General features: G+C 43.4%; 3 protein-coding genes across 8 annotated transcripts; 2 read left to right on the top strand and 1 right to left on the bottom strand.

The window, feature by feature from the left end:
- Positions 1-18430: 18430 nt before the first annotated feature.
- Positions 18431-23861, bottom strand: ACOT13 (acyl-CoA thioesterase 13). Of its 2 annotated transcripts, none has more exons than XM_077269974.1 (3): positions 23784-23861; positions 21522-21706; positions 18431-18705 (listed from the first exon to the last, which is right to left on the bottom strand). In XM_077269974.1, exons 1-3 carry the CDS (start codon positions 23826-23828, stop codon positions 18549-18551), a joined length of 387 nt encoding a protein of 128 aa, XP_077126089.1. In that variant the 5' UTR covers positions 23829-23861; the 3' UTR covers positions 18431-18548. The 2 variants fall into 2 exon arrangements, with proteins under 2 accessions (XP_077126089.1, XP_077126088.1); XM_077269973.1 differs by lacking the exon at positions 23784-23861 and adding an exon at positions 23111-23441.
- TDP2 (tyrosyl-DNA phosphodiesterase 2) lies at positions 23542-44964 on the top strand. Of its 2 annotated transcripts, none has more exons than XM_077269970.1 (7): positions 23542-23768; positions 25374-25492; positions 26755-26931; positions 35899-35990; positions 37957-38075; positions 41285-41455; positions 44441-44964. In XM_077269970.1, exons 1-7 carry the CDS (start codon positions 23619-23621, stop codon positions 44720-44722), a joined length of 1110 nt encoding a protein of 369 aa, XP_077126085.1. In that variant the 5' UTR covers positions 23542-23618; the 3' UTR covers positions 44723-44964. The 2 variants fall into 2 exon arrangements, with proteins under 2 accessions (XP_077126085.1, XP_077126086.1); XM_077269971.1 differs by having other exon boundaries at positions 23588-23838.
- Positions 44965-81854: 36890 nt separating this feature from the next.
- KIAA0319 (KIAA0319 ortholog) lies at positions 81855-143157 on the top strand. 4 transcript variants are annotated; one of them, XM_077269987.1, is made up of 21 exons: positions 81855-82000; positions 85946-86068; positions 90344-91059; positions 91925-92117; positions 94719-94817; positions 98528-98625; positions 102741-102828; positions 104472-104564; positions 104785-104917; positions 109612-109840; positions 111171-111294; positions 115168-115300; positions 117676-117824; positions 126838-126989; positions 129800-129938; positions 133003-133162; positions 134012-134154; positions 134583-134705; positions 138971-139061; positions 140332-140423; positions 140677-143157. In XM_077269987.1, exons 2-21 carry the CDS (start codon positions 86005-86007, stop codon positions 140853-140855), a joined length of 3198 nt encoding a protein of 1065 aa, XP_077126102.1. In that variant the 5' UTR covers positions 81855-82000; positions 85946-86004; the 3' UTR covers positions 140856-143157. The 4 variants fall into 4 exon arrangements, with proteins under 4 accessions (XP_077126102.1, XP_077126101.1, XP_077126104.1 ...); XM_077269986.1 differs by having other exon boundaries at positions 94719-94826; XM_077269989.1 differs by lacking the exon at positions 85946-86068 and having other exon boundaries at positions 81870-82000.
- The last annotated feature ends 1022 nt before the right edge of the window (positions 143158-144179 follow it).

Genomic DNA, 144179 nt, shown 5'->3' with positions numbered 1-144179 from the left:
GGACCCCAAATGTTGTTGTCCAGTTTGTCCTGAGTACGCTGATACCCCATATGTGGGGGTAAACCACTGTTTTGGCACACGTCGGGGTTCGGAAGGGAAGTAGTGACGTTTTGAAATGCAGACTTTGATGGAATGCTTTGCGGGCATCAGGTTGCGTTTGCAGAGCCCCTGATGTGCCTAAACAGTAGGAACTCCCCACAAGTGACTCCATTTTGGAAACTAGACCCCCAAGGGAACTTATCTAGATGTGTGGAGAGCACTTTGAACCCCCAAGTGCTTCACAGAAGTTTATAACGCAGAGCCGTGAAAATAATAAATGTGTTTCCTTTCCTCAAAAATATTTTTTTAGCCCAGAATTTTTTATTTTTGCAAGAGTAACAGGAGAAATTGGACCCCAAAAGTTGTTGTCCAGTTTCTCCTGAGTACGCTGATACCCCATATGTGGGGGTAAACCACTGTTTGGGCACATGCCGGGGCTCGGAAGGGAAGTAGTGACGTTTTGGAATGCAGACTTTGATGGAATGGTCTGCGGGCATCATGTTACGTTTGCAGAGCCCCTGATGTGCCTAAACAGTAGAAACACCCCACAAGTGACCCCATTTTGGAAACTAGACCCCCGAAGGAACTTATCTAGATGTGTGGTGAGCACTTTCAACCCCCAAGTGCTTCACAGAAGTTTATAACGCAGAGCCGTGAAAATAAAAAATAATTGTTCTTTCCTCAAAAATTATGTTTTAGCAAGTAATTTTTTATTTTTGCAAGGGTAACAGGAGAAATTGGACCCCAACAGTTGTTGCCCAGTTTGTCCTGAGTACGCTGGTACCCCAAATGTGGGGGTAAACCACTGTTTGGGCGCACGTCGGGGCTTGGAAGGGCGGGAGCACCATTTGACTTTTTGAACGCAAGATTGGCTGGAATCAATGGTGGCGCCATGTTGCGTTTGGAGACCCCTGATGTGCCTAAACAGTGGAAACCCCTCAATTCTAACTTCAACACTAACCCCAACACACCCCTAATCCTAATCCCAACTGTAGCCATAACCCTAATCACAACCCTAACCACAGCCCTAACCGCAACACACCCGTAACCCTAATTCCAACCCTAATCCTAACTGTTATGGTTCTCAATGGCAAGAGAACATAGCCCAGCAAACATAAGAACTAGCTCTTGGAAGGATGGAAACTAAACTGACCATGAACTAAACCTGCCGCACAACTAACAGTAGCCGGGTAGCGTAGCCTGCGTTTTATCCCTAGACGCCCAGCGCCGGCCGGAGGACTAACTAATCCTGGCAGAGGAAAATATAGTCCTGGCTCACCTCTAGAGAAATTTCCCCGAAAGGCAGACAGAGGCCCCCACAAATATTGGCGGTGATTTTAGATGAAATGACAAACGTAGTATGAAAATAGGTTTAGCAAAATTGAGGTCCGCTTACTAGATAGCAGGAAGACAGAAAGGGCACTTTCATGGTCAGCTGAAAACCCTATCAAAACACCATCCTGAAATTACTTTAAGACTCTAGTATTAACTCATAACATCAGAGTGGCAATTTCAGATCACAAGAGCTTTCCAGACACAGAAACGAAACTACAGCTGTGAACTGGAACAAAATGCAAAAACAAACAAGGACTAAAGTCCAACTTAGCTGGGAGTTGTCTAGCAGCAGGAACATGCACAGAAAGGCTTCTGATTACAATGTTGACCGGCATGGAAGTGACAGAGGAGCAAGGCTAAATAGCGACTCCCACATCCTGATGGAAACAGGTGAACAGAGAGGATGATGCACACCAGTTCAATTCCACCAGTGGCCACCGGGGGAGCCCAAAATCCAATTTCACAACACCTAACCCTAATCCCAACCGTAACCCTAATCCCAACCCTAACCACAACTGTAACCCCAACACACCCCTAACCCTATCCGTAACCCTAACCACAAGCCTAATCTTAACCCTATTTCAAACCCTAGCCCTAATTCCAACCCTAACTCTAATTCCAACCCTAACCCTAAGGCTATGTGCCCACGTTGCGGATTCGTGTGAGATTTTTCCGCACGATTTTTGAAAAATCTGCAGGTAAAAGGCACTGCGTTTTACCTGCGGATTTACAGCAGATTTCCAGCGTTTTTTTGTGCGGATTTCACCTGCGGATTCCTATTGAGGAACAGGTGTAAAATGCTGCGGAATCCGCACAAAGAATTGACATGCTGCGGAAAATACAACGCAGCGTTTCTGCACGGAATTTTCCGCACCATGGGCACAGCGGATTTGGTTTTCCTTAGGTGTACATGGTACTGTAAACCTGATGGAAAACTGCTTCGAATTCGCAGCGGCCAATCCGCTGCGGATCCGCGGCCAATCCGCTGCGGATCCGCGGCCAATCCGCTGCGGATCCGCGGCCAATCCGCTGCGGATCCGCTGCGGATCCGCGGCCAATCCGCTGCCTATCCGCTGCGGATCCGCTGCCTATCTGCTGCGGATCCGCTGCCAATCCGCTGCCGATCCGCGGCCGATCCACTGCCGATCCGCTGCGGATCCGCGGCCGATCCGCTGCGGATCCGCTGTGTATCCGCTGCCGATCCGCGGCCGATCCGCTGCGGATCCGCGGCCAAATCCGCACTGTGTGCACATGCCATAACCCTAACCCTACCCCTAGTTCTAGTTCTAACCCTAGTTCTAACCCTAACCCTAGTGGAAAAAAAATATATATATATTTTCTTTATTTTATTATTGTCCCTACCTATGGGGGTGATAAAGGGGGGGGGGTTTATTTATTATTTTTTTATTTTGATCGCTGTGATAGAACCTACCACAGCAATCAAAATGTACTTTGCCGGCCGGCAGATGCGGCGGGCGCACTGCGCATGCGCCCGCCATTTTGGAAGATGGCGGCGCCCAGGGAGAAGACGGACCGACTTCGGGAGGCTCGGTAAGTATGAGGGGGTGGTGGGGGGGTGGATCGGAGCACAGGGGGGGGGGGATCGGAGGACCGGGGGAGCGGACAGGAGCACGGGGGAGCGGACAGGAGCACGGGGGAGCGGACAGGGGGACGGAGGGGGGTACCGGAGAGAACGGAGGACTGGGGAGGAGATCGGGGGCGGTGGGGGGGGGCAGAACATGATTTCCAGCCATGGCAGATGCTATTGCAGCATCGGCCATGGCTGGATTGCAATATTTCACCATTTTCATATGTGAAATATTGCAAATTGCTCTGATTGGCTGTTGCACTTTCAACAGCCAATCAGAGCGATCGTAGCCACGTGGGGGCAAAGCCACCCCCCCTGGGCTGAAGTACAACTCCCCCTCTCCCTGCAGATCGGGTAAAATAGGAGTTAACCCTTTCACCCGATCTGCAGGGATGCGATCATTCCATGACGCCACATAGGCGTCATGGGTCGGATTGGCACCGACTTTCATGACGCCTACGTGGCGTCAAAGGTCGGGAAGGGGTTAAGGAAGGAATGAAAATAGAATTCCTCCAAATTCCCCATGATTCCTTTATTTTAACAGCCCTTTCCTCACCTGTGCAACAGAAGGCCCTTGAACTGGAAATTAGAAGTCTTATAGTTAAAAATGTTTTAGTTAGGGTGCCAAAGGGACAAGAGGGTAAAGGGTTCTACTCTCCGTTATTTTTAATCCCTAAACCCGATGGTTCATTTCGAACAATTATAAATCTTAAAAAACTCAATACGTTTATTAAAAATTATACGTTTAAAATGGAGTCTATTAGATCGGCCATTAAGCTCCTTTTTCCAAATTGTAGAATGGGCGGCATTGATTTAAAAGATGCCTACTACCATCTCCCTATCCATAGTAGGTATCAAAAATACTTAAGAGTGGCAGTAACCCTTGAGGGGGAGATTCATCATTTCCAGTATACAGCCATGCCCTTCGGTCTCTCCACGGCACCCAGGATCTTCACGAAGGTAATGTTAGAAGTAATGGCCTACCTTCGCCAGAGAGACACATTAATCATTCCCTACTTAGATGATTTTTTAGTTGTAGGAAATTCATCCCTTCAGTGTGCGGAACGATTAGCTGACACTGTCTCGTCCTTAGAAAGCCTGGGCTGGATCGTCAACTATAAAAAATCCAGACTCATCCCACTTTCTCTTCAGACATTTTTGGGATTTAATCTAGATTCCATAAAGCAAAAATGTCTACTTCCCCAAGAAAAAATATCTCTTATAGAGGGTAAAGTTGTGGCGGCCATTCACAAACCTCAAATGTCCCTGAGAGCAGGAATGTCCTTGCTAGGATCCCTCTCCTCCTGTACTCCAGCCGTTCAGTGGGCACAACTTCATACCCGAACATTACAACATCAGATACTTCGGGAACAGAGAAAATTTCTGGGGCACCTTGAATCGAAAATAACTTTATCCGAGAAAGTCTTATCCTCCTTAGAATGGTGGCTAAATAAAGACAACCTAGCGGGGGGTGTCCCTTGGGTAATATCACCATCACACACGATAACTACGGACGCTAGTCCCCACGGGTGGGGCGCACACATGGGAGATAGATTCTGCCAGGGAACCTGGGATAAGAATGAGGATTTATATTCATCAAACCTGAAAGAATTGAATGCGGTAAACTATGCACTGCGTCAATTTCTCCCACAGCTACGAGGAAGCCACGTCAGAATCTGTTCAGACAACACTACGACAGTGGCGTATTTAAACAAACAAGGCGGCACAAGATCAGACGCTCTAATGTCTTCCGCAAACAGTACCTTAATCCTGGCCGAAAAGCATCTGTTGTCCCTCTCGGCAGTCCACATCAAAGGAGAGGACAATCAACAAGCGGACTTTCTAAGTCGACACACTCTTCATCAAGGAGAATGGTGTCTCAATCCTCACATTTTCCACAAGATAACATTGTTATGGGGCAAACCCCAAATAGACCTGTTCGCTACAAAACAAAACAAACAAGTCCACAAATTCGCATCTCTGTCCCGTGCAGATCACCCGGACATTCTAGATGCTCTTCAAACACCATGGCAATTCAAGCTGGCGTATGCTTTCCCTCCGACAATTCTGCTTCCACAAGTAATACGGAAAATCAGGGAAGAGCAGGCCAGGATAATACGGATAGCGCCATTCTGGCCCAAGAGACCATGGTTCTCGTGCCTGCGGTCAATGTCGGTGACGGATCCTTGGGTCCTTCCCTCAATCCCAAACCTTCTCTCTCAGGGACCTTTCTTCCACCCTCAGGTGGACAGCCTCCACCTGACGGCCTGGAATTTGAAAGGCAGATATTAAATTCCAGGGGGTTTTCAAAAGGCCTAATTGATACACTCCTGCTTAGCAGGAAACCATCTACGACAAAAATTTACACCAAAGTATGGAAGAAATTTCTACAGTTCCATACTAGTTCAAACCCCTCTGAAGTCCCAATAAAATCTATATTAGAATTTCTACAGAAAGGGAAAGAGTTAGGTCTGTCAGTTAACACATTAAAGGTCCAGGTGTCTGCTCTGGGTGCCCTCTATGGCCATAATATTGCTGGTAATAAATGGGTATCCCGCTTCATCACAGCCTGTGAACGAGTTACTCCTGTCCACATACCTAGAGTAGCTCCTTGGGATCTAAATCTAGTCTTAGACTCTCTAACAGAATCTCCGTTTGAGCCTATAGACACAGCATCTTTAAAACACTTGTCGTTAAAAACAGCCTTCTTAGTAGCCTTAACATCGGCTAGAAGAGTCAGCGACATTCAGGCCTTGTCGATAGATCAACCTTACCTTCTCACATTTCATGACAGACTAATCTTAAAACCGGACCCCCTATACCTTCCTAAGGTAGCAGGGAAGTTCCACAGGTCACAGGAGATACATCTTCCTACCTTCTTTAAAGACCCCTCTACTCCTGAAGAACAAAAATTCCATACTCTAGACGTCAGGAGAGTAGTTTTGCAATATATTGAGAAAACTAGTAGTTGGAGGCAGAGTAGGGCTCTGTTCATATCCTTCCAGGGCAAAAAGAAAGGATATGGAGTCACAAGAGCAACATTATCCAGGTGGATAAGAGACGCTATCCGGTTGGCCTATTCCATGAAAAATGAAGAACCTCCGGAGGGCATCAAAGCACATTCCACCAGAGCCATGGCTTCTTCCTGGGCCGAAAAAGGGAACGTGCCAATCGAAGATATATGTAAGGCTGCAACTTGGTTGGCTCCTTCCACTTTCTATAATCACTACAGGCTCGACCTGTCTTCCGACTCTGACCTACACTTTGGCAGGACTATCCTCAGCACGGTGGTCCCCCCCTAGGTGTTGGTCTCTGGAAATCTCTCCAGTGGGTGCTGTCATGGCGAAGGGTAAATAGCCGGATTACTTACGGTAATGCTCTTTTAATGAGTCCATGACAGCACCCAGTCACATCCCTCCCTAATAAAAGCCAATGTAATTACTTCTATGAAGTTTATATTCTGATGATACATTGTGATGATTGACTAACACTGGCGGTCCTCCGGGTACTCTGAAATTAAACTGAGGAGGAGAGGGGGACCGCCCCCTTTTATGTCTCTGTAGGTTTCCTGTTCCTTGGGGCGGATCACTATCTCTCCAGTGGGTGCTGTCATGGACTCATTAAAAGAGCATTACCGTAAGTAATCCGGCTATTTCCCCCCTTTTTTTGGGGGGAAAAAAGTGCGTCTTGTAGTCCGAAAAATACGGTAACATTTCCCACATGTCTACTTTACATCGGCACAATTTTGGAACAAAAATTTTTTTTTTGTTAGGAAGCTATAAGGGTTAAAAGTTGACCAGCGATTTCTCATTTTTACAACACCATTTTTTTTTTAGGGACCACATCACATTTGAAGTCACTTTGAGGGGTCTATATGATAGAAAATACCCACAAGTGACACCATTCTAAAAACTGCACCCCTCAAGGTGCTCAAAACCACATTTAAGTTTATTAACCCTTCAGGTGCTTCACAGGAATTTTTGGAATGTTTAAAAAAAAAAATGAACATTTAACTTTTTTCACAGAAAAATTACTTCAGATCCAATTTGTTTTATTTTACCAAGGGTAACATGAGAAATTGGCCCCCAAACGTTGTTGTACAATTTGTCCTGAGTACGATGATACCCCATATGTGAGGGTAAACCACTGTTTGGGCGCATGGCAGAGCTCTGAAGGGAAAGGAGTGCCATTTGACTTTTCAATGCAAAATTGGCTCTAATTCAGATAGGACGCCATGTCGCGTTTGGAGAGCCCCTGATGTGCCTAAACGGTGGAAACCCCCCACAAGTGACACCATTTTGGAAAGTAGACCCCCTAAGGAACTTATCTAGATGTGTGGTGAGCACTTTGACCCCCCAAGTGCTTCACAGAAGTTTATAATGTAGAGCAGCAAAAATAAAAAATCATATTTTTTTTCACAAAAATGATCTTTTCGCCCCAATTTATTTTCTCAAGGGTAACAAAAGAAATTGGATCCCAAAAGTTGTTGTGCAATTTCTCCTGAGTACACCGATACCCCATATGTGGGGGGAATCACCGTTTGTTCGCATGGCAGAACCTCGGAAGGGAAGGAGCGCTGTTTTGGAATGCAGACTTTGATGGAATGGCCTGTGAGCGTCCCGTTGCATTTGCAGAGCCCCTGATGTACCTAAACAGTAGAAACCCCCCACAAGTGACCCCATATTGGAAACCAGACCCCCCAAGGAACTTATCTAGGTGTCTTGTGAGAACTTTGAACCCCCAAGTGTTTCACTACAGTTTATAACACAGAGCCGTGAAAATAAAAAATCTTTTTTTTTCCACAAAAATTATTTTTTAGCCCCCAGTTTTGTATTTTCCCAAGGGTAACAGGAGAAATTGGACCCCAAAAGTTGTCCAATTTGTCCTGAGTACGCTGACACCCCACATGTGGGAGAAAACTACTGCTTGGGCACACTTCGGGGCTCAGAAGGGAAGGAGCACCATTTTACTTTTTCAAAGCAGAATTGGCTGGAATTGAGATCGGACGCCATGTCACGTTTGGAGAGCCCCTGATGTGCTTAAACAGTGGAAACCCCCCAATCCTAACCCTAATCCCAACCCTAACCCCAATCTCAACCATAACCCTAACCACACCCCTAACCCTAATTCCAACCCTAACCGTAAACGTAATCCAAACCCTAACCCCAACTCAAACCCTAACTTTAGCCCCAACCCTAACAGGAAAATTGAAATAAATACTCTTTTTTATTTTATTATTGTTCCCTAACTAAGGGAGTGATAAAGGGTTTGATTTACTATTTATAGCGGGTTTTTACGTTTGGCAGCTGTCACACACTAAAAGACACTTTTTGTTGCAAAAAATAGTTTTGGTATCACCATATTTTGAGAGCTATAATTTTTCCATATTTTGGTCCACAGAGTCATATGAGGTCTTGTTTTTTGCAGGACGAGTAGATGTTTTTATTGGTACCATTTTTGGGCTCATGACATTTTTTGATCGCTTTTTATTCCGATTTTTGTGAGGCAGAATGAACAAAAACCAGCAATTCCTGAATTTTTTTTTGATCGCTTTTTATTCCGATTTTTGTGAGGCAGAATGAACAAAAACCAGCAATTCCTGAATTTCTTTTTTTTTGGGGGGGGGGCGTTTATACCGTTCCGCGTTTGGTAAAATTGATAAAGCAGTTTTATTCTTCGGGTTAGTACGATGACAGCGATACCTCATTTATATCTTTTTTATGTTTTGGCACTTTTATACAATAAAAACTATTTTGATTGCGTGTTATTCCACTTTTTGTTCGGCGGTATGATGATAAAGCACTTTTTTTCCTCTTTTTTTTACGGTGTTCACTGAAGAGGTTAAATAGTGGGACAGTTTTATAGGTCGGGTCATTACGGACACGGCGATACTAAATATGTGTATTTATTGTTTTTTTTTTACATAAAGAAATGTATTTATTGGAAGAATATATTTTTTTTTTTCTTTATTCAGGAATTTAAAAAAAATATTTTTACACAGTATTATATATTTTTTTTTTCCTTTTTTTACATTATTCCAGGGTGGTACATCACTGTAAAAAGTCAGATCGCTGATATGATACTTTCCAGAGCACTGTGTCAGATCAGCGTGCAGGAGGCTTGCCGGCGCCTGCTCTCAGCAGGCACTGACAAGCCACCTCCCTGCAGGACCCGGAAGGACCCTGCAGCCATCTTGGATCCAGGGCCTGCAGAATGGAGGAGACCCTCGGAACAACGCGATCACATCGCGTTATTCTGAGGGTCTCGGAAGCACGCAGAGAGCCCCCTCCCTGCGCGATGCTTCCCTATACCACAGGAATGCTGTGATCTTGTTTGATCGCAGTATTCCTGGGTTAAAGTGCTGTGACTGCTCCTGGCACATAGTGCCGGATGTCAGCTGTGATTGCGTTGGATGTACTATTCCATCCATGGAAATTAGGGGCCGGGTCACATGGACGGAATAGTACGTCCAATGGTAGAAAGGGGTTAAAATAACATCTTTATTGAAGATCCATTAAAAAAAACCAATGTGGAATAGCATACGTGTCTGACAATGTCCTTACTCATTGCGTACCTACAGTAGTTCACAATGAAATCTTCAGCTATATAGAATTTTTTAAGGAACCACAACACCTGAAGCAGCTACTTCTGTGATATGGACTATTTCACCATGACTTTTTTTTTAAACAAATAATTAAATAAATCTTGAATATTTTTGGAAGCTGGAGTGGACCTTTTATTGATTGCACGTGAGACCACACTAGTTCCGTGCTTCCATATGCCACAGCTGCCATAGGTGAGCTGTTTTTTTCTTTCACACATGACTACCTCATGCAGCCTTTATCCATCCTCATTCCCTCAAGATGGCTGCACCATCATTGTAAATAAACCCGTATTTTGTGTCTCCCCTACCTCATTGTAGATTGTAAAGGGGTTGTCCACTACTTTCAATTAACCCCCCAATGTATCCCCCCAGGGCCCCTGATGAATTGTGCAAATACCTTCCGTTGCCGTTTTCGCCTGTGAGCGGCGCTATTCCGGCGGCTGAGTCTGGGTCACGTGATCCCCAGGCTGCAGCCACCGCTTATTTCCGCCGCCGTCACGTCAATTTTCAGACTCTGGAAATTGACGTGACGTCATGAGCAGGCGTGACCAGCCTCACAGTCACTCATCAAGAGTGACTGGGCTGTGGGCGGGGCTGCAGGGCTGTGCTGGGGGTGGGCGGGGCTAGGCAGGGATGATTGACCGGTATGTGCGGGGGTCTGCGTGCCGGCGCCGGGATGTGCGGGCGGTGCTGGGGTCTGCGGTGGGTCTGCTGGCCGTGCTGGGGTCTGCTGTGGGGCGGTGTGGTGGTGGTGGCGGCGGGGGTGTCTCTGTGCAGGCTTCGTCCGATGGGACTACAAGTCCCATCGGGCTCTGCCTGCTACAGTGACAGTAAGTGACACATTAGCCAATGATGGGACAGTAGTAGTCCCATCATCCGGCTAATGTATTGAATGTAAAAAAAACAAAACATATACAGTACATTCATACAACACACACCATGTAACATGTGACATCATGCGACAACATGCAACATACGACATGCAATGACATGCGACATGTGACAACATGCGACATGCACCATGCGGCGACATGCACCATGCTGTGACATGCAGCATGCACCATGCGACGATATGCACCATGCGACGGTATGCACCATGCGACATGCACCATGCGACAACATGCAACATATGCCATGCAACATGCGATGACATGCAGCATGCAATGACATGCAACATGCGATGACATGCAGCATGCGACATGCAATGACATGCAACATGTGACATGCAACATGCCACATACAGTACATACATACAGTACATACAACAGACATACAGTACATATAACAGAGTACATACTCACCATCACTTGTCACCTTGATCCCCGAAGCCAGTGTCATCTGTAAAAAATATTAAAATAATAAGCAAACACTATACTCCCTGATCTGCAGAAATCCAATTAAAACGAGTGTCCCTCGACGATCTCCCGTGGAGAGCAGGAGCATCAGATGATGCGACCGCTCTCCAGGGGCTCCAGGAATACAATGATGGAAGGTATCCTTCCACAATGTATTCCTCACAATGTATTCCTACGCCCCTGTGAGAAAATAGTCCCTAGTCTCACTTTATGCCATTGCTGTGTGAGAAATTTTCCCAGGCAGCAATTGCCATAAAGTGAGACTTTGTCCTAAGGTAACCTCTCAGTGATGCACTGCAGGAGCCATTGTCTCCTGTCAGTGTGTCACTGAGGGTCCTATAGAGCAGTGACATCACCCGATGTCACTGTTCTATAGGGGAGATTGTCGTGGGACACTCGTTATTAATTGGACTACGGCGGACAGGTAGTATACGGTTTATTATTTAACGTTTTTTGCAGGCGCTGAAGTATAGGAAGTATGGTTAAATGAAGAATATTAAAATACTTTTTTCCTAATGTGTGTGTGTTTTATTAACCCTTTATTAGTATTGGATTAATAACGGATAGGCGTCTTATTGACGCCTCTCCGTTATTAACCCGGCTTAATGTCACCTTACAATAGCAAGGTGACATTAACCCCTTATTACCCCATATCCCACCGCTACACGGGAGTGGGAAGAGATGGGCTAAGTGCCGGATTTGGCGCATCTTACAGATGCGCCATTTCCGGGGCGGCTGCGGACTGGTATTTGTAGCCGGGGGGGGACCAATATCCATGGCCCCTCTCTAGGCTATGAATATCAGGCTGCAGCTGTCTGCGTAGCCTTTCTGGCTATAAAATATAGGGGGACCCTGCGTCATTTTTTTGGGGGGGTCCCCCTATTTTAATAGCCAGTAAAGGCTACGCAGACAGCTGCGGGCTGATAGTCATAGCAGGCTACAAATGTTGGCCCCCGGCCGTCGGCTTTCCCTCTCTGGTGCAGAAAATTGCGCGGGAGCCCACGCCGTTTTTTTTTAATTAAATTAAACGCTCATTAAGGCCTTTTTCACACTTGCGACGGTACGGGTCCGTCGCTATGCGTCGAGCCGACGTACTGACGCACGTTGTGAAATTTGTGCCCGACGTGGGCAGCGGATGCAGTTTTTCAACGCATCCACTGCCCATTCTGAAGTCCGGGGAGGAGGGGGAGGAGTTTTGGCCGCGCATGCGCGGTAGAAAATGGCGGACGCGACGGACAAAAAACGTTCACTTGAACGTTTTTTCATGCCAACGGTCCGCCAAAACACGACGGATCCATTGCATGAGGGATGCGACGTGTGGCCATCCGTCGCGATCCGTCGCTAATACAAGTCTATGGGTAAAAAACGCATCCTGCGAGCACATTTGCAGGATCCGTTTTTTTCCCAAAAAGACGGATTGCGACGGATTGCTAAAAACGCAAGTGTGAAAGTAGGCTTAGAAACATTGGCCTTTCTATTATATATCTATGGATATATCTATCTATAGATATATTTATAGATAGATATATCTATAGATACATAGATGTATCTATCCATATATCTGGCTGTTTCACACATCAGGTTTTTGCCATCAGGCACAATCCGGCAAGTTTTGTAAAAAACGGATCCATATTTTTCTCATAGAGTTGTATTAGCGCCGGATTGCGCCTGATGGCCACACGTTTCATCCGTTTTTTGCCAGATCCGTCAAAAAAGCTGTTTCCGCCGGACGGAAAACACATACAGAGGAACGTTTTTTCTGTCCGGCAAAAAAATGCACAGCGACGGATCTGGCAAAAAACGTATGAAACTGAGATGTGAAATGATGAATCCGGCCTCCGAATCCATTTTTTCATGCATGTTTCCATTCAAATCATGCACATTTTCCGTTTATTTATTTCCAAAAACTGCATCAAAACCGCACCAAAAACAGCATCAAAACCGCACCAAAAACTGCATCAAAACTGCACCAAAAACTGCATCAAAACCACCAAAAACTGCATCAAAACCTGGTGCAGTTTTGATGCAGTTCTTGGTGCGGTTTTGATGCAGTTTTGGTGCGGTTTTGATGCAGTTTTTGGTGCGGTTTTGATGCAGTTTTTGGTGCGGTTTTGGTGCCGTTTTTGGTGCAGTTTTGATGCATTTTTGGTGTGGTTTTTGCGCGGTTTTGATGCAGTTTTTGGTGCGGTTTTGGTGCAGTGTTGATGCAGTTTTTGGTGCGGTTTTGATGCAGTTTTTGGTTCAGTTTTGATGCGTTTTTTATGCAGTTTTTTGCGGGGTTTTGATGCATTTTTTAATTCGCTTTTGGTGCGGTTTTTGCGCGGTTTTTATGCGTTTTGGTGCGTTTTTGAAAGCTAAATAAAGATGTATTATTGAACAAAAAAAAAGATTTGTGATGTTATTATTGTCCAACATCCTCTTTTACATTTGTCCAACCCACACTCCATTACACACACAGATAGACATATAGATGATAGATGAAATGGATAGACAGATCTACATATAGATACAGTAGATCTATAGATGCATACATCTATCTATTCCTATATCTATCTATAGATATATCTATATTTCGTTTGGCATATAGATATATCTGGATAGATATATCTATTGATAGATGTATGGATAGCGTAGGGTGTGTGTCCACTGTCCAGATTACATCCGAATTAGCTGCAGATGGGATGCTGCGTACTTGTAGTCCCATCGGATGATGCCTGCACACACACCCCAAAAGACCCCCCGCACACACCCGAACAGTCCCGTACACACCCGAACAGCCAGGCACCCACCCGAAAAGCCCCGCACACACCCGAACAGTCCCGCACACACCCGAACAGCCCCGCACACACACGTACAGTCCCGCACACACACGTACAGCCCGCAGACCCAGCACACACATACACGCACACAGTCACCGCCCACACACTTCCCTCCTCCCGAACTGCAGCGTTTCTCAGACCCACATCCGCAGCAAAACTGCAGATCTTTTTTACATTTGCGGTTTTGCTGCGGATGTGCCCGACTCAATGAAAGCCTAAGGGTGCAGAAACGCTGCAGTTCCGCACAAAAGAAGTGACATGCTGCGAGAAAAAAAATCTGCGTTTCGGTGCTGCTTTTTCCGCAGCATGTGCATAACAAGTCTGCGGCTCCCATAGACTTACATTGGTTGTGCACTACACTGCGGATTTGATGCAATTCTGTGCGTCAAAAAACGCTGCGGATCTGCAATTAAATCCGCAACGTGTGCACACAGCCTTAGCATTTAGTGAACCTAGCAAAAAAGCCAAGCAAAAAACAAGTGTGGGATTGCACTTTATTTGCAATTTCATTGCATTTTGAATTTTTTTCACATTTTCTGTTACACGACATGCTAAAACCAATGATGGCGTTCAAAAGTAGAACTTGTCCCGCAAAAAATAAGCCCTCACATGGCCATATTGACGGAAAAATTATGGCCCTGGAAAGAAGGGGAGCGATAAACGAAAAAAGCTCCAGGGGTGAAGGGGTTTAGAAACATGGATATGGACATATCTATGGAAATAGACATAGATATATCTGTATGTATGTATCTATCTATCTATCTATAATAATAATAATAATAATTTTTTATTTATATAGCGCCAACATATTCCGCAGCGCTTTACAACTTATAGAGGGGACTTGTACAGACAATAGACATTACAGCATAACAGAAATCACAGTTCAAAATAGATACCAGGAGGAATGAGGGCCCTGCTCGCAAGCTTACAAACTATGAGGAAAGGGGAGACACGAGAGGTGGATGGTAACAATTGCTTTAGTTATTTGGACCAGCCATAGTGTAAGGCTCGGGTGTTCATGTAAAGCTGCATGAACCAGTTAACAGCCTAAGTATGTAGCAGTACAGACACAGAGGGCTATTAACTGCATAAAGTATATGAGAACACGATGCAAGGAACCTGATTATGTGTTTTGTTTTTCTATTTTTAATAGGCCACACAGGGATAGTTAGGTTAATGCATTGAGGCGGTAGGCCAGTCTGAACAAATGCGTTTTTAGGGCACGCTTAAAACTGTGGGGATTGGGGATTAATCGTATTAACCTAGGTAGTGCATTCCAAAGAATCGGCGCAGCACGTATAAAGTCTTGGAGACGGGAGTGGGAGGTTCTGATTATTGAGGATGCTAACCTGAGGTCATGAGCGGAGGGCACGGGTAGGGTGGTAGACTGAGACCAGGGAGGAGATGTAGGGTGGTGCTGAGCCATGGAGTGCTTTGTGGATGAGGGTAGTAGTTTTGTACTGGATTCTGGAGTGGATGGGTAGCCAGTGTAATGACTGGCACAAGGTAGAGGCATCGGTGTAACGGTTGGTGAGGAATATGATCCTGGCTGCAGCATTCAGGACAGATTGGAGCGGGGAGAGTTTGGTAAGAGGGAGGCAGATTAGTAGAGAGTTACAATAGTCCAGACGGGAATGAATAAGAGAAACAGTAAGAGTTTTTGCAGAGTCGAAAGTGAGAAAAGGGCAAATTCTAGAAATGTTTTTGAGATGCAGATAAGAAGAGCGAGCCAGTGATCGGATGTGGGGGGTGAATGAAAGCTCGGAATCAAGGATGACCCCAAGGCAGCGGGCATGTTGCTTTGGAGTAATGATTGAACCGCACACGGAGATGGCAATGTCAGGCAAAGGTAGGTTAGTAGAGGGAGAAAACACGAGGAGTTCAGTTTTTGACAGGTTCAGTTTCAGATAGAGGGAGGACATGATGTTAGAGACAGCGGTAAGACAATCACTGGTGTTTTCTAAGAAGGTCGGCGTGAAAGCAGGAGAAGAGGTGTATAATTGGGTGTCATCAGCATAGAGATGGTACTGGAACCCAAATCTACTGATCTATCTATCCATCCATCCATCTGTTATCTATCTATCCATCTATCTGTGTGTAATGGAGTGTGGGTTGGACAAATGTAAAAGAGGAGGTTGGACAGAAATGACATCACAAATCTTTTTGAAGCTAGAGGGGGGAGAGGAGGGAGGGGTTGGGGTGTGTTTGAGTGGGTGTGCCAGGTGCAGAGTTACAGGCGAGTGCAATGCATCATGGAACTTGTAGTATTAGAGCACAATAACTCAGGAGAAAGGAAGTTGTCGATTAACCCCATGAGAGCTGGATCCAGCACTAAAGATGTGCTGCTACTGCATGATAAAAGGTAATATTGCTAAAATAAACACAGTAGATGTTTTCAGTGGCACATAATAGCAAGATTTATGAAAAAAAAAAAAAAAAAAGTTATAGTAGTGGACAACTTCTTAAGCTCTTAAAGCAGTCGTCATTATTTTGCTTTAATTATTGTATTACTTTGAATGTTACTTATGACTTGTATGTGAAATGCTGAATTGTAAAGCGCTGCGGAATATGTTGGCGCTTTATAAAGATGATCATTATGTGCCAGAACATTGAATAACCCGCTCAAGTGACCCGGTTTGGATAATACACACCTCAAGGAATAAATTTTGCCCACAAAAAAAAATTATTTCATTTTAACAAGGGTAACAGGAGAAAATGTACCATACAATTTGTTGTGCAATTTGAGTACCTTGTATGTGGTGGAAAACTATTGTTTGGACACACGGCAGAGCTCGGAATGGAAGGAGCACCTGGACCTCAAATTTGGCTGGAATAGATTGTGGATGCCATGTCACAGTTGAAAAGCCACAACAGCAGAAATCCCCACAAGTGACCCCATTTTGGAAACTAGACCTCTTGAGAAATTCATCTATGGGTGTAGTGAGCATTTCAACCTTCACAGAATTGTATAACACTAGGCTAAGTCCATGTTAATTTACCATTTTTTCCACTTAAATATTGCTTTCATTCGGGATAATGGGAGAAATTTGGAAGTACAATTTGTTACGCAATGTGGCAGATTCCCTTTAATAGGGGGTTATTGTAACCACTTGTACTGCAATGACTGGCCAAGTCCTTTCTCAGTCTTGTCGCCCCTGCTCACATCCTGACATGAACAATGCCACGTGGCTGCTGATCGGCTGCAGCCTTTACTAGTCCATTAAAGTAACACCCTGTGGCTATTAAGAAAAGATTGACAATCCTTTTAAAGGGGTACCCTGGTGCCACTCACTTTAACCTTCAAGATGAGCAGTGCCAATGATGTTATGATCCCATATACCTGTTATAATGTATGTCACTCAGCTGTAATTTAGTGTCAAGTTGTCATCGGTGCCACTTAATACAGAATTTAGCAGACTACCCTTCTAAAATAATAAAAAGAAGAATGATAGTGTTACTGAGCCAGGGAGCAGTCAGAGGCTGCTCAGATATTACTTACTGCTCCAAGGACGTGAAGACTGAGGCGATCTGACCTCCCACCGCTGACGGGGTGCAGCATCTGCTGGTTGGTTAGGAACATTGATGTTTTTCAGAACCTCCAGATACCTGATAAATTCTCCATCTGGAGACTGATCCCATTTCTGTACCTTAAGTTATGTGAATGGGTGAGCGATTCTCAGTAATGTTATAATCAAGAAAAAAAAAGTAATGACAGTTTAATGAGTTGATAAATGGCAAACGCATGTTCCTGAATATTGTCCCATGTAAACATGCCAGTAGTCATGTGACTAACGCGTAAGACACTTGTTTGGCGAGTGCCTGGATCGTTTAGATCAACAACAACAAAAAAAATCATATTCAGTAGTACTTCACCTAGTGTAAACAGAGTATGTGCTGCCGATAACATGATCTGCAAGATCCTATCTCATTATGTAGTTTAATGATAATATTAACAAATACTTCCAATTAGAAATGTAGTATAGTTCTTCTGATTCGTCACTTACCACTTGTGCAGAGCATTGCAGTAACTTAGGTATCCATGGTAACACCCACTCATATAGTGACAGTTGTTAGTAGTCAACCATGGATATCTAAGCTACTGCAATGCCCTATACATGGGATGTTACATAGCAAATCAGAAGAACTGTATTACATTTCTAATGGGAGGTATTTTTGCTAATATTCTTATACCCACCATATATTGGGATAAGATCTTGGAGATGGGAATACCACTTTAAAGAGTTTCTCCAGTCCGAAATGAAAAGTCACTATGTGACTGCAGACTGCCAAATTGTGACAGCGAGCAAAGCGAACACTGTCACAATCCCCTGGCCCAGGCAAGTGGGCAGTCACATAACTCCATGTAGGCGATTTGCAAACTTCTTGTCACCTGCTGACTAGCCTTATCCAACTTATCTATTGATAGAAGCAAAAGAGTCTAGTCGTCACGTGACAGCACCTTTGTAAATCACATGCATGCAGTCAGAGCGACTGCAGACAGAAAACCCCTTCAACAATTGTCCTGTGCCTATAGTTCTATTGCACTACACCCAGAGTATGGCATTTCATGCTGTATAAATATGTGCACACACAGGATCTTATATTCAGATACACTGAGGAATGAAAACTAGAAAATACTTCCATTTAATTAAACTTTTTGCCTTAATCTAAGATAAGAATGATACAAAGGGGAGATTAAGCCCTGAATTTTATTAAACAGAACCATATGAAGGGAAAAAACAAACTGAACAGAGTGATAATTCTCATTATCAATTTTTTTCCAAAGTCCTTCATCAGAGTTGAAGGCTCTAGCTTCCAAGATGTTTGGTTTGCCTTCCTTGTGCGATTAGTTTCCCCGTCTCTTTATTAACCAGATCCACAGTGGCAAATGCCAGCGTTCTTCCTTGCTTTAACACTTGCGCAGTTATCAGAACAGACTCTCCAATTTTGGCAGCATTCATGAACCTTTAAGAGAGCAGAGGAAAGGTTACTGATTATTTTTTTTGGAACAGTTTTAAGAATACAAAGGTCATGGAATCAGAAAACCCTATGTGAACCCGGCTTTAATAATTCAATCATTGACTAGATGTAACTATTTCTTAATGCTTTTTATTTGTTTAAAACGGCTTTTTTCAGTCTCAATAAGACAGATGCATGGATGCGTTTCAGCCCAACCTTTGTACTTTTCAACTGCCTATGGGTTGGCTGAAACACATTCATGTATCTGTCTTGTTGAGACTAAAAAATGCCATTTTAAGAAAAAAAAAAAAATAATTCTAAAAATGCGGTGACCAGTCTCCTTGCTATACTCTTTGTGGAGGATCACATCCTCGTCCACCAGCAGCACTTGAACATACAGAGTGTAGACTGATCTACTTGACTATACCGTTACAGAGATTGTCCAGACTTATGATATTGATGACCTCAACTTGGGGTAGATGATTAAGATCAGATTGGTGGGCATCCGGAGAGGTGGGGTTGCCAAGGGCTGACCTCTATCAGGACGGCAGGTGTTCAGTAATATCATAGGCACAGAAAACCCCATTACCAACTATTTTTCTCCATGATTGCCAAAGTAGGAGGGTAGATAAGTGTACATTATGAAGACAACAAAAAACTACTTGATTGTGGTCCTCAGAATGGACACTCACAAAAGTTGCTTTAAAGGGTCATTCCCATCTCCAAGATCCTATCCTAATATTTAGTAGCTGTAAAAATAATATTAGCAAATACCTCCAACTAGAAATGTAGTATAGTTATTCCGATTCTCTATGTCTCTTTCCTCATGTGCAGGCATTGCAGGACCTTCGGTATCCATGGTTACAACCACTGATATAGTGACAGCTAGTTACTTAGTGGTCATAACCATGGATACCTAAGGTCCTGCAATGCTCTGTACATGACGATAGAGACATAGTGAATCAGAAAAACTATACTATACTTCTAATTGAAGCTGTATGCTAAGATTATTATTACTACACCTGCTACATATTGGGATAAGATCTTGGAGATCGGAATATCGCTTTAATTACTACAAAAATGTACCCAAGTCCCGGACTGGCATATATTTCTTATGCTGAGGCATGACATGTACAAAAATGAACCATATTCATGCCACAAAGAATTTTATGCATCTTACTCCACTGTAACAAAATGCCAGCCTTGATCACTCATGGCTAACTAATACGGTGGAGCCTCTGCAGTTCCCTAAACCGCGGCAAAAACTCTTCGCAAAGGTGCATGCGCCCTCAGAAACATTTATATCCACTTCTCTGAGGACCCAGTGGCGATTTCCACCAGCTAAATTCCTCATTCTTCATCTGTCATTGTAGCAATGAATGATATCCTTTCACATAACGGAATGTATGGTAACAATGAGCCCCTCAGAATAGGGGCTGCTCTTAAAGCGTTGTACCAATGTTGTATCTTCAGGAACGCATCACTCCCAGCCCCCTGATGGCTGACGGCTCAGACCAGCAGTGTGATCCTGCCGCCGGGCCAAACACTGCACTTCCCCAGACTGCCTGCATGAGAGGTGCTCAGGGGCACAGACAGGTTGGATTCAGTGAGCCCGCCAGCTGTACTCCCGGCCAAGTCAGAGCCCCTCTAATGGGCGCGGCCTCGCTCCATACACTAATATTGTGTAAGGCTGCACCCTGTCTAGTGACGTCGGTGTGGCCGACTAGAGGGCACGGCCTCGCTCTATACAAGTGTATGGAAGCAAGGCTGCAGCCACTAGCCGGGAGTATGTATAACTCATACATACCCTCAGATCCCTGGTAAGAAACCGGCAAATTCCTGCAGCACACAGTGCATGAGCCACAAGATTCATAAGTCTGCAGACACAAAGTGACTGCAGTCTTATCGATTTGGTCTGATGAGCTGAGCTCCCCACACGCAGTTCACTGGCAGGTCTGCTCATCAGACGCTGCCGAGGGAGGAAAGAGAAAGACGAGGAGGGAGATGGGGCAGGCGACGGGCATGTAACAGCAACACAGGAGGCGGCACACAGACGCAAGAGGGGGATGAAAGACGGCTGGGAGGCAGCTGAAACGGGGAGACACCATACCTCTGGGACTCAATACAGGTATGAAAAGATATAGGAGATGTCAGGAGCACTACTATACCCAAAGTAAATCCATGATATAAATCGGGGTGCTACACAATGCATGGAAAAATTGCAAATACTGAACAAGAGAGAAAAAGACAGGTCTCAATACAGGTATGAGGTGCAATTTATAAAAGTCAATATTTCAGTGTTACTAGGGATCAGAAACATGAGAGCCACCTTCACAGAATGCAGCCTTAGTGCTACTGAAGGTGGCTCTTTTACTTAAAAACACCCTGGGGGTGACAAGTTCCCTTTAAAAACAAAACAGAGTCTGGCAGAAAAGTGGTGTCTCCTGATTGGATGTCATTTCCCATCTATTCACAGCATAGATGATGAATGTAGGATCACTGGGGGCCCCAAAACATGATAACCCCCCCAACAATTACTAGAATCAGGTGCAAAATCTGTCAATCCCATATATATTACAATAAGCAGCAGTGCACATGAGTAACCAGCGCACTACTCAGGACCCCCGGGTGTAGTGATCAGTGAAGCACTGAGCGACATAATCATCATCTTTCCTGTGGATAGTTAATAAATTGTCATTTTTGGGGTAATAACTTTAAAATTGCGCATTGCCCAAAAAGTAGGACATGAAGCCTGAAATAATGTACAGGACGTTACTCTATATAAAAAGCTACTGCTTGTCACACCATGAAGCCATACTCACGTGATGCTCATGTCCACACTGACCCCCGGAGCGCCTCTTTCTGTGTGCATCAGGGCAAAAGTAGATATGTTGTCAACCAAGATGGCCGTGCAGCCGCCATGCATCGTGCCATTGCGATTTGTGTGCTCCTCCTCAACTTTCAGCTCACAAACTATTTTCCCAGGACTTGCCGACACAAGCTGGAGCTGCGGAAACACCGAAGCAACACGATGTATTCACAAGAATGACGATCTGCCTCACTCAGACGCCCGTGCTCTAGCCAGGCTTTCCTAGGCCGTGCCTAACATTGCCGCTCCACGCCAAGTAAATGTGGGAATAGTAAATATTCACAGAGCCCGGCGCTTCCCATTCCCAGGGCTCACATGTAAACGAGCCTCACAATAACCTGTTGGTGTGGGCCGCCATCTTTACGGATGCATGCTCAGAACCCTCATCCTAGCGGGTGAAGCCCGGGGATTTCAGTGTGCCCAGTGGCAATCCGGATCGGCTGGAGAAGAGAATAGAAGGATTTTATTTTGAAACCTTTTATGGTTCTGGAAAATTGCAGCCAGCAACCGCCATTTTACCAACTCTGTGCAGAAGCAAATGGTAAGAAAATGCACAAAATTCTAGTAGAATTTATTCCTCATCTTCAGCGTGCAGGTCACTGAAGCCCAAAGCCATCACCGCCACCTCTATACATTCTGTGCATTCCCAAGAAATCAGTTTAAAACCATATGGAAAGGTGTTAAGTGCTCTGGGCATGACAAAGCACTTCCCAGGCCCCGGCCTTTTCTCACCCAGCACCCGCCTCTTTTGCGCCATTGGTAGCTCACTGCGTGATGTAAGACACCAAGCAAAGAAATAAGGCCGAGGTTATATCAACGGAGCTAAAGAGGCTGGCGCTGGTCTGAGAAGTGCTCGGTCACCCCCAGAGCACTTAGCGGCTCACTTGCATGAGAGTGACAATACCATTTCCTCAGGAATGCGGAAATAGATATTAAATAGTGATGAGCGAATATTCTCGTTGCTTGAGATTTCCCGAGCACGCTCAGGTGTCCTCCGAGTATTTTTTAGTGTTCGGAGATTGTTTTCATCGCCTCAGCTGAATGATTTACATCTGTTAGCCAGCATAAGTACATGTGGGGGTTGCCTGGGCCTGGGAATCCCCACATGTAATCAAGATGGCTAACAGATGTAAATCATTCAGCTGCCGCGATGAAAACGAAATCTCCGAACACTAACAAATACTCGGAGGTCACCCAGTGTGCTCGGGAAATCTCGAGCAACGAGTATATTCGCTCATCACTAGTACTAAATATAAAGGATTTCCATGCCCTTAGTTGTGTTTTTCTAGGGGGAGGGGGTAATCTTACTGCCAGATTCCCTTTACCTCAAACCATAAGACAGTCTTATTTTCTTAAAAGGGTTGAAAAAAATACTTCGCACTGACAGAAGTGGAGGCGTTGCCCGTCTCCACCAATCAGAATCCAGAGTTCATTCTTTCAGCCCAGTGTTTTAAATACAAGCAGTAATCTGATTGGCGCAATGACGGCGAGCTCACGCGCATTGCTACTAATGATGGCTTCGGTCACGGCGCTGCTGTATACCTTGTTCAGGACTCGGTCAAATCCTGCCCCCTCTCCCAAGACTTTCATCAACGATCGTATCGTGCTCGTTTTTAAAGCGCTCATGACGGGTCAGTGCAATCCCGGCACCAATATGTGTGTGTACAGTGCAGGTCACCTCCAAGGGAATTCAGGCGCTGACAAGCCCCGCCCCCAACACATTAGGGGCGTTGCTAAAAGGAGCTTCCGAGGCCGGCTCCACACTACAGAAGCGGAATTACCTCCCCGAGTACCGGTGCCAGCACTACGACGAGAAGCAGAAACGACGAACGAGCGCACAATAATTAGCAGCAGGAGCTACTTAAACTTCCGCGTTCCACACTGGAACGCAGCACGTGATTATAACTTTACGGATTGGCTGGAATAGGGTACGTGCGCCTCACTTCCCAACCAATGGGATTGCGGCTCAGGGCAGCTCGTACTGTGATTGGATGGTGCCGAGGCGCGCAGCTGTAGTGACTATAGGAGACTGCTGGCTCCGGACTGTGGCATGGAGCTGCCCGGTGCTGTGTGGTCCTTCCCGGGGGACGCGGCCCTGATAACGGACAGGGAGCGGAGATGTGCGGAGTTCTCCAGCGTTGTGGGCTGTGACCGGGCTGTGGCGCAGTGTTTCCTGGCGGAGAATGACTGGGAGCTGGAAGTACGGCTGTAGTACCTGGCAGGAAGGAGGGGTCCTGTATGGCGTCCTATGTACAGGCATAGACCGCGGTGTGAGCTGCCGGCAGCGCCTGTCACCCGCCGCGCCGTCATTACGGACCGTGGACACGCATAGGGTGGAATGAAAACTAATTTTAGTTTCGCAAACCTGTGCCGTGGTGCAGTACAACCCAGTGTGTGCAGATAGGGCCGCTGGGTGTTTAGGAATGCTAGAAGCCCCCAGTGAATACAACTGTTAACTATCAAGGGATTGAAAAGTGCCCCAAGTTCTCCCCTTACAGCATTTATTGGAGCTGTTAAGTGACCAAACACCAGCGGTTCTACAATTCTCAATTCTAGCATCTGTCATTCATTTTATAAAACCGTGAATTGTCCATGTGGGATAAATCACATGATATTCTGATTGTTCGGACCCCACAATGCAAAATGTTTGTTATTGTTTTGACTCTTTTCTTATAACCTTACACGTTTACATTTTGTGAGGGTTATTTACTATACAGTATATGAAAATGTTCATAAATTGTTGGAGACCGCGGGATCGGACATTGTCCGATGTGGATCTATTTTTGTTTTCTGCTGCACGGCCTCAGTGAATAGTGTTCTAGCTGAGCGAGGGTAGATACCCCTTTAGTAGGGAAAACTCATTGGGGGCGATTCATTAAGGCCGGCGCTTCACACGGCAGTATGGATAAAGGGCTTGTGGAGTGCGATGCTCAGAATTCATTAAAGGCCCACACCCCATAATGAATCTGGCGCATTGTCTGTGTCGTGCAGCTCCTGGGACTGAAGCAGCATTATGGCTTACAAATTTCCAGCACTTTTGCTGAGTTTGATCTGTGGTTATGGCCACATCCTGTCCGGCTCCAATCATTTTGGCCAAGCTGCTTAAAAAAAAAATAAAAGCCTAAAGTCGCAAAATTATTGTGCAACTCCATTTTGCGACTTCTCAAAGCATTTTAGGCCCCTATTCTGCAAAAGAAACATTGATGAACTGCCCTCATTGTTTCCAGTGGAAACTACAACTTAAAGGGAATCTGAGCAGAGACCCTGATTCCAGCAATGTGTCACTCACTGGGCTGCTCGTTTCTTTTCCCTAGAATACCTGTTTTCTGCAGATCTAGCAGTGGTCAGAATGCTGAGCTGTGACTTACCCCACCCACTCTCCTGATTGGCAGATTGCTGTGTACACAGGAAGCTGCCAATCAGTGTTGTGGGCGGGGTTATACACAGATTGGCTGGACTATCTGGCACACTGCACCTAGTCCGGGAGTGATAATCTCCTGCTGGTAAAACACTAATTGTATTGAAACAACACGTTGCTGAGCAAGTGACACATCCCTGGAATCAGGGTCTCTGCCCTTACATTATGCCGCTCTCAGATTAAATGGCAAGAACCTACTGGCAGATTCCTTATAAGTTTTTCCAAAGCTGCACTGGCTGTCAACATTAAAACCTAACAGATCTGTGTAGATTATGCCTCACAAGAAAGATGTAAAATATATCTCTCTTTATGTAGATGTTTTAGAATGTGTTTAGTTTGTGTTTTTTAATTATATATACTTATTTTTTTAATTTATTTAATTTTCAGAGAGCGATTAACTCTTACTTTGAACCGGGAGTCGAGAGTCCTCCAAGGGAAGAAGCTTCAACTAATTTGACAAGTCCACCTACATCCGAAACCATGCCTGTAACCTCGTCAGACATGTGGTGAGATTAAAGGAGCGTTTATTGATGTATTGTACATGAAGATGTGAAGCTGATTGGACACCGTATGCTACCAAAGTTCTTAAGTGGCTGAAGAACCCGCCATCTACAAGTCTTCTAAGGGCACTTGGCTCCAGATTTCTCTTTGATACGTGTCCATGATTGCTGAGCACAACTAAGAACTGGCCATTAATTTAAATGTTGTAGCTTGGCCTCATTCAGATGTCTGTGCTGCACATACGTGTTCTGTCCATGTTTTTTACAGCAACAACACATAGCGATTATATTTTAGGGGGCTGTTCACGTCTGTTTTTTGCAGGCCACTTAATCTACAAATTGTACTTATTTGTACATTTATACACCTATTAAACTAATGGATCTGAGGAAAAATGGATGTCATCAGAGTGCTTCCCCCCCCCCCCCTGTGTAGCAGGTAGAAGTTTGGAAATTTTATCTTATTTCTATTTTTGCCTATGAGAAAACCAGATGCCCCAATGATGGTAAAAACAAACGCACGTTAATCACTGACCAAAAGCGCTATATAACAATAAGCTTAATAAAACTTAACTTTTAATCTACTATATGATAACAAACAAAAACAACAAATACACATACGGCCATAAAAGCAATATCCATGGTTTGGCTGAAAGTACAAGGGTGCACAATATCTTTATATCTTCTTTATGGGAATATGTACATTTTTAACGCGTAATCTGGGAAGTGTGCAATATATTTGAGCACACGATTCTGATTATTATTCTTAGGATATCTTCTTACTGTTGACAATTCTACTTTTTGGATCTGTCTGAATTGTATGGTCTGTTGTTTGACTCTTTCCCCTCGTTCACGACAGGGCCCAATAGGGCGTATTAGAGAGAGCCTACGTTGAGCGGGGGCACCACTGCGCAGGGTATAGGGTGCCACCCTCCGCGGCAAGGTAGGGTACAGACGGTTTGCAATTAGGGATAGTGTGCACCCTTATACTTTCAGCCAAACAATGGATATTGCTTTTATGGCCGTATGTGTGTTGTTTGTTGTTTTTGCTTTTTACCATATAGTATATTAAAAGTTACGACCAAAAATGGATGACAATCGGATCCAGTACACTAATGAAAAAGTCCTCCTTTATTTTTTTTATTTTTTTTTTCTCCTACTTAATGAAATTCTGAATGAGACCTTATTCTTCTTTTACGTCCAGCGCTTCTCTTGTTAGAGTAGGTGCTCAGAGCACCATTAATAGTGATGGTTTTGGATTTCTTATCTAGCATTGACTTGACAGAAGATGCACCAGTTATCATAAAGCAGGCACCTGTCGTAGAAGGTCCCAAAACTCTGAGCCAAGAAGACGAGAGCCACATTACTCTCCTTACCTGGAACATTGATGGAATTGACCAGTCCAACCTTCAAGAGAGAGCTCGAGGGGTGTGTTCTTATTTGGCTTTGTAAGTTTATTATGTCTGTATTTTTCTTCTGATCATCCCTAATCTAGAGTTTGGATAAATACGATGAGTGGCAGAATGAGACCTTACATAGTAGATTTTTTTTTCCAAGCATGATATGGGCAAATTTCCCTTCACTAAGGTTGGTGTACAGATGTCCTACAAGGCTGTTATGTTTGATGAGGAGACATGAGGCCAGTCCGGACATCACGACTCCTACTTGGACCGTGAATGTCAGATGCATGAATCCGGCTTATTAGTACTCCTCCAGCCTGAATATCTTAAGGATGCAATGTTAGTGTGACACTTTATTGTAGTGGTCTCAACATGCAGGAAAATAAAATAAAAATAAACCTGAAAGCGAGAATCCTTGTATCCTCTAGCTCCCTAGTTTTTGCACTAGACCTGACAATGTATTCGATTTATTTGGAGGGTCCCTATATAGGGACTGTGTCATTCGAAAGTGACCTATTGATTAAATTAGGATATATATATATATATATATATATATATATATATATATATATATATATATATATGGTATATATATATCCCTATCCTGGATCTCGTCATATCATTTTTATTTATTTTTTTTAAACCAAATATTTTTTATTATGCAAAAGATATACAACAATATCCATTCAGATAACAATATACATCAATATTTTGATTTTTACAAGAAACAAACCCCCCCGCCTCCCTCCTTCCCTCCCCCTTTAACGACCAACTCCAAACATACAATTCTCTTGGAAAGAAAAGATTAAGCAGTACATACATATTTATTATTAGCATCATTTTACCACCGCCGTTCAGTTGTTCCCATCCAGCCATGGCTGCCACAGCTTTTGAAAAAATCCCATCCTATTCCTCTTATTATATATGCTTCTCTCGAGCTGGACAATATGATTCGCTTGTGCGATAAACTCCCGTCTAGTAGGAGGTTCCTCCCTAATCCAATACCTTGCGATCACCTTTCTTGCAATGAACAATAATCTAGCAATTGCCATTTTGGCAGTTTCGTCGGTCAGGATTTCCTCCACGTACCCAAGTACACACACCACCGGATCCCTAGGAATCGTACACCCATAAATCACCCCTATCTGGTTCAGCACTACAACCCAGTATGCGAACAATCTGGGACACAGCCACAACATGTGCAGTATACCAGCCTGAGACTGGGAACACCTGGGGCACCCAGAATCGTCTCTCAGCCCGGCTTTAAACAACATGTCAGGTGTCCTGTAGGCCCTATTTATCACATATAATTGCGACAGTCTCCCAGGCTCACTCATTGACAACTTAGGTATGTATTCCAGTATGGACTCCCACCTATCATCGTCTATTTGCCCCAGTTCATCCTCCCATTTCATTCTGGCCTTAATAGGGTAATCCAATAGAAAGGTATGTAACAAATCGCCATATACTTCGGATATTGCCCCTTTTGTTCCGTTATTATTTAATATAAAATCCAACATTAGATCCTTCTGAATCACTATAGGCCCCCTCTTTTTTTTTTTTTTTTTTTTTTTTTTGTTTTTTGTTTTTTTTTGTGCCTGAAATGCGTGCTGAACCCTTCTATATTGATACAACTTTAACCCCGGGAAATGGAATTCCTGCTGCAGCATACCAAAAGATTTAAGATTCCCGTTGTGAATCAACTGACCTATCAACCCAATGCCTTTTTCCCTCCACTCTCCCATTCCTTCCATATGATTAAATTCCTGAAAAGAGAGGTTATCCCATATATGCGAAAACTCAGTGAATTTCACAACCCCCCTTATACCTTTAATCGTCTGCCATACCTTATGGATCAAATTTATGGTGTGAAAACAAGTTCCCAACTTCTTAAAGATGCCAGCTTCTAAACCCTGACCCAAGGGCCACCTGCCAATTATATGTACCAAACTACTATGTCCCTGACCTTTCTCAAGTCCGTCCCCCCAACCCCTAAGATGTTGGCTTTGCGCAGATAAAAAATATAACCAGGGATTAGGCAGGGCAAGTCCCCCCTCATCTTTAGGCCTCTGCAGTATCTCCTGCCTAATTCTAGGGTTCTTCCCACCCCACACCAATTCCCCAAATAATGATCGTAATTTACGAAATCTGGACAGAGGGATCCATACCGGAGAGTTATGCAAAATATACAAAACTTGTGGCATCACCACCATCTTAAGTAGGTTTACTCTACCCACCACCGACAAATGTAGCTTATTCCAAGCTGTAATTTTGACGCGTAGTTTGTTTATTAAAGGCTCAAGATTAAGTTCCTCAAATCTAGTTAAGGGAAGAGAAAGCTGAATCCCCAGATATTTAAATTGCGTCACCACCCTTAATTTCGTACTCTGTTCCACCTCCCTCGTACAATCTACTTCCCTATCCACCTGCATAACACTTGATTTATCCCAGTTGATGATCAATCCAGAAATTTGCCCAAATCCTACAATTAATGAAATCACATTTCCTAAAGACTCCCCAGGGTCCTCAAGAAAAAGCAAAATATCATCTGCATATAGAGCAACTTTCTCCTCCATTTTCCCGTACACAAACCCCTTTACTAATTGAGACCTTCTGATAGCCGCTGCCAGTGGTTCCACTGCCAGAGCAAATAGCAACGGGGACAACGGGCACCCCTGCCGAGTACCTCGAAAGAGCTGAAAGCTCTCCGACAGTGCGTTGTTCACCCTAAGTTTAGCCACTGGAGAGGAGTATAGGAGTCTCACCCATGACACAAAAACTGACCCAAACCCAAAGCGACCCAGAACCGACCACAGGTATTGCCATTCTATACTATCGAAGGCTTTATGTGCGTCGAGAGAAACTACCACCCTCCTACCAGCATTCTCCGCCGGTATCTGCATATTGAGGAATAGCCTTCTCAAGTTGATGGCAGTGGATTTATTAGGCATAAAGCCAGATTGGTCCGAATGAACCACCTTTTCTATCACCTGAGTCAGTCTGTTCGCCAAGGCCTTAGCCAGAATCTTAACATCTGTTGTCAGAAGTGATATCGGTCTGTATGACTCCGGCAACTGTGGGTTTTTATCAGGTTTAGGAATGACCACAATAGTGGCCTCTCTCATGGAGGCAGGCAATATTCCCCTCTCCAGTGACTCCTCAAACACCCCCAACAATCTGGTCAACAGCTCTTCAGAAAGGACATCATATATCTCAACAGGGACGCCGTCAGCCCCCGGAGCCTTCCCCCCTGCCATCGACCTCAAAGCACTCTCCAACTCCTCCACCGTAAGCGGCCTATCTAACAAATCTCTTTCCTCAGCTTCCAGCCTAGGTAAGTTTGCCTCCTCTAGAAATCTATTAATTTCAACTTCCTTTTGCCCCGTATGCGATGCATATAAATCACTATAAAATCCCTTAAACCCCTCCAAAATTTGGGCCCCCTGTGTTACCATATTACCATTTGCTAGTTTCAGAGCGTGTACATGTGTCGAGTCCCTCTGAGCAGATATTATCACCGACAGTAGATGACCTACTTTCTCCCCTTCCGCATAAAATGCCTCTTTTTGGAAAGCTCTCGCCCTCTCTGCTTTGCGTAAATGTAGTTTGTTAACCTCCTCTTGGGCCATCCTCATACGGTTCATGGTGTCCTGAGTGCGTACATTACTCAATTCAGCCTCCGCTGCCTTCAATTCCTCCAGTATAATTTTGTCGGACTCCCTTGTTTTTGTTTTATGCCTAGTAATCTCTTTAGATAATATTCCCCTCAAATAAGCTTTCATGGTGTCCCATACCACATGCTTCGCTGCACTACCATCATTAAATTTAAAAAATTCCCCTATCTCTTCCCCGATCTTTCCTATATCAAGAATTTTTAACCAAAAAGGGTTAATTTTCCACCCCAATTTAACTGCCTCCCCAGGGCCTTCAATTCGCAGTGTTACTACCAATGGACTATGATCCGATAGTATTCTAGGCATATAGTCTATCTCCTGCTCCAGAGCCAAATCAATCCGGGATAGAGAACCATATGTCGCCGAGTAACAGGAGAAACAGTACATGCCGTCATTACGAACTCTCCACAAGTCCCTCCATGCCACCTCTTTTAAATAGCTACCAAATGCTGTCAAATTCCCCTCAGTCCTCAACCTAGCATGCTGCCCCCTATCCCAGTGATCATCAATAATATTGTTCATGCCTCCCATTATAATTAACGGAACTCCTCCCCACCTGCTGGATAGAGTTAGGATTTCCTGTAGTTTTTTCCCTGAGTACGGTGGAGGAATATACACCGACACGACACATAACAACTTAGCATATATCTTACACACAAGGAATACATATTGTCCGTCACTGTCTATTACCACCTCTACCTCCTCGAACGGGACACTTGTATGTACAAGTATTGACACTCCTCTAGCATAGGCCGAGAATGTCGCATGATATGCCATCCTCACCCATCTTTTCTGCAATAAACCCGTCTTTTCTTTTACTAAATGAGTCTCTTGAAGGCATATCAGCGAGGGTCTCTGCTTCAAACTATATTGCAAGATAGCATTACGTTTGGTATCATTCGATAGACCCCTAATGTTCCAGCTCAAGATTTTTACTTTATCCCCCATCATTTTGTATGATGGTAAAACTACTCCGTTTCCCTCCGTTGGTCTCCCTTCTCCCCCCAACCTGGGCCCACCCACCCAAAACACCCTCCCAAATCTTCATTATACAAAACAAAACCCTAACCTTACCCTTCCCTTCCCTCAATACCTTCCTCCCCTAAAACCCCCCAAAACTTTTTACCAATCAAGAAAAAGTCTCCTACTCCCTCTCTGTATGAGAAAGGGGAACGCGCTTTCGCAGTCTCAACAGTGGCTCAATAGCCAACACCAACTCACCAATGGGTTTAACACTCTCCTTCAGTCATTCCTCCCTCCGCCCCTCAGAAACAGAATATATAAACAGTTGCGCCGCCGAACACAACTTCAACGCACAGGAACCCACATATCAGATTCCTCTAGTAATAAACCAGAATAAATCAACAATTCAATTTTCTTTCCCTCCCACAGCTATCATAACAGCCTGAAGTTCACGTCTGATGTTCCTCAGCGGATCTTTTCTGCTCCAATACGTTTAGCATTCAAATCCAGCCAATGAGACACCTCCTCAGGATTTTGAAAAAAGTGGACCTTTTCCATGGCCACCACACGTAGTTTCGCAGGATACAGCATAGAATAAACCAGACCCAGTTCACGTAGGCGTCTTTTTCCCTCTCCAAACTTCATCCTGAGCTTCTGTACAACCGTGGAGTAATCAGGGTATAGAGATATTCGGTTGCCATCAATATTTAATTCCTCCATATTCCTGGCTTTCCTTAGCAAAATATCTCGGTCTCTGTAATTTAGGATTTTGGCTAGAAAGGTCCGTGGGGCGGAGCCAGGAGGCAGAGGTCTGGTCGGCACCCGGAGAGCTCTCTCTACTGCAAATAATTTAGTGAGACTTTCCCCTCCGACCTTAGTTTTCAGCCATGTCTCAATAAAGTCAGTGGGGTTGTTTCCTTCGGTCTTTTCGGGCACACCTACAATTCTCAAATTATTCCTGCGCGAACGATTCTCCAAATCGTCAGTTTTAAGTTCCAACTCCGCAATGCGCTGGACATATTTTTTCTCTCTTTTTGTCAGTTCAGCAATTTGATCATCTGCACCTCCCACTCTTTCCTCCAGCATTTCAACTCTCCCCTCCATCTTGTGCATAGCCGAGCGAAAAGAGGTGACTTCCCCTTTAAGATCATCCACCTGGGCAGTTAGGGTTGTCAGTGCAGTCTTACAAAATAGTACTGCAGAAAAAATATCTTTCAGGGTTGGCTCCCCAGCTCCCTCCTCTCTCACAGACCCCATTTGTGTAACATGTTCCTGGGTCAGATCATCCACCACATTCAGTGTAGCAGACCTCATAATTGGTGCTGTAACATGTGCTGTGGAGGCTCCGCTCACAATCTCCTCTGCCTGTTCCCCAGACCTCACATCCACCTGCTCCCCCATATCTACCGCTCCTCCTGTTACCTCTCCACCGGCTCCCATCATCATACGCTCTGAGTCCTCTGTTCTGGCGAACTGCTCCAGCCTGGCGATCACTGTTATGATCCTTAGTGGTTGAGGATCACAAATTACTCCAGCAAGGTGACTAAACATAGGACAAGCTCTAGGGAGGTGGCAAACTGGACTGACCGCAAAACTGAACCTATCCAACCACACTAGAGGCAGCCGGAGAACGTGTCTAAAATCCTAGACGTCTCGAGCTAGCCTGAGGAACTAACTACCCCTAGAGAGAAAGAAAGACCTCTCTTGCCTCCAGAGAAATAATCCCCAAAAGATATAGAAGCCCCCAACAAATAATAACGGTGAGGTAAGAGGAAGGCACATACACAGGGGTGAAAGCAGATTCAGCAAAAGAGGCCCACTAATTCTAGATAGCAGAAAATAGAAAAGGGGTCTATGCGGTCAGTAAAAAACCCTTACAAAACATCCACACTGAGATTTCAAGAACCCCCACACCAACTAACGGTGTGAGGGGAGAAACTCAGTCCCCTAGAGCAACCAGCAAGTAAGAAATCACATTTTAACAAGCTGGACAAAAAACATGATGAACGCTGATAATCAGAAACTGAACAAACAAAAACTTAGCTTGTCTTGGAGAGACTGGGAGCAAGGTAGTCACCAGGAATCTGAAGAGCACTGAATACATTGATAGCAGGCAAGGAACTGAGTATCCAGGTGAGCTAAATAGGAAACCAACCAAGGATAACGAACCAGGTGATGAAGCCAACCTGCAGAAAGACAACACTACACAGTACCGCTTGTGACCACTAGAGGGAGCCCAAAAATAGAGTTCACAACAGATCACCTCAAGCCGCCTCTGGTATGCAGCATCAGCCCTTGCCGCCTCTTCCACAGCGCTGCCGGCGCCATCTTGGGATCGCGTGCTGCCTGCCATCCCGACCTCCTTCTGCCTCTTACGGGTCATTCCAGGCTTTCCTCGCAATGCGGCCGGTACCCTCCGCTCCTCAGATGCTCAGGGGCTCCCCCTCCGGTTTTTGGCGTTCGGCGGCGCCTCTGAAATGACCGGATCACCGTTTGAGCAGCAGGGAGAGATCCGACCCACGTCTTCCTACATCGCCCGCTAGGCCACGCCCCCTCCTCGTCATATCTAAGGCTGGTTTCACACTTGCGTTTTTATCTGCATGCGTTTTTTTAAAAAAACGCATGTGTGAAAAACGCATGTAAACGCGGTAAAACGCATGCGTTTTTTAGACGCATGCGTTTTTATAGAAAAACACAAGAAAAAACAAGAAAACCCTAACCCTCCCTACCCCTAACCCTAAACGTGACTGAAATACGTGGCACTGAAATACGTGCAACTGAAATACGTGGTACTTAAATACGTGGCACTTAAATACGTGGCACGTGGCACTTAAATACGTGGCACTTAAATACGTGGCATGTGGCACTTAAATACGTGGCACGTGGCACTTAAATACGTGGCACGTGGCACTTAAATATGTGCCACGTGGCACTTAAATACGTGGCACGTGGCACTTTAATACGTGGCACGTGGCACTTAAATATGTGGCATGTGGCACTTAAATACGTGGCACGTGGCACTGAAATACGTGATACGTGGCACTTAAATACGTGGCAATATGACTGTCAGAAAATGTTCATTAAACGGTTAGGGGTAGAGTTAGGGTTTGGATCCCTTTATCACCTTGATGGTGGTGGGTGGCTTTTCAGTGTGTTTTCTGGTTTTTTTCTATAAAAACGCATGCGTTTTTAGCGCAAACAAACGCATGTGCTTAAAAACGCATGCGTTTACATAGACAGCAATGCATTTTTTTGCCGCGAAAAAACGCATGCGTTTTTTCGCGGCAAAAAAACGCGCAAGAAAATACTGCAGGTAGCATTTTTGAAAATGAACGCATGCAGACAAAAAACGCATGCGTTTGAAAACGCGACCAAACGCATGTGCAAAAAAACGCATGCGTTTTCAATGTTAAATATAGGGGGAAAAAACGCATGCGTTTTTTGTGCAAAAAACGCTGCAGACAAAAACGCAAGTGTGAAACCAGCCTAACAGACCGGACATTCAGTGTCTCCCTCTCACACCACCTCCTCCCTGTCAGTCGGTGTTCCCTAAGGCTCAATTCTAGGACCCCTGCTCTTCTCCATCTACACCTTTTGGACTGGGACAGCTCATAGAATCCCACGGTTTACAGTATCATCTCTACTCCGATGACACGCAGATCTAGCTGACATCACCTCCTTACTGACTAAAATCCCACAATATCTGTCTTTCATCTTTTCTACTCGCTTTCTAAAACAACATGGACAAAACGGAGTTCATAATCTTTCCCCCATCTCACTTTACCCCTCCACCAGACTTATCCATCAATGTCAATGGCTGCTCACTTTCCCCAGTCCCGCATGCTCGGTGCCTCGGGGTGATCCTTGACTCTGCCCTCTCTTTCAAGCCACATACCCAAGCCCTTGCCTCCTCCTGCCAACTCAAAAACATTTCCCGGATTCGTACATTCCTTGACCAAGAATCTGCAAAAAAACGCTTGTGCATGCCCTTATCTCCCGCCTCGACTACTGCAACCTCCTACTCTTTGGCCTCCCCTCTAGCACTCTGGCACCACTCCAATCCATCCTATCCTCTGCTGCCCGACTAATCTACCTGTATCCCCATTGTTCCCCAGCCTCTCCTCTCTGCCAAGCTAGTGTACAGCTGCTAATGTCTATCATTGTTGAAAAGAACAGGGAGTAGGAGTCTAATATTAGGCCTAGTGGCCAGTGAAAATCAAGATGTCCTTTTTTATTTTTTATTATAGTGATATGAAATCTTTTTTGTTTAAATACATTTTAACGTAAAAGCGTGATTTAATCAATTGACCCTTTTCTGATGACACATAATGGGGGTTAGTTTATCGGTAACTTGTTGTTACTATCTGTGCTATTGCAGGTACAGTCCTGACATCGTGTTCTTGCAAGAGGTTATTCCACCATATTACGAATATCTGAAGAAAAGAGCTGTCAGCTACACAATCATTGTAGGTATGTAGCTATTCTAACAACTCGTACATGGCTATATTTTAGTTTGTTTTTAGCTTCATTTATCTGGTGTCTGTAGAAGAGTTTTTTGTTTTGTTTTTTTTCCAAAATTCCTTCTCTCGGTACGGCATCATATTGTAAATACACCAGTCCTGTATGACCTGCACAGTGCAATAGGGTGTGTAATTTTCATGGTATCTAAATATCATACATTGTTATAGTTGAGATCAGGGAGTAACTGTATATATAATGTTTGGCTTCTGCCTTATCTAGGCCTCAAACAGAACAATAAGGTCCTTATTAAAGGGACACAAGAAACATTAAATATCCCAGCAATTCCTCCATCAATTTTCTAATTTTCATTGTTATTGTTTTATCCCAAATTACATCTTAAACCAAGAAATGGAGAAATATGTAAAGAAATATTCTCCATTGTCTCCAGAGCTAAGCCATGCTCCCTACACTCCTTACTGTCCTAGATGCAGTGCCCAGTCTATGTAGTAGGTCAGAACACATTACTCACCCCATAGTATAACTTTAGGCAGCCCCAAGTCAAAAACAGAACTGCCCAACAAATTAACCCATTAATAATCCGGTCCATTTGATTAGCAGTCAAGAAAGCTGTATGAGTTCTCATTTTTTTGCAGCACATGTTGTATTATTATTACCATCATGTTGGGGCAAATATCCGTTATTGATGAGCCTCTATTATTATTTTGGTTTTTTTTTGTTTTGTTTTTTAAAGGGAGTAAAAAAACAGCTTTTTTTTTGTTTTTTGTTTTTCTCTCCACCTTGAGAAAAAAATGATCCCACCAATTAAATGTAGATCACCATAGTTTTCTATCCATGCAAAAATAAAAATTGTCTGCCTTCACTTACATAGTTTACCGTGTGGAAAGATTATTGTTTGTTCTACGGGTTGGTATAACTCCAGTGGTAATGAAACACCTTCATGGGTTTATTTATTTATTGTACTTTTGCACCATTAAAGCTTGTTTCACGAAAATAGAATTTGTGTTGTTGCATCCTCAAGGCCATAACTATTTTTTCTCTCAGATGGCTACCTGAGCCCTTGTTTGTTACAGTATGATGAGCTTTAATGGATACCATTTTAGTGTACATATTTATTGTCTTTTTTTTTTTTTGGGGGGGGGGGGGGGAGTGCAGTGGTAGAGAAGAAAAATATGCAAGTTCACTTATTTTATGATTTATTTATTTTTTTGTGGTGTTTGGTATATTTGCCAATTTAATCTATGGGGTAGGATAATTGCAGTGGTACTAATCTGTTTATTTTTTTAAATAAAACTATTGCTTGATGGCTTGGATAATGCTGTGGAATACATAGCATTCCACAGCATTATAGCCTTTCAGACTTGACTGGAAGACCTGGAAGCAATTTTTAGTTCCCCAGCTACCGTCTTAACCCATCAGTACCCTTTGTTCACAGTGGACGGCGGGCTGACAGGGGAAGCCTTCTTCCTCTGTCAAACACTTTGTGTTGCAGTCCGTATTTTATGCGGCATTTAAATGGTTAAACTGTTAACATTGCTGGTAACTTCATGGTTTAAACCTAGAAGAAAATAAGGGTAAATTAGTGTTCTGCTAGAATACTATCCCTCTAATGATAGTGACAGAATGAGCAGTCCTCTCCTTATCTTTTCTGACTACTCTTGTGGCCAGCATGAAAGAAACGGCAACATTTTAAGATTTATTTAGTTAGATACTAATGAGAAAAAAATGCCCAAAAACTAAAATAAATAAATAAATCCATAATTTTATATAAAAATATGATTTCACACGTCTGACATATTTTCTGATGATACATTAGTCTTTTGTTGCCATAGTTATTTCTCGGATTTCATGGTATGAAATTGACTAGACTTTTGTGTGCGTTTTGTAACAACTGTGTTGGGAACATTTTAGGGATATTTGGTAGTGTTGTTCTTTTATTATTTTATAACTTTTCTAGGAAATGAAGATGGATATTTTATTGCAATCATGCTGAAAAAATCAAGAGTAAAACTCCTCAGTCAAGAAATAGTTCCATTCCCAAGTACAGTTATGATGAGAAATTTGCTGATAGCAAATGTGAGTATCTATGTTGTAGTCACTGTTACAAGCTGGAAATGATGGGTAAATGTTCTATACTGTGCAGACAAGAGCTGGTGTTAGGCTTTTTATCCTTTCCAGCATAGGGTGTGTTCACACACAGATTTTTGAGTTTTTAAAGGGAACCTGTCACCCCCAAAATCGAAGATGAGCTAAGCCCACCGGCATCAGGGGCTTATCTACAGCATTCTCTAATGTAATATGCCTGTATGTCATCTCCCCTGTATATAGTATATACCTGTTGTATGTCGTCATCTCCTGTATATACCTATGTGTCATCTCCTCCTGTATATAGTATATACCTGTATGTCATCTCCTCCTGTATATAGTATATATCTGTGTGTCATCTCCTCCTGTATTAGACCTCGTTCACACATTATTTGGTCAGTATTTTTACCTCAGTATTTGTAAGCTAAATTGGCAGCCTGATAAATCCCCAGCCAACAGGAAGCCCTCCCCCCTGGCAGTATATGTTAACTCACACATACACATAATAGACAGGTCATGTGACTGACAGCTGCCGTATTTTCTATATTGTACATTTGTTGCTCTTGTAGTTTGTCTGCTTATTAATCAGATTTTTATTTTTGAAGGATAATACCAGACTTGTGTGTGTTTTAGGGCGAGTTTCATGTGTCAAGTTGTGTGTGTTGAGTTGCGTGCGGCGACATGCATGTAGTGACTTTTGTGAGATGAGTTTTGTGTGGCGACATGCGTGTAGCAACTTTTTGTGTGTCGAGTTGCATGTGGCAGGTTAGTGTAGCAAGTTGTGTGCAGCAAGTTTTGCGCATGGCGAGTTTTATGTGTGGTGCGTTTTGAGTATGTGCAAGTTTTGTGTGAGGCAACTTTTGCATGTGTTGCCACTTTTGTGCATGTGGCAAATTTTCCGCGTGTGCAAGTTTTGCGTGTGGCGAGTTTTCCATGAGGTGAGTTTTGCACTTGTGGCGAGTTTTGCGTGAGCCTAGTTTTGCATGTGGCGAGTTTTGCGCGTGGCGAGTTTTGAGTGGCGACTTTTGTGTTTCGACTTTTGTGTGGCGAGGTTGGTGTTTGTGTGGTGAAATGTGTGCTGAGGGTGATATGTGTTCAAGCACGTGGTAGTGTGTGGTGCATTTTGTGTGTGTTCATATCCCCATGTGTGGTGAGTATCCCATGTCAGGGCCCCACCTTAGCAACTGTACTGTATATACTCTTTGGCGCCATCGCTCTCACTCTAAGTCCCCCTTGTTCACATCTGGCAGCTGTCAATTTGCCTCCAACACTTTTCCTTTCACTTTTTCCCCATTATGTAGATAGGTGCAAAATTGTTTGGTGAATTGGAAAGCGCGGGGTTAAAATTTCACCTCACAACATAGCTTATGACGCTCTCGGGGTCCAGATGTGTGGCTGTGCAAAATTTTGTGGCTGTAGCTGCGAGACACACACACACACACACACACACACACACACACACACACACACACACACACACACACACACACACACACACACCCCACACACCCCTTTATATATTAGATTCATATTTCTGATTTTTAGCACTGGAGAAAAGTATAATCAAGTTCATATTGATAAATGCCAAAATTGGTATATTTGCTTTGGACATTAACCCTTTCCCGACATGGCTAATTTCCATTTTTTTTGTTTTCAATTTTAACTCCCCTTCTTTCCAAGAGCCAAAACTTTTTTGTTTTCCACATAATGGCTTGTTTCTTGCGGGGCGGGTTGTACTTCTGAGTGACACCATTCATTTTATCTTAGTGTTGTTGAAAACAGTAAAAAAAATTCCAAATGCAGTGAAATTGCGGGAAAAAACCCGCAATTATTACTTTTTTTTTTTTTGGGGGGGGGGGGTATTGTTTTTATGATGTACATATTGTGGTAAAAATGAGCTGGCATTATTATTTTAATGATGGGGGGGGGGGAAACTATTTTTTTTTCTTTCTAGTTGTTATATTACAGGTCTTATAGATAACATTTTAATTTTTCAGTCAATAGCGCTGTGTGAGGACTTACATTTTGCGGGGCGAGACTGATACCATTTTGGCGTAGGTATACTTTGATAGCATCTAAGGGTTCATGCACACGTCCATGCAACTTGGTCCGAGAATGGACCGCAATTTACAGAAAGGCACAGCCTCATAGAAATACATGAAGCTGTCACATTGAAGTCGGAAGACCCACTGCCAGTATGTGCGTTGTGGTCCATATTGCACAGACGTCAGCATAAGTCTGTACAGCGTTTATTTTTCAGCATCCAAATATACACAATTTTGGGTTATTTCAATATTTTTTGTTTATGGTGTTTACCAATTGGGTTAATTATTTTTATACTTTTGAATTTTTCTGTATGTGGCTACACCACATGTATTAATTTCTATATTTTAATGGGGGGGGGGGAAGGGGGTAATTAAAACTTCCCCCCCCCCCCCCCATATTTTTCTAAACTTTTTAAAACCTTTTTATTGTACTTGAACCTGCGATCCTCTCATACCGTATTATGAATACATGTAGTTAGAATCAGCCTTCTTTGCAGCCCAGCCATAAGATGGGTTTCAAAGGAGTGCCGGAATGATTGGTCTTTAACAGACCCCTGGCTGTCATAAAAAACACATCGGCGTACCGCGATCACATGGCGCTCTGATGGATGCATAGAATGACGTGCCTCCATGCCGACACGCTGTTAATGCCACCATCAGTTTGACCGCGGATTTTACAGGTTAACAGTTGTGGACGGAACTCTGCTTCCCTCGTGGTTGTTAGAGATAGGTCCTGGCTGTAACACACAGCATTTACCCTCCGAGAGGAGTAATAAAGCATAAAGTGTCAGAATCGGTGACTTGAGCTGAGGTTTTTATAGGGGCTTTTTTATGTGCTTAGTTTATCCTGTCCATTTGGGTTGACGCACTCCCTTTAAGACTTGGAATGCATCCAGAAGGGGGGAGAAAAGGGGTTCATTACATTTTTAGAATGACTTTCATCAGTAAAACAATATTCCATTCATTAATTAGAATATCTGTGTACAGATATTCAAATTAAATGTTTGTGTCTTTTGTTCCTATATGCTTTTCTGTGCCTCGAGCATTCTGTTTTATGGTAGAAAGTCTTCCAGTATTCCTTCTTATTTTGTGGTTTGTTGGTTTTTCTTCTATAAGGTGAAGAGTAAATGTGACTAGTGTTTTCTTTTGTAATAGGTTGATATCTGTGGACAGAATATTTGCCTTATGACTTCCCATCTAGAAAGTACCAAGGAACATGCAAGTGAACGTCAGAAGCAGCTGCAGATTGTCCTGAAGAAGATCCAGGAGATGCCTGCTTCAACCACTGTCATATTTGGTGGAGATACTAACCTGAGGGACCAAGAGGTCTGTTCCAGTCACCAGTTTGAACTCTTCATTGAATGGGTTGTCCAGCATTGTCCACAGGATATGTTATTAATGAGATCGGTGGGGTTGTCATTGTGAAGCGGAGCAGCTGTGTACATTGCTCAGTCGCTATTGTCGGGTACTGCAGTATATCCTCTATTCCAGTGAGTGGAAGATAAATCGCAATACTTGCTGGTGACCACTAGGCAGTGTATGGGTCTGCTACGTTCTGCTGTGTTCACTGCTATCGTTATCGTTGTAAAGTCGCTTAGTGTGAAGGTACCTTTAGCGACTTAACAACGATAACGATAGCGATCCGTGATGTTGCAGCGTCCTGGATAGCGATCTCGTTGTGTTTGACACGCAGCAGCGATCTGGATCCCGCTGTGATATCGCTGGTCGGAGCTAGAAGTCCGGAACTTTATTTGGTCGTCAGATCGGCGTGTATCGTCGTGTTTGACAGCAAAAGCAACAATGCCAGCAATGTTTTACAATGGTAACCAGGGTAAATATCGGGTTACTAAGCGCAGGGCCGCACTTAGTAGCCCGATGTTTACCCTGGTTACCATTGTAAAAGTAAAAAAAAAACACTACATACTCACCCTCTGATGTCTGTCACGTCCCCCGGCGTCCGCGCTGCTGCTCAGAGCTTCCTGCACTGACTGTGTCAGTGCCGGCCGTAAAGCAAAGCACAGCGCGGTGACGTCACCGCTGTGCTTTAGGGCCAGCGCTTACACAGTGCAGGGAAGCTGAAGGCGAGGGATGCGACAGACACGGCAATGTAAGTATGTAGTGTTTGGGTTTTTTTACATTTACATTGGTAACCAGGGTAAACATCGGGTTACTAAACGCGGCCCTGCGCTTAGTAACCCGATATTTACCCTGGTTACCCGGGGACTTCGGCATCGTTGGTCGCTGGAGAGCTGTCTGTGTGACAGCTCTCCAGCGACCACACAGCGACACTGCAGCGATCGGCATCGTTATTTAGATCGCTGCAGCGTCGCTAAATGTGACGGTACCTTAACAGACTGACTTGAGAGCCACCGTGCTACCAGCTGCACCCAGCCATTGTTGGACTCCACAGCAGTTTTTGTTCTATTTTCCACTCACAATTTTTTAAGGCCGATCTAAATTATTATTTTTTTTTTTAAGGGTGTTTTGCAGAGTATTCCCACAGAGATGCAGAGTACACACAGGTTTTTGCTGGCACAGTATTCCCACAGGCACGGTTGCAGAGTATAATTATTTTAGGCACACTGCTCGAACAAACACAGTTGCACAGTACTAGAGGCATTTTGGCACAGTACGCACAGAGCTGGGCTGCAGAGGCATAACGGCACAGTTTTTTAGGCATCTCAGCTGAAACTCGTACACATACAGTGGTAGAGTAGATTTTTTTATTATTATTTATTTATTTTTTTAAACACTGCTCACAGAAGATGGCTGCAGAGTACAATAATTTTTTTTACACACAACTCACCATAAAAGGCTGCAGAGTAAAAAAAAAAAAATAATTTCTTACACACACTAATTTTATAGACAGAGCAGTACAGTAAAATTATTTGTTTGGCATATAAATGGAAAAGACAGCTCCTGCTGAGTTTTGTTTATTGACCACAGTACTCCCTCACTCCAGCTGCGTCCTGCCCTATGCTAATGAGAGCGTAATGGCAGCGGCACTTGTGAACCGGCCTTTATACAGGCTGGGTCATGTACTGCATCGGCCAATCAAAGCCATGCCAATACTTGCAATAATGCAGCCTTTCTACAAGCTTTATTAGTAGTGATGAGCGATGAGCACGCTCGGGTGGTCTCCGAGTATTTATGACTGCTCGGAGATTTAGTTTTCATCGCCTCAGCAGCATGATTTACATCTATTAGCCTGCTTGATTACATGTGGGGATTATCTAGCAACCAGGCAACCCGCACATGTACTCAGCCTGGCTAATAGCTGTAAATCATTCAGCTGCCGTGATGAAAATTAAATCTCCGAACACTGACAAATACTCGGAGGTCACCCAGGGTGCTCATCACTATTTATTAGGCAAACACAAAAAGAAAATCGGATGTGCAGGTAAAATGTACGTGTTCGTTATCGGACACTAGGTGTACTGTACAGACCCCAAACTTTCCCATTCGGGTTTGCTCATTCCTGGTGGTCACATGACTGCCTGCTCTCGTCGGTAACACCGGAGACTGCTGACAGCTTTCGATGCGCTCTATAAGAAATCAGAAGTCTACAGTCACAAAGTGACTGCAGGCTTTCACCACAACACTGGAAAACTCCTTTAACCACTTCACGACATGCACTGTACAAGTACAGCGCATGTCGTGTCCCTCCCTTTTGATGTGGGCTGAGCCCACATCTTTCCCGGCACATGTCAGCAGTTTTGTACAGCTGACATGTGCCCCTAACAGCCGCAGGTGGAACCACAATCCACCCTCGGCTGTTAACATGTTAAATGCCGCTGTAAATCTGACAGCAGCATTTAATGTGATCGCATCGGAAGCGCGTCACCAATTGCAATTTTTCTGCAATTTCACTGCACATGCAATTTTTTTCCCGTTTTCGAGTACACAATACGGTAACACCTATTGTGTCGTTCAAAAGCTCAACTCGTCCCGCAAAAAACAAGCCCTCACATGGCCATATTGATTTAAAAATAAAAAAGTTATGGCTCTGGGAAGGAGAACGAAAAACAAACGCAAAAACGATAAAGGGCTGCGGCGTGAAGGGGTTAGGATTGGCCTTCTGTACGCCATTCTTAATGAGTAGATGCAGGAATAAGATACGCTTAATTCATTAAGAGATGCGCGCCACATAATATATATTATTTACTAATAACTTATGGAATGGAAGCCAAGAAACCAGACTAACCCTACTGATTTATAACAAGGTTCCAAAGTTTTCAGTAGTGAAGGTGTATGTGAACAAAAACTAAGACTTTAAGTGATCGCTGAAATATATTTTTCCCTCTGTTACAGGTTGGAAAAATTGGAGGCTTGCCAAGTAATATTTTGGACATTTGGGAGCTTTTGGGCAAACCGGAACATTGTCGTTATACTTGGGACACAAAGATGAATAACAATCTGAAAGCCTCATATACTTGCAGGCTACGGTTTGACCGTATATTCTACCGAGCTGCGGAGGACGGGAGCCAAGTTGTTCCTCACTCTCTGGATTTAGTCGGCACTGAAAAGCTGGATTGTGGAAGGTTTCCTAGTGATCACTGGGGTCTCTTTTGTGACTTTGATGTGATTTTGTAAAAAGTCCAATTGAAGCTAAACTCCTTTTAAATCTCATTTAGATCTTTTCTTCTTGCTTTGCCCACTATTTACATGCAAAATTGAGTCATCTCTTGTGTGGGAAATCTAAATATTTTTTTATCGCCTGTACCAATATAATTAGGAATGTTTTTATTGTGTTTTCAAGCCATGTCATTATTTTGATTTTCTTTTATATATTAAGCAAATATGTAAATGAATAAAACCACATTGCTCAAAACTTATATTGTGTACGTTCACTGTTACTTTGTCAAAGGGGAAATAAAGTCCCGAATCCTAAAATAAGGCGTTCCATTGCCGTCACTAATGGGTTTACTTTTCTGGCACGTAAATGAATTGTGGCAACATGGCTCAGCTATACGATCACTCTCTATTTCACTTATATAATCACCAAAAATCATATTTATTACACGATATGCCCCCATGTTGACTGACCATGACACATTGATGTTTAATACATATTCTAGATCTTCATGCTTTTTGTTATTATCACTTGACTTTCTGTTCAAAATTGAATTTCCTGTTGATGGCGCATCTGCAGGTAGGCAGGGTTTTTGCCAACCCCGATCATACCTAGATGGTCAACATGAGGGTTATCCAAAAGTCATTGGCCACTTGTGGCTTTGCATGCTTTTTATGGTAGCAGCAAGAAAATGACAATCTAGAGAGATGGCAGCCTTTATTAGCAGAATAACCAGTTTGGCATAATACGAAGGTTTAATAGGAGAATATCAACATGCATACCAAGCAAATGTGGCTGAGGCTAGTAAGATGTGCCAATCTAATAAGGAACGAGATACATGGATGGCACTGAGCACTACCTTTTCTTCCTTACTCAGAAACTACCATTATGGCCTAAAGATTATTGGTTTGTTCGGGTGACAAATTACATTTAAAAGATAGATATAATGCAATCATAGGACGCGACGTCTTTCCGGTGTCCAAGTAAAATGCATAAAAGAGGGTTGTCACACCTCTGCCAACATGATCACAGCACACGTAGTCAGCTGGCCCAATATCGCCATAAGTGTGTTATATGATGGAGTACTTTTATATTATTTTTACTCGCCACTAAGGAAAGGTTGCGGATGGCTGCTCTAGTATCCCATGTAGTTCTGACACCAAACCTAAATCCAGGCCTCTGCATAGAGCATAATAAGTTGTTTGAAGATCCAATATGTAACCGAACTATTTTCAACATGAGTGTAAATTCTGGAATAACCAGCTTAGAGTGAAACTGCTGAGATGGAGTTGGAAATGAAGACCTTAGCACCTGCAGGAATAATCATTTATGGTGACTATCAAGGACTTGGCAATTGAAGGATACCATTAGTCCTTAGACACCCCAAGATGATCACATGATTTACATTATGGCTAGGCTTTATGCACACAGAAGTGCATTTTGTACATCTGTGTACATACAGTGAGAGGCATGTCGATTTATTTTATTTTTTTTGCTGGTTCATATGCGTTTGCTTATATAGTCTGCTTAATATAAACTTTACTAAATGTATTATGAGTTTGAAGGCAGCACCTACAACAGAACAGAAGTGGCATCACCAGCAATGCATAAACTATAGGAAAAAATAGAAACAACTAACATAAACCTTAAAACCCCCTATATTACTTTGCTGCACATGCAGAAAGAGAATAGGCAGGAAAATAATGCTGCTTCCAGACTCCAAAAAAAAAAAAGCTAGTGCTGCCCGCAGACTTAATTTTTTTGAGAAATATTTTTCCTTACTGTGCTCATTCAGCCTGAGAACAAGGTAGCAAAGGAAAAGGGGAATGGAATTTTTTTTTTTTTTAAACTGCTTCCCAAAACACTCCTATCACTGGCAGGTCCATGAAATCCATCCAGACTAGGAAGTCTGGCAAAGTCGAAATCTGGATGCTGCTTGATAGATTTTAATCAGGGAGGCTTGATCCAATTCAGCCTTGGATACAGATGTAGATGTAGCTTGTGCTTTGATCTGTAATGGAGACAGGATACCTTAACCCATTTCCAATGGGGCGATTTTCCGTTTTTCCACTATTGTTTTTTTCCAGGACGTCCCCCTGACAGCACCCTGGAGGACGTCCTCCTCCTCCTTGCAGGGACAATAATACACACGAGAGGTTTAAAGGTCCCACTCCTCCCCTTCTCTTCAGTGTTTTTCCTCTCCCTGCATGGAGGGTCACACGAGAGAGCAGCGCAGAGCGCGACGGCTTACCGGATACCGGAGGGCTCAGGGGGATCGTGCGGCTGGTCCAATATCCTTCCCCCTGTCAAGTGGCCCAGAGTAGAAACTTCCCGGTGGTGAGTCCCTCTGCTCCAAAGACCAGTGAGCGGTCGGGCTCCTGGGTAAGAGCCGCTCCTCCCGGTGGGAGTGTCTCGGCTCAGGCGCCATCCGGGGAGAAGAAGCGCCCGGAACCATGTGTTCCATACAGGAACACGGAGGGGTTGGCAGGCACAAGCGCCAGCGTCACTTCTGGTGATGTCAACGCAGGATCCTGCCAGCGTTCCACAGCGTGGAACGCAGAAGTAACCAGCGGTATAGGCACCGATGAACCATGTGTTCCATACAGGAACACGGAGGAGACACAGGAGCCAGCGTCACTTCCGGTGACATCAGCGCGGCTTCCGGCCTGTGTCTCACTACGTGGGACACAGAAGGTGGCAAATTTGATAAGCGGTATCGGCGTCCACTGGTGTATAACAGGACTCAGGGTCACCAATTCTGTGTCCCTGGTTGTACGCTAGAAGTGCATCTTGCAGGATTTTTATATACCTGAAACAGAGGATATGGAGGAAGAAGCAGGGGTAAGTGCGCATAGCGCAAAATGCATCTGAACACGCACTTAGACACTCAGCCTAGTCCTGATTATCCCTATTCTTGTATCATCTAGGATAAGGATACCCCACAGACACCCCTCCCAACAGCCAAAAAGCCAGGCAAGGCCTCGGCAAAGAGTAACCGTTGCTCCGTATGTCATGTCAAACTTCCAGGGGCATACAAAAAAGCACTCTGCAGCGCCTGTATATCTGAAGTTGTTCAGGATGAACAACCAACCCTCCTATCTGAAATGAGGAGTTTAATCAGGGAGGAAGTTCAAGGCTCCTTGGTACTATGACACAACAGCGCTCTTCCAGTCCAGGCCCCAGCCGCAAGAGACCCAGATGGGATCCAGAACAAAGAGATCTTGATCTATCCTCGGATGAGGAATCAGATTTTAAGGGCTCAGACCAGGAAGAGGGTGAACTTCCACTGGAGGATCAGGATCAAGGAAGAAAGTATCTTTTTCCAGTAGAGGATACGGAAGATCTAGTACAGGCGGTGAGAAATACTATGCAAGTGAAGGAGGTTCCGCGTCCACAATCCAGACAAGATCTAATGTTCGGCGGTCTTACATCTCAGAGGCAGACGGTGTTCCCTGTAAGTGAACATATTCGGCTTATGATATTACAAGAATGGAAGGAAGCAGAAGGTTTTTTGTGAACAATTGGAAACCCATCACAAAAACAAATACGTCTTAAAGTTAATATCAGAGGGGTACAGAATAGAACTGATATCTGCCCCACCTCAAAGGTATACCACGCTGACCGTTACAGCCAATTCCTCAATGTTCGTGGACCTTCAGGAGCTTGTCAATTCCAAGGTCATAATTCGAGTCCCCTCAGCAGAGATGGGCAGAGGTCACTACTCATCCCTATTCTTAATCCCAAAACCGTCGGGGGGAAACGCGCACGATCATAAACTTAAAGCCATTAAATGTATGGGTCAAATACAAAAGGTTCAGGATGGAGTCTATAAGATCAACCATCCACCTCATAGACAAAAATTCGGTAATGTGCACTCTCGACCTGAAGAGTGCCTATTATCAGGTTCCAATCCATCCTCTCAGGAACTTCTAAGGTTCTCGGTAAGACTACCGGACCAAACCTGCCACCTCCAGTTTCAATGCCTCCCATTCGGCTTAGCATCTGCTCCCAGAATATTTACAAAACTGGTCGCAGAGGTAGTAGCCTACCTGAGAAGCCAGGGAGTTACAATAATACCTTATTTGGACGATTTTCTCCTAGTGGCCAGATCACCAGAAACCCTACTCTTGCACAGGGATCGAGCTATTACGGTGATGGAACACCTTAGCTGGGTGATGAATCGAAAAAAGTCGCATTTAAAACCCGAAACCCGGAAAGTGTTCCTTGGGGTGCTTCTGGACTGCACCCGCAGACAATCCTTTCTACCAAGAGAAAAACAGGAATCAGTAAAGAAGATGATCACGAAGTTTGTGAATCATCGAGTTACTATAAGATCAGCCATGAAGATTTTAGGAATCATGACATCATGTATCACCTGTGTCCGGTGGGCTCAGGCCCATTCAAGACTATTACAGAATCAGGTTCTCTCAGAAGGGGATAGCAGCCAGATGTCTCTAGACAGGCCAATGCGACTATCATCAGGAGTAAGAAGATCTTTACTGTGGTGGACACAGCAACCTGAAGACAGGTGTCCCATGGATCCCGTCCCCTTGTGTGGTAATCACGACGGCCACCAGTCAGTGGGGATGGGGAGCACATATACAAGGAAATTTTTTTCAGGGCAGGTGGCCTGAAGACATCAGCCACAAATCATCAAATTTCAGAGAGCTCTATGCGGTCTGGGAGGCTCTGAAAAGAAACCGGGCAAGGTTAAAGGGCAAACATGTGAAGATTTTAACGGACGACATGATGGCAGTATCATTCCTAAAACACTAGGGAGGTCCCAAACACAGAGCGCTACAAGATCTAGCGCAAAAGATTTTTCTGGGCAGAAAATACGGTCCTTTCAATTACAGCGGTGCACTTGCAGGGGTCTCAAAATATCCTGGCCGACTAATTGAGCAGAAGAAAAGTCTGTCCAACAGAATGGGAACTAAACCAAGAGATTTTCCAACAATTGTGCCACCTTTGGGGAACTCCTAAAATAGACTTGTTTGCCACAAGGAAAAATTCAAAGGTGCCCAGATTCTATTCTCTAAATCCTTCAGACATGCCAGAAGCAGTCGACGCATTAAGCCAGACATGGAACTAACCACTTTCCTATGCCTTTCCCCCATTGGCATTCATTCCGATGGTACTCAGAAAAATCCAGGAAGACAGAGCAAGAGTTCTGATGATTGTTCCATTCTGGCCAAAAAGGAGTTGGTTCCCGTTGCTGGGATCCATGGCTACAGAGAATCCAATCAAGCTTCCTCTGTGGAAGGACATCGTCTATCAAGGTCCTGTCTTACATCAAAGTCCGGAAAAATTACACCTATCAGCATGGATCCTGAAAGGGACATTTTGAAAGCTCGGGGCTTATCGGAAGAAGTCATTTCAACCATTCAAGCTAGCAGGAAACCTGTAACCTCGGCAATCTACTACAAGATCTGGAAAAAGTTCTGTATGGAGGGTGGCAGGTCGCCCGTAGTAGCAGAGATCCCGGATGATCCCAGAGTCCTGGATTTTCTTCAATCAGGGTTCAACATGGGTCTTAAACCTAGTACCCTTAAGGTACAGATTTCGGCTCTCAGCACCTTTTTGGATCACCCTTTAGCCTCTCACCCGTGGGTAGTTAGGTTTGTCAAAGCCATCCAGAGATAGCGTCCCACTATTAGGCAATTAACCCCTCCTTGCGACTTAAACTTGGTCCTCAGGGCTCGTTGTAAAGAACCTTATGCCCTTCAGGAAAACATGCCTATTTCAGTCTGTACATGGAAGACAGCTTTCCTAGTGGCCATTACAACAGCTAAAAGGGTGGGGTAGATCCAGGCTCTATCTATTAGGGACCCTTACCTACAAATTCGTGATGACCACATAATTTTAAAACTAGACCCGTCTTTTATCCCCAAGATGGCATCAGTACAAAATCGGAATCAAGAGATAATTCTACCCTCCTTTTGCGAAAATGCATCAAATGCAAAGGTACAGTCCTTGCATTCTCTGGATGTTAGACGGGCGGTAATCGATTATCTAGAGGCCACTAGTACCTGGAGAAAAGACCCTAACCTGTTTATTCTATTTGGGGGAAAAAATAGAGGCAAAAAAGCTTCCAAAACATCTATAGCTAGATGGATCACAACATTAATCGCTAAGGCCTATACATCAGAAGGGGTAGACTGCCCAGTAGGGATAAAATCGCATTCAACTAGGGCCATTTCAGCATCATGGGCTGAATGAGCAGGGACATCCTTAGAACAGATATGCAAGGCCGCAACCTGGGCCAGGGTAAATACATTCTGTAAGAATTATAAACTTGACGTGATAGCAGGTCAGCAGACGTCATTTGGGAGAAAAGTTCTCCAAGCGGTAGTCCCACCCTAAAGGAGTTTTCTTTGGTATTCTCCAGGGTGCTGTCAGGGGGACGTCCTGGAAAATGGGTATTAGACCTACGGGTAATTCGGTTTCCAGGAGTTCATCCTGACAGCACCGTTACTTTCCCTCCCTATGTATACTGTTTCATATGCTGTAATATGATTTGGTTAAATAAAAAAATGTGTTAAGTTGCATCTATCCATGGTGTGGTACTTGTCAAAACACTGAAGAGAAGGGGAGGAGTGGGACCTTTTAACCTCTCGTGTGTATTTCCTGTCCCTGCTAGGAGGAGGAGGACGTCCTCCAGCGTGCTGTCAGGATGGACTCCCGGAAACCGAATTACTGGTAGGTCTAATACCCATTTTCCTCCCCTTATTCCAAGAACCATAACAATTTTATATTTTTCAATCAACATAGCCGTATGAAGGCTTGTTGTTTGTGGGACAAGTTGTACTTTTGAATGATGCCGTCAATTTTAGCACGTCATGTACTGGAAAGCAGGAAAAAATTCCAAGTGTGGCAAAAAAGCTCAATTCAATGTTTTGTTTTTTAAATTATTTACAGCGTTCATTTGGTAAAAATTTAGCAGCAATATGAATCTCCAGATCAGTAAGATTATACACATACCAAACATGCAGAGTTTTATTTGTGGTGAAAAAAAAATTATGCTTGTTGCGCCATTTTATGAGAGCCCTAACGTTTTGAATATTTATGATTATGAACCTGTATGAGGGCTTGTTTTTTGCTCCCCAAGTCGATGTTTTTAGTGATATCACTTTGGAGTAGATATCATAAGTTGTTTTTTTTTTTGTGGCGTTGCGACGGCCCAAAAAACAAATAAGCAATTTTGGAGTTTTGATTTTTTTTTCTCGGTACGCCATTTACCGATTGCATTAATATTATTTTATATTTTGCTCGGAATTTTACAAACGCAAGTAATGCCAAATCTGTGTGTTTTTGTCATTTTTTTATTTCTCAATTTTTAATGGGGGGAAAAGTGGGGTGATTTGAATATATAGTGGTGTGAAAAAGTGTTTGCCTCCTTCCTGATTTCCTATTCTTTAGCACATTTGTTACACTTGAATGTTTCCCATCACCAAACAAATTTAAATATTAGACAAGGAACACAATTAAATACAACATTCAGTTTATAAATGAAGGTCTTTTATTAAGGTAAAAAGAAATCTAAACCTACATGGACCTGTGTAGGAAAAAGTATATCCCCCCTTTAAACCTAAATTAACGGTGGTTTATCACATCTTTGGGAAGCTGAGTTCAATTTCCCTATCCACACCCAGACTTGATTACTGCCACACCTGTTCTCAATCAAGAAATCACTTAAGTAGGACCTGCTTGACAGTGAAGAAGACCAAAGATTCTCCAAAGCTAGACATCATGCTGCGATCCAAAGAAATTCTGGGACAAATGAGAAACTCCATCTGTAAAAGATTTTAAAGCCATTTCTAAATTTTTGGGAGTCCAGCGAACCGCAGTAAGAGCAATTATTCATATATAGCGAAAACGTGGAACTGCGGTGAAATTTCGCAGGAGTGACCGGCTGACCAAAACTACACAAGCGCAGCAACAACTCATCTTTGAGGTCACAAAAGAACCCACAACAACATCCAAAGAACTGCAAGTCTCATTTGGTCAGTGTTCATGACTCCACAATAAGAAAGAGACTGGGAAAAAATGGCCTGATGGCAGTGTTACAAGATGAAAATTGCTGAACAGTAAAAACATAGAGGGTCATCTCAGATTTCCCAGAAAACCTCTTGATGATTGACAAGACTTTTGGGAGAATACTCTGTGGACTGACAAGATAAAAGTTGAACATTTTGGAAGGTGTACGTCCCATCACATCTGGCACAGAAGTAACACAGTATTTCAGAAAAGGAAAATCATACCAACAGTAAAATATGGTGGTGGTATTGTGATGGTCTGGAGCTGTTTTGCTGCTTCAGGACCTGGAAGATTTGCTGTGGTAAATGGAACCATGAATTCTGCTGTCAGCCAGACATTCTCCTTCAAGATTTTTTGGTAATCTGTTTGTGACCTCAATCTGAAGCACACTTGGGTTATGCAGCAGGGTTATGATCCAAGACACAGCAGCAAGTCCACCTCTGAGTGGCTTAAGAAAAACAAAATTAAGTCTTTGGAGTGGCCAATTGAGATGCTGTGGCATGACCTTAAAAAGGTAAAAAGGCAGTTCATGCTTGGAAATCTCCTATGTGGTTTAAGCCTGAAGGTACGTTTGAACTGTCTCCTAACCTGGAATACCCACTGCACCCCTGAATACATGCACCTCTCCCCCTGTTCTACCTGGTACGCTACTTTTTCCCTGACTTTAAGTCCATGAATCATACTTCTAATTTACTGCATGCTGATTGATATATCCATGCTTTTCACACCTAACACTATCCTCCCATCTTATTCTATCTTTGTTCAGCTTTGATGGCAGTCAAATGTTTCTTTAAATTGACTCTGTCACCTGAAATTGGCGGGCCCTCGGTCAGGTCCGATGGGCGGTGTTTCCTCAGCTTTTATTCACCCCTTCCTTTCCCGCAGTATTTTCTGGAATTTCCATCAGTTTCCACCGTAGTTCACGCGTGCGCAAAGCAATCTTGCTTTGCGCACTCGCAGTATGCTTTGCCCAACTGCAGGCAAAGCCGAAAAGCATTAGTGCGCATGCGCCGGGTGCACTATGTCCCGGAACACAGCGAAATACTTCTGGGACATAGTGCACCGGAGCATGCGCACTAATGCTTTTCGGCTTTGCCCGCAGTTGGGCAAAGCATACTGCGCGTGCGCAAGGCAAGATTGCTTTGCACACGCGTGAACTACGGAGGAAACTGACGGAAATTCCAGAAATAATTGCGCCCAGCGGGAAATGAAGGGGTGAATAAAAGCTGAGGAAACACCGCCCATCGGACCGGACAGAGGGCCTGCCAAATTCAGGTGACAGAGTCCCTTTAAACTGCAGTCTGTTAATTGTTCCCTGCTGTGAACTGTCCTCCACCTCCTTCTTCCTCCCCCCTCCTCTCACCTGGCTCCATTTCATTGACACTTGAATGGTATAATTGGAATGGAGCTAGTCAGATTTGACTTTATTCAGATGTGACATAATTTGAAGTGAAATATTTTAAGTGTATCGTCAGAAATATGCCAGAAATAGTCCAGGAATCGGCCAGACGGTAACACTAATCACTATATTCTAATTTTACTTGCTTTTCTTCCCCTGCTAGTTAACCATACTCACATTTTCCCTCGCTGTTTTCGCTCCACTAATCTTCACTTTCCTTCTCTAACCCCTACCCCTGCACCCTCAAACCAAATAACTATCTCCCCCTCTCCCACCTCGCCTCACCCGCAGACCTGCTCTACAACCTCAAATCTCACCTACTAACATACAATATAAGCCAACTGCTCTCCTTCACCCACCTGCTTTCCCTTTTTTCTCATTTTCACAGCTGGCAACATATCCCCCAATCCTGCCCCCCCCCCACCTCATACATCCCACTAATCCTCACCCCTATCCTTCTCACACTAAGAGAAACTACCGCAATCCCTCACACTTAAAATCTGTGCAACTGACCCCCACCCCCCTGCTTCCTCTCTCTGGGGCACTCTCGAATGCCTGCTCTGTCTGCAACAAGCTCCACGTGATCCCCAATCTCTTAACTTCCTGCAACCTTTCCTTCCTGGCCCTCACTGAGACCTGGTTGACCCCCCCTGACATGGCCTTCCCTGCTGCAGTGAGTTACGGTGGCCTCCACTTTACCCACACTCCTCGCTCTGGCAACAGACATGGCAGGGGAGTGGGTTTCCTTCTTTCCAAAAACTGTTATTTCAACCCTATCCAACCCCCACCCTCCCTTATCCTCCCTTCTTTCGAGGTTCACTCAGTCCGTATCCTCTGTTCCAAATCTAATCTCACATTCTCTCCCCTCCCCCTATCTGACCACCATCTACTCACCTACTCATCCTTGTCCTCCCCACCCGCCCTCCATGTCCATCCACTACCACATCCTCGCAGAAACCTCGCACACCTAGACATTCACAGACTCTCAGACTCTCTTCTAACCCTGTCCTCTATATCTTCATTCCACGACACGGATAGTGCCACCGCTTTCTATAACTCAACCCTCACATCAGCCATAGACTCAGTCGCCCCTCTCATGCATGGCAAAGTGAAACAAATCAATAGGCAACCCTGGCATATCAACCTCACCAAAAAACTTCGACAAGCATCCAGGGTCGCAGAGCGGCATTGGAAAAAAACACGCCTGCCAGACGACTTCACTGCTTTCAAACAAGCTACACTTGCCTTCAAACTAGCCGTCACTTCTGCTAAACAGACGTATTTTACTAACCTTGTATCTTCACTATCCTACAACCCAAAACAACTGTTCAGCACATTTAACTCTCTCCTCCGCCCGCCACTGCCACCTCCAACTCCCCTCATCTTTTCTGAGGACTTTGCCACCTACTTCAAAAACAAGATCGACCAAGCTAGGCAAACCTTTACTGTTCCACCACCCCAACCACTCCATATACCAGACCTCTGCCCTTCCCCAATAACTTCCCTCACCAACATCACTGAAGGAGAACTTACTCACCTCCTTTCCAAATCACACCTCACCATCTGTGCACTTGACCCCATCCCTTCCCACCTGCTCCCCAACTTCACTAACACGATCATTCCAGCCCTAACCCATCTCTTCAACCTATCACTATCTTCTGGTACTTTCCCCTCTGCCTTCAAACATGCCACCATCACACCCATCCTCAAAAAAGCTAACCTTGACCCAACTGCTATGCCCAGCTATTGCCCCATATCACTGCTCCCGTTTGCTTCCAAACTCCTTGAGCAGCATGTCCATGGTCAACTTTCCTCCCACCTCTCATCTACCTCTCTCCTTGACAACCTTCAATCTGGCTTCCGGCCCCACCACTCCACCGAAACTGCTCTGACCAAAATTACTAATGACTTACAGCCAAAGCTAACAGACAGTTCTCCATCCTCGTCCTTCTTGACCTGTCCTCTGCTTTCGACACAGTTGACCACTGCCTACTGCTACAGATTCTTTCTTCCCTCGGCATCAAAGGCCTTGCCCTGTCCTGGATTGCCTCATACCATTCCGACCGCACATATAGCGCTTCCCACTCCACTACCTCCTCACCCGGCCCTCTCTCAGTTGGAGTCCCTCAAGGCTCTGTCCTAGGACACCTAGTTTTTTCCATCTATACCCTTGGCCTAGGACAACTCATAAAGTCCCATGGCTTCCAGTAACACCTATATGCTGACGACACTCAGATCTACCTCTCTGGCTCAGATGTCGCCTTTCTGCTGTCCAGAATCCCAGAGTGTCTGTCACTGTCAGCCATATCCTCCTTCTTCAACTCTCGCTTCCTAAAACTCAATGTAGACAAAACCGAACTCATCATCTTTCCCCCCACCTCACGTATCCCCCTACCTGATCTATCTATTATGGTAAATGGCATCACGCTCTCTCCCGCCCCTGAAATCTGCTGCCTCGGGGTAACTCTTGACTCTGCCCTGTCCTTCAAACCGCACATCCAAACTTGCCACCTCCTGTCGCTTCCAACTCAAAAATATTTCCAGAATCCATCCCTTCCTCAGCCCACAATCTACTAAAACTCTTGTGCATGCCCTCATCATCTCCCGCCTCGATTACTGCAACACCCTCCTCTGTGGCCTCCCCGCTAACTCCCTTGCACCACTCCAGTCTGTACTCAACTCTGCTGCTTGGCTACTCCACCTCTCTCCTAGCTACTCCCATGCTTCTCCCCTATGCAAATCCCTCCACTGGCTCCCAATTCCCCAACGAATCCAGTTCAAACTACTAACACTGATCTACAAAGCCATCCACAACCTGTCCCCTCCCTATATCTCTGAACTAATCTCCCACTATCTTCCCTCACGTAATCTTCGATCCTCCCAAGACCTCCTACTCTCCTCCACACTTATTCGTTCCTCACACAACCGCCTCCAAGATTTCTCCTGAATATCCTCCATTCTCTGGAATTCCACGCCTCAACACGTCCGATTATCCACCACCCTCGGATCCTTCAGATGGAACCTGAAAACCCATCTCTTCAGGAAAGCCTACAGCCTGCAATAACCATTCTGCCGCCTCACCAACCACGCGAGCTGCCGCCTCACCAACCACGCGAGCTGCCGCCTCACCAACCACGCGAGCTACCGCCTCACCAACCACGCGAGCTGCCGCCTCACCATCACCAGTGCTGCAGCACCCCGACTTCCTGTCTCTTCCCCATTATCCCGAACAATGTAAGTCCGCAAGGACAGGGTCCTCTCCCCTCTGTACCAGTCTGTCATTGTAAATTTGTTTACTGCTAACGATATCTATAACCCTGTATGTAACCCCTTTTCACATGTACAGTACCATGGAATTAATGGTGCTATATAAATAAATAATAATAATAATAATGTGGCTGAACTACAACAATTCTTCAAAGTTGAGTGGGCCAGAATTCCTCCAAAGCATTGTAAAAGACTCATTGTCAGTTATTGCGAAGGCTTGATTGCTTTTGTTGCTGCTAAGGGTGGCCCAACAAGTTATTAGGTTTAGGGGGCAATTACATTTTCACATTTGGCCCTGTAGGTTTGGATTTCTTTTTCCCTTAATAATAAAGACCTTAATTTATAAACTGCAGTTTCTGATTACTTGTATTATTTGTCTAATATTTAAATTTGTTTGGCGATCTGAAACATTTAAGTGCGACAAACATGGAGGGAGTTAAATGTCCAGCCAGTTTTTTTCTCTGTGTTGTGTGGAGGAAGTGAGCCTCCATACTGAAACTCCTGTGAGAGCTGCCATAGGTGTTGTCCCAGAAGTACTGGGCAAGACTGTGTATGCACTTTTTACTTTCTTTTGAGCCAGACAGGCTATTTTTCTGTTACCAGTTTGGGTTTCTGGTTTATGATGCAATAAACTACCCAGAATCTTTAACCAAATGTGGTCCTGTGTCTACATCGAGGATCAGCTAAGCGTGTCAACCCCTCACAGTATATATACTGTATAATTTCACTTGCCTGCCTTCTCCTAGCCACCTCACTGTTTCTAATGACACTATAAAAATTATTAACTATAGGAAGGATGACACCACAACTACAGATGTGACTGTCTGATACCCCAGCTGTACTACCCATCTGTACTGCAGACCCCTTTCAGCTTTTTGAGAGTTGTGTGGAGTATATCAGCTCTGAAAATAAGGTCCCACAGCTGCACCCCAACAGTTTGAGTAGCAGTATTAGAAGAGTCAATACCCTGAGACCACAGAGGGGTGTAGCCCCTCACTTTGTCAGTGAAGGTGATTTCATTCTCCAGGCATTACTCCGGAGAGGTGAAGGGTACATCCAACATGAGTGGGAAAAAGCAAGGTTGTGGTGGTAGGGGGAATATTCTTGGTGTTCGACGTGAACTTGGGTTAGGTGGTAATGTTTCTGAAAGCTCTACTGAACAAACACCGTCTCGTCCTATCCACAGACCACTGACAACATCTGTTACTTGAAGGCATACTCGACTCCCTTTCTTTGGCAGCTGCACTGCAGTACTCGCTTGTAGATGAGGGCCCGAAAGAGCATGTGCTCCAGTGGATGGCAAGTGCTACATCAAGTGGCCTCTCCTCCTCTTGCTTCAACTCAACATCACACACCGTACAATCCTCAGAGTTGGCAGCCCATTTAACCTTGTTTCCCCCATGTCGCAACTCTTCAACTGCCCAACTGACTGTGGGGACCCACAGACGGGCGAGTCTGCAGAGCTGTTCACATATTCTATTCCAGGGGCATCAGAAGTCTGCTTCAAAGATTCACAGAATCAGGAGAAGGAAAGCATCTGCACTGATGCTCAAAATTTTCTTAATTTGGATCTGGGGCTGGATGAAGTAGGGTCCAAGCAGAATCCAGACCCTCCTCACCAGACAATAACCCCCGGTGGTGGAGGTGATCCTGATGAGACTCAAATACCTGAGGAGCACGCGTACTGTACTGTGCTGTCAGGCCAGGAAGAGGAGGAGGAGGAGGGTAACTCTCAGGGCAAGGAGTGGGAGAACATAGATGACAATGAGGTTGTAGATCCCATTTGGTGTGGACCCAGAGGCACGCAGTTGAGTAGCTCAGCAAAGGAGGAGGAGGTTACATTGCGGCTAGCCGCACAGACACAGAGTGATGTGACTATGACAAGCCTTTCATCCTCAGCCATAAGGCTGGCTGCAGCCAGCAGCGGTCAAGGGTCTGCAATTCGCAGGGGTGGCAAGGGTTGCCTAGCCAATCCACCATAACATCTGCACCTTACTCACAGTCCAGCAGTTTGTCGTGTTCACCCCACTCCACCCTTTCTCAGGAGAGCAGCCAGCCCTTGATCCTGTAGTTGTGGTCACGTAAAAGAATGTTTCCTCATACACATGTCAAAGCTGAGAGCTTAAGTTACACCATGGAGTGGCTAGCCATCGCAAATCCCACAGTACCAGTTGCCATTACTTTTCTAAGAAAGCTGTGCCTGCGCTACACCAGCATGTTGCAAACATCATCCGTTCAAACAGAAAATCTGTCTGCCAAGGTGTATTTCACCACTGACACCTGTACGAGCAAACATGGCCACGGGCGTTACATCTCGCTGACTGGGCACTGGGTGACTCTTGTGGCTGTGGAGGGAGGTGGGCAAAAGGCTTCTCCACAAATCTTGGAATCTCCAGGGCTTGCGGGACAAACCTCTATATCTAACACTTCTTCCACTTCTGCCTCCTTCACCTCCTCCATTCTGCCTTAATGAGATACACATTCCAACAGTGCAGAAAGATCCCCCAAGTCCGTACTGCGCAGCGAGGGTTCAACGCAATTAGACAGTGTTTAAATTAATATGCCTTGAAGATCGCAGTCACACAGCTCAAGAGTTGTGGACAACTATACAGGAAGAGTTTGAGCAATGGCTGTCTCCACTGAACCTGGAGCCAGGGAAGGCCGTGTGCGATAACGGTGCGAACTTTGCAGCGGCCCTACTCCGGGCAACCTCAGACACGTGCCTTGCATGGCTCATGTCCTCAACCTGGTGGTACAGCAATTTCTCCACCACTATCCCGGCCTGGATGTGCTGCTGCAGAAAGCATGGTTCCTTTGTGCTCACTTCTGCCATTCGCAGGTAATTGACTTGCATCGCTACAGAGGTAATTCAGCCTACCGTTTAACCATTTGATATGCAATGTGACGACACGGTGGAATTCCACACTGCACATGTTGCAGCTATTGTGACATCAGCGACGAGCCCTGATGCAGTATGTCCTTAAGCATAGCCTGGGCCAAAGCAGGTCAATTGATGACAGTTTTCCTGGTGAGAAAAAAAAATATTTCCAGCTTCTGGTAAAAAATGTATTTAAACTTTATTCCATCATAGATTAAGAAGTATCAGAAATGCAGAAAGCGACACGTTTCGAAAGGATGCAACCGTTCTTTGTCAAAACTCACTTTTCCTGGTGTCTGCACCTAATTGTTGTAAATGTTTGGACTCCAAGTTGGGTCTCCTTCATGTATGTTGCCTTAATTTGGCAGTCCTCTCAGAGCACCAGGCCTACACCTGTCACTCATCCACCTGATACTGATCAATGTTTTCCTATCGCCACGACAGCACCCACAACGAGAGAGGGGATCCGCCCACCTTCCGGACAGGAACCTACAGGTTAAAAAGGGGCGGTCTCCCTCGCCCTCCAGTTTGGGTTCCTGTCCGGATGGCGGGAGCCTACAGGTTTGATCGTCTTACCCGGGTCCGCCAAGCCTCTGTGCGGTGTCCAGGGAGAACGGCAGAGTCGGGGGCCCGGAAGCAGCGTCGGGGGAAGTCCTGTGTCCAGCTTCCCCCCTCGTCTGACAAGGACGGCATGACCGGGCGGTCGAGGTGGCGTTCCTGGGGGAAGGCACGCCGCTCCGGGTCGTCCACGCGCACGCGACGCTACAGGAGCAGGTCGGCGCTTATAACCCGGAAGTGATTTGAGGACTTCCGGAGGAGGCCGGGAGGAGGAGCGCGGGACTTTTAAAAAGCAGCAGCGCTTGGTGAGTGGTGTGCGGCAACATGTCTTCCACAGGAGATGCCGAACACCGACAATCGGGAGAAAGGAGCAGCAGCAGATCTCGTGGTGGAGAAGTGACACGCGGGCAGCAGGACCCTGGCACGTCACGTCACACCTCACCCCCTCAGAAACCGGTACTCTAAGTTCATCAGCAGTGATGAGTTAATATCTGAGACCATTGACTGATACTACTGTCTTCTATACTATGTTTTGTTATAGGGAAAAAAGGTCTCAAAGACAAAGCATAAGCAGTGTGCGATATGCACAGAGCCACTACCTGACACCTATGTAAAGAAGTTATGTCAGACGTGTATATGCCAGACACTAGAGGAAGAGGCCCCCCTCCGTGTATCGGATTTGAGGGAAGTAATTAGGGAAGAAATTAAATCATCCCTTAAATCTAGACGGCATGAGAAAGATAGTGTGGAAATAGTATCTGATTCCAGCCCTTCGTTGCAAGAGGGCGAGTGCTCGGAGAGCCCATCACCATCCTCCTCAGATGAGGAGGGAAGGCCTTGCTTTTCCACCGAAAATATGGAGACTTTAATTAAGGCTGTCCGTACAACTATGGGTATGGCAGAAAGTAAAGAGCCGAAAACAACCCAGGAGATCATGTTCGCAGGGCTGAGCCAGAGAAGTCGCAAAGCTTTCCCAGTGGTAGATACTGTTAAAGATCTGGTCAGACGGGAGTGGGACAAGCTGGATAAAGGGTTCTTACCTTCGGCTGCAAAAAGAAGGTACCCCTTTGAGGATGACACCTTATCCCAGTGGATGAAAATCCCAAAAGTAGATGCGGCAGTGGCCTCTACCTCGAAAACAGCCTCGCTACCATTGGAAGATGTGGGACTCCTTAAGGATCCTTCAGACAGGAAGGCTGACATGCTTCTTAAAAAAGTATGGGAAGCGTCATCTGGAGCCTTTAAGCCCGCAATAGCAGGCACCTGTATGGCGAGATCGGTTATGGTCTGGGTGACTCAGCTGGAAGAACAGCTTAAGGCTAAAATACCCAGGGATAAATTGTTAAACTCCCTGTCTCAGGTCAGAGAAGGAGCAGCTTATCTAGCGGATGCGTCGATTGATTCCCTGAAACTGGCTGCAAGATCGGCGGGTCTCTCAAATGCAGCCCGACGGGCGCTTTGGCTAAAGACCTGGAAGGGTGATGCTCAGGCAAAAGCCAAATTATGCTCCATTCCGTGTAGGGGTGAGTACCTTTTCGGCCCAGTGCTGGATGACATCCTTGCAAAGGCAGAAGACAGAAAGAAGGGATTTCCTAAAATATTTAATCCCACTTTTAGGAATGCCTTCCGGAGACGCATGCCCTTCAGAAAATTCCAGTCAGACCAGCAGGGATATAATCGTGACTGGGAGACGTCGGATCAAAAGAAGAAAGGTGGATACTATAAAAACCCTTCATCTTTCACGAGACGTAGACGTAATTACAGATAAAATAGGTCTACCAGTAGGAGGAAGACTAAAGGTACCTTCACACGAAACGACATTATAACGATATCGCTAGCAATCCGTGACGTTGCAGCGTCCTCGCTAGCGATATCGTTTCGTTTGACACGCAGCAGCGATCAGGATCCTGCTGTGATGTCGCTGGTCGCTGAATAAAGTCCAGAACTTTATTTGGTCGTCCGATCGCTGTGTATCGTTGTGTTTGAAAGCAAAAGCAACGATACCAGCGATATTTTACACTGGTAACCAGGGTAAACATCGGGTTACTAAGCGCAGGGCCGCGCTTAGTTACCCGATGTTTACCCTGGTTACTAGCGTAAAATGTAAAAAAAACAAACCGCACATACTCACATTGCGTCCCCTGCAGTCTGCTTCCTCCTCTGACTCAGCGCCGCAAAGTGAAAGTGAAAGCAGCACAGCGGTGACGTCACCGCTCTGCTCTCGCTGTACGGCGCTCAGTCAGTCAGGAAGTGGACGCAGGGGGACGTGAATGTAAGTATGTGCTGTTTGTTTTTTTTAGATTTTACGCTGGTAACCAGGGTAAACATCGGGTTACTAAGCGCGGCCCTGCGCTTAGTTACCCGATGTTTACCCTGGTTACCAGGGGACCTCGGCATAGTTGATCGCTGGAGAGCGGTCTGTGTGACAGCTCTCCAGCGACCAAACAGCGACGCTGCAGCGATCGACATCGTTGTCGCTATCGCTGCAGCGTCGCTTCGTGTGAAGGTACCTTAAGATTCTTCTCAGCGGAATGGAAAAAGATAACATCTAGTGCCTGGATAATGGGGGTAGTCGAGTCAGGATTAAAATTAGAATTTTTGAGAACTCCCCCAAATCATTTTGTTATAACATCACTGGACACTCCGGCCCAACAACAGGCCTTAGAATTAGAGATTCAACAATTGCTTACAAAGCGAGTTATTGAAGAAGTACCAAAACATCAGGAGAAGACGGGTTTTTATTCTCCCCTGTTCTTAATCTCTAAACCTGATGGGTCCTTTAGGACTATCATAAATTTACATAAATTGAATGAATATCTTAAGTACCGCGCTTTTAAGATGGAATCCATTAAATCAACAACTAAGCTTTTGTTTCCTAGGTGCTACATGTCGGTTTTGGATCTAAAAGATGCGTACTACCATCTTCCAGTTCACAGAAATCACCAGCAATTTCTCAGGATGGCAGTATGGGTAAACCATCAGATTAAACATTTCCAATTTTTAGCAATGCCCTTTGGCCTGTCCATGGCTCCTAGAATTTTTACAAAAGTTGTTTCGGAAGTAATGGCCCATATCAGGGAAAAGGAAACCCTTGTGGTGCCCTATCTAGACGATTTTTTAATAGTTGGAAATTCAATTGCTCAGTGTACGTCTAGGGTAAATGCCGTAATATCATCCCTACAGGAACTCGGATGGTTAGTCAACTGGGAAAAGTCAAAACTGGAACCCACAAGACGTCAGGTGTTCCTAGGAGTTCTTCTAGACTCGGAAAATCAGTCATCCTTCCTACCAGAAGACAAGAAGCTGAAGGTCATTCAAAGGATCACGGTCGTAAGGAAAGCTCCAAACTTAAGTTTAAGAGACGCAATGTCTCTGCTAGGATCTTTGACTGCATGTATATCGGCAGTGAGATGGGCTCAAGCTCATACCCGAATGCTTCAATACGAAGTTCTTCAAGCAGAAAAGGATCTTCATGGTGCTCTGAGCAGAAGGTTCAGTCTATCAACCGCCACTCTTCACGATCTGAGATGGTGGCTCAATCTGGCACATTTATCAAAAGGAGTTCTCTGGAACATCACTCCGGACAACATAGTTACGACAGATGCCAGTCCATTCGGTTGGGGAGCCCATATAGGAGACAGTCTAACCCAGGGACGTTGGTCGACTCAGGAGTCCCAGAATTCCTCAAACCTAAGAGAGCTTGCTGCAGTCAATCAAGCTCTTCTTTGCTTCCTACCATCCCTGAGGAATTCGCATGTACAAATACAAACAGACAATATGACTGTGGTGGCCTACATCAATCATCAGGGAGGGACAAGATCACGATCCCTAATGATCACTACAGCACAGATATTGTGTCTGGCCGAGAATCACCTACAATCCCTGTCGGCAGTTCATATAAAAGGGGAGTTCAGGGGGGCGTGGCCTGGCTGTGAAGGGAAACAGTCGCATGTCTGAGGAGCTCCTGCCCAGCGCTGGATTCCCACTAAATTTAATTAGCCCTGCAGCGTGAGAAATAACCCCATAGACAGACAAGAAGCTGTGCCTGACCCTGGAGTGGACGGTGCACCCCACCCCAGCACGAGTCCCAGAAACTGAGAGGGGAGAGGGAGACAGGACGGCGGCGCCGCCATCTTTAACAGATCCACGGGCCAGGTCTGTGCCGGGCTGCGGCGACCGCGGGGAGGTACGAGCTGCCCCCTTCCCACACACCCTCTCCAGCCTCGGCTTGCCGCTCATGCGGCTCACTGCTTACCTGCAGCTGTGCCCCCTGCGGTCCGGTGCATCTCGCTGTGCTTGGCGGCGCTCTGGACTGCTGCTTCCATAACCCGGTCCCTGTCCCATGCGGTGGTGCCTGCAGACATAGAGGGACACCACGGTCGGCGATATTGCTAGACGAACTCATCGCCTGTGACGGCGCTCTGCTCTCCTGGAGGCCTGGTAATTCCCCTGGACACATCCCTGTCGGCGAGGTGAGGGAGCTGTAAGTTTTCCCGCCAGTCCTGGCGCCATCTTTGACTCGCCGCATGGTGTGGAGGGAGCCCCTGCACGCTTGAAACGGGAGCTATACCTTTGCTGGGATCGCTCCCCGTCTGCAATCTGTACATGTGCCTTGTCTCCTGCTGCCCCACACCCACCTGTTTAACACTTACTGGCCTGGAGAGATAGCTGTGGATGTTTGTGCACTGTTACACTGAGGCACACTTCAGCAGAAAGCGTCTCCCCGTGCTGGGATCACTCGCCTGCAGCCTGTGCTTGTGCCTTATCTCCTGCTGCCCCATACCCATCTGTTTAACACTTAGGGTACCGTCACACAGTACCATTTACATCGCTACGACGGCACGATTCGTGACGTCGCAGCGTCGTATGATTATCGCTCCAGCGTCGTAGACTGCGGTCACACGTTGCAATCACGGCGCTGGAGCGATGCCGAAGTCCCCAGGTAACCAGGGTAAACATCGGGTTACTAAGCGCAGGGCCGCGCTTAGTAACCCGATGTTTACCGTGGTTACCAGCGTAAAAGTAAAAAAAAACAAACAGTACATACTCACCATCTGATGTCCGTCAGGTCCCTTGCCGTCTGCTTCCTGCTCTGACTGAGATCCGGCCATACAGTGAGAGCAGAGCGCAGCGGCGACGTCACCGCTGTGATCTGCTCTCACTTTCCGGCCGGCAGACAGTCAGAGCGGAAAGCAGACTGCAAGGGACCTGACGGACATCAGATGGTGAGTATGTACTGTTTGTTTTTTTTTACTTTTACGCTGGTAACCACGGTAAACATCAGGTTACTAAGCGCGGCCCTGCGCTTAGTAACCCGATGTTTACCCTGGTTACCAGCGAACGCATCGCTGGATCGCTGTCACACACAACGATCCAGCGATGACAGCGGGAGATCCAGCGACGAAAGAAAGTTTCAAACGATGTGCTACGACGTACGATTCTCAGCTGGGTGCCTGATCGCAGTAGCGTGTCAGACACAACGATATCGTAACGATATCGCTAGAACGTCACGAATCGTACCGTCGTAGCGATAAAAATGCCACTGTGTGACGGTACCCTTAGTGGGCTGGAGAGATAGCTGTGGATGTTTGTGCACTGTTACATGGAAGCACACTTCAGCAGAAAACACCCTGTGCTGGGATCACTCCCCGCCTGCAGCCTGTACTTGTGCCTTGTCTCCTGCTGCCCCATACCCATCTGTTTAACACTTACTGAGCTGGAGAGATAGCTGTGGATGTTTATGCACTGTTACACCGAAGCACACTTCAGCAGAAAGCGACACCCTGTGCTGGGATCACTCCCCGCCTGCAGCCTACACTTGTGCCTTATCTCTTGCTGCCACATTGCCTACTGCTGCCCTGAGTACGAGGCACTTCAATTCAGCAGAAAGTAGTGGACGTTGTAGCCGGGACTGAACACACTAAAAGCAGTATCATTAGCTTCCAGCCCATGCGGCCTCCCTCTGCATGCGGCTCATCTTGCAACTAAGTGAAATCAGCAAGTAGATGAAACTTTATTGACGGGGCGCATGTGCAGAGTACGGCAATGACAGTCATGTTGTGCTGAGCTCTGCTACCCGACGGACCCCATTCAACCCTTTCCAGCGACCGAAACATTGTAAATATTCCCCTCCCGGGGACAGTCTGACTTTAAGAGCAGGGCAATCAGTAATGCCAAAAAAGGGGGGCACAGCACAGCCGACGGGCCGCACCATTTCAGACCTCCTTATGAACGGCACCCCCTCCAAAATGGCTGCAGCAACTAACCCCCCGTCTGCTTCTGCAACTCGGGGTAATGGGGGCGCAGAGCGGGAAGATGCTTCCCCAAGCTCTGAAGCAATGATTTCAACGGCTGCCCTCACGAGGTCCTTGCAAGAAACCTTTAGAGAGGAGCTTACCACCGCCATGCAGGGTATCTCATCCCAGTTACAAGACCTGGCACAGCGCACAAATAACTTGGAGGAAAAAGTGGATGTTGTCTCTGACGCGCTGGAGGAAGATCAGGAGACTCTCAAGCGGCATACTGACCGTATTACTGAGTTGGAATTGAGATGTGAATATTATGAGAACAGGTCCAGAAGAAGCAACATTCGAATTAGAGGACTTCCTGAACATGTGGTTGCCCTTAAAGATACAGCAGCAGGCCTTTTTGCAGCCCTTCTACCTGACCTAGACCCGGCCCTTCTCCATATTACAAGAATACACAGGGCACTGGGTAAGCCAAGATCTAATGCTATGCCCAGAGATGTAATACTAAAGATGCACTATGAGGAGACCCGTGATCAGATCTTGCTGGCGGCTAGAAACCAACCTATCTTACCTGGCCTACCAGACTCAGTGCACATTTATGCAGACATTGCGCCCACTACATTGGCCAGAAGAAGGGCCCTCAGGCCAATTACTACCTCCCTACAAGAGGCTCAGGTTAAATACAAGTGGGGTTTTCCATTCGCTCTTATCTTCACTTTCAAGTCTAAGCTCTATACCTGCCGGTCACTAGAGGAAGGAACCCAGGCCTTGATAAAGGCTAGTATTCCACTATCTTCACAGACTCCCTCGCTTCCACATCCCTCGCTTCCGCAAAGAAAACCCAGGCCAACAAGGGAATGGACAACCCATCCCAGAACAAGAAGTCAAGACACTCAGATTACCTGATCTGCATAACTCAAAATTTGATATCCCCAAAATCATTCATGTTTCTCTAGCTTATGTTTATGGGGCCTGTTGTTAACTTTGCCCTGCTCTGAATTTAGATTAACTACCTAGCAGTTAATGTTCGGTCTATTTACAGTTGTATTACCTACTAATGCATTATTCAGTTCCCTTTTCCCTACCCCTCCTTTTTTTTGGGCAATTCCCCCTCCTTCCCCATCCCCCTTCCCCCCCCATCCCCCTTCCCCCCCCCTTATTTTACAGTCAACCTTATATGATTCAAGGGTTGGGGTTCTAAGGGTTGTATCATGCTGCCCAACCCTGGCGATTTTTGGTATCCCTTTTAATATGGGACCCCAGATCGCCATATTTTGTGGGCTCAATGCCCTTTGGAAAACTTATGCTATGTTTTGTGTCGACGTCCTCCCCTTGTTTGTCTCTTTCCCTTTGTTTCTACTTAGAGATTTTGGCTGCGGTGGTGAATTTGTAGGCCGAGGTCGGGTGGGGGGTGATGGTTTGCCTTCTTTTAGCAATGCTCACTTAACCAAACATGTGTAGAATACTTTCCCATAATGTTAGGGGCTTCAACTCACCTGTAAAACACAAAAAGGCCTTTCTCGATTATCAGAAGCACAATCCGGATGTAATTTGCATTCAGGAAACCCATTTTTCCAATTCATCCCAACCCAAATTCCTGGACGCACACTATTCAAAATTTTTCCTTTCAACTTGGGACCGTAAAACAAGGGGTGTGGCCATTTTAATTAAAAACAGTTTTTCATTCCAACCCACCAACACGTGTTCCGACCCTGAGGGCAGATTCATTATCTTGATGGGAACCCTGCAAGGTCTAAATATATGCATTGTTAATAGCTACCTGCCAACGGCTGCTCAGACTCGGGTCATGCGTTTAATCCTATCAAAATTAGCCTCATTCTCATATCATCATCTTGTCTGGTGTGGCGACTTTAATCTCACTCTCAGCCCGTCGCTCGACAGCAGTTCTCTGAATCGAGTAGACATATCAAAAACAGACAGGAAAAAGATCCTACAAATGCTGAAAGTAAATTGTCTGGCCGATATCTGGCGAGAGCAAAATGGCCCTCAGAGGGGATATACATACTTTTCACCTGCACAAAAATCCTATTCCAGAATTGACCTACATCTCACGTCCTCCAGAACACTCCCTTCGGTTTTGTTCTCCCGACATATAGTATCGTCTTGGTCAGACCACGATGCTGTCCTATCTGCATTTAACTTTGCCATTACCTCTTCTAGACTCTTCAGGTGGAGACTGAATGAATCCCTACTAGTAGACCCATCGGTTTTGTCTACCATAAAGGACGAGCTGAATCTATATTTCCAAACCAACAATACTGCAGAGGTGTCCCCGGGAAATGTGTGGATGGCACACAAAAAATTTATAACAGGGACCCTAATTAAAATTGCCTCTAGCAAAAAAAAGCAAAGGACAGAGCTACAATCACAATTAGAAAATAAACTCTCAAAATTAGAACAGGCAAACCAAAACCTCCCCTCACTTTATCTAATTAAGAAAATTCGTGAAACTAAATTACAACTCAATACCATTCTAACAAATAGATCAGAGAGAGCCCTGGCCTGGACTAAATCTACCTTTCACAAATATGCAAACAAACCAAGCAGCATGTTGGCCCGTAAACTTAAGAGTAGAGAGCTCCTGAATAATATCCCCCACATTAAAGATTCTTCAGGCCGTATCACTGCCCATCCTGATGCAATATATAAAATGTTTCACCAATTTTATCAAAATCTTTACTCCCTCCCACGGCCTCCTTCTCCAACTCGCATCCAGAACTTCCTCAAAGACCTGACGTTACCTAAAGTCCCAAATTCTGATATAGCACATCTTCAAGCTCCAATTGACTCTGAAGAAATAAAAACAACGATCAAAAATTTTAAAAAAAATAAGGCTCCAGGGCCTGATGGGCTCACAGCGCAGTATTATAAAAAATTTGACAGCATACTTATACCTCATATACAAAGCTTCTGTAACGCTTTACTAAATGGAGCCCAAATGCCATCTGAATTTTACGTTGCCCACGTCACTGTGATTCCAAAACCGAAGAAAGATCACCTTTACCCCAAAAACTACAGGCCTATTTCACTACTAAACATAGACTTAAAAATGTTTACATCTATAATCACGGCCAGAATAAATAAAATACTGCCTACCCTAATTCACCGGGATCAAGTGGGGTTCATTCCCAGAAGACAGGGCCCAGACAATATTAGGAGGAACCTTAATTTAATACATTTAGCTAACCACTCCAAACAGCCCCTACTCTTGTTAGCACTCGATATAGAGAAGGCCTTTGACTCGGTGTCGTGGTTGTACTTGTTCGAAGTCCTTGCGAAGTTTGGCTTTCCGAGTGGTTTCACCTCCTGCCTTAAACTTCTGTATGACCGCCCCATGGCCTACCTTAAGTTACCCTCAAACCAGCCTACCCCTATTAACATCCAACGTGGCACCAGGCAAGGATGCCCACTTTCCCCAGCTCTATTCGCCCTAGCCATGGAGCCATTGGCGGAAGCTATCAGAACCAACCCTAACATTAATGGACCTACAATTAGAGGTGACCACTACAAGGCCAGCCTTTTTGCAGATGATCTGCTTTTGTCCTTAGTCAATCCCATAATTACACTCCCAAATCTTTTTGTCGCTCTCCATGAATTTGAATTGGTCTCAGGCCTCAAGATTAACGTAGATAAATCTGAAGCCCTGTTTATTAACACTCCCAGGGACACACAAAACAACATAACAGCGCAATTCAAATTTACCAGAAATGAGCAATACTTAACCTATCTTGGTATAAATTTAACTTCCCATAGGTCGACTTTATTTAAATGGAACTATGCTCCCTTAATCTCTAACCTCAAATCGGACCTTACTAGATGGTCATCCATGCCCTTAACCTGGTTGGGTAGACTCCACGCCATTAAGATGGTTTCCTTACCACGATTTCTGTATGTTTTTCGATCCTTGCCCATTCCTCTCCCCGCCAAAACGTTGCTAGATATCCACAACACGATTTCTAAATTCATATGGCAGGGGAAGAAGCCTAGAATAAGGCTTAAGACTATGTTTATCAACAGGAGACGGGGGGGTCTGTCCCTACCCAACTTCATCTTATATTATAGAGCGGCCCAACTAGCCCAGCTAATAGGTGCTAATGCTGACAAACACAGCACACCCAGATGGGTGAATCTCGAATCACACCTCCTTTCCCCATTTACCCTTCCTGGCCTCATGTGGAAGCTGCAGAGACTCCCGAAAGGGATTCATAAATCAGCCCCTTTTACAGCACACTCCCTGATGCTGTGGAGGAAGGAGAGATTTAAACACTCTCTGCAATCCAGGTCCTCCTTAATGACACATATTTTTCACAATCCGGCTTTCCCCCCAGGGTTGGATCCTCGCCCTTTCAGTTGGTGGACATCTAGAGGTTTAATTACCCTCAAACAGCTTACCTCACCATTTAACACTCTACTCACCAAGCATGAGTTCATCCAAAAATACTCTCCACCAAGCTCTGAAATATTGCGTATCATCCAAATTTTTCATTTTGCAGAACAGATACTGGGACATGGCACCAGCCACCGCCCATCAGGTTATGAACAAATATGTTTAAGTGATCCACTGGGCGGGGGAGCTATCTCTTTAACCCCTTAATCCCATCTGACGTACTATACCGTCGAGGTGGGGTGGGCCTTAATTCCCACCGACGGTATAGTACGTCATACGCGATCGGCCGCGCTCACGGGGGGAGCGCGGCCGATCGCGGCCGGGTGTCAGCTGCATATCGCAGCTGACATCCGGCACTATGTGCCAGGAGCGGTCACGGACCGCCCCCGGCACATTAACCCCCGGCACACCGCGATCAAACATGATCGCGATGTGCCGGCGGTGCAGGGAAGCATCGCGCAGGGAGGGGGCTCCCTGCGGGCTTCCCTGAGCCCCCCGCAGCAACGCGATGTGATCGCGTTGCTGCGAGGGTCTTACCTCCCTCCCTGCCTGCTCCAGACCCGGATCCAAGATGGCCGCGGATCCGGGTCCTGCAGGGAGGGAGGTGGCTTCACAGAAGCCTGCTCAGAGCAGGCACTGTGAAGCAGCCTGCACTTCTCGCAGATCGGTGATCTGTCAGAGTGCTATGCAAACTGACAGATCACCGATCTGTATTGTCCCCCCCTGGGGCAAAGTAAAAAAGTAAAAAAAAAAAATTCCAAATGTGTAAAAAAAAATAAAAAAAAATATTCCAAAATAATGAAAAAAAAAAAAAATATTATTCCCATAAATACATTTCTTTATCTAAATATATAAAAAAAAACAATAAAAGTACACATATTTAGTATCGCCGCGTCCGTAACGACCCGACCTATAAAACTGGCCCACTAGTTAACCCCTTCAGTAAACACCGTAAGAAAAAAAAAAAAAAAACGAGACAAAAAACAACGCTTTATTATCATACCACCGAACAAAAAGTGGAATAACACACGATCAAAAAGACAAATATAAATAACCATGGTACCGCTGAAAACGTCATCTTGTCCCGCAAATAACGAGCCACCATACAGCATCATCAGCAAAAAAATAAAAAAGTTATAGTCCTGAGAATAAAGCGATGCAAAAATAATTATTTTTTCAATAAAATAGTTTTTATCGTATAAAAGCGCCAAAACATAAAAAAATGATATAAATGAGGTATCGCTGTAATCGTACTGACCCGAAGAATAAAACTGCTTTATCAATTTTACCAAACGCGGAACGGTATAAACGCCTCCCCCAAAAGAAATTCATGAATAGCTGGTTTTTGGTCATTCTGCCTCACAAAAATCGGAATAAAAAGCGATCAAAAAATGTGACGTGCCCAAAAATGTTACCAATAAAAACGTCAACTCGTCCCGCAAAAAACAAGACCTCACATGACTGTGGACCAAAATATGGAAAATTTATAGCTCTCAAAATGTGGTAACGCAAAAAATATTTTTTGCAATAAAAAGCGTCTTTCAGTGTGTGACGGCTGCCAATCATAAAAATCCGCTAAAAAACTCGCTATAAAAGTAAATCAAACCCCCCTTCATCACCCCCTTAGTTAGGAAAAAAAAAATGTATTTATTTCCATTTTCCCATTAGGGCTAGGGTTAGGGCAAGGGTTGGAGCTAGGGTTAAGGCTACAGTTAGGGTTGGGGCTAAAGTTAGGGTTAGGGTTGGGGCTAAAGTTACGGTTTGGGTTTAGATTACATTTACGGTTGGGAATAGGGTTGGGATTAGGGTTAGGGGTGTGTCAGGGTTAGAGGTGTGGTTAGGGTTACTGTTGGGATTAGGGTTAGGGGTGTGCTTGGATTAGGGTTTCAGTAAGAATTGGGGAGTTTCCACTGTTTAGGCACATCAGGGGCTCTCCAAACGCGACATGGCGTCCGATCTCAATTCCAGCCAATTCTGCGTTGAAAAAGTAAAACAGTGCTCCTTCCCTTCCGAGCTCTCCCGTGTGCCCAAACAGGGGTTTACCCCAACATATGGGGTATCAGCGTACTCAGGACAAATAGGACAACAACCTTTGGGGTCCAATTTCTCCTGTTACCCCTGGGAAAATACAAAACTGGGGGCTAAAAAATAATTTTTGTGGGAAAAACAAAGATTTTTTATTTTCACGGCTCTGCGTTATAAACTGTAGTGAAACACTTGGGGGTTCAAAGTTCTTACAACACATCTAGATAAGTTCCTTGGGGGGTCTAGTTTCCAAAATGGGGTCACTTGTGTGGGGCTTCTACTGTTTAGGTACATTAGGGGCTCTGCAAACGCAATGTGACGCCTGCAGACCATTCCATCTAAGTCTGCATTCCAAATGGCGCTCCTTCCCTTCCGAGCCCTCCCATGCATCCAAACAGTGGTTCCCCCCACATATGGGGTATCAGCGCACTCAGGACAAATTGGACAACAACTTTTGGGGTCCAATTTCTCCTGTTACCCTCGGGAAAATACAAAACCGGGGGCTGAAAAATATTTTATGTGGGAAAAATTTTTAGTTTTATTTTTACGGCTCTGCATTATAAACTTCTGGGAAGCCCTTGGTGGGTCAAAGCGCTCACCACACATCTAGATAAGTTCCTTAGGCGGTCTACTTTCCAACATGGTGTCACTTGTGGGGGGTTTCTACTGTTTAGATACATTAGGGGCTCTGCAAACGCAATGTGACGCCTGCAGACCATTCCATCTAAGTCTGCATTCCAAATGGCGCTCCTTCACTTCCGAGCCCTTCCATGCGTCCAAACGGTGGTTCCCCCCACATATCGGGTATCAGCGCACTCAGGACAAATTGGACAACAACATTTGGGGTCCAATTTCTCCTGTTACCCTCGGGAAAATACAAAACTGGGGGCTAAAAAATAATTTTTGTGGGAAAAAATTTTTGTTTTTATTTTTATGGCTCTGCATTATAAACTTCTGTGAAGCCCTTGGTGGGTCAAAGTGCTCACCACACATCTAGATAAGTTCCTTAGGGGGTCTACTTTCCAACATGGTGTCACTTGTGGGGGGTTTCTACTGTTTAGGTACATTAGGGGCTCTGCAAACGCAATGTGACGCCTGCAGACCATTCCATCTAAGTCTGCATTCCAAATGGCGCTCCTTCCTTTCCGAGCCCTCCCATGCGCCCAAACAGTGGTTCTCCCCACATATGGTGTATCATCGCACTCAGGACAACTTGGACAACAAATTTTGGGGTCCAATTTCTCCTGCTACCCTCGGGAAAATACAAAACTGGGGGCTAAAAAAATAATTTTTGTGGGAAAAAATTTTTGTTTTATTTTTACGGCTCTGCATTATTAACTTCTGTGAAGCCCTTGGTGGGTCAAAGCGCTCAAAACACATCTAGATAAGTTCCTTAGGGGGTCTACTTTCCAAAATGGTGTCACTTGTGGGGGGTTTCAATGTTTAGGCACACCAGTGGCTCTCCAAACGCAACATGGCGTCCCATCTCAATTCCTGTCAATTTTGCATTGAAAAGTCAAACGGTGCTACTTCCTTTCCGAGCTCTCCCATGCGCCCAAACAGTGGTTTACCCCCACATATGGGGTATCAGCGTACTCAGGACAAATTGTACAACAACTTTTGGGGTCCAATTTCTCCTGCTACCCTTGGAAAAATACAAAACTGGGGGCCCAAAAATAAGTTTTGTGGGAAAAAAAAGATTTTTTATTTTCACGGCTCTGCGTTGTAAACTGTAGTGAAACACTTGGGGGTTCAAAGTTCTCACAACACATCTAGATAAGTTCCTTGGGGGGTCTAGTTTCCGATATGGGGTCACTTGTGGGGGGTTTGTACTGTTTGGGTACATCAGGGGCTCTGCAAATGCAACGTGACGCCTGCAGACCAATCCATTTAAGTCTGCATTCCAAATGGCGCTCCTTCCCTTCCGAGCTCTGTCATGCGCCCAAACAGTGGTTCCCCCCCACATATTGGGTATTAGCATACTCAGGACAAATTGGACAACAACTTTTGGGGTCCAATTTATCCTGATACCCTTGTAAAAATACAAAACTGGGGGCTAAAAAATCATTTTTGTGAAAAAAAAGGAATTTTTATTTTTACGGCTCTGCATTATAAACTTCTGTGAAGCACTTGTTGGGTCAAAGTGCTCACCACACATCTAGATAAGTTCCTTAGGGGGTCTACTTTCCAAAATGGTGTCACTTGTGGGGGGTTTCAATGTTTAGGCACATCAGGGGCTCTGCAAACGCAACATGGCATCCCATCTTAATTCCAGTCAATTTTGCATTGAAAAGTAAAATAGCGCTCCTTCCCTTCCGAGCTCTGCTATGCGCCCAAACAGTGGTTTACCCCCACATATGGGGTATCGTCGTACTCAGGACAAATTGCACAACAACTTTTGTGGTCTAATTTCTTCTCTTACCCTTGGGGAAATAAAAAAATGGGGGCGAAAAGATCATTTTTGTGAAAAAATATGATTTTTTATTTTTACGGCTCTGCATTATAAACTTCTGTGAAGCACTTGTTGGGTCAAAGTGCTCACCACACATCTAGATAAGTTCCTTAGGGGGTCTACTTTCCAAAATGGTGTCACTTGTGGGGGGTTTCAATGTTTAGGCACATCAGGGGCTCTCCAAATGCAACATGGCGTCCCATCTCAATTCCAGTCAATTTTGCATTGAAAAGTCAAATGGCGCTCCTTCCCTTCCGAGCTCTGCCCTGCGCCCAAACAATGGTTTACACCCACATATGGGGTATCAGCGTACTCAGGACAAATTGCACAACAATTTTTGAGGTCCAATTTCTTCTCTTACCCTTGGGAAAATAAAAAATTGGGGGCGAAAAGATCATTTTTGTGAAAAAATATGATTTTTTATTTTTACCGCTCTGCATTATAAACTTCTGTGAAGCACTTGTTGGGTCAAAGTGCTCACCACACATCTAGATAAGTTCCTTAGGGGGTCTACTTTCCAAAATGGTGTCACTTGTGGGGGGTTTCAATGTTTAGGCACATCAGGGGCTCTCCAAATGCAACTTGGCGTCCCATCTCAATTCCAGTCAATTTTGCATTGAAAAGTCAAATGGCGCTCCTTTCCTTCCGAGCTCTGCCATGCGCCCAAACAGTGGATTACCCCCACATATGGGGTATCAGCGTACTCAGGACAAATTGTACAACAAATTTTGGGGTCTATTTTCTCCTGTTACCCTTGGTAAAATAAAACAAATTGGATCTGAAATAAATTTTGTGTGAAAAAAAGTTAAATGTTCATTTTTATTTAAACATTCCAAAAATTCCTGTGAAACACCTGAAGGGTTAATAAACTTCTTGAAAGTGGTTTTGAGTACCTTGAGGGGTGCAGTTTTTAGAATGGTGTCACACTTGGGTATTTTCTATCATATAGACCCCTCAAAATGACTTCAAATGAGATGTGGTCCCTAAAAAAAAATGGTGTTGTAAAAATGAGAAATTGCTGGTCAACTTTTAACCCTTATAACTCCGTCACAAAAAAAAATTTTGGTTCCAAAATTGTGCTGATGTAAAGTAGACATATGGGAAATGTTACTTATTAAGTATTTTGCGTGACATATGTCTGTGATTTAAGGGCATAAAAATTAAAAGTTGGAAAATTGCGAAATTTTCAAAATTTTCGCCAAATATTCGTTTTTTTCACAAATAAATGCAAGTTATATTGAAGAAATTTTACCACTATCATGAAGTACAATATGTCACGAGAAAACAATGTCAGAATCGCCAAGATCCGTTGAAGCGTTCCAGAGTTATAACCTCATAAAGGGACAGTGGTCAGAATTGTAAAAATTGGCCCAGTCATTAACGTGCAAACCACCCTCGGGGCTTAAGGGGTTAATCTATTCGAACCTAAATGCAATACCAGAAGATGTAAAACTTAAATATATGATACAGTGGGAAAATGACTTTAATAAGATAATGTCCCCATTAGATTGGCAAAAATGTTGTTGCTCCCTCACTAAGGGCAGTCTCCAGACTTCTATAGTTGAGACGTCTATCAAACTTCTACATAGAACATATCTGGTCCCGAGCAAGCTACATGCTATCTTCTCAAACATATCGGATCGGTGTTTCAGAGGATGTGGCGCTTTGGGAGATCTGAGGCATACGTGGTGGGATTGCCCGGTTGTGTCCGCCTTTTGGTCAAAAATCAAATCTATTGTAGAAGAGCTATATGGTGGAGCGATCCAGTTAGAAATAGCAGTGTTCCTACTGGGGGCCAGATATCCGGGCTTCTCCAACAAGCTACATAATTTAGTTAATCAACTATTTCTTGCTGCTAAGCTGCACATTGCAGCGAAATGGAAAACAGCTACCCTATCTATCTCCCCAGTAATTGACAAGATGAACACTATCATGCTATGTGAACGAATACAAGCTACAAGAGAGGACTCCTGGGAGTCATATTTTAAAGTGTGGAGACCATGGATTGAAAGGAATCCTAACAGTAATCTTGACCAAATTTTAGCATTATCCCTATGAGGCTAACCTAATATCCGATGGTTTCTATTGGACTTGCTCCTTATACCTGACCATTGATTGTTTGATCGGTACCACCATGATGCAGTTATGGATCTCTTACTTCCCCCCCTTCCTTCTTGTTCTTTCCATTTACGTGTCTTTGTCTATGTGTTTATTTGTATTGTTTAAATACCATTAAAGTTATTCTGGAATTTGATAATATTCAAGTATATTCCCCTGCGTGGGATTTTGTTGTAAAGCTTTCTGGATTTATCTTGAAAATAAAAATAAAAACTTGTTGAAACTAAAAGGGGAGTTCAATATACAGGCGGACTACCTCAGTCACCATTCCCTTCGTCAGGGAGAGTGGGCCTAAGGGTACTGTCACACAGTGCAATTTTGATCGCTACGACGGTACGATTCGTGACGTTCTAGCGATATCGTTACGATATCGCAGTGTCTGACATGCAGCAGCGATCAGGGACCCTGCTGAGAATCGTACGTCGTAGCAGATCGTTTGAAACTTTCTTTCGTCGCTGGATCTCCCGCTGTCATCGCTGGATCGTTGTGTGTGACAGCGATCCAGCGATGCGTTCGCTGGTAACCAGGGTAAACATCGGGTTACTAAGCGCAGGGCCGCGCTTAGTAACCCGATGTTTACCGTGGTTACCAGCGTAAAAGTAAAAAAAAAAAAAACGTACATACTCACCATCTGATGTCTGTCAGGTCCCTTGCAGACTGCTTCCCGCTCTGACTGTGAGCGCCGGCCGGAAAGTGAGAGCAGATCACAGCGGTGACGTCACCGCTGCGCTCTGCTCTCACTGTATGGCTGCACTCAGTCAGAGCGGGAAGCAGACTGCAAGGGACCTGACAGACATCAGATGGTGAGTATGTACGGTTTGTTTGTTTTTACTTTTACGCTGGTAACCACGGTAAACATCGGGTTACTAAGCTTGGCCCTGCGCTTAGTAACCCGATGTTTACCCTGGTTACCAGCGAACCTCGGCATCGCTCCAGCGCCGTGATTGCAAAGTGTAACCGCAGTCTACGACGCTGGAGCGATACTCATACGACGCTGCGACGTCACGGATCGTGCCGTCGTAGCGACGAAAATTGCACGGTGTGACAGTACCCTTAGACCAGCACATATTCGATCAGATAGTCAGTCTGTGGGGATTACCGACAATAGATCTATTTGCTACCAGGGAGAACAGGAAGGTCAGGAGGTTCGCATCCCTACAGATAGCAGACCAACCATTCATAGTGGATTCCCTTCGTGTCCGTTGGGACTTCCAGCTGGCGTATGCTTTTCCCCCTATGTGTCTAGTTCCGATAGTTCTCAGGAAGATCCGGGAGGAAAGAGCCAGAGTGATTTTAATTGCTCCCTTCTGGCCCAGGAGGCCTTGGTTTTCTCTCCTCAGGACAATGTCTGTGACCGATCCCTGGGTGTTGCCAGTGGTTCCGGAACTCCTTTCTCAGGGTCCATTTCGTCATCCAAATTTGGAGACTCTTCACTTAACGGCTTGGAACTTGAGAGGGAGCTTCTGAAGGAGAGGGGGTTCTCTAGTGCTTTAATAGCTACCTTATTGAAAAGCAGGAAGGAGGTTACTACAAAGATCTATACAAAAATTTGGAAAAAATTCCTTATGTTTCATCAGCAACCATTAGGAGATAATGCTCCAATTTCAGCTATTTTAGAGTTTCTTCAGAAAGGCTGGGAATTGGGTTTAGCAGTCAACACTCTAAGAGTTCATGTTTCAGCCTTGGGAGCTCTATATAACAGTGATATAGCTGGTAATAGATGGGTTGCTAGGTTAATTAAGGCATGTCAGCGTTCTAACCCAATCCATATTGTAAGAATACCCCCTTGGGATCTAAATCTGGTGCTTGACGCATTGACCGAACCTCCCTTTGAGCCTTTAGACTCTATTTCGATAAAAAATGTAACCTTAAAAACAGCCCTACTTTTAGCATTAACGTCTGCCAGGAGGGTCAGTGACATACATGCGTTATCAGTAGATCCTCCCTATCTAATAATTCTCCAGGATAAAATTGTCTTAAAACCTGATCCTGCATACTTGCCAAAAGTAGCATCTAAATTTCATAGAACTCAGGAGATTTATTTACCATCTTTTTATGAAAATCCAGGTTCAGAAGAGGAGAAAAAATATCATACCCTAGATGTTAAGAGGGCAATATTAGAATACCTGGATAGGACACAAAACTGGAGACAGAGTAGGGCTCTGTTTATTTCTTTCCAGAATCGGAAAAAGGGTTCTGGCGTCACGAAAAGCTCTATCGCCAGATGGATTAGAGAAGCGATATGTCTTGCCTACTCTGCCAGGGGAGTAACACCACCAGAAGGCATCAGGGCGCACTCCACTCGGGCCATGGCATCATCCTGGGCGGAGAAGGCAGATGTCCCCATTGAAATGATATGTAAGGCGGCAACTTGGTCATCACCTTCCACCTTTTATAAACACTATCGCCTTGATCTATCTGCTAATTCCAGCTTACAGTTTGGCCGTTCAGTACTTAGTGCTGTGGTCCCTCCCAGTTAATAGTCTTTGAAAGTCTCTCGTTGTGGGTGCTGTTGTGGCGATAGGAAAACCGGTTTTTACGTACCGGTAATAGGATTTTACAGAGTCCACGACAGCACCCATACATTCCCCCCCTGTATTTAGTTACTTATTCCTGCACTCTGTTGGAAGGTGTGCCTTAGAGATCACTCTTTAGAGGTGATGGGATTTAGTAGTGTTTAAGAGAATATTGTCATGTACTGATTCATTGGCGGTATCCCTTGTACTCTGGAACACAAACTGGAGGGCGAGGGGGACCGCCCCTTTTTAACCTGTAGGTTCCTGTCCGGAAGGTGGGCGGATCCCCTCTCTCGTTGTGGGTGCTGTCGTGGACTCTGTAAAATCCTATTACCGGTACGTAAAAACCGGTTTCAGCTAGAAATGCTGGTTCAAGCCCTGTCCCATGCATCCATGCTGCACATTTATACGAATTGTACACTGGGTCAATTGATGCCACTTTTCCTGGTGTCTGCCCCTAATTTGATCTGTTTGGGCAGCTTTTTGCCCCCATCCCTTTGAAGGTGCTGTCTATGCATTTGGTTTTGCTCCCATTGAATTCAATGGAGTTTTGGTATGTTTGGAGAACACTGGGACGTGAAAGATTCACTCATCTCTAGCTATAACAGCTCATACAATTCTGTATATTGCATGCTACCTTTTCTTCTTTTTTTGTGTCATGAGTATATCACTTTAGCTTGTAACGGGAAATCCCTACTAGTGGTGCCCTCCATTGTTTTCATTGTTACAATTCTGGAAATAATACTTTAAAATGTGTCACTATTAGTCCAAGATCCTGATTGCATGGCACCATCTACACGGACAGCACAGGTACATAGATTTGTCAGATGTATCTTATATCTGTGGATAATCTATAATTCGATCTGCCTACATGGGAGGGACAGGCAGAAGCTGCACACCATTTCTTTCTTTGCTTATGTTATGGAACAAAAATGATCATTTGTAAAAATTAACCTCCTAGTTGCTTCCTGAGAGCAGATGAAGGGAAGTGGTCCAGGTATGCAGCACGACATCTAGCCACAGGATCCCACTGACATAATCGTTGATTTCTGGAATTCTCTATATATTGAACTCTGTACTGAAAAAGGGAATTGGAAGTGATTATAGATTGGGTGATCATTCCTTCCTCTTCTTTATGATTATAGCACATTAGCATCAGCTCTCCTTGTCTGATCCACAGAGCATTGCCTGTAACAGCCCCACCTCCACCCCCTGCAGCAGCAGCTCCACCACCACCACTCCCCTTACCTCCAGCCCATCTGTGAACAAGAGACAAGGGATAGAGAGGAAGACATCAGGAAGCACAATATATAGAGCCCAGCCTCTGACAAGCAACAGCCTGAACCCTGGGCATCACACAAGCATCAGTCAGCATCTCAGCACCATTGTCAGGTAGGAGACAAAGGACTGTGCATCTAGGGCTGCAAATCCTAGTCTGTCTAGCTAATCATAAACCACTGCCTGCTCTCCTCCTCCTAGCTATGGGCCAGAAACTGCAAGCTCATGCTGTAAGCACTGTCATCTGCCACATGGGAGTTGTTTTACCTTAGGAAACCATTGCAAAACATTGCACCAGCAGCAACACTTCATAATGGTGTATAATTTGTCTCGGTTTTATCCATTATTGTCAGCTGTAAAGACACCGATCGCCCCATCCCAATGAGTCAAGTCTTTCTATTAAAGGAGTAGACCCTTCGTTACATTTTAATTTGCCTCTATACAAGGAAAATGGGATATACGAAAGATATGGCTGCATTTACCATATTCACCATAGGTGGGGATGTGACTATATGTTTTAGGAATGAAGAGGACAATAATGAATATCCTTCTGTACTAGCTTAACATGCTAATATTTATTTTACAATAATCATGATGCAAGGGCTGTTTGGTAAATATGGTATATTGCAAGTTCAATATGGGATGGGCCTTACACAATGCGGTGTTCACTTCTCTTATCTATCCATGTAAAGGACATCACCTCCTAGAGAAATAATAATCCATCATTATAAATTCATGGTTACTTATGTGAAGTTGTAAAAATTTTATTCAGTCATATGTGTTTCTGGGAAAGATGCTTATATGATAATTAGGTTCCCATAGCAGATCTCAGATGGGTTATCACACAGCTTTCCCATAGTCCTGAGAAACGGATCATTTCCATACTCGTGCCAAGGTATATGATCATTTTTATTTCTGTATATATTGTCAGATATTTAATTCAGTATTCTGGGAAAAAATAGGTAATGGTGCATAAGATGAAATGATCCACAGTACAGACCAAAAGTTTGGACACACCTTCTCATTTAAAGATTTTTCTGTATTTTCATGACTATGAAAATTGTATATTCACACTGAAGGCATCAAAACTATGAACTAACACATGTGGAATTATATACTTAACAAACAAGTGTGAAACAACTGAAATTATGTCTTATATTCTAGATTCTTCAAAGTAGCCACCTTTTGCTTTGATGATTGCTTTGCACACTCTTGGCATTCTCTTGATGAGCTTCAAGAGGTAGTCACCGGGAATGGTCTTCCAACAATCTTGAAGGAGTTCCCAGAGATGCTTAGCACTTGTTGGCCCTTTTGCCTTCACTCTGCGGTCCAGCTCACCCCATCTCGATTGGGTTTAGGTCTGGTGACTGTGGAGGCCAGGTCATCTGGCGTAGCACCCCATCACTCTCCTCCTTGGTCAAATAGCCCTTACACAGCCTGGAGGTGTGTTTGGGGTCATTGTCCTGTTGAAAAATAAATGATGGTCCAACTAAACGCAAACCGGATGGAATAGCATGCCGCTGCAAGATGCTGTGGTAGCCATGCTGGTTCAATATGCCTTCAATTTTGAATAAATCCCCATCAGTGTCACCAGCAAAGCACCCCCACACCATCACACCTCCTCCTCCATGCTTCTTGGTGGCAGCCAGGCATGTAGAGTCCATCCATTCACCTTTTCTGCGTCGCACAAAGACACGGTGGTTGGAACCAAAGATCTCAAATTTGGACTCATCAGACCAAAGCACAGATTTTCTCTGGTCTAATGTCCATTCCTTGTGTTCTTTAGCCCAAACAAGTCTCTTCTGCTTGTTGCCGGTCCTTAGCAGTGGTTTCCTAGCAGCTATTTTACCATGAAGGCCTGCAGCACAAAGTCTCCTCTTAACAGTTGTTGTAGAGATGTGTCTGCTGCTAGATCTCTGTGTGGCATTGACCTGGTCTCTAATTTGAGCTGCTGTTAACCTGCGATTTCTGAGGCTGGTGACTCGGATAAACTTATCCTCAGAAGCAGAGGTGACTCTTGGTCTTCCTTTCCTGGGGCGGTCCTCATGTGAGCCAGTTTCTTTGTAGCACTTGATGGTTTTTGCCACTACACTTGGGGACACTTTCAAAGTTTTCCCAATTTTTCGGACTGACTGATCTTCATTTCTTAAAGTAATGATGGCCACTCGTTTTTCTTTACTTAGCTGCTTTTTTCTTGCCATAATACAAATTCTAACAGTCTGTTCAGTAGGACTATCAGCTGTGTATCCACCAGACTTCTGCACAACACAACTGATTGCCCCCACACCATTTATAAGGCAAGAAATCCCACTTATTAAAACTGACAGGGCACACCTGTGAAGTGAAAACCATTCCCGGTGACTACCTCTTGAAGCTCATCAAGAGAATGCCAAGAGTGTGCAAAGCAGTCATCAAAGCAAAAGGTGGCTACTTTGAAGAACCTAGAATATAAGACATAATTTCAGTTGTTTCACACTTTTTTGTTAAGTATATAATTCCACATGTGTTAATTCATAGTGTTGATGCCTTCAGTGTGAATGTACAATTTTCATAGTCATGAAAATACAGAAAAATCTTTAAATGAGAAGGTGTGTCCAAACTTTTGGTCTGTACTGTACATGCAGGTTGTTACCCTACTTTCCCCCGAAAAAGAGGTGTAACCGGAGTATTGTATAAACATCTACAGAAGAAGATGGAAGAAGAAAGGTATAGGGGACTTTTATGTTATGCTGACATGCACTGAATAAAGACACTTGTTAATGCAGCACATAACATTGAGGAGACATTCACTTCTATGCTTTTTTGTGTTCTGAGTTTTTAAAGGTTTTTTCCAGGACTAAATAATTTTTTTACTATAAGAAAAAACTGACAAGCAGGTAGCTGCTATCGATCTGGCAGCGACTCAGAGCGGTCACTGACCTTTGCTGCCGGGGATCAGGTGCTCCACATCAGCAGAGCAGCTCTTCTTCTTCCGGTCAGCTCAGCCCGTTCTGCCCAGCGCAGTCAGAGCAGTAACTGATCATATCTGCTGGCGATTCTGCGGCTTCCGCTGACGTCACATCTGCAAAACAGTGACTTCACTTCCAATCTGCACTGTTGACAGGGCATGAGTACTGATGCCATGCTGATTGAAAGCCGGCTTCCTGCAGTTGTGCAGCGGGGAGCCAGCTGTCATTCATCATGATATTGGCAACAATGCCCCGTTAACAAAGCAGAGCAGAAGAGTAGCCACAGCTCTGTCAACATGATGCCAACGGAAGCCGCAGAGTTGCCAGCAGGCGCTGTCAGTGATTGCTCTGTGCTGGCCAGAGATTGGTGGCGAACAGAACAGGCAGGTAATTAGCAAATTCCTGCCTGTTAGTTCTTAGGCCCACAGTAAAAAATCAGTATAGTCCTGGATAAACCCTTTAAGTGAAATATTCTGAAATACTAATATTGAGATTAATTAATAATTACTTATTATTCCCGAGAGGGAACAAACATTTTAAATTCATATGCATGAGAGCAAACATCGAACTGGAGTTCCTCCATCTATAAGACAATGTTTAATGGCTTTGTAATATATTCTCATTGCACGAATAAGACATGAAATAAATAAGGGTGAATAGGTTATTTGTAAGATAATGAAAATCTAGAATCCACTGGCCGTTGCCAGCGATTGGCTCCAACCAGAGAATTGTCGTTTTTTTAGTTTGTCGATCAGGAGCAGCTGGCAGACATTGAAACAGAAAATCTCAGCTTTAAAGGAATTGTTCAGGAATAGAAAAATATATCTGCTTTCTTCTAAAAACAGCGCCACCCCTGTTCATAGGCTGTATCATCAGAGGTCAGCTCATTGAAGTGAGCGGCAGTGCCACATACAAAATGGGCATAATAAGATTTTTTATTGTTCTTGAAGGCAGCAAAGATAGTTTTCATCCTAGTTGTGCAATTTCTCCTTTTGTCATAATTATTTATACTAATATTGATACATATTATACTGCATGTATCATGTGGCCAACACTTTTACAATTTAATAATCATAGCGTTGGCCCAATCATTTTTGTTTCTTTCTTCCAGGTATAAAATTTGAATATGATTTTTTCACAGAAGAAGGTGTTTGCCTATAGCACACAGTAATGGCACCTAACATCTTGACCCTGTGTGCATATTCTCTTTTTATCTGGCTGTGCACAATAGCTGGTAAGTTATATTATCATACTGAAGCCTAGTTACTGTGATAATACTCATTACATTTACCCCCGCTCTCTTTGAGGATTAATATTTGATGCTGACATTTGGAAAAAGCTCTCTATACAATAGGTCAGACCTGGGCAAAGTGCGGCTCGCCAGCCACATCCGGCCCTCTGACCGTACCAGTACCAGACCGAGAAAGCCGAACGGCTGAAAAGAATGGCCCATGGGCTGCACCATGCCCTCTGCCACCCATCCACTCATACCTTATATAGGGGGCTATGTGGGGGCTCATACTGCATGTAGGGGCTGTGTGAGGCTCATACTGTTTTTAGGGGCTGCCTCTGAACTCACACTATATAAAGGAACTGTGTGGGGGATCATACTACAACCCCTGGCAAAAATTATGGAATCACCGGCCTTGGAGGATGGTCATTCAGTTGTTTAATTTTGTACAAAAAAAGCAGATCACAGACATGGCACAAAACTAAAGTAATTTCAAATGGCAACTTTCTGGCTTTAAGAAACACTAAAAGAAATCAAGAACAAATAATGTGGTAGTCAGTAATGGTTACTTTTTTTAAAAAAGCATAGGGGAAAAATTATGGAATCACCCTGTAAATATTCATACCCAAAAATAACACCTGCATCAAATTAGATCTGCTCGTTAGTCTGCATCTAAAAAGGAGTGATCGCACCTTGCAGAGCCGTTGCACCAAGTGGACTGACATGAATCATGAGATGTCAATTGAAACAAAGGAGAGGATTATCAAACTCTTAAAAGAGGGTAAATCATCATGCAATGTTGCAAAAGATGTTGATTGTTCACAGTCAGCTGTGTCTAAAATCTGGACCAAATACAAACAACATGGGAAGGTTGTTAAAGGCAAACATACTGGTAGACCAAGGAAGACATCAAAGTGTCAAGACCGAAAACTTAAAGCAATATGTCTCCAAAGCAGGAAATGCACAACAAAACAAATGAGGAACGAATGGGTGGAAACTGGAGTCAACGTCTGTGACCGAACTGTAAGAAACCGCCTAAAGGAAATGGGATTTACATACAGAAAAGCTAAACGAAAGCCATCATTAACACCTAAACAGAAAAAAAACAAGGTTACAATGGGCTAAGGAAAAGCAATTGTGGACTGTGGATGACTGGATGAAAGTCATATTCAGTGATGAATCACGAATCTACATTGGGCAAGGTGATGATGCTGGAACTTTTGTTTGGTGCCGTTCCAATGAGATTTATAAAGATGACTGCCTGAAGAGAACATGCAATTTTCCACAGTCATTGATGATATGGGGCTGCATGTCAGGTAAAGGCACTGGGGAGATGGCTGTCATTACATCTACTATATAATTGTCTAAGGGGTAGTTCCGTCTGTCTGTCCTTCTGTCTGTCTGTCACGGATATTCATTGGTCGCGGCCTCTGTCTGTCATGGAAATCCAACTCGCTTATTGGTCACGGCAAAACAGCCACGACCAATCAGCGATGGGTACAGTCCAGCGCCAAAATGGCCGCTCCTTCCTCCCCGCAGTCAGTGCCCGCTCCATAATCCCCTCCAGTCAGCGCTCACACAGGGTTAATGGCAGCGCTAACGGACAGCGTTATGCCGCGGTGTAGTGCACTCCATTAACGCTGCTATTAACCCTGTGTGACCAAATTTTTACTATTGATGCTGTCTATGCCGGGTCCATCCCTCCCCAACGCACGCCTCCTGACGAAGAAGCGAAACGTGCGTTGAGGCGGCAGGGACGCCACGTAAACAAGTCACGGTCTTATGTAAGTGCTGCTCTTTACCATTATATGCTCCAATGTTACCGGCAATTTTGCAGGGCGTTCTACTGTGCCCCTATATTTAGTAGTTGATAGCATTGTGTACAATAATCTTTATAAGGTTAATAGCAATACAGGCACTCTACTTGATCTCTAGTTACACACATATTTATTGTGGTAGTGTCCCTGCTTTCCTAGTAGTCACCTTGTTCTGTGATTTTAATTGTATAAATATTTAATAAAAATTATTTAGTGTAAATTGGCACAGTATACTGGTTTTCTTCTATGTTGTTCTATGACTGGACAATATACTACGTGGCTGGGCAATATACTGCGTGACTGGGCAATATACTACGTGGCTGGGCAATATACTACGTGACTGGGCAATATACTACGTTGCTGGGCAATATACTATGTGACTGGGCAATATACTACATGACTGGGCAATTTGGCTGGGCAATATACTACATGACTGGGCAATATACTACGTGGCTGGGCAATATACTACGTGACTGGGCAATTTGGCTGGGCAATATACTACGTGACTGGGCAATATACTACGTGGCTGGGCAATATACTACGTGACTGGACAATATACTACTTGGCTGGGCAATATACTGTTTGACTGGGCAATATACTACGTGGCTGGGCAATATACTACGTGACTGGGCAATATACTACGTGGCTGGGCAATATACTACGTGACTGGGTAATATACTACGTGGCTGGGCAATATACTACATGGACATGCTTATTCTAGAATACCTGGTGCGTTAGAGTCGGGCCACCATCTAGTCTTCAATAAATGCACAAGTTTATGTTGATATTTTGGACACTTTTCTTAGCCCATCAATTGAAAGGATGTTTGGGGATGATGAAATCATTTTTCGAGATGATAATGCATCCTGCCATAGAGCAAAAACTGTGAAAACATTCCTTGAAAAAAGACACATAAGGTCAATGTCATGGCCTGCAAATAGTCCAGGTCTCAATCCAATTGAAAATCTTTGGAGGAAGTTGAAGAAAATGGTCCATGACAAAGCTCCGACCTGCATCTGGCAACAGCAATCAGAGAAAGTTGGAGCCAGATTGATGAAGAGTACTGTTTGACACTCATTAAGTCCATGCCTCAGAGACTGCAAGCTGTTATAAAAGCCAGAGGTGGTGCAACAAAATACTAGTGATGTTTTGGAGAGTTTTTTTGTTTGTTTGTTTTTCATGATTCCATAATTTTTTCCTCAGAATTGAGTGATTCCATAATTTTTACCCTATGTTTGGTTAAAAAAATTAACCATTACTGACTACCACATTTTTTGTTCTTGATTTCTTTTAGTGTTTATTAAAGCCAGAAATTTGCCATTTGAAATGACTTTAGTTTTGTGCCATGTCTGTGATCTGTTTTTTTCTACTAAATGAAACAACTGAATGACTATCCTCCAAGGCCGATGATTCCATAATTTTTGCCAGGGGTTGTATATATAGGGGGCTTTGTGTGGATTCATACTGTATATAGGGGGCTATGTGGGGGCTCATACTGCATGTAGGGAGCCGTCTTGGGCTCATACTGTTTATAGGGAATTTGTGTGAACTCCTACCGTATAAAGGGGGCTGTGTGGGGGCTCATACTGTATATAGGGACTGTGTATTGACTCATAGTGTATATACAGTGGGTATGGAAAGTATCCAGACCCCTTTAAATTTTTAACTCTTTGTTTCATTTAAGCCATTTGATAAATTCAAAAAAGTTCATTCATTTTTTCTCCTTAATGCACACTCTGCATCCCGTCTGACTGAAAAACAAAACAGAAATTTAGAAATGTTTGCATATTTATTAAAAAATAAAAACTGAAATATCACATGGTCTTAAGTATTCAGACCCTTTGCTCAGTATTCAGTAAAAGCACCCTTTTGAGCTAGTACAGCCATTTTCCTTTCATTTGAAAAGGATTCGTCTTTTGCTTACTGGGTCAGTTTCAAAAGGAAGAAAACGCTATTTAACAGATCATCCTCTGACTTCAATTATAAAAAAAACGGATCAAGTTGCAATAATGTTTTTTTAGCTTTGACCAAATTTTGTCTGCACAACTTTTTTGTCAAAGGATGGCTGCTGGATCCGTTCTAACTGAAGATTATATGGACATGTGAACATAGCCTTAGTCAACGGAAGATTTGGCATTGCTCATTATCATGCTATATCAGAAGGCATAAAGTCCCCCAGATTCTCATTGTCTACCGTTATCACTGTAATTAGATAATAGGCAGGCATAAATTTAATTACAAGCTACCAAATAAAACAGAAATCTAGCTCACTAGATCAAGAAAGAAGAGACCATTTAGTAATGAAAGACAAAAAGCAGCCTATCCATATTAAATATCTCCGTAAATTCACATGCAAAAAGTTAGAAAAGCTTGTTTTTTAAGAATTTCAATGAAAGCTTGTTTTTGGTTGTCACATATCCCTTGTCCGAGATATCAATTGTGTTAATTATCTCATTTCAAGGGCATCTTTGTGACCAATGCAGGGAAGGAGACATGCTCGCTAATGCCGCTATATCACCTAATCTACAAAAGACGCACTTGAAGAGAGTGCCGAATGCCAGAACTATGTCTGACTGCATTATGGCTTGTTGTAACCATTCTGGTTGTGACCTCTCCTGGATGTTGGGCAGGCAGTGCTATATTGTGAACTGTCAACATAAAGAGAGTTGTGAGCCCCAAAAAGAAGACCGTATGCAGTCTTTCCTAACTTTTGTCCTTAGGCCTTCGCAAAGATTTATTCCATTTGCACTCTACGATAACATTCCATCCAATCGAGAATATTCATTGACAGATCAAGATGACCAAGAGGACGATATGACCAATTTTAAAGATCTTTCTTCTCTAATTAAGAACCCAAGACTTGAAGATCTGACCGATTATGGAGATGACTACAGTAGCCCCCAATTAGATTTACTTCATCTGAATGCTAAAGAAGGGGTTAAAATAAGACCTGACTTGGACTATATAAATTGGATTTTGCCTGAACTCAATAAGAACATCACTTCTCTAGAAATTGGCAGACGTGGCGACGATGTAATAGAACCTCTCCAAGAAGAGTCATTGACTAAAGGGAATGTGAACCATTTATCTGAGACACCACCAGGGAAATCAAGTTCAGATACAACTGAGATGGTTTTGACAAGACCAATGGAAACAACTGTGACATTTGTAGAACAGGTTTGTACTCTTATTTCTACCATTTTTGACTGTGTAGTAAGAGTCCAGGCTTACTCACACAAGTGTTGATTCTCCATGTGAAGGCATTGGATTGATTATGTAAATGACTTTTGGCTCAAACTCTGATCAGAGTTTGAGCTGAGTGTCAATTTAGTGTGATTCGATTCTCTCGGATGAGAGAATTGTATCACAGATGAGGAAAAGATGGAGAACAGAATTTCTCCATCGTGTGAGTCCACGAAAATTAGACTGTACTCATTTGTCATCCGAGTGTAGCCCAATGTTTTCCACGCACCCATAAACTTAAATGGGTGCGCAATTCGTGATCTTTTTTCATGTCACATTGGCATGGGAAAAAAAACCACTGCTGGGCACTGGCCTATAATATAATATTTGTTCACATGCTTTTCAATAAAACATTGTTTGAGGCTCCCGATTCATCAAGAGGCACACTTCCTAATGAATCAGGAGCATCTGACTAGTAGCATGTGGCTCCGTGTGCACCTCACCACAAATCTTACTCCGGTGCCTACCTATTTGGTTACATAGCGAACGCTGACGGTCATAAATGAATTTGACAACCGGCAGTCACCATGCCCTCAACCCGTAGCAGCTCTACCTACTTTGTCTGAGCTGGGTGAAAATGGTGTGGCAACTCCATAAGTTGCAACATTTTAGCGCAGCTTCTTGTTGAGCCAAAACTTTGCGACTTTTCAAAGCTTTCTACTTTAGAATTGTGGCATAAAAGCTTTGATGAATTGGGCTGTATAATATATCCTATCAAAATGATATATAATATCAGTACTATAATATTATAAAGCAAAATCAATCTGTTTACTAAGACTTTATGTTATCATGTATGCAGCTTCCAACTCTTCTACCTAATTCCACTTTGGAGAAACTCATCTCATCTGATGTTCTTGAAAAAGTTGAAAAGTTACCAACTATCCAGACTGTTCTAGATCCTCAGGAGAACACAGAGCACATGAATAGTACTGTGCCAACCCGTCCCTCTATCATAAATCATGTGGTTCTCACCTCTGTGTCAACCAATCCAGGTAAATCAGAGTTTCTTTAGTGACGATAGTGCCTCTAATCAGAGGCACAGATCCAAATAAAACAATAAAGACTTTAAAATGATCAGATGATCTTCTTGTGAAGCCCTCTCTGAACAGGCTGGTCAAGAATGAAATCAGAAATCAGTTTCAATAGATTTATCACATCAAGATACAAAATACAAACTTTTCAATACAATCATCCTAGGGCTATGTTTCACATGGTGCGTTTTTTCAGCATTTTTACGGAACTAAGAAGCTGATTTTTACAACATCACCAAAAGCTATGAAATTTCAGAAATCTCATGCACACGCTTGTTTTATTTTTCCTGGCTGAATTTAGGAAGTTGTCCTGTAGACAAATCATATACCGTATGTATCCTTCACCAAAAGAGTTGAAAAAAGACTGGTTGTTCAAAGTGGGAGAAACGCAATAATAATCTTGTAGTTATGATACCTTGTCATGGCTAATAAAAATAAAATAAGCAATGTTACAAAGCAAGCTCTCCAGACTACTTAGGTGTCTTCATCAGGCATGATATCTATAACCCTGTATGTAACCCCTTTCTCATGTACAGCACCATGGAATTAATGGTGCTATATAAATAAATAATAATCAGGCATGGTGTAACCAGGATATTACCATGCCTGATGAAGAGACCTAAGTAGTTGGTAAAGCTTGCTTTGTAACATCACTTATTTTATTTTTGTTAGCCATTAACCCCTTCACGACCGATGATGTATGTTTATGTCATCACCAGCCATGTCCCTCCCAGCGCTAAGCCCTCATCTTTTCCTGCACTTGATGGCTGATTTAATCAGCTGTCAAGTGCCTCTAGCATTTGTTAACTAGTTAAATGCCAATGTCAATCACTGACAGCAGCATTTAACTCGCACCGGCTGTAAGCGCATCACAAGTCCCCCCATCGGCGCCCCTATCTCACGATCATTGGGCACCGATGGTTGTCATGATAGCCAGGAGTCTGCAGAAGACCCTCATGACTGTCATGCTGATACTGCTAGGAGATTGTGATTTTTGCTATTTATAGTGCTGATGACCTGCTATGTCTAACACAAGTGATCGGATGATCGCAGATTCAGGTCTCCTAAGGAGACTATTGAACAAAGTAAAAAATAAAAAATTGTTTTAAAACAATTATTAAACACAAAAGTTCAAATCACCCCCCCCCCTACCTTTTGCTCCATTAAAAATATAACAATTAAAAATAAATAAAAATACACCTTTTTTTATCGCTGCATTCATAAATGTCCAATCTATCAAAATATAAATTAATCTGATCGGTAAACAGCGTAATGAGAAAAAAATCAAAACACCAGAATTACGTTTTTTTGGTCACACAACATTGGAATAAAATGCAATAAAACATTGTATCTACCCCAAAATGGTATCAATAAAATTGTCAGATAAAGCTGCAAAAATAAAGCCTTCACCCAGACACCAGATCCTGAAAAATGGATGGGTCTCAAAAAATGGCGACAAAGACCAAAACTTTTTTCATACAAATTCAAAATTATTTTTCACCTCTTAAATAAAAAAGGACCTAGACATGTTTGGTATCTGCGAACTCGTAATGACCTGGAGAATCATAGTGGAAGGTCAGTTTTACCATATAGTGAACATGAGAAATTGAAAACTCAATAAGAATTGTGAAATTGTACTTGGATTTTTTTTTTAAATCAATGGTGTCAATCAAATCTACAACTCAATCCGCAAAAAAACAAGCTCCCAAACGGCCATATTGATGGGAAAATAAAAAAGTTATGGCTCTGGGAAGAAGGGGAGTAAAAGTAAAGAATAGAACATCGCCCATTGGTGAAGTGGATTAAAGATATCATAATGGCAAGATTATTATTTTGTTGCTTCCATTGAGAACAATCTTCTTCATCAAAAAAACACTGCTAAAAAATGAGTAAAAAAAACCACAGCAAAACCTGCGTTGTGAATGCAGCGGTTTTACTGCGGCTGATAAAAATGCTGCGTGTGATCATAGCCTAAAGTCCCCCATGTAAGACAAATAGCTGTCGTCTGAACAATGGTTGTTCATTCGGCTGACCGCTATCTCTCCTGACTTCTCAGCCAACGGCTCCTGTGTACTCTATGAAAGAGCTGCTGGCAGTCGCTTATCTCGCCAAGAACAAAAGGATCAGCAGTCCAAAATCGGACATGCTGGATCCTTCTCTCCCCTGATCTCAGCTGTTGGGAAGGAGATGTGAGGCCTCTATACACAAAAGACTGTCAGCTGATCTGGCCGATATTGGCGGATTTGGATGACGTTAGTCTAATGTGTAAGGAGACCTTTAGGACTGATGCTCTATGTAGAGAGACAGTATGGTGGTACATGGAGAGCTCCTTGCTATGTTAGGTGCTGTTTATATTGCATTTTGCATCTTATTGTTCTACTTTATGTTGAGGCGTATTCAGATACAGTAAAGGCCCCTTGGACTAGAAGAACCTTAGTAAGAGTTTTTAGAAAATGGACTCACTATACAGCCATGTGAATGAGGCCTTTTCAAAAACGTTTGTTGAATTTTGTACTTTTAAATAATAGTTGTAATTTATTTTGCGTGGCATTTTTCTTGCAGTAACCGAGCTCACAGTGACTACCGCAGGCAACATTGAGGTGACTTTACCGACTCATGAAGTTCAGCTTAATGTCTTTGTGAGCCCGGAGGCCCCAGCAGGTGACTCATGTAATGTATAACCATACTCCGCACAATATGGACACATGCAATGTGATAATGTACACCAATGTATTATACATATGTCTGCTTTGTGCGGCCTGACAGCAGGAGAATTCATATTATACAAATGTTTTAAAGGGAATCTGTTACTCGGTTTTTGTGTACTGAACTCCTTGTTGTCGTTTTGATCAAAATCACCCAAAATTAACTGGGTAGAAAGGAAATGTAAAGGCAATGACCAATAGTAAGTACACAGTGCTGTATAATATGATGACTGCAATATATTAAGAGCCTAAAACCTTTGATGGGAGGAGGAGTGCTTCTTTAAGCACAAGTTTGCATTTCATAATTGTCATCATAGTATAATATAAATAGTTGTAAAGATAATGTTTGGAGCACTATATGTTAGATCACTATTAATAAACATAGCTCACTCATGTTCCATTTAACCCCTTCCCGACTTGGCAATTTTCCGTTTTTGTATTTTCGTTTTTTACTACCCTTATTCCAAGAACCAATTTTTTTAAATCTTTACATTAAAATAGCCATACGAGGGCTTTCTTTTTGTGGGAAGATCTTTAATTTTGAATGACACCGTCTAATTTACCATGGAAAAACATTTACCGCAGCTGAAACACAATAAAAATGAATATATGTTTTTTACCTGTGGATTTTTAGCATGTAAAAAGAAAATCCACACAGAAAACCCAGCATACCAAAAAGAGAAATTGACATGTTGGAGATTTAAAAAATGTACCACAGGTTAGTTTACGCAGCATAGAAAAAAAAACCAGTGGACATGAGATTTCTATAAATCCCATCCACTTAAGATGCTGCATCAAAAACTAATCTAAAACTTGAACTGAACCTAAAGAAGCGGTGAAGTCCATTCCCACTAGGGTAAGAAGACTAGATTTACATAAAGGGAAGATGGAGCCATATCTCGGGAACGGAAAAGCACAGTAACAAAAGAAAAACAACACCAGATTCAGAAGAACAGCGTACTTCAGGAGGGTACGTCATAAACAGAGGAAAGAGACAAAGGCGTAGTCAGGTAACAGTCTGAGTTCATAATAACAGGAGATAGTGGATCAGAACAAAGGGGACAAACAGAAGGATGGTCAGAACAAGGTCTAAGGTCAGGCAACGAAAGATCAACAAGCAGAACACAAAGCACAGAGAGACAAACCACACAGAGCTGAATGCACATCTGGCAGACATTTGAGACTAAATCACTATATTGTAGTAAAAAAGTAAAAAATGATCCCAAGAAAAATGGTACTTAAAAAATTATTTTTATTAATACAATTCTTAACCCCTTCATGACCTTGGGATTTTTCGTTTTTCCGTGTTCGTTTTTCACTCCCCTCCTTCCCAGAGCCATTACTTTTTTATTTTTCCGTCAATTTGGCCATGTGAGGGCTTATTTTTTGCGGGACGAGTTGTAATTTTGAACGACATCATTGGTTTTACCATGTCGTGTACTAGAAAACGGGAAAAAAATTCCAAGTGCGGTGAAATTGCAAAAAAAGTGCAATCCCACACTTGTTTTTTGCTTGGCTTTTTTGCTAGGTTCACTAAATGCTAAAACTGACCTGCCATTATGATTCTCCAGGTCACTACGAGTTCATAGACACCTAACATGACTAGGTTATTTTTTACCTAAGTGGTGAAAAAAAATTCCAAACTTTGCTAAAAAAAAAAAAATTGTGCCATTTTCCGATACTTGTAGCGTCTCCATTTTTCATGATCTGGGGTCGGTTGAGGGCTTATTTTTTGCGTGCCGAGCTGGCGTTTTTAATGATTCCAATTCGGTGCAGATACGTTCTTTTGATCACCCGTTATTGCATTTTAATGCAATGTCGCGGCGACCAAAAAAACGTAATTCTGGCGTTTCGATTTTTTTTCTCGTTACGCCGTTTAGCGATCAGGTTAATGCTTTTTATTTTGATAGATCGGGCGATTCTGAACGTGGCGATACCAAATATGTGTAGGTTTGATTTTTTTTTTTATTGATTTATTTTGATTGGGGCGAAAGGGGGGTGATTTAAACTTTTATATTTTTTTTATTTTATTCACATTTTTTTAACTTTTTTTTTTAACTTTTGCCATGCTTCAATAGCCTCCATGGGAGGCTAGAAGCAGGCACAGCACGTTCTCCTCTGCTACATAGCAGCAATCTGCTGTTCGCTGCTATGTAGCAGAAAATCAGGTGTGCTGTGAGCGCCGACCACAGGGTGGCGCTCACAGCTGCTGGGGATCTGTCTCAAGGACCTCTATGGTTACAATGGAGAAGCATCGCAGACCTCCGATCATGTGACGGGGGTCGGCGATGCGCTCATATCCGGCCGCCCGGCCGGATGCGGTAGTTAAATGCCACTGTCTGCGTTTGACAGCGGCATTTAACTAGTTAATAGCTAGTTCAAAACAGCTGACATGTCCCGGCTTTGGTGCGGGCTCACCGCGGAGCCCTGCATCAAAGCAGGGGAGCTGACCTCGGACGTACTATCCCGTCCGAGGTCAGTAAGGGGTTAAAAACATACACAAAGAAAAGGTACTAGATCCAAAAAAGAGGGACCTCATTGCCATGGGATATTCCAAACCAGTGACCAATTATGGAGTACAATTAAGGCAATCTAAGGATTATACAATGTGCCACTAAATATGAGGAATCACAAGAAGCAATGCAGAACGCACGTTGGGGAAGAGGGACGCCAGGGATTTCCACGTGGTCAACATCAGGTATATAGTACAATTTACGTGCCAATCTATTTAACATTGGTACAACACTGGTGTAACGTGTATGTGTATTTTTAATGGCAATGCAGGACTTGTTTGAGGAAACAACCGTTCTTACTGACTAGCATGCCAATATGGTAATCAACTTGTGAGACATTGTATGTAAATTTTAGGATTTAGTTCCAATATTATTGATATTAATTTATACTCTTTGATTTATACATGAATGTAAATTGTCTCATAATGTGATTCCTTATATTTGGTGGCACATTGTATAATCCTTAGATTGCCTTAATTGTACTCCATAATTGGTCACTGGTTTGGAATATCCCATGGCAATGAGGTCCCTCTTTTTTGGATCTAGTACCTCTTCTTTGTGTATGTTTTAAGAATTGTATTAATAAAAATAATTTTTTAAGCACCATTTTTTCTGGGATAATTTTTTACTTTTTGATCGCCAATATAGTGATTTATGTATTTTCTAAGTGGTACGGAGCCCGATTAGTATATGGGTTTTTGACACTTGGGGCATTTCATGTGAATTAGACATTTGAGACTGACAGCCCAGCTAAGTTGCAGAGCAATCACCTGGGACAATGAACACCGGAGACAGTCAGTACCTTCCAGTTTCAGATTAGATGACCAATGTGTCAATGGCCAGTGACTAGAACAATTGGAAAGGGAATCTTCAGAATGAGTGTGACCTGGGTCAGTCTGTGTGTTCTTGGCAGAAATGTAAGTGTATACTGTATATTGCCCACATATTATACTTTCCAGTTTTAGTGCAGTATGTATTTGTTGTATTTCCTATTGTGGTGAGATGTGTATACCTAGAGACAGCAGAGAATAAATGTCAAAATGGTCATATTATAAGTTAATAACAGACATTAAAAAAAACAAACATCTGAATGTTGTAATCTTCCTAATGCCAGTATTACCACTTTCAATCCAGTTCTGTATATCATTTACAGACATGCCGTATACCTATGAGTGGGAACTGATATCACAACCTACAGAATTTCAGGGTGAGCTGAAAATGATAAATACAAGGTCACCTACCCTGTCAAAAGTAAGTGAGCTTCCATTTTGTTTGTATAATTCTACATTAATGGAAATCAATAAATCCCCATAGGGGAATCAAAGATTTGCATAATTTTTGTGGCATTAAAATGAACCCATCACTCTTTTCATGCTACCCAAACCACAGGCAGCATGAATCAGAGCCTGTCTACACGATTACCACTGCACACAACCACTGATGAGGCTTAGGCTGATGCAGACCCACGAAAAGAAATCAGGAGAAAAATTGGAAAGGAATTGGTTAACTTGCGCTGTTATCAGTAATGATGAGAAGGCTAGATTCCAAAGATATGCTGTTTAATAGTCAACGCATTTTGAAGTATACAACTTTTTCATCAGTGTGACGCTGAATCACTTCTCTTGGAAAAGCTGTGAGCTGGGATAATCAAGGAGTATGAGGTCAAAAGCCAGGAGGGCACGTTATAAACAGAGTGAAGAGACAAAGGCATAGTCAGGTAACGGTTCGGGGTCAAAATACCAGGAATATAGCAGATCAGAACAAGGGTTAAACAGACGGATGGTCGGAACAAGGTCAGGCAATAAAAGATCAACAAGCAGAACACAAGGCACAGAGTGACGAACCACACAGAGCTGAATGTACCTCAGGCAGAGATCTGAGCCTGACAGCCCAGGTAAGTAGCAGAGCAATCATCTGGGATAATGAACACTGGAGACAGCCAGCACCTCCCAGTCTCAGATTGGATGGCCGAAGTGTCAAGCAACACACCGACAACTCAACTTGCCCCTTCACCAGACTTGATACTCAGTAGTCAATCAAAGTACTGACAGCTTCAGCAAGCCCCTGTACCAGATTGGACGGCTTTGCTGTCAGTGGCTGGATCCCAGACACACTGAGGGGCGTAAACATGACAGTACCTCCTCTTGTAAAGGGGGTCAGCAGACCCCCAGGAAATTTTAAATGGAAAGCCCTAACTAACCGCTTGGCCTTCACATCTCGAGCTGGGACCCAGGATCTCTCCTCTGATTCGTTTCTCCTCCAGTGGATGAGTTATTGGAAGGTATTTTGGACCCTATGAGAATCCACAACCCTCTAAACCTCATACTCCAAGCCACCGTCTATGGAAACCGGAGGAGGTGGGGATGAGACACTGCTGGAGGAACAAACTCCTTTTATAGGGATTTATGGAACAAGTTAGGGATGTGAAGTGATGGAAATAGTTTTACCTGAATGCTCCCGGATTTACCACCTCCAGGATTTCATATAGACTATTAAACTTTGGACCCAACTTTGCCCATGGCACTTTAAGTTTAACCCCTTTCTGACCTCGGGATAGTACGTCCGAGGTCAGAAGCCCCGCTTTGATGCGGGCTCCGGCGGTGAGCCCGCATCAAAGCCAGGACATGTCAGCTGTTTTGAACAGCTGACATGTGCCCGTAATAGGGACGGGCAGAATCGCGATCTACCCGCGCCTATTAACTAGTTAAATGCCGCTGTCAAACGCAGACAGCGGCATTTAACTACCGCATCCGGCCGGGCGGCCGGAAATGATGGCATCGCCGACCCCCGTCACATGATCGGAGGTCGCACTTGGAATTTTTTTCCTGTTTTCTAGTACACAACATGCTAAAACCAATGATGTCGTTCAAAAGTACAACTCGTCCCGCAAAAAATAAGCCCTCACATGGCCAAATTGACGGAAAAATAAAAAAGTTATGGCTCTGGGAAGGAGGGGAGCGAAAAACTAACACGGAAAAACGGAAAATCCCAAGGTCATGAAGGGGTTAATATTCCTAGATGACAACCAAACCTTATCCCCAATCTTAAAAAGAGCACCACATTGCATAAGAGACATGGTTATTCCCACATGGTGAAACTCATCCGACCGGGAACGCAGGGTAAGGCTGTGTGCACACTTTGCGGGTGACCTCTGCGGGTTCTCCCGCAGCGGATTTGATAAATCTGCAGGGCAAAACCGCTGCGGTTATCCCTGCAGATTTATCGCGGTTTGTTCCACGGTTTTCGCTGCGGGTTTCCGCCTATACTATTGATGCTGCATATGCAGCAATATGCAGCATCAATAGTAATGTTAAAATAAAAAAAAAAGTTTATATACTCACCCTCTGACGTCCCGATCTCCTCGGCGCTGCACCCGGCGGTCCGGTTCCAAAGATGATGTGCGAGAAGGACCCTTCGTGACGTCACGGTCATGTGAACGCGACGTCACGGTCATGTGACCGCGACGTCACCGCAGGTCCTGTTCGCTCAGCAACTCTGACCGGCCGGCCGCGTGCAGCGCTGAGAGGTGAGTATAACATGATTTTTTATTTTAATTCTTTTTTTTACACACAAATATGGTTCCCAGGGCCTGGAGGAGAGTCTCCTCTCCTCCACCCCGGGTACCACCCGCACATTATCCGCTTACTTCCCGCAACGTGGGCACAGCCCCATGCGGGAAGTAAGCGGTTCAATGCATTCCTATGGGTGCAGAATCGCAGCGATTCTGCACAAAGAAGTGACATGCTGCGGAATGTAAACCGCTGCGGAATGTAAACCGCTGCGTTTCTGCGCTGTTTTTCCCGCAGCATGTGCACAGCGGTTTGCGGTTTCCATGTAAATGTAAACGCAATGGAAACTGCAGCGGACCCGCAGCGGCAAAATCGCGGCGGTTCCGCGGTAAAAACCGCAAAGTGTGAACATGGCCTAAAAAGTAACCTACAGCTACCCTTGAACACCTAAACTGGTCTTTGTCTCCCGAAAATTTATCAGGGAGGGCCATTACAGGTTCGAGAGAGACCAACTATAGGAAGTATTTCATAAAATTAATTATTTGACCCTGCAACTGATATTGTGATGATTCCATACTCTGACATTCATTAGCCAGATCCTGAGTCATCTGCATCAAATTCACCACCTGGTCAATAAGCATGTGAACAGGATCCATACTGGCGAAAAAGAAAAACGTATGGGCTAGATGTAATGCAACACTGAGTCACTTCTCACGTACAAGCCGTGAGTTGGGATAGTCAAGGAGTCCTAGGTCAAAAGCCAGGAGAGTACATTGTAAACAGAGGGAGTAGACAAAGGCATTGTCAGGTAATGGTCCAAGGTCAAAATACCAGGAAGATAGCGGATCAGAACAAAGGGGTTAAACAGATGGATGGTCAGAGTGAGGTCCAAGGTCAGGCAATGAAAGATCAACAAGCACAACACAAGGCACAAAGAGACAAACCACACAGAGCTGAATGTACTTCTGGTAGTGGTCTGGGACTAACAGCCCAGGTAAGCAGCAAAGCAATTAACTGGGACAATGAATACCTGGAGACAGCATCTCCCAGTCTCAGATTGGACGGCCAAGCTGTCAAAACACCGACAGCTCAGCATTCCTCTGCACCAGACTGGACACTGAGCTGTCAATCAAGGTATTGACAGCTTCAGCACACCCCTGTATCAGAATGGATGGCTAAGCCGTCAGTACCTGCATTCCAAACACACTGAGGGGTGGAATCATGACAATCCACTGAGATCAAGATTTGTGGTGAGGCATACAGAGGTGCATGCCATTTCTAATTTCTTCATGAATCAGGTGCTCTCACTACAGCATGCCCCCTCACCTTATCAAGGCCACTACCGCTCTTAATGAATGGGACCAGAGATTTCCATTTCTGACTTAGGCTAAGTTCACATTAGCGTTCGGGGGCTTTGCAAAGGGCTGCGTACTTCCTCTACTAAGCTCCGCCCACTTCTGCATACTTCTGCATGCGTCCTGCATACCTATCTTTAACATTGGGAACTCAGGACATGCGGATGTATGCCGATGCGTTGTTTTGACGTGCCCACCGACCGCACGGGAACGCAACAAGTTGCGTTTTGTGCGGACAGGGAGCGCATCAAAATGACACATCCGCATACATCTGCATACATCCGCATGTCCTGCGTACCCAATGTTAAAGATAGGTATGCAGGACGCATGCAGAAGTATGCGGAAGTAGGCGGAGCTTAACGGAGGAGGTACGCAGCCCTCCGCAAAGCCCTTGAACGCTAATGTGAACTTAGCCTTAAGAACGGTCAACAAAGTATAAATACAGCCTTAGTAAATCTCAGTCATGTCTTCAACGCTTTTCTCATTTTTTTTTCTGTGTTAGCTTACAGAAGGCAAGTATAAACTGAGAGTCTCTGTTACAAGAGAAAATGTGGCTGGAGAAGGATTTGTTAACATTACTGTCAAGCCAGGTAAAAATAACTTTCTTTTTATTCATAAAGGAAATCATTTTGCATCATCATTCCAGTAATGTAATCATCTTCTCAGTTCTCCGTGTACAAAACCAGTCCTCCACAAAATGTATCTTGTGGTCACTATTGTGCTTCTACAGTTACATAATCTGCCACATTGCACAGTATGTTCAGCATGAAGTCTGCACAACAAGGAATAACTGTACAACGGATATTTCTTTTCAATGATTCTTGCACACATAGCAATGAACCTATTCGCAAGATAGCAACAAAAAAAGGTTACAAAAAAAGTTTGGCAATAGAGGTTTTCTTGAGTTTTGTATCACCTCCTATGCAAACCTGTATTACTATTGTTATAGTCTACAGACACAAAGTAGAAAGGTACATACAGATCGATAGCTACAGATTTATCAATATTTTGCAATTCTTGGACAATGTGAACTTAAAACGGACAGTTTAAAAATGCACCACATTTATCATCGTGGTCCATGCTGTTTGATTATTTTGCTGCATTTTTTAAACAAGTGAATTGATCGTTAAAGGGGTTTTCTAGTCTTAAGCTACCAGTCTGTAATTACTCTATGTGATTGCAGACTTGTGAATCCTCACATTTAGCGAGGCCGCGTCCATCTAATCGGGAGGTTACCGTATGTATGCAAATCACATACTTGTAGTCACACGCCCGCTGCGCCAGGTGCCGCCACCGGAGAATCCTCACAGCATGCAGTGCGCCCAATGTGAGGATTCACAAATCTGCAGTCACATATAGTGAGTATGAAAAATAATTGAAATTAATAATGAAGGGACATCGTGGTGAAAATAAGGGGGAACAAGGTTAAAAATACATGTCAATCATATCAATCAGACAACAGGATTCAAACCTCTAAGGATTTCTTAATAGAAGCCACCAGATCCATAAGATCAAGATATACAAGGAGACCTTATCTGAGCTGATATGTTGATCACATTTTCTCATATTGCATTTTTAGACTGTTTACTCTAAGTTTACACCACCTATTAGTTGGCTACATTGTGCCAGAAATTTGATCCCAAATTTTGGGACATTTTTTGGTGCATGGGGTTGGATGTTAGCACACACCCTTTCCAACTAAGGTACATCTCTTTTCACAGCAAAACCACGTCACCTTGTCATACGAGGTGCAGAAACACATAATGAATATGGTGTAAGTCATGAAAGACAATCTTTGGCCAAAATTGTGCCAGAATTCTGGCTTGATAAATCGCCCCAATGTTTCTGTTTCCCACATTCATATGTTAAGGACCTACAGTACAGTTTTTACACTTCTTTGTTGACGCCAACGATTGCCTGGATGAATCTACAGAACTATTGGTCCCTTTAATCCAAACATGTCATTGTAATTAGTATGCATATTATTCAGAGCTGCTCTCCTCTGTATCCAAATATGCCAGTGTCATATACATGTATATCATCCCATGCCTGCAGTACACGTGATAAATCATGAACATAAATAAGTGGTAAATCTTGCCAGAACCAAATTATTCCTTGTACTATATCCTGAACCGTATTCACACATTCAGTGTCATTGTATTTAAAATGTAAAGCATAAATAGCTAATAAAACATCATTAATTTAAACAAAATATTTTCTCTAATTTCTGAAGCTGCCAGAATCAATCTTCTTCCAACTGCGGTTGTATCTCCGAGAACGCAGGAAGTATGGCTGCCCACCACATCTGCCTTCATTGATGGGAGTCGTAAGTGTTCTGGTTATTCTCTTATGGGAGATAAGTGTAGACTTAATGCCATGAAGTATCAATCTCATTATTTGCTAATTGAAATCTTCATTTCTGATAAGAACCTAATAATCTAATGTATTCATTAATGGCTCTGGTGCATGTCATTCACTAAGGATCCCAGTTTCTATACACAATGTAGTTTGATAAAATTGCGTCTTCTCTTCTGATTTTCAAACAGAAAGCACAGACGATGATAAAATAATAGCATATCATTGGGAACAGACTGAAGGGTCATTGCAAGAAATGAAGATGGGAGGGGATAATCCAGTTTTACATTTGTCCAACTTGGTTACTGGAAACTATACATTTAGGTAAGGCCTAAGTCTTGTACATCAGTTAGTCTTGGCTTATCATGAATTATGCTCTGCCATAAAATTATAGCTGAGAAAGTGATGCTATATAAGAAGTCTTTGTAAGTGGTGTTTTGTATGGTGTTTTGGATACTGTTCTATGGTATCATTTACCATTGGTTCTTGCTTGCTTACAGACATGTAGGGTACAACAAGGGAGAGAAAAGGGAGATGCAGACTCAGTTACTGAGCCTGCATAAAAGTTATTGAGCCAACATATGATGTACCAGTACATCTTATGTCTGCAAGGGGTTAAAGTGGACTTATCAGGTTCAAAAGTGGCCAGGTTTTTTTCATATTATTTTTGTGGGTCATCTGTTTATTCCAATTTTAACTTAAAAAACACCATATATTTCTAGAGATGGGAGCCTTTTTATTTACTAATATTTTTTATGGTCTTTGCAAAGTTGATCACAGGATAATAAAGCAGAGCAGCGCAGGGACTCGTCCCCAGAAAATTCTTAGACCATTGCCCCCTTTGTAATGACCATGAAAATGTGCACTAAATAAAAAGGCGCTTATCTCTGGAAGAGTATGGCATATTTTAATAAAGAAAAAAAAAAAACAGAATACTCAACAGAGCAGTTAGAATAAAATAAGAGAAAAACTGGACACCTTTGATATGAAAATAGGTCTTCTTTGAAGAGACCCACTCTTTTATTACAAATATGTATCTCTAGCACAGTTGAAAGTGCAGCTGAGAATGAGGTGACTAGTCCATGAGGTCTGTTCTTCTTAGCTTCTCCTCTCCAGCTCAGCTAGACTGATGCATACTGACCTGTCAGACTAGCTGAACAGATAGCCCGGCGGGTACATACCTCATGGACTAGTCACCTCGTCTGCAGTCATGCTTTCAACTAAGTTTTTCTTTGAAACAGCAGCATTTCATAGTAAAATCAAGATGTTTGTGATGAAGAAGCCGCTCTGATTCATGCTGCCCGTGGTTCGAATCATATGACAGGATCCCTTTAATTATCATCTAAAGCATTACTAGGTTGAGCCTTGAGGACCTCCACCAACTGAGAGAACGAAGAAGCTGAGGTCCATCAGTTTTTTCCCTGCCTGGTGAATATTTGTATTGTAGTTCATCCAAAGCAAAAAAAAAGGCTGCAGCCTACAGTGGAAAGGAATATAATATTTCCTATAGTTTATTCACAAGTGTGTATGTATTCTTGATTGTCCCTTGGCAGCACTGTACAAAGCTGGTGTCAGCAGCCGGCCTACCTGGACAAGTGCCTGGGCCCTGGCCAAATGGGGGGCTCTTTGCGGCTGGGACACCAGGGGACACTGGTTGCTTTGTCACTTCTTGAGCCATCACTTAAAGAAACATGGCCGCTCGCAGTGCACTGTGCGGCTATGTCTGCTAGTAATGACGTGGTCAAGCCTACACACAAGCAAAATTAGAGGCAGATTATTAGCAAACACAGCTGCACAGTGCACTGCACGTGGCCACGTTTGTTTAAGTGACGGCCATCAAGCAGCGCTCCCTTCATAGCCACATATTAAAAATATTTCTAATGTGTCTGTCTGTATGTCTGTGTATGCATGTATCATGTGTATATCAGTGTGTATGACTGTATATATTTATGTATTTTTGTGAATTTGTCTTCAAATATGTAATTATACGTATGCATGTCTGCATGTGTGCGCATGTCTGCGTACTGTATGTGTGTGCACGTCTGCATATTGTGTGTATACATGTCTGCGTATTGTGTGTGTGCATGTCTGTGTACTGTATGTGTGCATGTCTGTGTACTGTATGTGTGTGCACGTCTGCGTATTGTGTGTATGCATGTCTGCATATTGTGTGTGTGCATGTCTGTGTACTGTATGTGTGTGCACGTCTGCGTATTGTGTGTATGCATGTCTGCATATTGTGTGTGTGCATGTCTGCGTATTGTGTGCATGTGCATGTCTGCATACTGTGTAAGTATGCACGTCTGCGTGTTGTGTGTGTGCATGTCGTCTGCGTATTGTGTGTGTACATGTCTGTGTACTGTATGCATGTGCATGTCTGCGTACTGTATGTGTATGCACGTCTGCCTATTGTGTGTATGCATGTCTGCGTATTGTGTGTATGCATGTCTGCATATTGTGTGTATGCATGTCTGCATATTGTGTGTATGCATGTCTGCATATTGTGTGTATGCATGTCTGCATATTGTGTGTATGCATGTCTGCGTATTGTGTGTATGCATGTCTTTGTATTGTGTGTATGCATGTCTGCGTATTGTGTGTATGCATGTCTGCATATTGTGTGTATGCATGTCTGCATATTGTGTGTATGCATGTCTGCGTATTGTGTGTATGCATGTCTTTGTATTGTGTGTATGCATGTCTGCGTATTGTGTGTATGCATGTCTGCATATTGTGTGTATGCATGTCTGCATATTGTGTGTATGCATGTCTGCGTATTGTGTGTATGCATGTCTGCATATTGTGTGTATGCATGTTTGCGTATTGTGTGTATGCATGTCTTTGTATTGTGTGTATGCATGTCTGCGTATTGTGTGTGTACATGTCTGTGTACTGTAAGCTTGTGTATGTCTGCGTACTGTATATGTATGCACCTCTGCGTATTGTGTGTATGCACGTCTGCGTATTGTGTGTGTACATGTCTGTGTACTGTATGCATGTCCATGTCTGCGTACTGTATATGTATGCACGTCTGCATATTGTGTGTATGCATGTCTGCATATTGTGTGTATGCATGTCTGCGTATTGTGTGTATGCATGTCTTTGTATTGTGTGTATGCATGTCTGCGTATTGTGTGTGTACATGTCTGTGTACTGTAAGCTTGTGCATGTCTGCGTACTGTATATGTATGCACATCTGCGTATTGTGTGTATGTATGTCTGCGTATTGTGTATGCATGTCTGTGTATTGTGTGTGTACATGTCTGTGTACTGTATGCATGTGCATGTCTGCATACTGTATGTGTATGCACGTCTGCGTATTGTGTGTGTACATGTCTGTGTACTGTATGCATGTCCATGTCTGCGTACTGTATATGTATGCACGTCTGCGTATTGTGTGTGTACATGTCTGTGTACTGTATGCATGTCCATGTCTGCGTACTGTATATGTATGCACGTCTGCGTATTGTGTGTATGCATGTCTGCGTATTGTGTGTATGCATGTCTGCATACTGTATATATGTGCAAGTCTGCGTACTTCTGGTGACTATCTCTTGAAGCTCATCAAGAGAATGCCAAGAGTGTGCAAAGCAGTCATCAAAGCAAAAGGTGGCTACTTTGAAGAACCTACAATATAAGACATATTTTCAGTTGTTTCACACTTTTTTGTTAAGTATATAATTCCACCTGTGTTAATTCATAGTTTTGATGCCTTCAGTGTGAATGTACAATTTTCATAGTCATGAAAATACAGAAAAATCTTTAAATGAGAAGGTGTGTCCAAATTTTTGGTCTGTATTGTATATATATACACTCACTGGCCACTTTATTAGGTACACCTGTCCAACTTCTTGTTAACACTTAATTTCTAATCAGCCAATCACATGGCGGCAACTCAGTGCATTTAGGCATGTAGACATGGTCAAGACAATCTCCTGCAGTTCAAACCGAGCATCAGTATGGGGAAGAAAGGTGATTTGAGTGCCTTTGAACGTGGCATGGTTGTTGGTGCCAGAAGGGCTGGTCTGAGTATTTCAGAAACTGTTGATCTACTGGGATTTTCACGCACAACCATCTCTAGGGTTTACAGAGAATGGTCCGAAAAAGAAAAAAAATCCAGTGAGCGGCAGTTCTGTGGGCGGAAATGCCTTGTTGATGCCAGAGGTCAGAGGAGAATGGGCAGACTGGTTCGAGCTGATAGAAAGGCAACAGTGACTCAAATCGCCACCCGTTACAACCAAGGTAGGCCTAAGAGCATCTCTGAACGCACAGTGCGTCGAACTTTGAGGCAGATGGGCTACAGCAGCAGAAGACCACACCGGGTACCACTCCTTTCAGCTAAGAACAGGAAACTGAGGCTACAATTTGTACAAGCTCATCGAAATTGGACAGTAGAAGATTGGAAAAACGTTGCTTGGTCTGATGAGTCTCGATTTCTGCTGCGACATTCGGATGGTAGGGTCAGAATTTGGCGTAAACAACATGAAAGCATGGATCCATCCTGCCTTGTATGGAGCATCTTTGGGATGTGCAGCCGACAAATCTGCGGCAACTGTGTGATGCCATCATGTCAATATGGACCAAAATCTCTGAGGAATGCTTCCAGCACCTTGTTGAATCTATGCCACGAAGAATTGAGGCAGTTCTGAAGGCAAAAGGGGGTCCAACCCGTTACTAGCATGGTGTACCTAATAAAGTGGCCGGTGAGTGTATATATATATATATATATATATATATATATATATATATATATATATAGTAATATGGAATCCTTGGATACAGAGATACACTATAGGCCCACAGTATTCTACTTCTTTTTCTTTTCCTAAGTAATGAGAGCATGAAACTGTATGGAAAAAATAACATCGCCTCTGCAGACTGAAGAAGTGATCAGGCATATTTCTAAAATTGTACTTTAAAGATAATGTTAATTTCAATGTTCTGGGTGGGACATTGGTTTATCCTTGGGAGTATTCTTGTTTCCTTTTTAGTTTTAGATTTATTTCTTCCACTTTCAGGTTAACTGTAGCTGATTCGGATGGAGCCACAAATTCTACTGAAGCCAATGTCATTGTGAAGAAGGTTGTGGACCACCCACCTATTGCCTACGCTGGACTTAATCAGCTCATAACCCTTCCTCAAAATCACATCTCTTTAAATGGAAATCTGAGCAGCGATGACCACCAGATCATCAGCTATGAGTGGTCCCTAAGCCCCAGTAGTACAGGAAAGGTGATGGCCATGAAGGTAAATGTGATGGGCTTGTCAGGTTGATTGAACAGTTTAAACAGAGACTTACAAAAAATGTGAAAGGGAACCTATAAGCAAAATAATTTGGTTAACAAACTATATACAGGATACTATGGGGCTCATAAATACCTTGCTTGGCACAGATTCCAGTTTTAGTAGGAATATATTCAAGGTAGAAACCAACTGAGCCCCACTCTCACTGGTCATCTTGGTGGAGCTGTAGCTCTGCGTAGTCGTGGTCTCCTTCCTGTAAACGCACCCACATTGCCTGGATTGACATCCTGCTCAAAGACATCTTGACTAGTCAGCGCTGCAGCACCACCAAGATGGCTGGTGAGAGTGGCACACACCAGTTTCATGCTTTCAATATATCTATCCTACTTATGATTGCAATAAGGGGACCTCTGCAAATGTATTTACCAACCCTACAGCATTTGGCCTGTGTACAGTAAATAGCCACAGCTTTGCTGACAACTAACCTTTAAATACTACGTATATTGCAAATGGGTTTCATTAAAAATGTTTCTTAATGTTTGCATATACAGCTTCTGTGCAGACCTTTACATCTTCATGGGATAGCACAAGATAAAGATTTATGACTTTATTGTCCAGTAATTGAAATTCAGCTTAGAGAAGAAAGAGACTTATTTGATGCGTTTCGAACAAACAAATGTTCTTAATCATAGCCTCATATTCTATGTTCAAGAACATTTGTTAATTTGAGATGAATTTCTTGTGGTCTAAGCAGGACTTCAATTTGTGGACAATAAAGCCATAAATCTTTTATTTTCAGAAAAGTGCTGGACCTCCTTTTCTTGTGCGACAAGCAGTATGGAATGCCGTATCTTGTCCATGCACTTACTCCAAGAAGTGAGCTGTTTTCTCTCCCTGATTACATTAATAAGTATTCATGGTTACAAACTAAGGACACAGTCTCTGTGTAGTTGTGTAGTTTGGTCTTAGGTCATAGGTTAGTGGAAGACAGTAAAGATGGAATAGAGTTACACACTTCTGGCATGTATCGTATATATAGCTTTATTTGTAGTCTGAAAACATGGAGATATCATGTGCTGGATACATAAAACGTCGGTGTTTAGTTTAAAAGAAAAAGTGGTTGCAAAATTATACAACAAAAAAAATCAAGAATTTGATAGTTTAAATGTAACATGTATCCATTGTATATGGCGTCAAATAGAAGACATACAAACATTTTCTAATTTAGTAAGATATTGTACATTACTATAAGCAAATATATGAAATGCTATTCCGTTAGACAGTTCGTACCGAGTTTTGTCGCTCCATGATTTGTACCTTTTGTATTATAAAGGGTGTGCACTCTCCCTATCTTCAAGCTACAGCGATGCAGGCTGGAGAATATAACTTTGAGTTGACAGTCACCGATTCATCCAACCAACAGTCTACTGCTCAAGTTACTGTGATTGTGCATCCTGGTAGGTGTACTAACAAAGTAAACCCTGTACAATATGTAAATAAATACTATATATATATATATATATATATATATATATATATATATTGTGGTGTAGTGACCCCTGTTACAGGTAGGGGGCGCTGTATGGGCTTCCCAGAGTGCGCATGGAGGCCTATTGAAGCCATAACAATGCATGGCAATCGCAGATATAACTGTGGTGATGAGTCAAAGTCCGGCATTATTGTGAATGGCCGGTATGTGTGTCGCAGAGGAAGACACTCTGCACTGTCAGCCTGAAGTAAGGATGTTCTGGGACCTGTAGTCCTACAAGTAAATTGTGTTGTTTAACTAGGGAGGTTGGCAGGGCTAGTTCTGAGAGATGGGCTGGTCAAACTAGCCACACACACTCCCATCTAGGGGAGTGGTTACAACCATATAATGTGACTGAGGTCTGGTCACATGGTCTCTGAGTGTGGACTTGAATGGTCTGTGCTGGAAGGCCCTGGAGAGCCTTTGTGTTGGGAGTGTTGTCTCCCTGAAGAGCACATGGTGGGGCTTTGGACCTGGCACATGCCAGTGTGTGGAACGGTCTTATAACCGTGGGTAATACTGACCGGGGTCAGTGAGAACGTCTGTAGGATACCTCTGAGGAAGAGAGGTATCCGAGAACCTGTGCGGCACCAACAGGTAACGGAAAGGGATACGTGTTATACTGACCTGGGTCAAAGAGAGAGAAAGAGAGAGACATTGTGTATGGGACACCTCTGAGGACAAGAGGCATCCAGGAACCTGTGAAGGTCGTCAACAACCTGCTCAAAAATATAAAGGGAACACGAAAATCCCACATCCGAGATATCACTGAATGAAATATTACAGTTGTAAATCTTTATTCATTACATAGTGGAATGTGTTGAGAACAATAAAACCTAAAAATGATCAACGTAAATCACAACTAATATCTCTGGATTTGGAATGATGCTCAAAATCAAAGTGGAAAATGAAGTTACAGGCTGATCCAACTTCAGTGGAAATGCCTCAAGACAAGGAAATGATGCTCAGTAGTGTGTGTGGCCTCCATGTGCCTGTATGACCTCCCTACAACGCCTGGGCATGCTCCTGATGAGGCGGTGGATGGTCTCCTGAGGGATCTCCTCCCAGACCTGGACTAAAGCATCCGCCAACTCCTGGACAGTCTGTGGTGCAACGTGACGTTGGTGGATGGTGTGAGACATGATGTCCCAGATGTGTTCAATCGGATTGAGGTCTGGGGAACGGGCGGGCCAATCCATAGCTTCAATGCCTTCATCTTGCAGGAACTGCTGACACACTCCAGCCACATGAGGTCTGGCATTGTCCTGCATTAGGAGGAACCCAGGGCCAACCGCATCAGCATATGGTCTCACAAGGGGTGTGTAGCATCTTTGGAAAATCTAATTAAATCAGCTAAGATATTAGGAAGAGAATTGTGGACTTTCACAAGTCTGGCTCATCCTTGGGTACAATTTCAAGATTCCTGAAGGTGCCTTATTAATCTGTACAAATAATTATATGCAAATACAAACAAGATGGGAATGTCCATCCATCATATCGCTCAGGAAGGAGACGAGTTCTGTGTTCCAGAGATGAACGAATGTGCATATCAACCCAAGGACAAAAGCAAAAGACCTTGTGAAGATGATGGCAGAAACTGGAAAGATTGTGTCAATATCCACAGTGAAATGAGTACTGTATCAACATAGGCTGAAAGGCCACTCTGCCAGGAAAAAGCTATTACTCCAAAAGAAATATAAAAAAGCCAGATTAATGTTGGCAAATGCACACAGGAACCAAGACATTTATTTTAGGAGACATGTCTTGTGGTCTAATCAAGCTAAAATTGAACTTTTTGGGCATAAAGACCATCGTTGGAGGAAAAAGGGAGAAGCTTGGAAGCCTATGAACACCATCCCAACTGTGAAACACGGGGGTGGTAGCATCATGTTGAGGGGTTGTTTTGCTGCAGGAGGGACTGGTGCACTTCACAAAATAGATGGCAGAGAAGAAGATTATGTGGCAATAATGAAGCAACATCTCAAGACATCAGCTAGAAAGTAAAAGCTTTGGCGGAAATGGGTCTTCCAAATGGACAATGACCCGAAGCATACTGCCAAAATGGTAACAAGGTGGCTTAAGGGTAACAAAGTCAATGTTTTGTAGTGGCCATCACAAAGCCCTGATCTCAGTCCTATTGAAAATTTATGGGCAAAGCTGAAAAGGTAGGTGCGAGCTAGGCGACCTACAAACCCGGATCAGTTACACCAGTTTTGTCAGGAGGAATGGGACCAAATTCTGACCAACTATTGTGAGAAGCTTGTGGAAGGATATCCCAAACGTTTGACCCAAGTTATTCAGTTTAAGGGCAATGGTACCAAATACTAATGAAATGTATGTAAAGTTTTAATTTTGCAGTAAATAATAAAAATGCCATAAAACTCTCTCTCTCTCATTATTCTGGCATTTGGCAGATATTAATAGTTATGGTAATCCTAATTGACCTCCTAACACGGGAAAGGTTTATTCTTTATTATATATATATATATATATATATATATATATATATATATATATATATATATATATGCAAAAGTTTCAAATTCTCTCGATTTATTCAGTATAGCTTATGTGCCCCATTGCCCCATGCAGAGAAAAACACGCATTTCCATGTCTTGGCATGTTATTAAAGGGAACCTGTCACCCCGTTTTTTCCGTATGAGATAAAAATACCGTTAAATAGTGCCTGAACTGTGCATTACAATAGTGTATTTTGTGGACCCTGATTCCCCACCTATGCTGCCGAAATACGTTACCAAAGTCGCCGTTTTCGCCTGTCAATCAGGCTGGGCTGGTCAAATGGGTGTGGTGACATCGCTGTTCCTTCCCCCAGATCTTGCTTATTTTTCCGTTGGTGGCGTAGTGGTTTGCGCATGCCCAAGGCCCGAATCCACTTCATAGGTGTGGAAAAAGAGCGCGATCTGCGCTATTCCCCTGGTGATCGGTGGGGGCGGCCATCTTCCTGTGGCCGCGCTTGCGCAGATGGAGCGCTCTGCTGCCCGCGGCTTCAGGAAAATGGCCGCCGGCAGCAGAGTGCTCCATCTGCGCACGCGCGGCCACAGGAAGATGGCCGCCCCCACCGATCACCAGGGGAATAGCGCAGATCGCGCTCTTTTTCCACACCTATGAAGTGGATTCGGGCCTTGGGCATGCGCAAACCACTACGCCACCAACGGAAAAATAAGCAAGATCTGGGGGAAGGAACAGCGATGTCACCACACCCATTTGACCAGCCCAGCCTGATTGACAGGCGAAAACGGCGACTTTGGTAACGTATTTCGGCAGCATAGGTGGGGAATCAGGGTCCACAAAATACACTATTGTAATGCACAGTACAGGCCCTATTTAACGGTATTTTTATCTCATACGGAAAAAAACGGGGTGACAGGTTCCCTTTAATGGCTGTCTATGGAATGGAGTGTTCGGACATGCAAAATGCACTTGGATTCGCAAATCCCTTTGCAACTGCCATCCAATGGTGTCCCAGATAGGCTCAATGAGTGACAAGTCCATAGATGCTGCAGGCGATGGTAGTATGTAAAAGAAAGGACATACCTATAGCAGATAGGGAAAAGGGCAGTTTTATGCTACAATTACTCTAATTAGCATTTATTTTGCTTTCTGTATATTTTCACTTTTTTATATAATTTCTTTAAAAAACACATACATACAACAACAAAAAAATCAAAGACCATGTCTATGCAGTTACTAACCTTCCATGGTTTCACATTTCCTGTGTACTATCTCAGCAGTATAGTGATGATGGAGCAGAATTCTATTCCTTTTACTTTTTTGCCCATAGAGAATAACAGTCCACCAGTTGCAGAGACAGGTCCTGATAAAGAAATCATTTTCCCAGTGGACTCTACCACATTAGATGGCAGTAAAAGTAGAGATGACCATGGCATTGTCTCATATAAATGGGAAAACATAAGGTATGTGCCCAAATCTGTTTGTCTATGATTTCTAAGAAACTGGATGTGGTATATTTTGGAAACTTTAAAAACTCATATAAGCTGAAAGATATTTAACAAATTTATATGATTAAATAATAATTTTGGGCTTTTATATATATTTCATATATATTTTTGTAGCCTGGAATAATGCGCTAATGCCTTATAACAAACGACAAATATTATTATGGCTACATTCAGGACTAGCCCTATGTGTATGTGGGCCCTTTAGTCAGTCACTACTATGTTAACTTGTATTGTCATTTCTTTTTGAGCCCAGCAGGCCTTGGCAGTTTTCGCAATTTTTTACTGGACATTCTCTTTAGAGTGAAGCCATTTGATGAACAGCTATTTTATGAAACCTAGTCGGTTGAATGATTATAGAAACCAAAGAAGTAATATTTTTTAGGGTCATAGCCTTTTGTACTTTTGGCATAAGTAAGAATGTGCTGATGTAAGGAGATAGATTTGCTGCCCACATTTCCCTCTTGAAGAAATAAGTTTATTCTTTTAAAATGTTATGGGATGCAATGTGAACTGTGATGTACAATGTAATTTGTGATGTGCATTAAAGGTATTGGTGATATTGATAATGTGTGTATTTTGACCATAGGCTCAGTTAGAGTTAATGTTTGGGACCAGCCCAGAGTGGGAGGGGTGGGGGTTGCAGGGAAACTGACAATTTTTTGTCAGAGATAAAGCCTGGAGTGCATAGAAAGAGGGCAGTAGGTCACATGTGAGCAATGCCACATTCTTGGTGTCCCTAAGTGAGAGGAGACCGAAGTAAAGGGATAGCGAGATCCAGAAAAGAAGTGACTGTGAGACAGAGTGATCATTTGGAGCCAGATTCTGGGAGAGGACACATAGCCACAAGGCCTAGAGTTTATAACTCTTAAAGGTAATGGGCCTAAACAGGACTGAGTATATGAAATTAGTAAGGTGAAGGTGTCCCGGGCAGGAGTTCCAGAGCGTCAGCATTACCAGCCATACTGGCACCCTCCTAAAGGGAAAAGAAGCTGCACCGATAGGCAAGTAAAGGATTTGTCATGCAGCTGCAATGCAGGTTTGTGTGCGCTCCACCTGTTGGCAGCAGAGAAGAGTAGGGAATGCACACTCCCAGGGCAGGCCTGCACTGCAGCAGCCAAGGCTACCACCAGGTGGCAGCAAAAACGTCCAAAGCCGGGTCAGCAACAAGCAGTCATACGAAGTACCAGAGGTCTCAGCAAGCACGTGATCCGAAACAAGCCAATAGGTCAAAACCAGACGGGCGCACGGTAGCGGGGGGGAAAACGGAAGGGTAATCAGAGACAAGCCAGGGGATCAGAAAACGGAGCACGCTAAATAGTACAAAAACGGAGAACAGAAACTCAGGTCAGGGAACAAGCCAGGTCATACACGCAACAGCGGGCATGAGTACAGAGAAACACGATTACTAACAGAGTAACCTAGGTAAGCTGCTCTAGCCGAAGGACCGGAACTATCACTGACGTAGGACCTAGGTCATATGACAGCTAAATAGCCGCCCTGACACCAGAGAGAGGCAGATACAATTAACCCCTGTCTGACCAGGACGGGATAAAGACAAAACCCCATCCTGGATCGTGACAGGATTCTTGCTAAGCAGGATGGTACTGTCAATCTAGGTTGTGGTGAAGTAGAGAGAAACAGTGGAAACAGAGGACCAGTAGAAAGGGTAAAGAGGAGAGCTGAAGATAGAGAACAATAGAGAAAAGAAGGAAGGATACTGTGTGGAAAATGCTTTGAGTGTAAAGGAAATGCTCATAAGACTGCGCACCCGCTATCTCTTGTATATGTTTTCCTAACAAGTTCCCATTCAGTAAAAAGTTTGTTTTTGAGTGTCGGTCTACCTCATTGAACTGTCCAACACCAGGCCCTGGCCGACCAGCAACATTGTTGACATGTGGCCTGCACGAGCCTAGCGTCCTCATAGCACAGTCCACACACCCAGTCAGGACCCCCACTTTCATGTAGCATGCCAGGGTGTAAAGCACAAGTACCTCGCCCACGGCTAACACCCCGTGCCATGTTACACTGCCATCTCTTTTTATTGCTATATAAAATACAATAGAAGACTACTCTATAGTTTTTTTTTCTTAGTTTTTTTTTAGAATGGGAGCCTATTGGTTTGGTTTTCCAGTGTATGCCTATATAGTGGCATATATCACAGCCTATCATCTGTGCTATATTGCAGGAATTGCTCTCAAAATCTAGCTTCAACTGAAGGCTAAAGCACAGTAGTAACTCAGCCTAGTTTGTACCACTCACCTCCTCTTCACCCTTCATGATATTGGTAGACATTCACAAATGTGTTTTACATCTTAGCTATATTTTTTCAGCGGACCATCTGTAGTGACCATTCAGGAGAGTGATAAACCGGTGGCCATTGTCTCTAACCTTCAGATCGGTACATACCACTTTCGTTTGACTGTCGAAGACGATCAAGGGTTGGAGAGCTCGGCTGTCCTGACTTTAACTGTTAAAGAAGGTATAGGATTTTTTTTATGTTACTGGGAATACTGCTGACTGTTGTAGTGACTTTAATTTAAGAGATGTATCATTACTAAATTTAATATCTGCTACTATTTTGCTTCTCTGAATTAAAGAGTAACTGTTTTTTTCCCCCTTAAATGAAAAGTACACATGAAAAAATAAACTTTGTAATATGTCTTATTAGAGACATCTGTTTCTTATTCTTAGGGTTCTTTCACATTGCGTTCTGGGTCCCCATCGGGGGATATGTCTGAAATCGAATAGAATGTAATGGTGACGACAGAGTGAATGTGCGCTAATTTTCGGGAGTGTACTTCTACAGGAGGCAGACGCTCAGACGTAGTCTACTACAATCAGTGGGAAAAGCACCCTTTAAATTCTCCATTTACTGCTATAATATTTCTACAGTGAATATAAATTTCCCCATTCCTGAAATAGGAGGTGTAGGCAAATAACCTCAGCACTAAAATGATGATAAAGGACGAAGATCTTGAATATTTTCTATTTTCTCCCATCGCCTGCACAGGGCCGCATCCACCTGACACCCTGCTCCTCTGCAATGCAAATGTCCTCGATAAAGTCCCATTATTGGTCGACACTTTGGACTTTTCCTTGCTGGATCAAAATAAGATATTCACTTATTGCATCAAGATCTTCGTTCAATATCATCATTTTGGTGCTGAAGTCAGAACGGCAGTCCTTTTCTTGAGCGTATACACTTCAGGAGCAGTAGTTCCGGTCTTTCCTACTGAAATAGGAGATGACAGTTGCTACTCATTATGTTCTATGGAACTTGCAGCAGAATATACAGTGGGTACGGAAAGTATTCAGACCCCTTTAAATTATCCACTCTTTGTTTCATTGCAGCCATTTGGTAAATTCAAAAAAGTTCATTTTTTTCTCATTAATGTACACTCTGCACCCCATCTTGACTGAAAAAAACACAGAAATGTAGAAATTTTTGCAAATTTATTAAAAAAGAAATACTGAAAATCACATGGTCAGAAGTATTCAGACCCTTTGCTCAGTATTGAGTAGAAGCACCCTTTTTGAGCTAGTACAGGCATGAGTCTTTTTGGGACTGATGCAACAAGTTGTTCACACCTGGATTTGGGTATCCTCTGCCATTCTTCCTTGCAGATCCTCTCCAGTTCCGTCAGGTTGGGTGGTGAACGTTGGTGGACAGCCATTTTCAGGTCTGTCCAGAGATGCTCAATTGGGTTTAGGTTAGGGCTCTGGCTAGGAAAGTCAAGAATGGTCACAGAATTGTTCTGAAGCCACTCCTTTGTTATTTTAGCTGAGTGCTTAGGGTCATTGTCTTGTTGGAAGGTGAACCTTCGACCAAGTCTGAGGTCCAGAGCACTCTGGAAGAGGTTTTCATCCAGGATATCTCTGTACTTGGCTGCATTCATGTTTCCTTCATTGCCAACCAGTCGTCCTGTACCTGCAGCTGAAAAACACCCCCATAGCATGATGCTGCCACCACGTTTCAATGTTAGGATTGTATTGGGCAGGTGATGAGCAGTGCCTGGTTTTCTCCACACATACCTCTTAGAATCATCACCAAAAAGGTCTATCTTCTTCTCATCAGACCAGAGAATCTTATTTCTCATAGTATGGGAGTCCTTCATGTGTTTTTTAGCAAACTCTGTGCAGGCTTTCATATGTCTTGCTCTGAGGAGAACATTTAAAAAAACTGACCGTCACATCCAAACATAGACTAATGTGAACAGGTGCTGAAAGTCTAAGAAGAGTCTAAGAAGAGGTTTCACAAGTACCCATTCAGATGGAGACGTTTATTCTCAGCGAGGAAAGGAAAGCGTAGGACCTGATATACGAGATATGCCCTAAAGTGGCTACCAGGTACACATAAAATTTGCCATTTTTATGCTCTAAACGCTCTCATTTTTCATATTTCTAGTGAAGTAATGCAGTTCAGTTTTCATGTTTCATGTTTGCATGTTTCAGCGCTGCAGTGTGCTGCCTTATTTACTTGCTCTGAGGAGAGGCTTCCATCGGGCCACTCTGCCATAAAGGCCCGACTGGTGGAGGACTGCAGTGATAGTTGACTTGGAACTTCCTCCCATCTCCCTACTGCATCTCTGGAGCTCAGCCACAGTGATCTTGGGGTTCTTCTTTACCTCTCTCACCAAGGCTCTTCTCCCATGATTGCTCAGTTTGGCCGGACGGTCAGGTCTAGGAAGACTTCTGGTGGTCCCAAACTTCTTCCATTTAATTATTATGACGGCCACTGTGATCTTGAGTACTGCAGAAGTTCTGTTGTAAACTTGGCGAGATCTGTGCCTTGCCACAATTCTGCCTCTGAGCTCCTTGGCCAGTTCCTTTGACCTCATGATTCTCATTTGGTCTGACATGCACTGTGAGCTGTGAGGTCTTATATAGACAGGTGTGTGCCTTTCCAAATCAAGTCCTATTAGTTTAACTAAACACAGCTGGACTCCAATGAAAGAGTAGAACCATCTCAAGGAGGATCACAAGGAAATGGACAGCATGTGACTTAAATATGAGTGTCTGAGCAAAAGGTCTGAATACGTAAGACCATGTGATATTTCAGTTTTTATTTTTTAATAAATATGCAAACATTTCTACATTTCTATTTTGTTTTTCAGTCAGATGGGGTGCAGAGTGTACATTAATGTGAACAAATGAACTTTTTTGAATTTACCAAATGGCTGCAATGAAACAAAGAGTGAAAAATTTAAAGAGGTCTGAATATTTTCCATACCCACTGTATGTGTCTGACTCCTCCCAGCTCCTCTATCCATAGAAATTTAAAACCACTGACTACCATCTCCGATCTCAATAATGTGAAAATTTATGATCACAGAACACAGATTTTAGTCATGAGTTGAGAATTTTGAGTATGAAAGATCAGTCCAGGAGGAGAAAGAAGCAGATTTCTTACAAAGTTTCTTATTTTCATGTGTACTAATGATTTAGAAATTGAAATGACGGTTACTCTTTTAGTGAAGATTAACAGGATAGGTGCCAAATTGTCTAATACACTGGAGTATTAATTGGTTCATAAAGAGTGTATATGTTATATACAGTGCCTTGCGAAAGTATTCGGCTCCCTGGATCTTTTCAACCTTTTCCCACATATCATGCTTCAAGCATAAAGATACCAAATGTAAATTTTTGGTGTAGAATTCACACAATTGTGAAGTTGAACGAAGTTAATTGGTTATTTATAATTTTTGTGGAAATTCAAAAACTGAAAGTGGGGCGTGCAATATTATTCGGCCCCTTTAACTTAATACTTTGTTGCGCCACCTTTTGCTGCGATTACAGCTGCAAGTCGCTTGGGGTATGTCTCTATCAGTTTTGTACATCGAGAGACTGAAATTCTTGCCCATTCTTCCTTGGCAAACAGCTCGAGCTCTTTAAGGTTTGATGGAGATCGTTTGTGAACAGCAGTTTTCAGCTCTTTCCACAGATTCTCGATTGGATTGCGGTCTGGACGTTGACTTGGCCATTCTAAGGGTACCGTCACACTCTGCAACTTTCCAACGATCACAACCAGCGATACGACCTGGCCGTGATCGTTGGAAAGTCGTTGTATGGTCGCTGGAGAGCTGTCACACAGACAGCTCTCCAGCGACCAACGATGCCGAAGTCCCCGGGTAACCAGGGTAAACATCGGGTTACTAAGCGCAGGGCCGCGCTTAGTAACCCGATGTTTACCCTGGTTACCATTGTAAATGTAAAAAAAACCCCACATACTCACATTCCGGTGCCCGGTGTCCGCTTCCCTGCACTCCTCCTGCATCATGTGTAAGCGCGGCCGTAAAGCAGAGCGGTGACGTCACCGCTGTGCTCTGATGTATGGCCGGCCGGCGCTGACACAGGATGCAGGAGGAGTGCAGGGAAGCGGACGCCTGGGGACGTGACAGGAACAGGAATGTAAGTATGTAGTGGGTTTTTTTTTTACATTTACAATGGTAACCAGGGTAAACATCGGGTTACTAAGCGCGGCCCTGCACTTAGTAACCCGATATTTACCCTGGTTACCAGTGAAGACATCACTGCATCGGAGTCACACACGCCGATGCAGCGATGTCAGCGGGTGATCCAGCGACAAAATAAAGTTTCAAACGATCTGCTACGACGTACGATTCTCAGCGGGGTCCCTGATCGCAGTAGCGTGTCAGACACAGCGAGATCGTAACTATATCGCTGGAACGTCACGGATCGTGCCGTCGTAGCGACCAAAGTGCCACTGTGAGACGGTACCCTAACACCTGGATATGTTTATTTGTGAACCATTCCATTGTAGGTTTTGCTTTATGTTTGGGATCATTGTCTTGTTGGAAGACAAATCTCCGTCCCAGTCTCAGGTCTTTTGCAGACTCCAACAGGTTTTCTTCAAGAATGGTCCTGTATTTGGCTCCATCCATCTTCCCATCAATTTTAACTATCTTCCCTGTCCCTGCTGAAGAAAAGCAGGCCCAAACCATGATGCTGCCACCACGTTTGACAGTGGGGATGATGTGTTCAGGGTGATGAGCTGTGTTACCTTTACGCCAAACATATCGTTTGGCATTGTTGCCAAAAAGTTCGATTTTGGTTTCATTTGACCTGAGCACCTTCTTCCACATGTTTGGTATGTCTCCCAGGTGGCTTGTTGCAAACTTTAAACAACACTTTTTATGGATATCTTTGAGAAATGGCTCTCTTTTTGCCACTCTTCCATAAAGGCCAGATTTGTGCAGTGTACGACTGATTATTGTCCTATGGACAGACTGCCCCACCTCAGCTGTAGATCTCTGCAGTTCATCCAGAGTGATCATGGGCCTCTTGGCTGCATCTCTGATCAGTCTTCTCCTTGTTTGAGATGAAAGTTTAGAGGGACGGCCGGGTCTTGGTAGATTTGCAGTGGTATGATACTCCTTCCATTTCAATATGGTCGCTTGCACAGTGCTCCTTGAAATGTTTAAAGTTTTGTAAATCATTTTGTATCCCAATCCGGCTTTAAACTTCACCACAACAGTATCACGGACCTGCCTGTTGTGTTCCTTGGTCTTCATGATGCTCTCTGTGCTTCAAACAGAACCCTGAGACTATCACAGAGCAGGTGCATTTATACAGAGACTTGATTACACACAGGTGGATTATATTTATCATCATTAGGCATTTAGGACAACATTGGATCATTCAGAGATCCACAATGAACTTCTGGAGTGAGTTTGCTGCACTGAAAGTAAAGGGGCCGAATAATATTGCACGCCCCACTTTTCAGTTTTTGAATCTCCACAAAAATTTAAAATAACCAATAAATTTAGTTCAACTTCACAATTGTGTTCCACTTGTTGTTGATTCTTCACCAAAAATTGACATTTGGTATCTTTATGTTTGAAGCATGATATGTGGGAAAAGGTTGAAAAGTTCCAGAGAGCAGAATACTTTTGCAAGGCACTGTATAGTGTAGATTATAGGAATGGTCAGAAAAAACTACATGCTATCTACTATTGATCATATACAGTACATTGGGATTTCATTAGTATATGGTGTATAGTAGACATGCTTATTGATTTCCAGCCCATCTGTCAAGACATTTTGGCTTTATTTTTCATGTCAAATTTAACATGCACTTATGAATTTAATGAATTATTTATACACTGAACCGAGCATATAGCTTTTTATCTAATTAGCCCAGAAATAATTCATGCTGTTTCGGTAAAGTTGTACAGTAAAAGCTGTAGAGTCATACAACATTTAGGTGCTGGTAAATTATATATCATTCTTCAGTGCACACATACAGTATATATGATAAATCTATGGCAAAGTGCATTTATGTCAAGATTGTCCGTTAAACACTAAAATGGGTGTATTTGGGCCCTGACAGTTTTACAACATAACAGAATTGCATAAGTATATATATATTTGCTGTCATCTGCATGTATTACGGTTCCATGCAACATCTAATAAAAGTGGAGGTGGGAATCTATGACTCCAATGTATACAGACTCAATATAATTTTATAAGTTTTAAAATATTGTAAAAAGAAAAACACCAGCACTCACAGACTGAATGATATCCTTAGCAGCTGGGATCAAGACAGCCAGGTGCCGAGGCTGTCATGGGGTGAAAACAATAGTACTCAAAAAGAACTGATGCCATGCTTAAGGATATGCCACTAATAGGAGGGCGTGTGTGCAAAGTAAAAAGAGAGATAAAATCCCCCACTGGCGCTCCTAGTGTGTGCCCAGAATGAATCTGCCCTGTCAATGCTGTGCAGTGTGGAGAGTAAATATACAATATATACAAACATACACGGCACTGTGTGGTGTCTTGCACCAATAGCTCTGGTCTGACTCACCAGACTTCCGTGGCGTGGTAGGTGCGAGGAGCTTTAGATGCGTAGGTCGCCTGTCAGGTATACTTGGCGGCGATCCTGGTGAGCAGGTGATGGGCAAAGAAGTGGGCTGGCAGCAACCACAGCCTGGCAAGGTTGCGGTGAGTCGGTGTGGAGTCCAGGAACGCCCAGGCTGGTGGCATCCCTGGATACAAGCGGGAAAGATGGTCGATGAAAGCGCCTAGTGTGTGACGTCACAGAGGCTACAGGCCAGCGCTGGGACCAAGAAGGTTACCGACACGTTTCGAAGGAGCTCAGTCCTTCTTCATCCAGAGACGCCACCGGCCTGGGAGTTCCCGGACTCCACGCCGACTCACCGCAACCTTGCCAGGCTGCGGTTGCTGCCAGCCCACGTCTTCGCCCATCACCTGCTCATCAGGATCGCCGCCAAGTATACCTGACAGGCGACCTACGCATCTAAAGCTTCTCGCACCTACCACACCACGGAAGTCTGGTGAGTCAGACCAGAGCTATTGGTGCAAGACACCACACAGTGCCGTGTAAGTTTGTATATGTAGCGCCCCCACTGTCGTAGGGCCGAGGGGTACCCGGTACCGGGCCTCTGAGTCTCTGTTCTGGGGTTGTCACGGTGGCTAGACCCGGTCCGTGACCCTGCTGAGGTGCTGAGGGGTGTACAATGAAGGTGGAGGGAATGGTGATGATGTTGTGGTGGTGCGGTGTAGGTCGCAGTAAATAACGACACCAGGTTGCAGTCTCTTTACCTCTTTACTGAAAGCTTCAGGATCCTCAATCCGGAATCCGGTTAACCAGGCTGCGCAAGTCCGGCCGGTCCGATGGCACCTCCGGAGTTCCCTTTTCAGGTGGAAATCTGTGCCTGCCTTCTAGCGCTTGTGTGTTGTGGTCCTCCCCTGCTGTGCTCACGGGATAGTCCCCACAACTGTTGTGTCTGTTTCTCGTGTTCCCTCACAACTCGATTCTGATGTTCTTTCACGTCCCCCATATCTTATGGTTAGGACGCACCCATATGACGGGGAGGCTCGGAGCTCTTCCGGGACTCTAGCGTCGCCCCACTCCTGTTGTTACCCCCCTGTGTCTTCCTAGGTCAATTGGGTGAGACAGCCCGCCTATAACTGACTGTCCTGCCGTAGGTTTGAAGTTTGGCCTGGAGCTCTATACTTCCTCGGCGTTCCGGCCACCGGTTACGCGCCTCAGTAGGATGTTGCCTCGTCTTACAGCATGACTCCTACCGGTATTCTCCTTGTTGCGTTGATCTCGTTTCTCACTCAGCACAATAAATCTCGCTTCTTGTCCTTTCTTGGGGTACCGCCGCTATATCGTGCAGGCGCGGTCCCGTAAAGTTCTCTCTGGTCGCTAGGCCTCTGTCAGGATCCCACCCCTGACAGGGACCCCTCTGAATCTTCCCCTACAACACCCTCTGCCACAAGGTGTTGCCTGGTTCCAACCCAGTCAGCTTTCTGATCTAACTTCCTATCCAACCCCCAGTTTTACCAGACTGTGAGTAGTGGCCTAATGCATAGTGCCCTTAGCTCCCCCTGGAGGCCAGACTGTGAAATGTATTGGTGTCTGTGATACCTGGTCAGAAGAACTCCTTCAGTGCCATCAGACGTACCAAAGCCCCCCTTAGCGGCGGAGCATCAGTACTGCAACGACCAGGACTCTGGGGCGCTGCATATACATTGTGTATTTACTCTCCATGCTGCACAGCATTTACAGGGCAGATTCATTCTGGGCACACTAGGAGCGCCAGTGGGGGATTTTATCTCTCTTTTTACTTTGCAGACACGACCTCCTATGGGTATGTTTCCACGGTCAGGAAACGCTGCTTGTTTGACGCTGCGCAGAGCTGCAGCGTCAAACAAGCAGCGTCCAGATGTTCCAGCATAGTGGAGGGGATTTGATGAAATCCCGTCTCCACTATGCGTGGAAAGCCGCACGCGGCGGCCCTGCGACTCCGGACATGCTGCGCGTCTTTTCAGATCGCAGCATGTCCGTACACCTTGCGGGGACGCAGCGTCCCCGCAAGGCATATCACAGGGCCCTATGGGAGAGCGCGATCATCCCGGATGTGAAGAGTTAACACATCCGGCATGATCTCGTCCCATTAAGGGGGCGGGGCTTAGCTCCGAGCGGCTTCGCCGCTGCGGCGATACCGCCGCCCATCCGTAACGTGGAGACATACCCTATTAGTGACATATCCTTAAGCGCGGCATCAGTTCTTTTTGAGTACTATTGTTTTAAAATATTGTGATATTTATCATACGCTATATTCAAGGAGAAGAATACATTATAATGTGCAGAGGTACCATATGGCTGAATACAAAGTACTTACGTGGCCAAAGGGTGTATCCACACGGCTACACTGTGTACTTTGCTGGCATCATATTCACTCTTGTCTTACTTGTTTTATTATATTCTAAAAAAGAGCTGAAGCTGCACATGAAATAGAGCAACAACACTTTTATTAGGGCTTTCTACCAGATATTTGCACCAGTTGTCATACAATTACATTATAGCATACAGTACTATTAATATGTGCCACACTGTGTGCCGACCTAGACACTCCGAGCGATCTATCTGTATAAAATGATCATTATATGAGTGTGTCTTTTGCTATATTTCTACATTTAAAACAGAAATATTCTTATTTTAGGAAAGAACAACCCCCCAAAGGCTAATGCTGGTGGGACACATGTTCTTGTGCTTCCTAATAGTTCCATTTCACTGGATGGTTCAAAATCTGTTGATGACCAAGGTATAACATCTTACAAGTGGACAAGAGATGGCCAGAGCCCAGCAGCCGGGGTAGCTACCAAAACTTTTATTCTGCATCTTTTTGCATTCTGCTTCTTAGAATTCACATTATGTGATAAAAGTATTCCAGGAATGATAAAAGCAGTGATATAATAATTCTACAGGGTGGTAAATATAGTTCTATGTGAAAATATCCTTACCCTTTGCTGACAAAAATAACCCCTTAACGTAGAGTCCACTGTCGGTCGCTGACAGTGGCACTAAGTGGCAGATCTGCTGATCTCTGCCATATTGGTTTTCCTACAAAGTCATGTTTGGGGCAGCAACTATTAGATATTGCTTAAGGATATACTATGAGGCAAAGTCTGAGGGACTCATAATTTTCACCTTACAACACCTCTCTTGGGGTATTTATGCCCTTTGCAGGTTGTCCTTAGGACCAGAGGTGGGCATACCAAATGCACAGATGGTTCTGCTGCTAAGGTGCCCATGGGTAAGGGGGCCCATACAAGCTATCTACATGGGCATGTAGGTCATAGAAAGTTGAAATCAATGATACCTTGATATCAGCTATCTGAGGTCTTATTCCAAAGAAATCCACATTTTTCTTAATATATAAATAAGCTGTTAAGATCTATTGGCCGGACACAGAATTACCCAAGAATCTGCATCCAGAGCATATTTTAAATGAATGGGGGCAATTACCAGTGTGAGACATGTAATGACTGACGGTCTGCTCTCCTGATCTACATGACTCACTGGTAACGGCCCTTTCATTTAACCCCGTCACCACATTGGGTTTTTCTGTTTTTGAGTTTCAGTCTTTTGCTCCCCTTCTTCCCAGAGCCATAACTTTTTATTTTTCTGTCAATATGGCCTTGAGAGGGCTTGTTTTTTTGCGTTGTACCCTTGAATGACTCTATTGGTTTTGCCATATAGTGTACTGGAAAACGAGAAAAAAATTCAAAGTGCGGTTAAATTGCAAAAAAAGTGCAATTCCTCAATAGTTTTTTTTATTACCATGTTCATTAAATGCTAAAACTGACCTGCCAATATGATTCTCCCGGTCATTACGAGTTTGTAGATACCAAACATGTCTAGGTTCTTTTTTATTTAAATGGTGAAAAAAAATCCTAAATTTAAAAAAAAAAGAAAAAAAAAGGATCTATTTTCCGAGACCCGTAGCGTCTCCATTTTTTGTGATCACAGGTTGGGTGAGGGTTTGTTTTTTGCATGCCGAGCTGACGTTTTTATTGATACTATTTTGGTGTAGATACAATCTTTTGATCACCCGTTGTTGCATTTTAATGCAATGTTGCGGCGACAAAAAAAACGTAATTCTGGCGTTTTGATTCTTTTTATCTTTACGCCGTTTACCGTTCAAATTAATTCTTTTTATATATTGATAGATCGGGTGATTCTGAACTCGGCGATACCAAATATGTATTTTTTTGTTTGTTTTATTTTGAATGAGGCCCATAGGGGTGATTTGACCTTTTACATTTTTTTTTAAACCAATTTTTTTACTTTACATTTGGTTCAATAGTCTCCATGGGAGACTAGAAGCTGCGATCTTCCGATCACTTGTGCTACACAGAACAGGGCTTCAGCCCTGCTCTGCATGGCAGAAATGATCACTTGCTATGAGTGATCCGGCAATGACAATCACAGGGGTCTCCTGCAGACCCTGGGTTGTCATTCGAACTCATCGGCGACCCGTGGTCATTTGACACGGGCGCTGATGGGCGGGATTAGTAACGCGCTTCCGGCACAAGCATGTTAAATGTCGCTGTCAGAGATTGACAGCGGCATTTAATATGTTAATACCCGTGGCTGTTAGGGACACATGTCAGCTGATGAAATCAGCTGACATGTGCCAGAAAAGTTGCAGGCTCCGCGCCAGAGCAAACCTATACATATAAGGTTGGGAAGGGGTTAAATAAGCTCTGGAGGCAGATTCTCAGGGAGATCTATGTCTGACCCATAGATCTTAACAGCTTATTTACATATTAAGAACAACATGGATTTCTCTGGAAAAAGTCATTGGATAGCAGATAAATGAGTATAAGGCCGGTTTCACACGTCAGTGGCTCCGGTACGTGTGGTGACAGTTTTCTCACGTACCGAAGACACTGACTCATGTAGACACATTAAAATCAATGTGTCTCTGCACATGTCAGCGTGTTTTCACGGACCGTGTGTCCGTTTGAAAAACACGGAGACATGTCAGTGTTCGTGGGAGCGCACGGATCACATGGACCCATTAAAGTCAATGGGTCCGTGTAAAACACGTACCGCACACGGATGCTGTCCGTGTGCAGTCCGTGTGCCGTGCAGGAGACAGCGCTACAGTAAGCGCTGTCCCCCCCAGCATGGTGCTGAAGCCGCCATTCATTTCTTCTCTCCAGCAGCATTCGCTGGAGAGAAGATATGAAAAATCATTGTTTTTTTATTTTTTTTGCAGTTGAAATAAAGTTCCCGGTAACCAACCCCCTCCCACCCCCTGTGCGCCCGCCCGCTGGAAATAAAATACTCACCCAGCTCCCTCGATGCTTCCTCTCAGCGCCGCAGCTTGTCCTGTATGAGCGGTCACGTGGTGCCGCCCATTACAGTGATGAATTTGCGGCTCCACCTCCCATAGTTTGATCTAAAACTCAGGTTATTTTTTTTGGGGGTGGGGGGCATTTACTATAGGATATACATTTTTTTCAATCAACGTTACAAACCATACAGTTCGATATACTAAATGGTAAATGGATATATACAGTAAATTGTTGTATCTGGTGTTAATAGTCTTTTTCTGTTCCCCTCTTCAGTTCGCTCCTATACACGTTAATCACATACATATTTTCATTTGCCAGGATGTGCTGGACTCATCTGAGAATAAACCAGTTCTTCATCTCACCAATCTAGTAGAAGGAATATATATCTTTCATTTGAAGGTCACAGATGCCAAAGGAGATTCAGATATTGACACAGCAACAGTGGAAGTGCGTCCTGGTATGAAAGTTTAAAACACAAGTAGATGGCAGATGTAGAATATGGAGTACATGCAGATTATTATTATTATTATTTATTATCATAGCGCCATTTATTCCATGGCGCTTTACATGTGAGGAGGGTATACATAATAAAAACAAGTACAATAATCTTAAATAATACACGTCACAACTGGTACAGGAGGAGAGAGGACCCTACCCGCGAGGGCTCACAATCTACAATGCAGATAATCATTGCGATGAACAAAAATGTCAGGAATGATAAAAAGACAATTTTTAAAAAGACAAGTTAAATGTGATATGTTATCAGAGACATTAGCTTTTTTTCTCCATTTATGAGCCGCATCTTTCTCTTTCTCCTTCTTCCTAAACTCACCATCCACTCTGAAAAACAGTTTAAATTCTGTTTGGTTAAAACAAGACGGACTGCCAGCAGAGTAACATGTCAGTTTATAGCTCTTGCTGAACTTTTTTGGAAGGGGCAGAGGAAGGAGAGTACTCAACAAAGTGAGGGGCGAAGCAGACACATCCAGTTCGAGCTGCTGCTTTTAGAAAATATATTTAAAGGAAACCTGTCACATAAAAAAATGCTAGTAACCTGCAGATATGGGGTTAACTTGGAGCTTCGTTGCTTCGAGGAAGTGAACTTTATTATCCCCATATAGTTCGGAATTTAGTCTCAGGGGTGGCACCGGCATGGGTTCAGTTACCGCTTTGTGTATAGAAAGCGACGGCTGTACCCGCGCCCCCGGCACTGACTGACAGCAGGTCCTAATGCTGAGCATGCTGACAGTCAAACCTGGGGGTGTGGTTACAGCTGCCGCTCTCTATACACTCAGCCTTGACTAAAGCCTGAACGCTGCCAAGAGAAAGAAAGTTAAAGGGGTTGTCCACTACTAGGACAAACACTTCTTGATCTAAATATTTGGCCCCGATAAATTAAAAAATCTTATTGTCACCTCCCTTGCCGGCTCTGTTCCAGCGGTGTCAGGTCGGCACTCGCCGTCCCTGGGCTCTCTTGTGGTTGTATGACACATGATGCCCAGAGCCCAATCAGCTCTGGGGTCCCTGTCTCCCCCTTTGGATGTTTTGAACATAAAGAGGAAGTCTGGGCTGCAGCTGATCTCTGACTTTTTTTTCATATACAATTTGTACAAAGGCAGGCACAGTGACGTCATCGCTGATTCGGCTCCAGGCTCACAACTATGCAAGAGCCTTGGGACTGCGAGTGCCGACACCGATGGAATGGCGCCGGCACGGGAGGAGAGTATAAGTTTTTTTATTTTATCGGGACGAAAGATTTAGATCAAGAAGGTGTTGTCCTAGTAGTGGACGATTCCCTTAATTTCCTCCTGGCAGCGGGCCTCTAAGTACAGGAGCCGGGCAAGTTCAGAATGCTATTAACCTGCAGATTAACTCCATATCTGCAATTTAATAGGTATTTTTTTCCTTTATTTTACATATGACAGGTTTCCTTTCATTTCAGAGCTGCATTCACGGCCACACTGCTCAGTACTGCTCTATAATTTCTTCCATGCTGCTGCTTCTCTCTGTGTTCTCTAGAGAAAGAAGAGCAGGAATCCTTCTCTTTATGTTTACTGTGTATACAACACATGCTGGCAGCTAGTATTCACCAACTAGCCATGAGAGAACTGAAAAAAATTAGAGGAAAAACTTGTAAATAATGCAGAAGTCATATGAAGGTCAGAGATAGGGTTATTCCTTATGTACACACGTAAGCTCATTTCAAAAAGTTACCTGGAACAACAATTACACTATGTCGTCAATTTAATGATAAATCTTGTCAGGCTGGAATAATATAAAGAAAAATCCATATTATAACATCCAAGGCAATGCACAGTCACTTTCTCAAATCGTCCCATTGGCCTTAGTGGTGTGTTCAAAGAGCCGTCCAGTGTTACAATGACACCTAATAGTCCAGTCCGAGCAGAGCAATAATAGAGTTCATGAACTGAGCCTCCATGTGCCTCTGATGGTGACCCACAGAGGTTTTTCTGATGGGATCACATGGAATTCATGAGGAAAATAGTAAAAGAAAAGAAAGTATCGAGTAACTTTATACAATTATTATTTTGTCCTGAGGAAATAGAACAGAGATGCTTTTAGAGCGGTTGGTGTCTGAGCTGAAATCTCCCATCATTTCATGTTGGCTCACTGCTTCCAACAATCATGTCATGGTGATTTGTATTCTGGGAAATGTCATATTTTCACCATGAACTGTTCAGTTATGTGCTATAGCAGTGTGGGGGTATACAGCACAATCTGTAACTCAAGAGCAATACAGAATAAATAGTCTGATGCTGCCCATACAATTTAAGTACCTGTCGACTATTGCACTTGACTTCCACATACATTTCCGTCATGGCTTAACTGTTGACTTCCACATATGTTTCCGGCATGGCTTAACTGTTGACTTGCACATAAATTTCCGGCATGGCTTAACTGTTGACTTCCACATATGTTTCCGGCATGGCTTAACTGTTGACTTGCACATAAATTTCCGGCATGGCTTAACTGTTGACTTCCACATAAATTTCCGGCATGGCTTAACTGTTGACTTGCACATATATTTCCGGCATGGCTTAACTGTTGACTTGCACATATATTTCCAGCATGGCTTAACTGTTGACTTGCACATAAATTTCCGGCATGGCTTAACTGTTGACTTCCACATATATTTCCGGCATGGCTTAACTGTTGACTTCCACATATATTTCTGGCATGGCTTAACTGTTGACTTCCACATATATTTCCAGCATGGCTTAACTGTTGACTTCCACATATATTTCTGGCACGGCTTAACTGTTGAAATCCAGTTCCAAATCCTCCTAAGCTTGGAAACTGGAGTATAATCAGGCTTTACAACAATTTCTGTTCTTTATTGTCCGCTTTAAAAATAATATATGAATGTATGTAGAGTATGTATGAATGTGCGCATGCTCAGAAATGTGTCTGATTTTCCTATTATCTAGTAGATATTTGCATTGCTATAATTATTACTTTTTCTCTACAATCTTTGATGATTTTTCTTACCCTTTTTAAAGACCCACGGAAAGGAAATTTAGTGGAGCTGATCTTAGAAGTGGTAGTCAGTCAGCTAAGCGAACAACAGAAAGACACCTTGGTGAGACAGCTGGCTGTCCTCCTCAATGTCCTGGATTCTGAGGTCAAGGTTCAGAAGATACAAGCACATTCAGATTTAAGGTATTTTGCCATAATTACCGTAATCTTATTAATTATGATTCCCAGCCAGTAAGAGAACACACATGTATACTAAGAAAATAGGCAGGTTACCACTGTGGTTTCTAATTTATACTTTTATCACTGTGATGTTTTAGGGATTATAATGTCAACATTTAGACTGCTAGTTATTACAAAATTGAGTTAAATGGGGCCGATTTATGAAGGTTGGCGTTGTGCACATCACTCTTAATGAAGGGCTTGCTGGAGTACGATGTGCCAAAATCATTAAGACACGCATGTGACTTTTCAAACCATTTACCGCCTGTTTTCTGGCATAAAAGCTTTGACGAATTAGCCTCAAGGTCCATAAATTACATAATCAATTGCATTCAATAGACATTTAGACTGTTCCTGAAATATGACCTTTTCTTCCCTGTATATAAATTTAGTCTGTTCAGCCAACTGTTCATGGTCCTCAATTTTTCACTAATTTTTCACGGTAGTAGTCTTCTTAATGGTCACACCCACTTGACAATTAGACTAGATTTAAATACATGGAAGAGAGGTCCATAACTCAGGAATGAAGAGAAGAGCAGGAACAAAAAAAAACAATGTTAGAATCAGACCAGTTTTAGCAACAATACTTGTTTACAGCAAGTGATGGGTCCCTTTAAACCCAAATTTTGAGGGTGTGCTATATTGAAGGCTTTGTAGAACCACTAAATTTTAATTAACTTCTTGTTTCAACGTTCAGTGTTGTAGTATCAGTAAGGCACATTTATGCTGCTTTTTATGTCTGTTCCTTTGTGTAACAGTAGTGCAATTTCTTATCTTTTGTATGATGAGCTCCATATTTGTCTCCATGCACAGCACTGTGATTCTCTTCTATGTCCAGAGTGGTCATCCTGTTAAAATAAGAAAGTCAGCTGACATTGCACATACACTACAGAAACAGCTTCTAAAGGAAAAAGCGGATTTTCTTCTGTACAAAGTTCTCAGAGTGGACAGTGCTGGTAAGTTTCACTTTATAGGCTGATCATGATGAGCGAGTGTGCTCGGTACTCGGGTTTTCTGAGCATGCTCAGGTGTTCTCTGAGTATCTTGGGCGTGCTCATAGATTATCTTTGTGTCCCCGCAGCTGCATGATTTGTGGCTGCTAGACAGCCTGAATACATGTGAGGATTCCCTAACAAACAGGAAACCCCAAAATTTGTTCAGGCTATCTAGCAGCTGCAAATCATGCAACTGCGGCCACTCAAACATAATCTCCGAGCACGCCTAAAATACTCGGAGACCACCCGAGCATGCTCGGAAAACTCGAGTAATGAGCACACTCGCTCATCACTACTGGTCATATATTACAGCATGCAATTATCTAAATCACTGTAAAAACTGTCTTTGATATTATTTGCATATATGCTAAAAAAGTTTTACTCTTTAGTGTGCCTTATAAAATGTTCGGGCCATGGACACTGTGACCCAATAACGAAATCCTGCATTTGCTATCCATTTTGGATGGAGAACTGGTTACGACGTTATGTCAGTGATGGAGAGAGCAACTGCGGTAAGTAGATTCATAATTTATTACCCCAAACTTTGACTGCACTTACACTGACATTGTTACCCCTATAAAGTACAGTGGGGAAAATACGGTAAGTATTTGATACTCGGACGATTTTGCAAGTTTTCCAAACTACAAAGAATGGAGAGGTCTGTAATTTTTATCATATGTACAACCCCTGGCAAAAATTATGGAATCACCGGCCTTGGAGGATGTTCATTCAGTTGTTTAATTTTTTTGAAAAAAAGCAGATCACAGACATGGCACAAAACTAAAGTAATTTCAAATGGCAACCTTCTGGCTTTAAGAAACATTAAAAGAAATCAAGAACAAAAAATGTGGTAGTGAGTAATGGTTACTTTTTTTAACCAAGCATAGGTGAAAAATTATGGAATCACTCAATTCTGAGGAAAAAATTATGATATCACCCTGTAAATTTTCATACCCAAAAATAACACCTGCATCACATTAGATCTGCTCGTTAGTCTGCAGCTAAAAAAGGAGTGATCACACCTTGGAGAGCTGTTGTGCCAAGTAGACTGACATGAATCATGGCTCCAACACGAGAGATGTTAATTGAAACAAAGGAGAGAATTAATCAAACTCTTAAAAGAGGATAAATCATCATGCAATGTTGCAAAAGATGTTGGTTCTTTACATTCAGCTGTGTCTAAAATCTGGACCAAATACAAACAACATGGGAAGGTTGTTAAAGGCAAACATACTGGTAGACCAAGGAAGACATCAAAGCGTCAAGACCAGAAACTTAAAGCAATATGTCTCCAAAACAGGAAATGTGCAACAAAACAAATGAGGAACGAATGGGTGGAAACTGGAGTCAACGTCTGTAACCGAACTGTACAAAACCGCCTAAAGGAAATGGGATTTACATACAAAAAATCTAAACGAAAGCCATCATTATCACCTAAACAGAAAAAAACAAGGTTACAATGGGCTGAGGAAAAGCAATCGTGGACTGTGGATGACTGGATGAAAGTCATATTCAGTGATAAATCGTGAATCTGCATTGGGCAAGGTGATGATGCTGGAACTTTTGTTTGGTGCCGTTCCAATGAGATTTATGAAGATGACTGCCTGAAGAGAACATGCAAATTTCCACAGTCATTGATGATATGGGGCTGCATGTCAGGTAAAGGCACTGGGTAGATGGCTGTCATTACATCTTCAATAAATGCAGAAGTTTATGTTGATATTTTGGGCACTTTTCTTATCCCATCAATTGAAAGGATGTTTGGGGATGATGAAATCAGTTTTCAAGATGATAATGCATCCTGCCATAGAGCAAGAACTGTGACAACATTCCTTGAAATAAGACACATAAGGTCAATGTCATGGCCTGCAAATAGTCCGGATCTCAATCCAATTGAAAATCTTTGGTGGAAGTTGAAGAAAGTGGTCCATGACAAGGCTCCGACCTGCAAAGCTGATCTGGCAACAGCAGTCAGAGAAAGTTGGAGCCAGATTGATGAAGAGCACTGTTTGACACTCATCAAGTCCATGCCTGAGAGACTGCAAGCTGTTATAAAAGCCAGAGGTGGTGCAACAAAATACTAGTGATGTTTTGGAGGTTTTTTTTGTTTGTTTGTTTTTCATGATTCCATAATTTATTCCTCAGAATTGAGTGATTCCATAATTTTTTCCCTTTCCTTCGTTAAAAAAAGTAACCATTACTGACTACCACATTTTTTTGTTCTTGATTTCTTTTAGCGTTTCTTAAAGCCAAGAAGTTGCCATTTGAAATGACTAGTATTGTGCCATGTCTGTGATCTGCTTTTTTTCTACAAAATTAAACAACTGAATGACCATCCTCCAAGGCCAGTGATTCCATAATTTTTGCCAGGTGTTGTACATCTCAACTGTGAGAGACAGTTTCTAAAAAAAATCCAGAAAATCACATTGTATGATTTTTACGTAATTAGTTTTGCATTTTATTGCACGAAATAAGTATTTCATAAAATAAACAAAACAGAACTTAATATTTGGTACAGAAACCTTTGTTTGCAATTACAGAGCTCAGACGTTTCCTGTAGTTCTTGACCAAGTTTGCACACACTGCAGCAGGGATTTTGGCCCACTCCTCCATACAGATCTTCTCCAGATTTTTCAGGTTTCAGGGCTGTTGTTGGGCAATAGTGAGTTTCAGCTCTCTCCAAAGATTTTCTATTGTGTTCAGGTCTGGAGACTGGCTAGGCCACTCCAGGACAATGAAATTCTTGTTATGGATCCACTCCTTAGTTTCCCTGACTGTGTTTTCCGTTGTGCATTGTGCCAGCTTCTAGCCTCCTATGGAGGCTATTGAAGCATGGCAAAAGTAAAAAAAAAAATGTGGAAAAAAAAAAAAATATATAAAAGTTTAAATCACCCCCCTTTCGCCCTATGCAAAATAAATCAATAATAAAAAAAACCTACACATATTTGGTATCGCCACGTTCAGAATCGCCCGATCTATCAATAAAAAAAGCATTAACCTGATCGCTAAACAGCGTAGCGAGAAAAAAAATCAAAACGCCAGAATTACGTTTTTTTGGTCGCCGCGACATTGCATTAAAATGCAATAACGGGCGATCAAAAGAACATATCTGCACCGAAATGGTATCATTAAAAACGCCAGCTCGGCACGCAAAAAATAAGCCCTCAACCGACCCCAGATCATGAAAAATGGAGACGCTATGAGTATCGGAAAATGGTGCAATTATTATTTATTTTTTTTTAGCAAAGTTTGGAATTTTTTTTCACCACTTGGATAAAAAATAACCTAGACATGTTAGGTGTCCATAAACTCGTAATGACCTGGACAATCATAATGGCAGGTCAGTTTTAGCATTTAGTGAACCTAGCAAAAAAGCCAAGCAAAAAACAAGTGTGGGATTGCACTTTTTTTGCAATTTCACCGCACTTGGAATTTTTTTCCCGTTTTCTATTACACAACATGCTAAAACCAATGATGTCGTTCAAAAGTACAACTTGTTTCGCAAAAAATAAGCCCTCACATGGCCAAATTGCCAAAAAAATTAAAAAGTTATGGCTCTGGGAAGGAGGGGAGCGAAAAACGAACACGGAAAAACAGAAAATCCCAAGGTCATGAAGGGGTTAAAAAAAAGTGTGAAAATTTCATATAAATTAGGCCCCATGTGTCACAGAAGAAAGATGCAAAAATAATTTGAATATCCAAATGAGCAAAAATGATACAGCTTTTTAATCCGCATGGATTAAAAAAAAATTAAAACGTGCCTGCTTATGAAGGGGGAGGGGGTGGTGGAAGTGGCCTGGTGTTGAACTGGTTAAATTGTTATGTAGTATTCCTGGATCGGGCTATATTCACATTCATTATTATTTACGCAACATAGGTGGCATAAAATATAGCAGACATGTACTATACTCCGTGATGGGAGTACAGTTTTGCCTCTGTGCACGGCAGATGAAAGATGCAGCATGTCAATTCTGTCAGTGTTTTTACAGCATTTTTCACCTATTCTAATGAATAGGGAAAAACGCGTAAAAAATGCATCAAAAACATCGCAATGCGCATATTTCATGCTGCATTTTTCCTGCCAAAATTTCAGTATTTGCATTAGAAATGTCTGCAGCAAATACTTAAAGGGAATCTGTCAGTAGGTTTTTCTATGTAATCTGAGGACAGCATGATCTAGGGGTTAAAACACATATTTAAACAATGTGTCACTTATCAGGCTGTGTGCTGTTTACTTACAGTGAAGGTTTTATCACCAGGAGATTATCAATGCTGTGAGTAGAAGGCACTGGTCTGACTCCACCCCCTTCTGTGATAAGCAGCTCACTCTCATTAGACACTGTACATACAGAGCCTGGTGTGTGCGGGGTTAGCTTTCTCAGCTCTGCTGAATTGCTAAATCTCAAAACTGTGATTGTGTCAGAACCGCAGCACCCAGTAATCTAAATGATACATCAGTGGATTCAGGGTCTCTTAGCCTACTTCATATTGCTCTCAGTTGAGGTAGTAAAATCCTGGTGACAGATTCCATTTAACATGTGCACATACCCTTAGAATTACTCTAATTAGCAATGTGTTTCTATAACAGTTAACAGATTTTCTTACAGACTACGGGCCGTTGTAAAACAACTACGGTAAGTATCTACTGTACTATTGGGTTTTCATAGAAGTGACAATCATTCAATCAGCATTTTCTTTTAATATTGAAAACTCAATTTAATAAAATAAATCACTTAAGTAATAGCATCTCAAGTGACCCAAGCATTTTGTTTTCCAGAGTGGAGTATTCCTTACATAATTGTCTTAACATTTGCCTTGGTTGCCTTCCTGATGGGACTGACATGGGTCTGCATGTGTTGCTACAAAAGGTAAACAGTATGAATGAAATAATGAACGAGACTCCATTTTCTTTATACCTTTTTTGTGTGTATATATTGTAATATGTTTTAAGTATGTTCTGTTTATCTTCAGCTTCACAAAATGGTGAAAATATTGCCACAAAAATCCAAAGAAAATGCAGCACGTTGTAAAACTAAAATATGTGAATGAGATTTTTCCATCCGTCAACATAAAGCATTTGGACACTTCTGTAAAATATCTGTCGGAAAAAATTACCAAGACTCTATACAAGAAAGATATACCGTACTGTATATATTGGTACCGTGTTAGCCAGGAGATCGAAAAATATGTAGAATTGAGAGTCCTCAGTGGTTGATACCTTTTAATGGCTAACTGAAAAGATGGTAACAGTTAGCCATTAAAAGGTATCAACCACTGAGGACTCTCAATTCTATATATTTTTCAAGACTCTATAAGGACCCGATTCATTAAGGTGTTTATACTTGAATTCTGGCATAAAACAACCTAAAAGTGTGCAACATTTTATCACAACACATTATTGTGCAAAATTTTGCAGTTTTTAGTGTTTTCAGCCAACTTTGCAAAAGTGGACGGAGCTGGGGAGAAAGAGGGCAAAGCCAGACCTTCTAACTCATGACCAGTTGTGGATTACAGCACACCACAAATGTTACTCCAGTCCCCGACTGGAGTAAGATTTCTTGCAAGGCACACTAAGATGTGCCTGCTTGGTTAAAGGAAACCTGACAGCGTATATAAGTGCCCAGTCCACTAGCAGCATGTATCAGACACTGTATGATTTCAGCCATGCATGTATGACTCTGAAACACTGCAGCGTTTTAGAAAAAAAAAAACATGCTGTGAAAGCCACCATTAACCAGGCCACACCGAAGACTAGTCAGAAAGTGGGGTTCCCAGTAGTTTCTCCTGCCCTCTCCCCGTGAGTGACAGGTCTCTCCCTGGGTGCGTGTATAAGGAGACTTGTGAGTCACTGGTAGTGGGCAGCTTGCTTCTAAAATATGTTTTTCACGGAAACACTGCAGCGTTTCAGAGTCATTCATATATGGCTGAAATCACACAGTCAGTGTCTGACATGTGCTACCTGTGAATAGAGTACCTGCTGTCAGGCTTCCTAAGTGGCATGCTCCTCTTACCCCACCACATCCCCATTCTTTGAGACTCATGTGTACAATGCCAGTCTTACCGAATCAGGGTCTGAATATGAATATGACCTATGTTTTTTTTTTATGATGCACACACCTAATATTTTATACTTTTTAGCCGCAAAAGGACAAAAATACGGAAAAAAACAAAGTACACCATCCTGGATAATTTTGATGAGCAAGAAAGAATGGCATTAAGACCGAAGTATGGTGAGTAAGAAAACTACTGAAATATGGCGCATTCACATGTCAAAACAGAGTATACACGTCCATAGAGGAGCTGTGACCACTACATATCGCATGGTTGGGTAAAACCGTGCACAATTTTATTTAATCATATGTAAGTAGAGTTCCTGGTGCCATCTGAGATCTCTACTGATGGAGGACATCTCCACAAATTGTATGTTTGGGTTATTATTATATGCAGACAATATCGGCACTGACACCCGTTCCTTTTTTGCAGGTATAAAGCACAGGAGCACAGAACATAACTCCAGCCTCATGGTTTCTGAGTCTGAGCTTGACAGCGACCAAGACACAATTTTCAGTCGTGATAAAGTGGACCAGGATAACCCTAAAAATATTTCCAGCGGTGCCCTCAAAAATGGTGCGCCTTTTAATTTTAGCTCAAAATGCAGATAAACTGACGTCATAGGAAAACTAAATGGATATTGCAGGAAAATATATTTGACCAAAACCGAGAATGTAAATGTTTACAGCTTAAATAGATTTGGGTGAACACATTTTACATCTTACACATAGATTATATCTACATATAAAGCAGAGTAACTCAGTAAATACGTTGCTTTACGTTGTTCCTGGGTTATAGCCTGGATCAGACTCCGGAGCTGCAATCACAATTCTGAAGTCTTCAGAGCCTATATCCCTCAGTATTTTACATTGACTTACTATCTGTACGCAGATTTTGGGTTTACACCGAACACTGTACAGTGACATGATATAAGAGAAATTTACTGTCGCTCTGGCATAGCTAAGATATATAATAGCATACACACACCTCCGAATTCAGTCCCCTTGCCACGTGTATAATAATCCAGCCTCTCACCATGCAGGCGCCTTTACTAACATTTGGAAAAGAGTGGCTCATTGTAAAGAGCTGACGGATACCAGCGTTGGCCTGTAATAGGACAAAATGGCTTCCCTCCTAAACATTCTACAATCAACTGTGAGTGATATTATTAAAAAGTGGAAGAGTTTAGGAACCACAATAGTCCATATAACCTTATAGAGTAGGGTCGCCAAGCGCGGAGGTTTGTAGTGCATAAAAGCCAGGTCTCTGCAGAGTCTCAAGCCTCCTCTGCCATTAACATCAGCATAAAAAACGTGCGCTAGGTGCTTCAATACATGGGTGTTCATAGCTGAGCAGCTGCCTTACATCACCAAGCACAATGTTAGGATTTGGATAGAATGGTATAAAGCACGCCGCTACTGGGCTACGGAGCAGTGGAAATGAGTTGTGTGGCATGATGAATCACCCACCCTTTATCTGGCAATCTGTTGAATGAGTTTATGTTTGGCGAGTGAGAGGGAAACGTTACATACCAGGCTTTGTTGTGACCGCTGTTCAGTTTGTCGAAGGGACAATGCTGTGGAGTTGTTTTTCAGGGTCTAGTTCCATTGAAGGAGAAACTAATGGACAATATTGTTTAATCAATATAGAACCCTATTATAAAATAAAAGCAGCAGATACTAACCTCCCAAAGCGATGACGTCGCCGCTGTCCCCGGAGGGTGACGTGACATTGTTGTTGACATTCAGTGGCCGCTTGTTGGTTGATCAACAATATTGTGGCTGATGAGCATCTTCTCCTGCTCTTGTAAGTGACTGCACAGCTCTCTGGTCCCCAAAATGGCTGGAAGCGAAGGAACATGTGACCAGACCGGTCCTACAGTCTCCTCCAATAGAAAAGCCGTTTTCTCATGTGAGGTCTTCAGTTGGACAAGGCTGACGGACAAGTCTGGTGACATGTGCCTCCACCAGCAGCCACTGTATGGACTGGAAAGAGCAGGCGGAGAACCCACCATACTTACTGTATAAAATAGTAATATACACAAAATGATGTCCCCAACACGTCTGTGTAAATAACCATAACGTGGCCTACCCCCTTAGCTTATTAAAACTGTTATGAAAGCCAATTATAAAAATGTTTTTTAGTCCCCATTGCACACATTTAAGTAAGAAAGAAAACATGTATACAAAAGATGGACAACCCCTTTAATGCCTATTGATTGAGACTGGAGGAAAAGTTCCTTTACTTGTAATGTGTAGGCGTCCCAAAACTTTTGTCCATTAATGCATTGGTGATAAGATAAAAATACAAGTGATCCACACAGAATAAGTAACGCAATGTAATTACAGATTTACTCAACGTTTTATGTCAATGACATCTCCGTAGTGTAAAGTGGTCCTCAAGGTGCAGATACCCTTTATTTCATTATTGTACTACACACATTTGCTCATTTTACAGACATATTTGCATTTTAAGAGGAATTTAGGCTATAAAAAAATTAAATAAGACAGCAGCTTATGAGAAAAAGACCAACTTCCCAATATAATATCTGCACCTATACGGTCTCAGGTAAGCACTGTACAAGGATTTTACATTTAAGTATATTCTGAAATTGAAACCTGGACTGACGATGGAGATTTTGGTTTTATGAGAGTTATCTAGCATCTCATTGTATATTTTCAGAGTCTTTTACTTTTGCAGTTGTTTGTTGGGATAGATTTATGGTCATAATCTCATTTAAAAGGTGTATACTAGCTTCCTGTACCTGAAATATAGTCACAGGGAAATACATGACTGATGTTTTTACTAACCAGGTAAAAGTTTGTACTGTTAATTTGTTTCTAGTGTTGTCTTATTTCAAAATCTGAACGTTAGAGAAAAGGTATAAAGATTTATAATAAATTACTAAAACTACTTGGCTTTGTCCTTAGTTATTTGTGCAGCCTTTGTAACTGTTTAAGACATCCGTCATTCTCATGAATGTCAATGATGGCAAACTTAGGAATTTGTCACAGCTAGTTACATAGTTACATGAAAAAAAACCTAGGTCAAGTTCAACCTTTCTCCACCAATTGTACATTTCGTCACTAATTTAACTATAACCCGCAATGTTATGTGTATCAAGGATATCATCCAGCCCCATTTTAAAAGCTGTTATAGTGTTTGCCATTACTACCTCTTGTCGGGCATTCCACATTCTGACTGCTCAAACTGTAAAGAACCCTTTCCTCTTTAGCTGTCGGAATCGCCTTTCTTCCACCCGTAATGAGCGCCCACAGTCCTCAGTATGGTCTTTGGAAGGAATATGTCATGTGCCAGTCTTTTGTACTGACCATACATATATTTATACATAAGATTTCCTCTGAGGCGTCTTTTTACTAATCTAAACAAGGCCAACTTTTTCAACCTCTCATCATATGGGAGGCCTTCCATTCCTTGTAATAATCTAGTGCCCGTCTTTGAACTGATTCTAACTTCTGAATATCCTTTTTAAAATGTGGAGCCCAAAACTGGATCCCATATTCTAGACGTGGCATCATAAGTGATTTATAAAGGGGTAATAATACGTTGGGATCACGGGATTTTATCTCTCTTTTTATACACCCTAAAATCATCCAGTCCTGTGGTACCACGTCTGTTACAAGAGTGTCTAAGAATATGAGATCAAACTGGTCTGTCAATTATTGAATTATTCAATTCCGCAGTATCCCTGAATGAATGTCATCTGGGCCGGGGGGATTTGTCAATGTTTAAATTGCTCAGACGTACAAGATGTACTTCTTTTTGTGGTAAACTAGTTATATCAGGTTGTGAATTTTTATTTTTGCCTTGATGAATGATCCCTGTAACAGACAGTTCATTGGTGAACAGGGATGAAAAGCGCCTGTTTAATATATCTTTTCTTTATCCTCTGTAATCATTTTGTTATTTTCTTC

This window comes from Ranitomeya variabilis, chromosome 6, assembly GCF_051348905.1.
Source record: "Ranitomeya variabilis isolate aRanVar5 chromosome 6, aRanVar5.hap1, whole genome shotgun sequence".
Taxonomy (NCBI): domain Eukaryota; kingdom Metazoa; phylum Chordata; class Amphibia; order Anura; family Dendrobatidae; genus Ranitomeya; species Ranitomeya variabilis.
This window is presented reverse-complemented; position numbering and strand designations above follow the sequence as displayed.

Coding starts and splice junctions, on each gene's coding strand:
- TDP2 (XM_077269970.1), top strand. CDS start 23,619: ATGGAGCTGCCCGGTGCTGTGTGGTCCTTCCCGGGGGACGCGGCCCTG. Junction 25,493..26,754: donor GTAACCTCGTCAGACATGTG/GTGAGATTAAAG, acceptor TTTCTTATCTAG/CATTGACTTGACAGAAGATG. Junction 41,456..44,440: donor CTAACCTGAGGGACCAAGAG/GTCTGTTCCAGT, acceptor CCTCTGTTACAG/GTTGGAAAAATTGGAGGCTT.
- ACOT13 (XM_077269973.1), bottom strand. CDS start 23,194: ATGAGCGCTTTAAAAACGAGCACGATACGATCGTTGATGAAAGTCTTG. Junction 21,707..23,110: donor TTGACCGAGTCCTGAACAAG/GTATACAGCAGC, acceptor GTGTTTCCGCAG/CTCCAGCTTGTGTCGGCAAG. Junction 18,706..21,521: donor AGTGTGGACATGAGCATCAC/GTGAGTATGGCT, acceptor GCTCTCTTAAAG/GTTCATGAATGCTGCCAAAA.
- KIAA0319 (XM_077269986.1), top strand. CDS start 86,005: ATGGCACCTAACATCTTGACCCTGTGTGCATATTCTCTTTTTATCTGG. Junction 91,060..91,924: donor CTGTGACATTTGTAGAACAG/GTTTGTACTCTT, acceptor TCATGTATGCAG/CTTCCAACTCTTCTACCTAA. Junction 104,918..109,611: donor ACTGGAAACTATACATTTAG/GTAAGGCCTAAG, acceptor TTCCACTTTCAG/GTTAACTGTAGCTGATTCGG.